This window comes from Budorcas taxicolor, chromosome 5 (genome assembly GCF_023091745.1).
Source record: "Budorcas taxicolor isolate Tak-1 chromosome 5, Takin1.1, whole genome shotgun sequence".
NCBI lineage: Eukaryota > Metazoa > Chordata > Mammalia > Artiodactyla > Bovidae > Budorcas > Budorcas taxicolor.
Genome location: NC_068914.1, coordinates 149751982 through 149854411, shown reverse-complemented (window position 1 = coordinate 149854411; position 102430 = coordinate 149751982). Strand labels below are relative to the sequence as shown.

General features: G+C 50.8%; 1 protein-coding gene across 1 annotated transcript; it reads right to left on the bottom strand.

Moving 5' to 3' along the window:
* Positions 1 to 20048: 20048 nt before the first annotated feature.
* CRACR2A (calcium release activated channel regulator 2A) lies at positions 20049 to 90990 on the bottom strand. Its single transcript, XM_052641275.1, has 17 exons — positions 90775 to 90990; positions 82430 to 82541; positions 80377 to 80560; positions 76033 to 76179; positions 64405 to 64495; positions 63254 to 63349; positions 60475 to 60662; positions 55657 to 55728; positions 54169 to 54214; positions 48629 to 48735; positions 45121 to 45439; positions 40146 to 40278; positions 34015 to 34096; positions 33790 to 33904; positions 24316 to 24417; positions 21626 to 21702; positions 20049 to 20133 (listed from the first exon to the last, which is right to left on the bottom strand). The coding sequence occupies exons 1-17, from the start codon at positions 90988 to 90990 to the stop codon at positions 20049 to 20051; spliced, it is 2172 nt and encodes a 723-aa protein (XP_052497235.1).
* Positions 90991 to 102430: the final 11440 nt, after the last annotated feature.

Here is a 102430-nt window from a genome sequence, read left to right as displayed (position 1 = left end):
TGCTCTCGAATGGGAGGCCAGATGTAGCCTGGAGAGGGACCGAGGTCAGGGGCAAGATAGGTTGGGAGGGTCCAGAGGAGTCAGGAGGTACTGGCTGAACTCTTGATTCTGGGCTGGGGTTTCTGGATGGCTGTGCCAGGGAAAATGACCACTGATTCCAGAGGCAGTGGGCCTGCCCTTTCACTGTGTGTGTGCTAAGTCTTTCAGTCATGTCTGACTCTTTGTGACTCCATGGACTGTAGCCTGCCAGGCTCCTCTGTCCATGGGATTCTCCAGGCAAGAATACTGGAGTGAGTTGCCATTTCCTATTTCGGGGATCTTCCCGACCCAGGGACCGAACCCGTGTCTCTTATGTCTCCTGCATTGACAGGCAGGTTCTTTACCACTAGAGCTTCTGCGTACATGTTGGCTTCCCCAAAGCCCTTGGGGTTGAGCACAGAGCCCTCCTCACCCCTCCACTTTGGTAGCTGAGCCTCTGGGCTCCAGGGCAGGGGAGGGGGGAGGAGAGGGGTCATGGAGGAGCCACCCCATCTCCAGATCTGCTCAGGTGCCCTCTGCACCCCCCGGCCCCCCCACACCCACCCTGTGCTCAATCCTCTGCCCTTCCAGCTGGGGAGGCCTCTCGTTATAACTAGAGGCAGATACCATGCAAGCAAGTCATGGGATGTTTCCATCATCTGTTCTGGACAAGAAAAATAGAGAAACTTAACTCGAGGGCAACAGTTAGAGTGTTAGAAGAAGGAAGGGGGTCGAGGAGGGACCAGGGATGGGGTCCCCCATAGGGCACTCGAGGGGAACCCACTGTGGTGGGAGTATGGGAGTAGGCAATCCTGTCCATCCAGCTTTGGAGAATTCCATCCATGGTCCATGGGGTCAAATGCTCCATGGCCGCTGAGAGCCAGCAAGGAGGATGCACTTCCAGGAGCTCCAGGCCTCTGGGGGCTGCAGGCGTCCCTGACATCGCTGGGGGCCTGGAAAGGAGGCCCACACTGAGCAAAGAACCGGCAGTTTTTCCTGCCTCTCCAGGAACCAGCCGAGAAGTGGGCACCCCAGAGGCCTCCCTGGGCCCTGGGTCTTCAGCACCTGCTGCCTCAGCTCCTGGGGCTCCAAGAGAGAAGCCTGGGGGACATGGAGGAGCACGTCCACAGCAACCCCCTCCCTCCTGCCCGTGGGAGCGCTGCAGTGGAACTGCCATCTCCCCTGACTCAGTGGGAAACAAGCAGTGTCCGTTCTGAGGACATTCTGTAGGGGATGAAGTCTCAGCTTGACTTTGGGGATTGTGTGGAGACTGCTTCACTTGTCAAACCTGTTTTCCCCAACTTTGCCTCCCTCTCTCTTTCCTTCTTCCTTGTTTTCCTTCCTTCCTTTCTCTCTCCCGCCTTCCCTTCCTTCATTCCTACCTTCCTTTTTTCTTCCATTCTTTTGAGACTACAAAACCCAGTAGTGACTTTCTCCGTGTCTCTCTCCTCCCTCTCTGGGGAACTTCCCCATTCCATCCCCACCCCACTTCTCCCCAGGCCTGCAGCTGCGATGCCCCTTTTCTGGTCTGATTTGGGCTTGCTTGTACATGGGCCCCTCGCTGCTTGCTCTGAGGTCCACTGAGGTCCAGGTTCCCCGCTGGACCACAAGCTCCAAGGGCAGAGACTTTTCTCTTTCTGCCCATATTTCCCCTGGACAGAGTGGGGTTGCAGGTGGAGTCCACACGGTGACTGCAAATTGGCTTGACTCTCAGCGCGACTCAAGGGCTCCAGGCTCCTGTCCCTTCTATCTGTGCCCCTCAGGAGATGCCCATTTCCCCTTCATCCTGTCTCTGCAGCCTTTCTCTCCTCTGGGCACCACACTTAGCACCCAACCAACCGATAGCTGGCTCCAGCCCATCGCCGTGCCTCGGGGCAGTCCCCCGGTCAGGAGTCTGTCCCTGGCCTTCTGACCAATTCAGATCCTTGGGTTTCTGTTCTGCTTTATCTCCTATCTTTTTAGAAAATATGTATCATTTATTTCCTGTTGACTGCGCTGGGTCTTCATGGCCCCGCGCGGGCTTCCTCTAGCTGGGGAGCCAGGACTACTCTAGTCAGGTGCACGGGCTTCTCATTGCAGTGCTTCCTCTTGCTACGGTCACACAGGCTCAGTAGTAGCGGCTCACGGGCTCAATTGCCCCTCAGCATGTGGGATCTTCCTGGACCAAGGATGGAACTTGTGTCCCTTGCATTGGCAGGCAGATTCTTAACCACTGCACCACCAGGGAAGCCCTATCTCCTATCTTTAAGTCTCAGGTCCCACACAGGGTTGGGGCTCTATCTTGTTCTCTCCACCTTCTCTACAGCATGGAGGGTCCCCAGCCTGGTTTCTTGAATTCCCTTCCTAAAGACTGTTTTTTTCTGGATCCCTGCTCCCCACCTGGCATCTTGAATGGCACCTGCCCACATGCTTTGGTTTCTGAGTGCAGCCCCACCTGTGAAGCCTCCTACCTCACCTTAGACCCTTGGGTGTGTTGGGCCCAGACCGTCGCCTGTGGTCCTGAGACCACTGGGATAAGCCTGGCTTCCTGAGGCTGAGCGGTCTGACCACAGTGGACATGCCGGTCCCCTGTCCAGAGCCACCCAGGCTGCTGTGTCCCCGTCCCATTGGAAGCAATCAGCCTACATTCAGGTGAGACCCAGACACACCTTGTTCAGAGATCTGAAATTTAGCTGAAAGAAACATGTATTGGAAAAGGCACAGGTTCCAGGCTCAGCCAGACGCTGGCAACAGAGCAGAGTCCACAGCCCCGTCCCTGCCCTCGGGGCTCCCGGTCCACACCGCCTGCTGGTCAGTCTCTAGGTGGGCAGGGCCTGCTCCTTTCTGAAAAGAGTCAGGGTCCCTCAGCCACTCTCCCTAAGCACAGCCCCTCTCTGCGACCCCCACAGTCTTGGCCCCTCGGCAGGTGATGCGAGCTGTGTCTGGGTTGAGGTGAGGCGGGCTGCCTCCTGAGCTGGTCCAGAAAGAGATCACGCTGAATCTACCTGCTTCTGCAAACCCCCATGGGGGCCCAGGCTGTCAGTTTAAGAGAAGGAGGCCTGGGCCCCTCTTGTATTCTATCGAGAGATCATGTCTCACCATGGAAGTGAAAAGGATCTTTACCAACCTGTAGGCTGCAGCCAACATCTCGGCCTCAAGGGCAGCCAGAATCCACGGGGCAGAAGAGGCCCCTAGGGTGCTGGGTCAAGGATCCAGGCCCCTGCGGACCCCTGGTCTGAAGGCAAGCGTCCATCCTTGGACAACTTTGCCACGTGACAGAGGTTTGGAGCCAAACCACCCAGTCAAATCCTGGCGCTGCTGCTTGCTAACTATGTGAGTCTGGGCCAGGCACTGCACCTCCCTGAGACTCCAAGGAAATCAACTGAAAAGAACCAGAAAACACATCTGGAAACTGAAAGTACGATGGACATTCCAGTTATGGTTGCTATAGTAATAACGTTTCTGCCTGCATTCCAGCCCTGACACTGAGAAGCATGGCTGGGTGCCAGCGCCTGAGGCCTGTAGGCCTCTGAAGGTCCCCGGGGAGCAGTAGGCACCACCATCCATGGTCAGCAGCTGGCCAGATCCCGGGGCTACGGGCTTAGGCCCAGGGAGCAGGGCAGCATTTGGAGACTCTTGCCAGAAGCCCAGGGCGGGAGTGGCCTGCATGGCGACTGTGCTCATTAGCTCGTTAAAGGCTTCACATGTGTCTCGCTGCGATCTTGATGTTCATCTCCCAGCTCCCCGGTAGGCAGTGACCACCTGGCATCAAGACATGCATGGCCTTCCATTAGAGCTAAATGCTACTCTGGCACTGAGGTGTCACAGCCCTGCCTGGGGTGCTCTTTGCAGGCCCCCGCTTCTGGCTCTCTACCTGCATTTCCAAGAACCTCATGGAGACCCACCTGGCCTAGGGCTTGGTTTGCATGGAGAAGAGCGGTGGAAACCTGCAGCGTCCACTTCACCTTGGAATTCAACACACACTGCTTCCCCCAGGAAAAGTCATATTTGGTTTGGGTTAATAATATAAGATTCTATTTTCGGAGAGCTCCAAAATCACTGCAGACAGTGACAGTAGCCATGAAATTAAAAGACACTTGCTCCTTGGAGGAAAAGCTATGATAAACCTAGACAACGTATTAAAAAGCAGAGACATTACTTTGCCGATAAAGGTTCGTCTAGGCAAAGCTATGGTTTTTCCAAGAGTCAGTGTACGGATATAACAGTTGGACCATAAAGAAGGCTGAGAGATGAAGAAGTGATGCTTTCAAACTGTGGTGCTAGAGAAGACACTTGAGAGTCCTTTGGATGGCAAGGAGATCAAATCAGTCAATTCTAAAGGAAACTGGTCCTGAATATTCATTGGAAGGGCTGATGCTGAAGCTTCAATACTTTGGCCACCTGATGCAAAGAGCTGACTCATTGGAAAAGACCCTGATGCCGGGACAGATTGAGGGCAGGAGGAGAAGGTGGTGACAGAGGGTGAGATGGTTGGAGGGCATCATCGACTCAATGGACATGAGTTTGAGCAAACTGCAGGAGATAGTTAAGGACAGGGAAGCCTGGTGTGCTGCAGTTCATGGGGTGGCAGAGTCGGACACAACTTAGCAACTGAACAATAACAACAAGTAATACATCAAGTTGGTGTAACGGGGGTACCATTCTCTTTGATGGCCAGAGTTAGAGGCTCAAACGTGCCTCTAACTTTCTGGGGACCAGCAAAAGGGAGGAGGTGGGGACTAGTGAGACCCAACAACCCTTTCCTGACGGTGTAACAGCCACAGAAACACCCCAGAGTTGTCTGGCTACACTGAACAGGAGATAACCGGCCCAATCCCCCCCGTCTTAAATCATCATTAATAAGGCAGAAGCACATGCCGCCATGCCGTGGTGAGTCAGACGTACAGAACAGGAGGGTCCTTCCCTGTGCCCAGGGCTGGAGGGGGCTTCCCAGGAGAACGCCCGTGCAGGGGGAAGGCATGGCCTAGGAATCCTTTTGTGGTTGTTCAGTCACTCAGTTGTGTCCAGCTGTTTGCAACCCTGTGGACTGCAGCACACCAGTCTCCTCTGTCCTTCACTATCTCCCGAAGTTTCCTCAAACTTGTGTCCATCGAGTCGGTGATGCCATCCAACCATCTCATCCTCTGTTGCCCCCTTCCCCTCCTGCCCTCAATCCTTCCCAGCAGCAGGGTCTTTTCCAATGAGTCCTGTGTGATCTCCAAATGCGGAAGTCCTGCCTGAGAGGTGGGGTGGGGAGGGAGATACACTCATGCCTGTGACCTTGGAAGGCTGGCCGTGGCTTCCAGGTCAGGCAAGGGTGCTGGGCCATTCTAAACACAGTGGCTCCAGTCCATTTCAGTTGGACCCAGGAGAGCTATGCGAGGAGTCTCTTCCAACTTTCTCGTTCCATCAACTTTTTTCGGTCCCTCCTGTGGAGCAGACGCCAGGAGGAGACTCTCCACAAGCGTGATACATGCTACGAGGGAGTAGAGACTTTTAAGAGATCAAGAGCCTCTCTGAAGACACGACTGGAAATGGAAACTCGAAAAAGCAGATGAGGAGGGGAGGGTAAGGTAGAGGATGTGGTTGGCAGAAGTGACACTTGCTGAGGCCCTACCCAAAGGCGTCCAGAGAGGGAGGCTCGTTTGAAAAGGAGAGACAAGGGGAAAGCTGAGACTGGGGTGGGGAGGGAGAAGGAAGGCCCGGGATGCAGCCAGAGTCCACGGCCCAGAGCCCGTGTGCAGGTCGGGGAGACGTTTTCCTCGGTCAGTGAGAAAGCACTGGGACTTTAATCAGGGAAGTGACAGGATGAGGTTTGCAGGCCACACGTGCTCTGAAGCTAATGAGCTCAATTTGGCAGCTGCTTTCCCTGCAAAATGGCAATAGACTTCACTTATTGCCTAGTTTGGAAAATCAGCTACAGAAAAGGTACCCGTGAGTACGCCTGGCAGAAGCGCCCCTAGGAGCCCCGGGCAGGGGGTGGAGGGGAGGCTTCTCTGGATGCTGCAGTGGGAAGTGGCAGTGGGACAGACGGCTGCCTCGCAGGACTGCCCGCTCCCCAGCAGGGAACCTCAGAGGGGCGACCTGTGCAGCTCTGAGATCGTCTGCATCCTCCTTTCTGGTGTCATGTCGCACTGTTCTCCCCACACGGACGGCTCGGAGGATGTAATTGTCTGGGAGGCGGGAGGGCGCGAAGGGTCTGAGCCAGGCTGATGTGTGCTCTGGGATTGTTCTGCGGCTGTTTCCAGGGGACCATGACACCCAGCATCACTTTCCACTCACAGAAAGGACTCTCGAAGCATCTTTCAGCAGCTCCGTAGGTCATAATGGCTTTCTGACATTATGACGATTGCTTTCTGGCCACGGTTGGTTAGCTCAGCTGGATGGAGCTTGAAGCCAAAGACACAGGCTTCTCAGGCTCCCGCTCAGCTTCGCAGTCATGGATGAACTCCAGCCAGCCTTGGAGTAAACAGAGCTGGGGCTGCAGCCTGGCGTCTCCGGCCAATGTTGAGCGCTGCAGTGAGTTACCAGTACTGCTGTCTCCTGGGTGGACCCTTCCTCTGTGAAATGCCATGATGATCACACCTCTGTCCCAGACTGTTGTGAGCTGGCCGAGGAACATACCCCGCACGGTGAGATGGTAGCTCTCCATTCTCAGAAATGAGGGCCCCGGACAAGAGCGTGCAGGAGCCCCTAGGAGGGAGAAGCCCCTCCAAGCTGAGCCTCTGCGCACAGTGGGTCAGCGTGCTGCTTCTAGGGCCAAGTGGCCAGGGCCCACCATCCTCTGTTGCCTGGAGGTGACTCTGACAGCTGGCCTGGAGATGCACAGACTAGAGACGGGTAGGAGGTCAGAGCAGGGCCAGGGCTTGGAGGACCCCAGGCTGTTCAATATGACTCAGGACTGGGGCCACCTGCAGACCTGGAGCCAGTGGTGGCAGGAGGCTCCCGTGGGGTCATCACAGAGGACCCAAGGTCCCCTGAGAGGGGAGGAGCCTGGAGCACAGTGGAGTGTGGGCTCTGGGCTGGAGCTCCAGGTTCAACCCCCAGTTTCCCCGCAACCTCCTGGCTGTGTGACCTGCAGCTTCCCTGCCTCAATTTCCTCTATTCGCAAACTGGCTATAACCTTTCCCCTTCCGCAGGGAAGCTGATGGAGGTAAGTGGGAGCCGTGACGGGGGTGCGGTGAGTGGGCGTGGGTTTACTGTCGTGACTGTGGTTACGACTGTGGCTCTGACCTGGGTCCGCTTGAGCCCCTCCGGGGCTGGGACACACAGCCTGGCTGAGCCCGTCTGGCTCCCCGTGTCTCCATGTGCCCAGATGTGGGACCTGCTGTATTTTCAGTGTCTGGTCTCGTGTCTCCTTCAACGGTGGTCTCCTGGAGGACAGGTTCTGCCTCTCATCCGTGTTTATGTTCAGTGCCAGGTATAGACCACGCCCACCAAAGTCTTCCAGGTGTTCAGGAATATTTGCCAAATGAACTGATGAAGACTTATGACTGCGATGCTCCAGTCAGGTGCAAGCCCCTCTTCCTGCTCTTGGCAGCTGCCTGACACATGGCCTTGAGGTCAGCACCATCCCCCTAGGCTTCTGGGTTCTCACTTATGAGTGAAGATGTCGGCCTAGAACAGTCGCCAGGCATCCACCCAGCTGGAAAAGCTGTGATAGCTGATTTTGCAGCTCTATGCCTCTTACTTTGTGGCCCTGGGCTCAGAGATTTTTTTTTTGTTTTGAAGTCATTTTTGAATTTGTCGCAGTATTGCTTCTGTTTTCTTTTTTTTTTGCCAGGAGACATGTGGGATCTTAAGTCCCCGACAAGGGATCAAACCTGCACCCCTTGTATTGGAAGGCGAAGTCTTAAAACCACTGGACCACCAGGAAAATTCCGGGCCCAGAGCTATCTAGAGGGGAGAGTAGATTGGCTGCTGGGAGATCGGGGGTCAGGGTGAGAAATAAAGGCTTGGGGAGGAAAGAAGTTCCCACCAGGACTATAGCACAACAACATCCCACGACTTTGCCAGTGCACAGCAAATGGGGAGGGGATAGCCAGGTTGCCAGGTTCCTCCAGGCGCTCAGCTCCATTATTAGTCTGCAACTCTGCTGAGCCGGGACTATCTCATGGAAAATCGTTTTAATAACCGAGAGGAAATGGAATTAAGGATTCAGCTGCTGGCTGGCCAGGGCTGGGCCGCTCGCATCCAGCAGGGTGTTAGCTCTGATTTCTTGTTGTCATTGTTTAGTCGCTCAGTCGTGTCCCCTTGGACTGCAGCACGCCAGGCTTCCCTGTCCTTCACCATCTCCCAGAGTGCTCAAACTCACGTCCATTGAATTGATGACGCCATCCCATACTTATTCTCTCCGATCAGATGCCTATTCAGGCATCACTCCTACAGCTTCCTGATGAGTGGCCTTTGGAGAGGCGGGCTTCTGCAGAAGGCGAGGGCAGCCTAGAGGGCGGCAGGGCTGGACAGGGGTCCGGGATCAGGGGAGGCCTGGGAGAGATGACCATAGACGTGCTCACTTCCAAACAGCGATCTGGCCCAGACGTAAGGTCCTGGTTTGGATGAGCCCCAGCCGTACTCTGGAGGAGGTCCTCACACTTCAACAGAAAGAAAGTGGTTCACAGAGGGTGTCACAAGAGAGACCCGTGAACTCCAAGGCACCAGGTGGCTGGGGGTTTTCTGCACCTCAGCTCCCTGGGGCCAGGATCCTGTTTTTCTCCATCCTGAATCCTCTCAGCTGAGAGCAGCAGCAGCGGCTGATGGCTTTATGGCTCCAACATCCGTGTTCACAGAAAGGGCCGGAACGCTCTCTGTCCCCACCATCGGGGTAGGATAGCTGGGAAGGGAGCCAGGGATGAAATCGGAATGGGTGGAATGTGTGGATTCGTGTGTGTGGCTGTGTGTATGAGTGTGAATGTGTGTGTATGTGTGTGCCTATGTGTGTGTGAGAGTGTGTGTATGTGTGTGAGAGTGTTTGTGTGTGAATGTGTGTGTATGCGTGTATATGTATGAGAATGTGTGTGACTATATGTGTGTGTGAGTGTGCGTGTGTATGTGTCTATGTGTGTGTGTATGTGTGTATATGTATGAAAGTGTGTGTGTGAGACTATGTGTGTATGAGTGTGTCTGTGTGTGTGTATGTGTATGAGTGTATCCGAGTGTGTTTATGTGTATATGTGTATGTGTGTTTGTGTGTACATGTGTTTGTGTATGAGTGTATGTGTGTGAGAGAGAGAGACTGTATGTGTGTGAGTGTGCATATGTGTGTTTGTGTGTGTGTATGTGAGTGTGTCCGCGTGTGCTGTGGACCCACAGGCACAGGATGAGGACTGTAGCACTTGAGCCCCTCCCTCCACGCCCCCAAGCGCAGGGCTCACCCACACGGACCGTCCAGGTCCGGTGATTAGAGGCTCTGCATTTCTGGGGAGGTCTCAGAACACTGTCAGGCAGCCGCTTCGCGAATGGCCTGCTGTGTGGACGGAGGAACCCTTCGAAATTCTCTGGAGGAATCCAGACCGAGGTGGAGGCAGGAAAGAGCGTGGAAGACGGAGACAGAGACGCAGGTCTAAGCCTAGTCCACGCACAGGGGGGCTTTCCACCTTCTGCCACTCCACGCCACGGCTACTGTTGCTGACAGTGGTGATGCTAAGCACATTTTTAGAAAAGAGCTTGTAACTTCTAATTAAATTAGAATTTCTTGTGAGGGGACTGGGACAAGCACTGGTATTATTTTTTTCTTAGTACTTACCAACCAAGTATGTTGAAAGAAATAATCCACCAGTTATGACAGGTAAAGTAACAAAATGAAACAAGAACTTTAAAATACTAGACAAATACCAAACAATAGCCTCCCCCCGCCAAAGAAACACGATGATACTGTTTTAAATATTATTTTAAAATTATTTTTTTAATAGCAAGCCAAATAAGCCAATTAAAAGAAGAATAAACAAAAATAAATAATAAAAATAAAGACAAATCCCCCAGGAGATTCCATGGGCCTCCGACACTGAGAATGTGGAGTTGGAAGCCTGGCCTTCCTGGTGCAGCTGGGGCAGAGCAGTGGGTGGGCCATTTCCGGGAAAGCATCTCTCCAGATTCGACCACTGCAATCCCTGCAATCCTGGCAGCCTACCTGCAGGTGGAGGACCTGCTGCAGGGCCTCTTATCAAGCCTCAAAAAAATGATGTTCAGGGATTAGACAGAATATGGCTTAAATTATGGCAGGAGAAAATTGGGTTAGCTCAACCAAAGTGGGCTGAAGCCCCAGAATTATCTGGGGAAGGACTGGGGCACCTGCTGTGACAGCATCCTGTGAGAGGCTCATGGGGGCCTTATTGGGAGCTTGGGGGCTTTGAAGGCACCAGACAGTAAGGCTGGCTGTGATCAGCAGGGCAGCAGGCTGCAGGCTCCTTGTCTGTGACAGGCAGGGCCTTGGTGAGTCCTGCTCTGGGGTCTGCACGGCCAGGCAGGGAGTGAGCTGGGAGTGAGCTGGCCCACCTGTGGGGTGCTCTCTCTTATCTCCTATGCATTGAGGAGGAAACCCAGACTCCTAGGGCACACAGCCACTCTCAGGCTGCAGACTTCAGAGCCACTGAGCGAAGGGAAGGAAGGGGAGATGGGCCTCATGAATGAAAACTGCTCTGGGAGGGGGCAGGAGAGGGGGAAAGCAAAGAAAGAGGATGGGGTGGGCACCGAGGAAGGAAAATGCAGCCTCATCTGCCTGTTTGTGTTTCTTGTGTTCAAGAAGCTGACTTCTAGCATATTTTTAAATCCATCAGACATGAAAGGCTGGTTTAAATAGATCTGCGGCGTGAAGCTGGTGATTTCATTTGCCACAGCGGAGGGGCTGGCAGGATGCTGGCGAGCGCCCAGGGCCTCTCCCTGCGCCACCAAGGAAGCTGTAGGAACATGAACCGGTGGCGCTTTTAGGCGGGTGCTCTCCCCGCGGACGGAGGTGGGGGAGACATGCACCGGGGGCGAAGGGAAGGCTGGCAGGAAACGGAACTAGAGACATAATTTGGACCTACACTCTTCTGGTCCAGAGAAGCCTCCTGGTTTAACCCATCCTGACCCCTGTTGCACCTTAAATTGAGTCGCTCAGTCGTGTGTGACTCTTTGCAACCCCATGGACTATACAGTCCAAGGAATTCTCCAGGCCAGAATACTGGAGTGGGTAGACTTTCCCTTCTCCAGGGGATCTTCCCAACCCAGGGATCGAACCCAGGTCTCCTGCATTGCAGGTGGATTCTTTACCAGCTGAGCCACAAGGGAAGCCCCAAGATACTAGAGTGGGTAGCCTATCCCTTCTCCAGCAGATCTTCCCAACCCAGGAATCGAACCAGGGTCTCCTGCATTGCAGGTGGATTCTTTACCAACTGAGCTAACAGGGAAGCCCTTATTACACCTTATCCTACAAACTTTCACTTCAATCTCAGCTCAAAAGAATCCCAGACCTTTGGGGTTGATGGAGGTGGAGGTACGAGCTTAGTAATTCAGGGTGTCTAGTTTCTCACCTGCACTCCTAACAGCAGACCTCAACATCTCCTTGAATGCCTCTCGTGTTGGAGGGTTCACTACCTCATGAGGCAGCCTGTTCCTCTGCTGGACAGCAGTCACTGGGATAAACTTCCCTGGGATGAGTCACAGCTCCATGCTCTGTGCTGACTGGTTCTAACCTGGTTCTCTGTGTATGATGCCGAAGTCAGCCCCTCACCTCTGAACACAGTTCTCAGCTCCCTACCCCACTCCTGTCCTTCTGTGCCAGTCCCTAGTTTCCCTACCATAAAAGTACCCCATGAAAGTGAAAGCGTTAGTCACTCAGTCGTGTCTGACTCTGAGAATGCATAGACTGTAGCCCACCAGGCTCCTCTGTCCATGGGATTCTCCAGGTAAGAATACTGGAATGGGTACTCATTCTCTTCTCCAGGGAATCTTCCCAATCCAGGGATTGAACCCAGGTCTCCTGCATTGCAGGCGGATTCTTTACCATCTGAGCCACCATCAAGGAATCTCAAAATTTACCCCATAAATCTCTGCAAAGCCAAAATATTTCTTGGTGCTAAATGAACATATTTCCTGCTGTAAGAATGCATATTTCCTGATGTGATGAAATTCCAGGAAAGACAAAAGACTTTGTCATTCATTTTTCCTGTCATTCAACAAACTCTGGCCCCTAATTTGGGGCCAGGCTATGTCTACTGTTGGGATTTGGGGTATGGAAGTCCCCTTATCCCAGGAGCTATCTCCAGGGGGAGAAGTCAAACTCCTAAAAAGAAGGGTGTGCATGGGTGGGCAAGGGCAACAAGGGTGGCAGAGTGGGTTAGGGTGGGGTTGGCTCCAGGTCCTTGGGGGAGGGGAGCTGGGATCGTTGTCATGGTATTTTTACAACATGCTAATATACATCCAGGGTTTCTAGGTCTTTCCTCCCCTTGGGGCCCTGACACTCAAGGGCTAACAGCAAGCTTCTTCCCTCTCCTGATCCCCCATCTCCTGACACAGCCTGAGACAAACATCGTGTGTCTTAGAGCCTTGGTGGTTGGCACTGGAGAGAACCAAGATTTCACCCATTCATGGAACATAAACGTTTGTGAAAGAGGTTGTTCAAAAAATGTATCGCAGGAAAATATACATAGTGTACATTTACAGTTTTAACCATCTTCAAATGTACAATCCTGAAGCACTGATCCGCACATCCACAGCAGTACGTGCGGCCATCCTTCCCTACCCTCCAAGGCCAGAACTTGGGCCTCATCGCAGAGTGCAAGTGTTGTATAAACCATGCTGGTGAAGATGGTTCTATCTGGAGTGTGGCATTAATATCTAAAATCTTAAATCCACCCATCCACCCAACCATGCCAGTTTCTAGTAGATACGAAAGGGACTGAGGCCGAGCCCTGCAGGCAGTGTGGTGGGCGGAGCCTGGAGTCTGGATTCTGCCCCCAGTCCCCCTTCCACAGAGGGCGGGAAGACACAGAGCACTCTGCTCTTAGACGGAGTCTCTAGCTTGGAGAAATGCAGGGTTTCCTTGTTCTCTTTATCCAGAGACACAGGAAATGCTCTTACCCGAGACCCCAGCTTCTCCCAGTTACCCAGGCATGTGAGATTTCTCTCTTTCCTATTGTGTTTTGCCCTGATCGCTTCACAAGAGACAGAGGTAATAACTAACATTTGCCTGGAACTTTTTGGTTGACTAAGCACTGTCCCCAAGAGTTCTCTTTTGACCCGTCCATGCCTGGTGAGTGTAGCTGGGCAGAGAGAACTCTTTTACAGCCTGGGAAGCTGGGGCTCAGAGCAGCAAGTGGGTCCAGATTCTGCCCATGGCCACACACACATCTGCAGGTCCACACTCTGCACAGATCTTTAGAGAAAGTATTTGGGAGGGGACCACTTGGGTGAAGGTGGCTGGTTCCACACAAGGAAAGAAGAGGGCCAGCAGGGAAGCATCTTTTAATGCTCAGAGGCACGAAGCCCAAGTCAAATTGAGCTGTCGAGCTGCCTGTGGGTCATGGATGACTGCCAGCGGGAGCCGGGGCAGCTCAGGGCAATGAGAGGGACGCTCTGATGGGCCACACAGAGTCTGAAAGGCAATCATACCTCAGCAGCTGGAACGCTCCTGGACACTTTGTTTTAAAGCTGGAAGCAGCTCCTCACTGGAACCAGCAGGCACACCCCATGGGTCTACCAGGCCACAAGGGTCCAGGCGGCCAGCCGAGTGACCCACCAGGTGCTCGTGATGCTCCGCTCTCAGCTGGGTCTTTAGGCAAACGCTGCTGGCCAGTGTGCCCAACATGAGGCCACAGAGATGGATGTTTGTGCCCTTACTCTGTATAAATAAGCACCACTCAGTAATTTTACAGAGCAGCCTGGTAACCCTCAACCAAATGTCGCACCAGCACCCCCATCTTCTGCCCTTGACCTCATGCTACATGTACCCAGTTCCACGGTCACATGATCCAAACTCATTATGAGTCCCCTTGAGTACCACGTTTTAATTCTTTTCGAGTCAAAAGAGATTCCATTCTCTCTGTCCATGTTCTTTGGGCATTTGTGATCAGCAGCGCAGTGTTTTTATGTGTATTATTTACCGTTATAGGTCAGATGGATCCAGTCATAATTCATTATAACAGCACAGGCCTCACTGGCCCTAGGAGTCCTTATACTTTGGGCAGTGGACTTTCCTGGTGTTGTGACAAGAACCTACAAGGACCACTTCTGAATCAGAGCCAAAGCCCTGATGAAGTCCAGTCCCCTGAGGGGGCCAGTCCTTGACCCTGACGCAGTCCTGCCCAGGGATGATAAGCAGCCCAGCCTATTCCAATGCTGTTCAGTTTCCACATTGACCTTAGGTCCTCTGCCGAGCACCATATGGCTTCCCAAACCCCATCACTTCCCGGAGGTTCTTCCTATGTGGGGCACTTAGATTAAGTGGCTGCCCTACATTGTGTGAAGTGTGGAGTTATGATGTTCTTTGTTATTGCCACGGCTGAGGATCAGTATATATATTAATGGAAACATTAATAGGAAGTGGGGAGGTTTAGAAAGCTCCCATATCCTACCAACATCACCGTTTCCTCCCCACCAACACATACCCCAGGATGAGGAGGAAGGGAATAGCTCATAACTATGGATTTTGGCTGAGTTGGTTGGAATTTGAAGAGCCACCTTCTGTTCCCCAGACTATGAGACAGCAAGATGGCAGGACACCTGGGGACTGTCAGCAACAGGCCACTTACGTCTTGGGTTTTGTATGTTTATGTACTATGATTTCACGATTTTGAAGTAATTAAACTACTTTTAAAATAAGCTTCTGATTTGCAGTCTTCCCACACCTGTCCCTTGTGAGTGAAGCTTTGTGGAATGTCTGGATTCCAGGCAGGAAGCGGACAACTATCTGAGAATCCCTGGTCTCTCTTCACTTCCCCAAGGAACTGGACACGTCCTTGAGCAGCTCATGTCCAGTAAGGTAGCCAGAAGCTCCAGGTGGAGGGGAGGGCTTCTCAGATCCAAACAACTTCTGATGTTAAGGTCCTCCTCCAATCCAGAAGAGAAGAAAGACCCTGTGCAGGAGGTTCCGGGTGGGGCTAAGGAATGAGACCAGAGTCCTGGTTATGTTGGGTGAAGTGCAAGGAAGGCAGCAGGAGATGGCAAGCAGAGCTCGATCTGTGCACAGGGCAGATGGCTACCACCGTGAGGTCTTTGAAACTGTAAACCAGCTATCTAAAATATGTTCAAAGACCTACAGGAAACCATGTCTAAATAACTAAAGGGAAGCATGAGAATAATATCTCACCAAATAGAGAGTATCGATAAAGAGACATAAATTATAAAAGAAGAAGCAAACAGAAATTGTGGAGTTGATGAGGACAATAATAAAATTCACTATACGTACAGTGAAAAATTCACTAGAGGATCCTGATAGCATATCTGAGCAGGCAGAAGAAAGAATTAGTGGGCTTGAAGAAAAGGCAATTGAGATTATCCAGTCCTAGGAACACCACTTTAAAAAAATAAAGAAAAATGAACAGAGCCTCAGAAACCTGTGAAAGACCATTAAGCATGCCAATATATGTATAACAGGGTCCTAGAAGGAAGGCAGAGGGGTAGAGGGGCAGAAAGACTATTTAAAGAAATAATAACCCCAAACTCCCCAAATTCGCTGAAAGCCATTGATTTCTACATTCAAGAAACTCAGCCCACCTGCAAGTAAGATAAACTCAAAGGGGTCTATTGCTAGACCCATAAGAATCAAACTATTGAAAGACAAAGAGCTTTGAAAGCAGCAAGGAAGGAGCAACTCATCACATGCAAATGATCCTTAATGAGATGAACAGCTGGCTTCTCATCAGAAACATGGTGGCCAGGGACAGCGGGATGGTACTGTCCAAGTTCTGGCGGGGAAGAAACCCCGCCAGCCGAGCAAAGGTTCTATATCTGGCCAAACCATCTTTTAAAAGTGAAGGATAACTCAGACATTTCTGGATAAACAAAATTGAGAGTGTGTCTCTAGCACACTTGCCCTTCAAGAACTACTACAGAAACAAAGGGCACTAAATAGCAACTTCAATCAACATGAAGAAATAACAAGCCCCGGTGAAAGGAATGACACCGACAAGGACGATATAAACACACCTTTCATTTGTGACTCCTTTTTTCCGACTTAAAAGACAACTGCATGAAACAATAAATAAAAATCCATGTTGATGGGCATACAATGTATAAAGATGTAGTTTATAATAATAACAACAAAAAGGAGGGTGGAATGGAATTATATAGGAATAAATGTTTTATACTATTGAGATTAAGTCATTGTTAATCCAAACTGTAACAAACTGAGATATTAATGGTGACCCTCGGGGCAACCACCAAGAAAACAAATAAATTACACATTGTCAATAAAATTACAAGAGAATTACAGTTGTACACTAGAAAATAACTAACACCAAAGAAGGCAGTAGTGGAGAAATATAGGAACAAAAAAGACACGTGAAATACAGAAACAGCAAAGCGGCTGACGTAAATCATACCTGACCCATCACATTAAATATAAACAGATTAAACACTCCAATTAAGAGGCAGAGATTGGAAGAAGAGAAAACAGGACTCCATCTACATGCTGTCTATGAGAGACCCACTTTCGATTCAAGGACACAAATAGGTTGAAGGTAAAAGGACAGAGAAGATATGCCATTCAGAAGATGTATCAACCAAAAGGGCCGGAGTGGCCATACTAACATCAGACAAAACAGTCTCTAAGGCAAAAACTGTGTGACCAAAGACAAAGAAGCACGTTTTATGATGATAGAGGGTCAAACCATCAGGAAGACAAAACAACGATAAGCATACAGGAACTTGGAGCCCAAAAGTACCTGAGGCAAACTGTGATCTTTAGGAGGAGTGTAGGAGAAGCAGCTCTGTCTTAAGTATTTGACACCATAATCCATTAGTCTACCACTAGGGATTTACTCCTTTGGGTTAAAGTATGCCTTTCTTAGAGTTCTTTGTTAAAATACAAATATGGCCCTGAACACCACTGGCATGAACACCTTAGCTGAAACTGGTTTAAGATCCTTTGGAGTAGGGCCTGCTAGTGACAGAAACAAAGGGTTGAGCTGTCTATGATGGAGGTGTGGCCTGGAGCAGACCTGGGCGAGGGGAGGCTGGAGGGGCGTCCAAGATCGGGCAGAGGTATGAACACTGGGGAAAGAGCAATACAGGGCAGAGGAGAGGTGGGAGAGAGCCAGGAGGAACTGAAAAGACCCCAAAGGGGAAATGAGCGCTGGACAAGGAGCAAAGCCACCAGGGTGTTGGTTTGGTGCCAGAGTTCGTGGCCAGAGGCAGCAGCAGACCCGGGAGAGGCCCAAGCAGTCAGAATGGGAGCGGCCAGCGTGGGGCCAGGGATGGTGACAAGCACAGGGCATCCCTGAGTAAGCACTGGGAGCACCGTGGCAGGGAGGGAAGGTGGCGGGATGCGGTCTGGGTGGAAAACCAGGAAGCCCACAGGACAAAGATGGGCAGGGCCAGGAGGTCACACCAGACACAAGCTCAGAGTCGAGCAAAGAGCTGGACAAGCAGAAACAAAAGCAAGGTGGTGTCTGGGAGGCACCCAGTGACGGGAAGACGCTTAGTGTTGGCTGGTGCTGAATCTGAAACTGAAGCGAGGCAAGTGTTCTGGGCAGAAGCTCGACCCTGACAATGACAATAGCCCCTACTTGTCAGCACCCAAGTGTTCCAGGCACTTCACATGCACTGCCTCCCATGGTACCCAAAGCATTCCCAGAGGTCCACGTGGAAACCTCCTGTCCACAGACACATAGGAAACCTGCTTAAGTGACTTGCTCAGAGCTATTCCTGCCGCAAGGGGCTAGAGCTGGGAGGCTTTGCTGACGCCCTATGCTCGGCTCTGGGCCGGGCTGGTGTCCAACAGTGTGGCTTTAAAGGAATAGCAGGGAAGGGGCAACTGAGATCCGGGGGCACGGACGTTCTCAGAGTCTCTACAAAGTCCCCGTACATCATGTTTTCTCAGGTGGCCGTGGAGAAGGGAGCTGCAGAGGCCTGACTACCTTCCTGCCCCTCTCTCTGCCTGGATCCTTGAGGACTGGTGAGGATTCACCCCACGGGCTGAAAGGCCAGGCACTAGGGTCGAAACCCGAGCTAGGGACGAGGGGCTGCGGATAAAGGCACATACACAGACACACAGACACACGCACATGCAGACACTGCTGGTGATATCTCACTAGTGAGACACTGGCAGCCCCCTCTCTAAGGCAAGGACCTCCTGTGAGTCCCTCCACACTGGGGCTGGGGCCCAGAGCCCATCAGATGATGAACACAAGCCCTCTGAGCAGGAAGAGCCCCCCCAGGCCCTTACATTACTGATGCCACAGGGGCCCAGGAGGGAGCTGGACTGCTCAAGATCCTGGGTGCCTCCTGGCACTCAGTGCTGGCTCTTGTCACCCACCCTCCGCGGGCTCCCAGGTGCCTACAAAGGTGGACGAGGGAGAAAGCCTGGACAAAGGAAGCTGCGCTTGCCTGTGGCCTGTGGTCTCTGACCCTCTGGCCGATCTGGGCAGGAGGCCATAGGCACACCCTTGGGAGCTCTTGGCCGGTGACTGCCCCCTACCCTGCCCAGCTGGCTGTGTGCAGCTTTCTTGAATCGTCTTCTTGGTGGCTTGCAGACTCTCTCTGTCCCCTCCCTTCCTGCATGCCCCAACGGCATGTGGACATCACCCACTTTCCTATGTGGGGCCGAGGTCTAGCCCTAGAGCGGTCAGCGGCAGTGATGTTCATGATCTTTGCCTCCAAGCTTCCAGTCAGGGTGAGAGTGCCCTTGCCAGCCTCAGATGCTAGTCAGTGATGCTGGAGTGCTGCCAAGGGCTGGGACCTCAGAACCCAGAGGACCGGACCACACGCCAGCCCAGATCAGTGTCCTTCATCCAAGTGCCCTGTCCAGGGGCTGTCACAGGGGTGCCGAAGCTGGCAGCTACCCTTTGCTCACTGCTCAGAACCCCCCAAATGTCAACATCACAGCCACACTTGAAAAAATATAGCTTTCTAGAAAAGTAAAATAAAATGAAGTCAGTAACTACAGACTTGGGTCTCCCTGCCTGCCTGTCAATCTACCCCAATAATCGTCAGGTACAATTCGTGAAGAGCTATTTTGAGAAACACTCAGAAACTGGCTTTACACGGCTCTATGTACCTTACTGATACCCTCGGACATGGTCGCTCTGTTTAGCAGCAGCTGGTCTTGTTGCCCAGGTTTTCTTTTCATCTCCTCGCCAAAGTTAAGCAGTTGGTCAGCCCACTCCCTGACCCCAGCGTACATTTATCACCCACAGTCCACCCTGTGGAGTCGGGGGAGCAGGTGGGCGGTGGGGAGGAAGGCTGTGGCTTTTGTAAGGCACAGCTCCAAAGAACCCACAGGGATAAACACAGAGGCCAGGCAGCTGCTGAAAAAGGAGGGGCCCTGAAGCTGGGGAAGGAGCAGATCCCCTCGGGGTGAGGGTGGAACAGGAAGCAGGTATCTCAGTTTGATGGACTGAGCACCCACGGGCACCTCAAGACCAATGAAGCACATGCCAAGGGTGTCCACTGGCATCCAGAGAACAGGCTCCGAGGCTGGACTGATCGCCCAGCATTGCCCAGTCCCGTGTCTTTGACCTACAGGAAGCTGCCAGTCTGCCCTGCACAGTTGCCATGGCAACCTCAGTGCCAGGCTCCTAAGGGCAGGGTGGGGAGAAGGGTGGTGGAGAAGGCACGGGGTGGCTTTTCTGGAAAAGCCCATCTGTCCGTTTCCCCAGGAAACCAAGCTGGGGGAGAAAGAAGAATGGAAGCAACACCTGGGTCCAGACAGAGAAGAGAGGGAAAGACCCCGAGTCGTCCAGAGAGCAGCTCTCCTCGGGGTTGTGCTTTCCTTCCACAGTGGTGGGGGGCCCATCGCCGATGGAGACTAAGGTCCAGTGGGTCTTGGTGGGGCATCCGCGCAGGAGCCCCTGTGCAGGAGGCAGGGCGGCCCCGTGGCCTCAGGTCCCGGCGGGAGTCCTGGGAGGCCCGTATCAGCCACAGCAGGCTTTCTTCTTGGCAGGGCGGTCAACCTGAATGGTGTCTTCCCTCACGGTGTCTTCTTGCTCCTTGAGGATCCTGGGGGAGGGGAAGGTGGAGGATCAGCAGCAGAGGAGCTGCTGGGATGGACCCAGCCTCCCAAGAGCATCAGAGACAGTGTTCCAAGTCTCCCCTGGGCCAGGCACAGGTGCACAATTGTGATTTGAACAGCTAGAGTTGTAATCAGTATGGATCCTTCACAACACCTCCTCCAGACAGCCTCCCCTGATGCTCTGGGTAATGTAAGTGCCCCTGGTAGCATTTGGGTCCTTCCTCTGTTCCAGTCCCATCACTGCTTCTCAGCAGAGAGTGAGACACTGATGACAGAGATGTATCCTTTGTCTCTGTCTCTGAAGCTTATCATAGTATCCAGCACCCAGCAGAGGCTCAAACATTGTATTTATTGGTTATTAACTTTATGGAGGGGCTTCCCATGTGGCCAGAGCTCCAGATTAACTATAAGAGGTGAAGGATCAAAAACAGTGTCAGGGATCTTATCCTTGCTTTATATTCTCCAAGAACTTTCACCAGAAGCATCTCTACCGATTTTCACATAAGAGCAGAGAACGTAGGATGGATGTTCCCATGTTGGAGGCAAAACCCTGGGAGGCAGGGCAACTTGCCCTGGGAATCAGTGGCAGAGAAAAGCTGGAGTTTTCCCCATAAACCCCTAGGTCTTCCATAACTCTACAATGTTTCCAGTGCACCGAGTAAGTTGTTCTGTGTTCTCAATTATTTTTTAAAAATATATCTTTTAGATGCTGCAGAATGAATGCTCAGCATGACATAAGCACTAATCAGTATCTGCTGGGTGGGTTGATGGATGGGGGTGGATGGACAAATGGATGGGTGGATGGAGGGATGAGAGATGGATGGATGGATGGGTGGGTGGGTAGGTGGATGGATGGATGGATGGACAGGGGGTGGATGGACAGATGGATGGATGCAGGGAGGGATGGAGTGAGGGATGAAGGGATGGACAGGGCAATGGATGGATGCCTAGAGAGATGAACGAGTGAATGCCCAAGAATTGAGACTGGGGCCTGTGTGGTCCTTTTCCTTAGCCTTGGTGTAGGTAGAGGCTTACACCACCAGTCCTTTGAGCGCTCTCTTCTAGGGTACCTCTGTGTCCCGCATCGCAGCCCCTCTCCTTGGCTCCCCTCCCCCTCCAACAGGAGTCCACAGTATAAGCCAGCTGGCCGCCAACTAATCCTTGATAAAACATTAGGCAGCATTGAGGGGCCTCTGATCTGACCTTTCCCAAAGCATTTGCATTTAAAAAGAGGATCTCTGGGAAATGGCAGGCAGCCTTTAAGACTCTGAAGACAAAGACTGCAGTGGAGGGGCAGGGGGCGGTGGGGACGGGGGACAGGCAAGGAGGCTCTCTTTTTGTCACTGTGTTTCAGAGGTCTGTTCCTAACCCTGGGGTCCCACACAAAGGCCTAGGGCGCCAGCCCCTCTACCCAGATGGCTCAGACAGACAGAGGGGGTTTAGGCAGACAGAGACACCAGCTGAGTAGCATCTCATTACCTGGCCAGATGGAGCACAGACTCTTCCGTGTTGTGACCAGAATAGGCGCTGCATTCGTAGAAGGTCAGGTTGTGTTCCTGGAATCAGAGGACAGAGGGCGTGAAGGAGAATTGTGGGGGAGGGGGGATGGAGGGAGCCTTGGGTGGGGGGAGAATGCCCGTCTACACCTGCCACACCGTCACTTCCCCACGTGCCCTCCCTACTCTGTACCAGGCTGAGTTCTGTCCCTCGGGCTCCCTGATGGATGCAAGTTCCGGAACCATCTCCCAGGGGAGCCATAAGAACTATAAAGCAACACAACCTACGCTGCTGCCTTAGTGCTTCACGCTTTCTGGAATTGCTGTCTGGGGTGTACAGGCTCCTTTTTCTTCTCACACCAGCCTGCAATGCAGGCCAAGACTCAGACAGAGGCCAGGGTGGGCGACATCCTTCCTGCTTTACAGGCAGGGAAACTGAGGCTCGAGAGGGTACAAATGGTGGGTGAGCCTGTTCAGGTCTCCACTGGGCTCCCAGCAACTCGCTTTCCCTGGCACACGGGCACAGTTATTAATAATTCATACACCAGTTAACGAACACTCCGGCTGCCATGCCGTGGGCCCTGGGGTACAGGACTCTGGGGCCACAACGACAACTATCCATCGCCTCACCAGGCAGAGGGTGGACTGTAAGTGTGGTGACAGGGGGCTGGGCCAAGGCTCATCCTATTCCGTTTATCACTCCCATTAACAGGCTTCCTGCTTTGTTCCTGACAACACTAATGGCATCTGGCAGGAGCTCTGGAGGCTGACACCCTGGGGGACAGGCAGCTGGGTGCAGATGCGTCCAAAGCCATAGGTCAGGAGGCCCCAGGAATGCCGGCCCAGCTCCGTCCTCTGCCTTCGCCTGGTCTGGTCCCTGCACACCTCTGTCCTGACTCCCTTTCAGTCCATGGAAGGATGAAGGCTCCCTGGTGGGGTGGGGGGCACATAGACCTGGAACTGGAGACATGATTTGCCCCTTAGCTTCAAGCCCCGACCCCACCACTGAGGACGGGTGATGACTGAACAGATCACTTAACTTCTCCCAGCCTTCTATTTTTTGCACTTACAGAAAGACAGACAGAGAAATAAAATGGAATGATAAAGATACAGATCTGCAGTTCCTTAATCAAAATCCTTGGATCCAGGTGTATTTTGGAACCCAGAATTTTTAAGTTTTAGAAAGATAATAGTGTTAGTTGCTCAGTCGTGTCCGACTGTTTGCGACCCCATGGACGGTAACCTCTGTCCATGGCATTCTCCAGGCAAGAATACTGCAGTGAGTTGCCATTCCTTTCTCCAGGAGATCTTCCAGACCCAGGAATGAAACCTGGGTCTCCCACATTGCAGGCAGATTCTTTACCATCTGAGCCACCAGGAAAGCCCAGAAATAAGGACAAGACAGATAATACTTGTCCATAATATATATTATATAATAGCCTCTGTGGATATACAACAGTACCCTATAATCAAATATATTAATATTTCTTCAGTGAAGCATTTGAGTATTCATTCAAAGTGAAGTAAACAAAAACCATAAAAAGCCCCAATTGCAGTCCTGGTCAGGTTCTTCTGACAAATGAAATGCAAAAAAGCCTTTGTGTTCGGAGCTTTTTGGACCTGGAATTGCGGATGTGGCCCAGGGACACGCAGCTGCCCGCTGACCACACAGCTGCCGGACCTTCCTCCTCCTCCTCCCGCGGATCTCACCCCTGTGCCTGCCTGCTCAGCCCCAGAGGCTGTAAGTCCCTGTCTCGAGCAAGCACACCAAGACTCATGGAACCCTGGTGCTGCAGAGCACCAGCTCCACAGACACACGCTTCCTAGAATCTGCTCCGAGGGAAGGCAGGCTGCCAAGAGCCAGCGTGGTTTGTGTTGCTGTCCGATTTCCTTCAAGCCACAGTGGTTCTCTGCTTGGGTGAGGGGGCTGGTGCTAATTTTAATGGTCGGCTTTGCAGGGCCTGCCCGGAGTCTGTCTCAAGCCTGCAGCTTGGAGACTCAGTCTTGGTGGGAAGGAGGAACGCTCTAACAGGAAGAACACACTCCAAGGAAGAGCACACGGCCTGGCAGGGAGTGAGCGCACCATCTGTGAAGGTGACCAAGTCAAGAAACACGGATGGATGGGACTCAAGGATCAGCTGGAAGACAAATAAGGAACCTCCTCCTAGTGGAGGGTTTGGGCTTCCCCGATGGCTTGGTAGGTAAAGAATCTGCCTGTGTCTCCCGCATCGCAGGCGGATTCGGGAGACGCAGGCAGACTGGGGTTCGATCCCTGGGTCGGGAAGATCCCCTGGAGGAGGAAATGGCAGCTCATTCTAGTGTTCTTGCCTGGAGAATCCCATGGACAGAGAAGCCTGGTGGCTACATGAGAGTCGGACAGGACTGAGTGTGTGTGCAGCCGCAGCCTCTGAGGATTCATAATTCTGAGTTCCACGGAAGAGGATTTGGGAAATTCCCCACACCCAAGGCGAGTCTGTCTTGCAAACTTGGTTCTCTGCAGAAAGTTCCATGTGCACAGCAGCTGGACTGCCCCCTGATGCCAGGACACCATCTGGCCTGCTTGCTTCCTTCCCAGGGGCTTCCCCCAGAAGGATCCCAGCCCAGCTCTGGGCACATGCCCAAGCCCCCTCGGGGTTTCTCCAAGTCCAGAGAGACGGGATGCTCGCCCCTCACCTTGGCCAGCTGCTCTCCCAGGCCTCGCGGCACTTCCCGCTCTTTCTCGTTGTCAATTTTGTTGCCCAGCAGAAGAACAGGAATGCGGTCTCCCACAGCTTCCTGTGGAAAAGATAATCCCCAACTGAGAGATACATCTTTAAGGAGAACCTGGAAGGGCAGGAGAAAACACTGGCTGCAAAGACTCAAACTGGCTTGTAAATTCTCTGCTGCCACAGAGGTTGGGTGATAAGACAGTCAGCCCAGAGCAGAGAGGGGACCTCAGTCTCCCAGAGCCTTAGTTTGCTGGGCTTCTGTGAGTGCCTGAGGCTGCCTCTGGTGCCTCCCAGTCCTCTGTGCAGGGAACCTCCTTCCAGCCTGCTCCTCAGGTCCTGGCTGGAGAAGAATGAGGGCACAGCTGATGCTGTTAAATAAGGGTCTGTACACAGCCTCCACGGGCATTCCCAAGTGACCAGATTTGGTCGACATGACCAAATGAACAAGGAGTTACTGTGATGGGCTTAGGAGGTGGTCCAGGGGCTATGCTGCCAGCAGTGGCACCTCTGGGGACTTTGAACTTGGCACAATGCTCCTGAAAGGATGGGTCCAGGTCCGATTCATGGTCCTGAGCCCACAGTGCCCAATACAGGGCTGTCGTGTGCTTCGCTGGAGGTCACCCCACGGAGATCCCTGTCCTGGGTACCCTGGCTCTGAAGAAGTCCCAATCAGGAAGAATGGGGGCCGGAGCACCCACAGTTCATGGGCCAGAAGAACAGGTTAATCCGAGGGCTCAACCCTACTTACTCCTCCAGCAGCTGTGATGTTTCAGCTGGGGACTTGCACCCCAGGATCCCTGCACTCCAGGGTCTCTGCACACTGGGGTCCCTGCACCCTGGGATCCCTGCACTCCAGGGTCCTTGCTCCCCAGGGCTCTTACACCCCAGGTTCCCTGCACCCGCGAGTTCCTGCACCCCAAGGGCCTAAGACACACAGAAACTGAGTCAATACGGTAATGTTCACATTCGCTCAGGTTGCTATTTTTGTTTTGTGAGATATTTAATTAGGGGCTTTTAATCATAATTTGGTAACAACTAGTTGTTCACTGCAGCTCTGTGTTTCACCAAGTAGAGAGAGCCATGGGATGCCAGAAGCCAGCCAGTGGCTACAGTATCACCAGCAGTTCAGCTGCCTTACCCTAGACCCGGTCAAGCAAACATCCAAGGTCCCTCCAACAGGACGCCTACAGAGGTTTAAATGTCATCACATTTGAAATGAAGCCTCCCTGGTTCCTCAGTCTACACATTCCATTTTATTGCAGTTCAGTAGTGAAAAAAAATTCTCATTGATTAAATGGGAACATTAGAGCTCAGAGAATCCAAAATAACTGCCAGTAAAGTCAGTGTTATGAAGACCCATCCTTTAGTATATGGATCACCTTTCTCAAATCCTTGGCTCTAAGTTCTTATTTCCAATGACCCCTGCTACTTTGCTGCTGCTGCTGCTGCTAAGTCGCGTCAGTCGTGTCCAACTCTGTGCGACCCCATAGACGGCAGCCCACCAGGCTCTGCCATCCCTGGGATTCTCCAGGCAAGAACACTGGAGTGGGTTGCCATTGCCTTCTCCAATGCATGAAAGTGAAAAGTGAAAGTGAAGTCGCTCAGTCGTGTCCGACTCTTGGCAACCCCATGGACTGCAGCCCACCAGGCTCCTCTGTCCATGGGATTTTCCAGGCAAGGGTACTGGAGTGGGATGCCATTGCCTTCTCCTATTCAGGAGCAAAGTTGTATCCCACTCTTTGTGACCCCATGGACTGCAGCCTGCCAGGCTCCTCTGTCCATGGGGTTCTCCAAGCAAGAATACTGGAGTGGGTTGCCATTTCTTTCTCCAGGGGAGCTTCCCAACCCAGGGACCAAACCTGGGTCTCCTGCATTGGCAGGCGGATTCTTTACCACTGAGCCACCCGAGAAGCCCCTCTGCTATCTACTGTCTCATTAACCAGAACTCTCTAAAGGCAGTATTTCTGTATGTCCATGGTGAGACGAACGGTGACTCAAGGCACTCCCGGATCTTACAGTGTCCTCTGAGACATCGGAAGTAGGTTGACTTGTGCACGTGTTGGGGGATGTGCTGGGTGGGCTCCGCCATATTCCAGGTATCTGTGTGTAGGAAATACTCATGGCTGCATGCACGGTCCACCAGACTCCCTCTTGGCCAGACTTCAAGGACCAGGGATGCCCCACAGTCTCACCTGTTTTGTGCCACAGAAACTCTTGCAAACAGTTTTTCACAGAAAAGGAACAAAAGAGGAAGAAGTAGGAAAATGAGCCAAAAGCCTTGCTGTTTGGAGCACACGTGAGAGATATTTGTAGATGGATGTGTGAGAAATGACTTAAGGCTGGTGGGATTTCTTGATGTGGAAACTCTCTGAAAATAAGAGCATCAGACTTGAAATTGCAGGGTGGGATTCTAGCCTGAAGTCTGATATTGTTACTGGAAATGGCTAGTTTTTCTCCCTGGGTCCTGAATGACCAAATGGGATGAGGTAAGGAGCAGGCAGCCTGGCACCTGTATCACGAGCAGCAGAGCTGCCCCTGAAAAAGGAGAGGTGGCCTTCTTTCCTAAAACGATTCCTGGCTGAAAAATAAAAATAAAGATGAAAGAGTTTAGAAGGAGCAGAAAAAAAAAAAAAGTCCAAGCCCCAGCTGGAGTAGTGGTGTCTGCTCTTTGCAGTGTTCTCCTCCTATACAAACTCTCTGGCCTCTCACTTCTCTTCCGTGGGCCCTGTGATTTAGGAGAACTAGGCCTATCTGCAAAGATGTGGCAAAAAAAAAAAAAAGTCAGAACATACGTAAGGCCACGGCACGTGCTACCCATCACGGGCAGCCAGGTGTCCTCACCCCGCCCTAGATCTGTCTCCAACATGGGAGGAGCCGGGGCTGGGCTGGGGTCTCATGGCCCTCTCTGACTTGAACCTCAACACTTGAGCCCTCTGCCTACACTTTACGTCATTCACCTACCTAACTAGCTATTGGCCTGTCCGTTCACTGCTTGAACAAAGATGCTCTTAATGACCCACCAGATGAAGTGATACTTCCTTTGGAAAGTCCGAGGAGCACCTCCTTCGGTGCCCAAGTCTGCAGCCACTCAATGTCTGTGGACGGCTCTATAGATGTTGGTAAGGTCACATGGGGCTTCCCTAGCAGCTCAGACCGTAAAGAATCTGCCTGCAATGCAGGAGACCCAGGTTTGATCCTTGGGTCGGGAAGATCCCCAGCAAGAGGGCATGGCAACCCACTCCAGTATTGTTGCCTGGTGAATTCTGTGGACAGGGGAGCCTGGTGAGTTGCAATCCATGGGGTTGCAAAGAGTCAGATACAACTGAGCAACTGTCAATTTCACTTTCACAAAGTCACGAGGGCACCCCAGGTTGGAGGGAAGGAGTGACCAGCTGGGCACAGTCTCTGGGCAGGCCCTCCAGGTCCTGTCCAGCTCTGCTGCAGCGCTCATGGGACCTGCCCAGCTCCCTCCTCTCTCCCCTCTCTACTTCCTGAGCTGAGAGGTGGGTTTCAGCGCTGGTGTCTATCCTCCCACTGTCCTCAGAAGCCTCTTTCCACCTTCCACCATTCAGTTACTTTTCTCTAAACTTGAACTTCTTGGAAGATAGACTTGTTGAAATTCAAATATTCTCCATTTCTGACTTTAACTTATAGGAACTGTCAACTCGGAGCAAGCTTAGGACTTGCAGCTGTTGCATTTGGTTGGTAGCTGTGTGTGTGTGTGTGTGAGAGAGAGAGAGACAGTGTGTGTGTGTGTGTGTGTGTGTATGTGTGTTAATATCTATTGGCTGGGAGGCAATAAAAAGCACTTAGCCAGGCGAGTGCTATATTTCTCTAGAGGCAGGAAAAAAAACATCTTAACACATTAAAGCACGCAGTTATGCTAAGAACAAAAAAATGACTGCAAAATTATATCTTGGGGGTTTCCATATTTATCCAACCCCCCCCCCCAGAAGATGAGTCAAAACAAGATTTATTTGTGTAGTTTGTTCTAAACTGCCAGCACTTTGAGCTCAACTTGGAACATGGGGGGAAAAAATCAAGCTGCTATTTTTTGCCAAGTGCTATACATTGTCACCGACGACAAAGATCACAGAATGAGAGCCAGCTAGTCATCCAGGAGGGGAGCAGAGACCTGCAGAGCTGTTCTGCTTTGAGATGGAAGCCGGAAGGGCCGGAAAGAGATGAACGTCTATTTCTCAGAAGCAGGTGTAACCGGGGCCATGTGATGAGGGAGGAGCAGAGGGCAGGAGCAGACCTTAGATTCCAGCCCTGGCTATGCCACCTGACCAGCTGCAGGTCCTCTGACAAGTCACTTCTCTCTGCATCTCAGGATTTCTCAGTTATAAGGCAAACAGCCTACGTGACATTTCTCCATGGTTTTATTCCAGCTCAGATTCATTGGTCTTGCTCGTTCATGTCTTGGTTCAGATGCTACTTTCTTGATGTACAGGCTTAACGGGACAGAGTTCTGGGGGTGACAGAAAGATCCAAACCAGAAGTTAGTATGCCAGGACTGCAGGCAGTGGGGACCAGCAATCTGGATTCAGGGGAAATACCAGCCTATCCAGCTTGTGTTGTTTTCAGTCACTAAGTCGTGTCCGGCTCTTTGTAGCATCATGGACTGTAGCCCGCCAGGCTTCTCTGTCCATGGGATTCTCCAGGCAAGAATACTGGAGTGAGTTGCCATGCCTTCCTCTAGGGGATTTTCTCCACCCAGGGATTGAACCCACGTCTTCTGCATTGGCAGGTGGGTTCTTTACCACTGAGCCACCAGGGAAGCACCACTGGGCTTGTTGTTGGGTCACTAAGTTGTGTCCAACTCTTTGCGACCCCATGAACTGCAGCACAACAAGCTTCCCTGTTCTTCACGATCACCTGGAGCTTGCTCAAACCCACATCCATTAAGTTGGTGATGTCATCCAACTATCTCATCCTCTGTCACCCCCTTCTCCTCCTGCCCTCAATCTTTCCCAGCATCAGGGGCTTTTCAAATTAGTCGGCTCTTCACATCAGGTGGCAAAACAATTGGAGCTTCAGCTTCAGCATCAGTCCTTCCAATGTTCAGGGTTGATTAGGATTGACTGGTGTGAACTTCTTACTCAAGAGTTTTCATTGGGCCTGTACCAAATCCTATTTTCTTGACCTGATTCAGGGACAAAGTTTTCAGACGTCCAGGGTGCTTCACAGTCTAAAAACAGGGCCCTTAGATCCTGTCCAGGTTCTCCTCTAGCTTGGACTGGTTAAAGGAGTCCCATGCAGCAGAGATTAGAGTCAGATGGGTCAGGGACGCTGAGGTGGCAGGAAGGTCTAAATGGCTGCGATTTCCCGTAGGTGCACAGGAAAGGTAAGGCGGCAGGAGGATCCTCACAGAGTGAGTCTGGGTCTAGCTTTGGCCTCTTCTGCAGCAGGCCTGCAGGTCAGGTAAAGGTGGAAGGGGCCTGGTGGTGGGCAAAACACCTCATAAGGCGGGGCAGAGGTCCCTTTTCTTCACCTAAGGCGTTTGGGTGAGTGAAGATCCTTCCAGCCCAGATCCTTCCTCTGGGCTGGAAGGATCACTGGGGTCCTCTCGTCTATATGCTCCATCCTGGCCTCCCCCTCCCCCCCAAGATAGTCAAGGGCCAGCCCCAGTAGAACGTGAGGGCCAGAGCATCACATCCACTCCTTCACTGAGTGACTGGCCCACATTGTAGAGCCGGGCGGTGGCTGAGCTGAGATGGTGACAAGGTCCAAGTAGAGTTCAGGGAACTGCACTCCTCCCCAGCAGCTGCTCCCACCCCAGGCAACCTCGTCCAGGAGCCAGGCTTTGCCGTGTATAATCTCAGACCTTTCCTCCGGTACAGCTTTCAGGTTAAGGGGGGATGGGGTGCTGGGAACAGCTGGCCACCATTCACTTAATAATAAGGCTTCCGAACCCAAAGGCTATTATTAAAGCTTCTGCTCCGGCCTCCCTCCTCCGGGTGGGGGGTGCTGGCTGGCAGAGCGCCATGGAAATTGGAGGTGTGCCACCAACACCAGTGCTGCTTATGTTCCGTCCCTCTCCGATCCGAGTAGGCGTCAACTTTTCATCCATCACCTGACATCTCTGGTGGCTGGTTGCCAAGGCAGAACAACTTAGCTTTTCAAGAACCTTGAGATCAATCGCATTTCCAGTGCCACCGTTCCACGTCCTCAATACACCCCTGCTTCATGACACAGCCTCTGGCACCTGCCCATGAAATCCAGGGCCACTAAACTGGGTCCTCCAGAGTGCCTGGGACATGCTGAGCACATGGGTCATGCCCCTCAAATTCTTGCTCAAGGAGCACAAACGTCTTTGACAAGGATTTAGAATCTTGCTTCTCAAAGTGGGGTCCCTTGCCCAGCAGCATTGGCTCGTTAGAACTTGCTAGAAATGCAGAATCTGGGGCCCCAGCCCACACCTGCTGACCCGGGATCCGTATTTTAACCTTGTCTCCAGGAGACTATTTATGTATATTACGGTTTGAGAAGCCACTGGTTTAGGCTAGAAACCATGGTGGCTGAGGATCAAAACCACCTGGGGGACCTTTGCTTTTCTTGTTGCTCAGATTTCCAGGTTCCGGATCATTCTCTTTGGGAGAGAAGGCCCTGGGGTCTGTTTTCGTTGAAAGCTCCATAAGTAATCTTCATGTTCTTTCAGGTTTGGAATCATCTTTTCAAGTTTACCTGTACCTTCTGCTCAAAGCTAAAGCAGGAGAATGCAAACCACAAATTACACAGAGAAGCCCCGTCCACACATGGGTAATTCTGAGTTAGCCACAGATGGATCTGCCATTTCAGCTTTGCTTCCGTGGGTGGCTCTGTTGGGGTGCACGCAGGTGATGCTATCCAGCCTTACCCCAGGCAGGAACAGGCTAATCACACAGTGCTCCACCAGCTTTGTGCAGAATGACTGAACTCAGCCTTCATGCTGCAACAATGTTGCTGTCGTTCAGTCACTAAGTTGTGTCTGACTCTCTGTGACCCCATGGACTGCAGCAGGCCAGCCTCCTCTGTCCTTCACTATCTCCTGGAGTTTGCTCAGATTCATGTCCATTGAGTTAGTGATGCTATCTAACTGTCTCATCACCTGCTGCCTCCCTCTCCTTTTGTCGTCAATCTTTCCCAGTATCAGACCCTCTGACATTTTTTTACCTCCACCACCACCTCCAAATTCAATCTGATGTGCCACTTCCTGGCTAAATCCCAGGCTCTCTGCAAAACAGGGGCCTTGGAAACCCCAGCTCCTACTAATGCAGAGAGCACACTTCTGTAAATTTCTCTCCATCCATCCTTGCTAATTCCAGACTATCTGCATTGCCTCTTCCCAGAACTCACTCTGTAACTGCAAGGAATTGGTGCCAGGACGTCTGAGGGTACCAAAACCCACAGATGCTCAAGTCCTTTACTTAAAAAGGTGTAGTACAGTCAGCCCCCTGCCCGGAATCTGAAAGTTCCACATCCTCCAGTTTGGTGTGTGCAGAAACCCCACTGTGTGTTTATCAAAATTTTGATGTGGGGTGCAATTAAACGTCTGTGGCTGGGGAAAGAATGGGTGACCTTGAAGAGGTCCTGACCTCAATTTCTTCATTTGAGAACCAGATGGCTCTATTACATCTGTGGTTTTCAAAAAGAAACCCTCTTGCCTAACTAAATCATAGTCAAAACTCCAACTCACAAAACTGAAAGATGGGGAATTCCCTGGCAGTCCTGTGGTGCAGGCTGAATTTCAAATGCAGGTTCATTCCCCGTTCAGGGAACTAGGATCCTTCATGCTGTGTGGCATGGCCAAAAACTAAAATAAAAATAAATAAAGCAATCAAAAGAAAAAAATTAACAATATAGAAGGGCTCTGAGGTGGGGGGTAGAGAGTCCAGACCTGTGACCACCATACTTCCCTGACCATCTCTCGCCATGGGAAAGGTCAGCCTGATTGCCGGCTCCAAGAAGAAAAGTTTGAAAACCACCAGGTTAGGTAAGCCCTAAAATCTCTCCTGGTGCTTTACCTCTGTGAGGAAGATAAAATCTGCTGGTGCCGTCAAAAATCAGGTTGTAAATCACAAATTTTAAAGAGGATGCACTTCCATATGACTCCACCATCTGCCTCTACCATCAGCTCTGTGTAGGGCCACTCGCTACATTTCAAAACATACATTTTCTCTATAGTGTTTTAGATACAATCATATTGAAAAATAATTTGTATCAAATTTGTATCAGGCAAACTTCTGAGAAGCCCTGGAACCTCGCTTCCATCTCTGTTCCTCATTTTCCTTGGTGACACCAAGGCAGCAGAAGAACGGGAGAGAAAGCAGTGGCCCATCCAAGTTCAAACTCCAAGAGGAACAGATTTTGTGTTCGAGGCAGTATGGGTCTCAGGGCCCCAGACATAACGAAATGAACAACCCCAGTATCCTGCCTGCACGGAGACTCAGCATCCACACTTGTGTCCAACATCTGTTGAGCACAGAGGAGCCTCTGCCAAGCCCTGGTCACAAAGGCAAAGATGCGTGGAGGGCGGCAGAGGTCGGGGCTGGCAGCTCCTTCCTGGACAGCAGTGGACAGTCTGATGAGCAGGTTAGGAGCTGAGCAAGGCCTGTGGGCTTGAACAGAGGGTCAAGCATGAGCCCCGCAAAGAGAGGAAAACTGTCCCTTTTTTCTGCTTTGGGAGCCCCCAGGCCCCGGAATAATGCCTGTTAGAATTCAGAACAAATAAACAAAGCATGGGTCCTGCTGGTGAAAGGAGTGGGACCTCCTATTTGTATGTGAAAGGACTGGGGAGGGCAGGGCTGTAAAAGAGAATAAGTGACTTGGCACAAGCCCTTGGCCTTGGGACGTCTGCATTCAGGTGGCTGAGGACAGCTTGAGGTGGTCGGGAGCACAAAGGCCCCACAGAGCAGCATGTTGCAAGGACAACTCGGGAAAGCAGAGTCTTAGAGAGAATCCAGGATTCAAGGAAGAGTCCCATCTCTCGAGGGCCCTGCCCAGGGTGACTCTGGGGACAGCCTGGGACCCTCACATTGCAGATGAGCCTCCCTTTGTGTGAAGGGCTGTGATGAGACCCCCAAACACTGAGCGGACCCGACGCCCCCTGGAGCTGGGAAAATGCAGGCGGTGGGAAGAGGCCCTGGTGACTCTATTTAAACATCCTGGAAAATCGTGCACCCTCGACACTTGGCACTCCCTCCCCAACTCCTAATCCCACTTTTCACAGTCTGTGTTTTTCCTGGGTTCCCCTCCCAGCCACCCCCCAACGAAGGCAGAGTCTGATCGCACCTCTCGGGTTCACCTATGGGTCCCCAGTAACCAGCCTGATGCCGGGCACTTGGGTGGACCGATGCATGGATGCCTGAACCGGTTTGTTACGGGAGAAGGTGGGGTCTGAGTCAGGGGTCCCGAGAGGGCCCAGGAGGAGGGCCCTCCCGGGAGGCCAGCAGCTCACCTCCACGCTGCTCAGCCACTGCCGCACGTCCAGGAAGGACTGTCTGGCTGTGAGGTCGTACATGACCACGACGCCGTCCGCCTTTCGGAAGAACTGCTGGGTGATGCAGCGATACCTGCGCGAAGCTCCTGGTCAGGTGTGCGGCCTCCTGGGCAGCCAGACCCCGCCCCCGCGGGGAGCAGGCAGGCGGGGTTACCCCGGGGCGGGGTGGGCGTGGCTCCTCACCTCTCCTGCCCCGCCGTGTCCCACAGCTGCACGGCCACCCGCGAGTCGTCCACACGCACCGTCTTCACGCGGTAATCAATGCCTGTGGGTGGAGCTGAGCATCACGCCCAATCCCGAAGACACGCCCCCACCCGTCAGCCCTAGGGACGGCCCTCCCCGCTGCAGCTCCTGGCCGGCGATGTGGGCGCGTGGACGGAGCCCTGGGCAACGAGCCCGGGGACCTGGGCTCTGGTCCTGTCTCAGCCACTGACCAGCTGTGGGACCTCGATCCAACCACTGAACCTCTGAACCGCAGTGTCCCTCTTTAGGGATCAGATGAGCGCACATATGGAAAAGCAATCTACTAAAGCGAAAAATTATCATTCATGAATTGATTCCCTCATTGTCAAGATGAGGAGACAGAAAGACTATACTCAGATTCCTCCCTCCCCCGCTCCCTTCCTCCTTTTCTTCTTTTCCCCTGAAATCCTTTTCAAAATTTCTATAATAAAATTCAGATATCCCTGGGGGGATGGATCGCATGTTCAGACTCCCATGAGTGATACAAAGATAGGTGAAGGGAGAGGGAAGCAGAAAGAGGGGAGGGCTTGACAGTGGCGGGGGGTGGGGGGTGTGGCGGGGGCAGAGAGAATAAGGGGCTGGGGAGGGAATCAAAGGCAACATTCCCCCTAGAGTTGGTCCAGAGTTCCTAATCCCAGCCACCAGTGAAAGTGTCAGTCGCACAGTTGTGTCTGACTCTTTGCGACCCCATGGACTATAGCCCACCAGGCTCCTCTGTCCATGGGATTCTCCAGGCAAGAATACTGGAGTGGATTGCCATTCCCTTTCTCCAGGGGATCTTCCTGATCCAAGGATCAAACCTCGATCTTCCGCATTGACAGGCAGATTCTTAACCGTCTAAGCCACCAGGGAAGTCCCAATCCCAGCCATCAGGCCCCTTGTAATCATCCCTCTGAGGCTGTGACCGCCGCCCCCACCCTTGGAGTCATTGACCCCAGAAAGAGGCCACGGGGCAGGGAGACACACCATGTGCCCCACAGCAGACTTCAGATAGAGGACCTAAATGCAGGTTCTTTGATAACAAACATTCCTCTATCCCACATCCTGTAAGGATATTCACAGATGTTCAACCAGTTAAAACGCTTTTCCCTCTTAAGTCATCAGTTCTTGAAACCAGTGAGAAACCCCCTTCACCTTCAAAAAGGCCCAGCTTCTGGGGTCCTTACTCTGGAGGGCCCAGGGAGGAACAGTAGCAGCAGCTGGCCAGAGAGAGACAGACAGATGGACAGGCAGATAAGAGGCAGGTGACAGAAAAGGACATCCCTGCCACAATGTCCAGGCAAAGGGGCATGAGAGGCCAGGCAGGGCAGGAGAGATGGGAGGGCCGTCAGTTCCTAATATGTCAGCAGGACCGCAGACACCCTGAGTTCCCAGGAGAGGGTCAGAAAGAGGGTGCCCACATCTGGGTGAGGAACAGAGGGATGGTCCCAAAGGTAGAAGGCTTGGCACTCCCAGTTCCCACGTGACATCCCTCCGTCCTCACGGAGCTCCCCTGCGACATCCACGTGCAGCTTGCTCTCTGCACACACACACACACCCATACATGCACATGCACCCACCCCCATCCCCTCCCCACCATGGAAGGCTGAAGAAGCAGCAGACCCTCTTTGCCTGAGCTGGTCAGCAGCCTCGCCGCGTTGTAAACGCAGTTCTGAGACTCGTTCCCCTCTTCACAGCAGCACCCTGGGCATGGGGCACCCAGTACCTGCATTTCACCCACGGAGTCCAGGACTCAGCGCTCTCATCAGAACAGGTGGGAACCAGACCCAAGGGGATCTCCATGGCTCAAGCGGATGGGCTTCCCCCATGGGTGCTCCGGGAGACAGAGTAGCTGCCTGGCATCTGATAACAGGTCAGCAGAAAGCTAACCACAGCCGATACCTCCGGGGCCTGGTCTGAAGCCCCTGAGGACCTGAGGACAAGCCCTGTGTTTGGTGGAAAGGCAGGTGATGGAGGGCCAGCTGGATCCCTTGACCTCACTGATGACTGCTCCACTGGAGCTGAGGAGCTTGTCTTGTAGAGGGCACAGTGGACCAGGAGCTTGGGAGTCCCTGCTGGACCACAGGGCACTCCTCCCTGCAGCCTCAGACCTGCAGGCTGGGAAGCAGACGAACAAGCCTGAGGGGAGTGGGGGGCTGGGAGGACATGGGGCATCAGTGTCCAGCAGAAAGGGCCTCACAGGAGGACATGGGACTAGAGGAACTTCTGAAACCCCTGCACCAGTTCCAACGATCCAGGAGCCCAGACCCTGTGCTCCTGCCTCCGATCAGCCGTGTGACCTTGAGGACTTGACGTCACCGCATTTGGGGAACTTCACTTTCCCCATCTGTAAACTGAGGCATGATGGGGGTGTGGGGGAAGTTGGGTGTCCATGACCTTTACGTCCTGCTACAGCATTCAGTGAACACTCACAGGTGACCCCCAGATTGCAACCTAAGTGGTTCCTGAATGAGGACTGGACCCCGGGGCCCCTCACCGTAGAGTGTGCGTGTGATAGGATGTGCAGGTCAGAGCTGGGTGATGGACCCCAGGAAGGGCGGCCTTCACCTTTCTAAGCAGTCAGTCTGAGCACATGGGCTTGGGAGTGTGGAGAGCCTGCGATGTCATGGACACAAGCTCCCAGAATTTCTCTGTGCAGAAGAGGAGATGGATGGAAACTGACTGGTGCCCAGGAGAGGTCAGAGGGCATCCTGCCAGGGAAAGCTTTTGGAAGGAGCACCTTGGGGCATGGCCCATGGTTTAAAGCAGGAGCCTGTGAACCAAGGTGAGGCCTCAGGGAGAGCCCTGGACTCAGAGTCCTGGGTTCAGAGCCTTTGCCTCCAACAGCCTCTCTTCTCTTTGACAACATGAGTTCCAGAATTCTACAGGAAGCATCATTTGACATTTCCAGGCCACTTACAGGACCCATGCACCCGCTTCTGAAGGGACATATGGTGGGGGAGGCAGGGTACCCCAAGACATACCGCTGCATTGTGGAACCCAGATCCTGCACAAGCCAACGGGCAAGGACAAGTCATGTGCTCACGAGGGGCTGGGCGATCAGGAAATCTCTTTGGGGAAAGAGGAGGGCTTGCAAGCACTGCCGTGTCCCTGTAGGTCAATGCTGTTGAGCCTATGGGACTCAGCCTGCTGGAGCCCCCAGGGCCCAGGACTCGATGCCTTGCCTGTATCTTTAAAGGGAGCATCTTCCAGGCAGCTGGCATGACATCGGCTCCCTGATGCATGTGCCAGGGACGCGGATTCCAGCTGATGCTCTGGGTTCCCCTTGCACAGTCAGAGGAAGGGTGTTCTAGATATCTAGTAACTCTGATATTTTTCCCCATCCTAAATTGTCGGTGTTTCCGTAATTGGCCTCCTGGGAAGTGCAAATTAGTCTGATATTCTCTTTTCCAGAGTTCTCCATCTCGGAGACACTGGTTGGAGGTGTAAGCAGACCCTGATTCACTGATTCTTCCAATAGGAGAGGCAACATGCACATGGCGTGGGGGCTGCCCTGGGGGGGTGAAGCATCTCCCCTCTGCTACCACAGGCTGATGCCCGAGGTGTGACCTCGGGGCTAGTTCTGCAGTCACCCCATGGAATGCTCCAGGGAGGGCCAGTCCAGCTCCAGAGAGGTCACTTCCGGGTCACCACACTCGGCACACAGGGTCACTCCCAGCCATCCATCTCTAGCTCCACGTGGCAGGGTCTTCTGGGTGTCTTCCTATCAGAGTCCCAATTCTTCCCCTTGGGAGGCTCTGAGTCTCCAGGTGGAACGGGGCAGAAGTGGGGCAAGAGGGGCCCCCAGATTTGGAATCTACAAAGGCTCAGCCATAAGAATGGGGTGCCTGCAGCCTGTAGGAGAGACCCATCCGTAGGAGGAAAATTGGAAAGAAGGGCCCATTTAGGTTATCCTGGAGGAGACCTTGGAGTCTCCCAAAGCAGATCTCTGGGGCAGGAAAGTGCATCTCGGAGGGACAGCTTGTAAGACCACCAGGGGTCAAGGGTGATCTGGACAGGGTACTGGGCTTGGAAGCAATCTTGGGTGGCTTCGTTCAAATCTCTCATTTTTTCCAAGTGAGGAAAACTGGAGCGCAAAGAAGAAATACCTCTGGAGTCATATGGCTGGCCAGTGGCAGAGGTGGGGTAAAGGTCCAGGATTTCTGATGCCCCCCTGGACCTCAGCAGACTGCCTTGCTTATGCCAACGCCTCCTGTGGCAGAAACTGGCTGCTGAGCACATAACTCCATGTTGTTACGGAGACAGTCAGCTGGAACAGCAAGGGTGAGTGGGGTGGGGGGGCAATGTGAGCACCAACCAGCTGATGAGAATGAGGACGGGCCTCTGGACCTCTCTGGGCCTCAGGATCCTGGTCCGTGCATTGGGCTGATAGCAGCGCTTGCCTTTTCAGGGTTGTTGGGAAGACAGATGGAAATGGTAACTATTAGGTGGGGATGAAAATTGATGCAGCCACTGTAGAGAACAGGATGGAGGGGCCTTACAAAGCTAAAATAGAACTATCATATGATCTGGCAATTCCACTCCTGGGCAGACACCCTCAGAAAACCATAATGTAAAAAGACCCACGTACCCCAGTGCTCATCGCAGCACTATCCACAATAGCCAGGACATGGAAGCAACCTAGATGTCCATCGACAGATGAATGGACAAAGAATACTCCCCACCATAAAGAGGAATGAAATTGGGTCATTTGTAGAGATGTGGATGGATCTAGAGTCAGTCATATAGAGTGAAGTAAGTCAGAAAGAGAAAACAAATATCATATATTAATACATATATATGGAATCTAGAAAACAGGTACTGATGAACCGATTTTAGGGGCAGGAATAGAGAACAGACGTGTGGGCACAGAAAGGGAAGGGGAGGGTGGGATGAACTGGGAGAGTAGCCTTGACATATAGACATGATCATGTGTAAAACAGATAGCTAGAGGGAAGCTGCTATATAACACAGGGAACTCAGCCCAGTGCTCCGTGATGACCCACAGAGGCGGGATGGTGGGGGGGGGGGGGGGTGGTGGGCGGGAGGCTCAAGAGGAAGGGATGTACCTATACATACAGCTGATTCAGTTTGTTGTACAGTGTAAGCTAATACAACATTGTTCTTGCCTGGAAAATTCCATGGACAGAGAAGCCTGTTGGGCTACAGTCCATGGGGGTCACAAAGAGTCAGACACGACTGGTCAGCTAACATTTTTCACTTCACTTTCTTATCAGCAAGGTTAAATGGCACATAGAAGACACTCCATGGGTTCATTTAATTTTTTGCTTGAGTGACTGAATTTGGGAGAAACTAAAAGGTCGATACGCCCTTGGCATATCCCAAGGCAAGGAGCAACTCTGGGCAAAGGGGCCAAGGCCTCTCCCTAAATACAGATTTGTGCTCGGTCACTCAGTTGTGTCTGACTCTTTGTGATCCCATGGACTGTAGCTGGCCAATCTCCTCTGTCCATGGGAATTCCCAGGCAAGGATACTGGAGTAGGTTGCCATTTCTTATTCCAGAAGGTCTTCCTGACCCACAGATCAAACTCATGCATCTTCTGCCTTGGTAGGTGGATTCTCTACCACGGAGCTACCTGGGCAGCCCACCTAAACACAGAATTACCCAGATAGTGATGGGAGCAGACAAAGACCTGATCCGCTAATAGCTGAGCTTAAAGAGCATCCACAGCAGACTCCAGCTGTTGCCAGCAGGCCTGGGATGTAGGATGGGGCCATCTGATGGGTAAAAGAAGCCACCAGAGCACTGTCCCCTGCCCATCTACACAGGTGCGTGCACACACACGCACACACAGAAAGTGGGGAAGGCATGATTCAAGAGAGACAGGTTCAGAAAGGCAACACAGGGCCAGCAGTCCATCTTTGCTAAGTTCAAGTCCCCTTCAGGCCGGGTGTAGGAAGCATTTATGGTTGCACCCTCATGGAGCACAGGGCAGACGTGGTCCTCACCTACCAGCCCAGCCCAGCCCTTGGCCCTTCCCACAGGGCTCCAAGTCCCTCCCTGGGCCCCCTTCTCACAGCCACCCCTTTCCAGAGGTGGGCTGGGGTCCAGCCTCAGGTGGAAAACTCACCCACAGTGGCCGCCGAGCCTGGGGAGAACCTGCCATCACAGAACCGGCCCAGGAAGGACGTCTTCCCCACGGAGGAGTTGCCCACGAACACGATCCTGAAGAGCCGGTCTGGGGTGGATGGGAAGCCTTCCTCCTGCGGAAGGCAGATAGTTGGGTCAATCACTGGCAGGGTCACCAGTCCCCACGCCTGCCACCCCCAACCCTCACCCATCCCTGCAGCATCCAGAGAGACAGCAACAACCAGCAAGGGAGGCTGCTAGGCCTCAGATGCAGGAAGCTTGGGGTTCAGGGCACTGGGGCTCCTTCCAGCACCAGATGCGGGAAGAGAGAGATGCCTTCCAGCACCACTGATGCCCATGTGCTGGGCCACAGACCCTGTGCTGGGCTGGGTTTGTGGCGGAGGGAAGGAGGCCATGTGTACAGAGTCACAGCATGATGTTCCACGTGTCCAGGGAGCACGGTCAGGGAGTCAAGGGTCTTGGGGTGCAGGGGGCTTTGGGCTGGGCCTTATGGAGGAGGTGGAGGTTTTCTGTGGGGAGTGATTAGGAAGGACAAGGTGGGATGTTGGCAGGGAGATGGGGAGATAGAAAAAGAAAGCTTAGGTATATCTTGGGGGCAGAATCATCCCAGATGGGGGTCAGGCCTCATATTTCTGCCCCATCACTGGAAGCCTAGACCGGATGAAGGATGAGCCTACCTTCCTGCACACTACCCTGCCATCCCATCTCACCAGCTTCATCTAGGGGCCCCATCTGCCCTCGAAATAAAAGAAGAAAAAAGAAACCCACACTCATTAAAAAAAAAAAAAGCTTTAAAAATTAAAAGTGATGAATACTCATTTTAAAAATTAGGAAACTTAGTAGAGAGGAAAATAATTATTCATCATTCATCCCACCACCCTGAAATGACCACTGTTTCTATTTTGATGCATTTCTTTCAGTTATTTTTTTTTCTATATAGATGAAGCAATAGGTGATTTTTGAGAGCGATTTGAGATATTATATGTAATTTGCTTATATATTATACATAAATTTAAACTTACATGTAATTTTCTATTTTTAATATATTATTAAATTATGAGTAGTTTTCTGAATCGCCAAAGTGTTTTGAAAGTGTGATTTTTAAAAATTATCTTAGAGTAATTGATTTCTGTCTTGGCCGGGTCTTCACTGCCGCGAGGCTCTCCTCTAGTTGCGGGCATGCGGGGGTCACTCCGTACTTGTGCTGCGCGGGCTTCTCGCTGCAGTGCCTCCTCCTGATGCAGAGTGTGGGCTCCGGGAAGCACAGCTTTGGTGATGGCAGCGCACGGCCTCAGCAGCTGCAGCTCCCAGGCTCTGGAGCACAGGCTCTCGTTGTGGCCCGTGGGCTCAGTTGTCCCACGGCATTTGGCATCTTTCTGCACCAGGGATCAAACCCATGTTTCCTGCACTGGCAGGTGGATTCTTCCTTACTGAGCCACCAGGGAAGTCCTGAAAGTGTGATTTTTAACAGTGCTATAACATTCTGCTAAATTAATATAGTTTAATTGACGGTCAACAAAGGTCTGTCTAATCGAAGCTGTGGGTTTTTCCAGTAGTCATGTATGGATGTGAGAGTTGGACTATAAAGAAAGCTGAGCACCGAAGAATTGATGCTTTTTGAACTGTGATGTTGGAGAAGACTCTTGAGAGTCCCTTGGACTGCAAGGAGATCCAACCAGTTCATCCTAAAGAGATCAGTCCTAGGTGTTCTTTGGAAGGACTCATTTGAAAAGACCCTTATGCTGGGAAAGATTGAAAGCAGGAGGAGGAGAAGGGGATGACAGAGGATGAGATGGCTGGATGGCATCACCGACTCGATGGACATGAGTTTGAATAAACTCCAAGAGTTGGTGATGAACAGGGAGGGCTGGCGTGCTGCAGTCCATGGGTCACAAAGAGTCAGACACGACTGAGCAACTGAACTAACTGAACTGAGGTGAATTTATGGCCTTATTGTTTTTATTCAATTGTGGGAAGACACTCTCCATCAGCAGTGTGGCAAATCCTGAGATGCCAGGCTATGGGCAGAACTTTCCAAAACACGGTCACACTGCCCTCTCTCTGCCCAGCAGGGGGAGGGACCTGGAGCTGGCCAGCGTGTTACTCTGCGAAGCTCCAGCCAGTAGGAAATGGACTTGCTCCAGGACAAGGGGGATGGGGTGGGAAGCCAAGGGTCATGAAGTCCAGAGAGCCACCCGCTTGCCCAAACCCTGCTCTCAGGCTCTGCCCGGCACTGCTGGCCGAGTGAGCAGGCTCTTTAGAATCCATTTAGAAGTGGATCTGGGGGAATTAGCTCTTCTCATGGACAAATATTGTAATGCAGCCGCAGCCGGTATTAGCAGTTTCAGAGAAAAGCCATTAACAGCCTTTTGGGGAGAAATCAATTCCATGCTGTACTTAGGAGGGAATTCAAGGTCAATTATAGGAATTTGAACTCATCTTTAAAAAAAGAGAAAAGAAACCCATGCTCAGAAACACTGTCCCGGCCCCATGTTCTTTATTCCTACACAAGCACCACTCTCTGCCAGCCTGGTGTCTCCATGTGGCATTTGTTTGAGACTAAAGCTCAGTGCAGCCATAGGTGTGTCCCAAGCCCGGGACAACAAGGAACATGAAACCCAGGCTGGAAGGAGATGGTCCAGGCCACGGAGTCGGGGGCTGACCTTGCTCTGCGCTCTCCCCAGCCCCGCCCCCACCCTAGCAGAGCACTTATTTTGCAGACAGGATACCACCAACATGGTGATGGCTCAGCTGAGGCTACCTCACAGGATGGCTCAGCAGGATCCACCTCACATAAGCAGTGAATCCTCCCAGGGTCCACTATCAGTCCTTAACAATCCACCCGCCCATGATAGTGAGACAACCAAATTGTGGGGAGGGGGCTTGAGAAAGGATCTCCCCACTAGCAAGTCAGGGGATCTGTTCTCATTCTCAATGCCACTCTTTTTTAAAAAGCTTTTAAAAAATAAACATATTACAAACTAAGTTTTAAAACCAGGAAACTTAGTTGAGAGAAAAATAATAATTATTCATCATTTATCCCACCACCTTGAAATGGCCACTATTTCTAAATTGATGCATTTCTTCCAGGCGTTTTTCTACATTCCCTTTTCACATTTGATGAATCAATCTGTTTTTCTTGAGAGAGGTTGGACTTATTATATATAATTTATTTATACTACTATGTATAAATTTAAATTTATATATAATTTTTTATTTTTCCTATATTATTGCATGCATGTTCAGTTGTATCCAACTCTTTGCGACCCCATGAGTCGACTATACCCTACCAGGCTCCTCCAACCATGGGATTCTCCAGGCAAGAATACTGGAGCAAGTTGCCATTTCCTTCTCCAGGGGATCTTCCCAAACCAAGGATCATATATTATTAGACTATGAACAGTTTTCTGAGTCACTAAAGCTTTTTTGAAAATGCGATTCTTCAATGCACCATAACATTCTATTAAATGACTATAGTCTAATTTGTGTCCCTAGTGTTGTTTTTTTCCATTGTTTGCTCTTATCCACTTATATTCTTCAATGAAATTTCTGTCTGACTTTAATTATTTCCTTAGGAATGGTCACTAGAGGTAGAAATGCTGGTTACAGATGGGGCCATTTAAAGTTCTCGATTCCCATTCTCAAACTACTTTCCAGAAAGCTGGTTCCAACCAAGGGCTCAGCGGCCTTGGAGGGGACCCTCTGCTGAGGCTGCTGTGTGACTTCCAGGGGATATATTTCCTCTTGGCAGCAGCTTCTGCCCCAACTAAAGGGCAGCACATGTGTGCAGCCCGCAGGCTGGGGGTGGTGCCGGGGAAGGCAGAGTGGCGGGTGAGGGGCTGGGCTCCTGTCACTGCAGGGGGTGGGGGGTGCAGCCTCGCGCTCTCTGCTCTACTTCCCCACACTCCCAAGGGGGCATCAGGTCTCTGACGCCCCTTGCTGGACAACTGTGAGGATCACATGCCACCGCAGACAGGATGCTTCATCTCTTCCTCCACCCTGTCTCCCGTGGACCTCGTAACACTTCTTTCACCACCATCATGGGGTATTTAAAGCCCCATTTTGTGCCCACTGCCAGCCAGTGTGGCCTGTGCACTTTGGGGGATGTGGAAGGGCGTGTAGGAGGGAGGGCTCCACCCACCAATCTCTCTGGGTCCCATGGCCCAGGGTCCTTTACAAGCAGGGGTTTGTAGGCATGAGTGTTAATCCAGGCCCAAGAATGATAACCGAAGCCAAGAAGTCCCTGTGCAGGGCCGGTAGAGGGCTGGCTGGCACATAGGCCAACGCACCACTGGACCGTTCAGCTCTGAAGGTTGCCATGAGGCATGTGGGCTGTTCTAGAGGGTCCAGTGGTGGGCGCAGGGCTGAGGAGCTAATCCCAGTCACAAACAGGGTGAGGGGTTTCCTTAGTGATCCAGAAGAGGACGGTCTATGTGCCTCCTTCTCCCGAGAACTCAGCAGGGAGAGCTGGCAGGGGGCACAGCCGTGGGACCGGGGTGGTGGAGGGTCACACTGGCAGGAGGAGCAGGAGGTGAGCTCATTAGGAGCTGAGAGGAGAGGGGTGGGGCGCAGACCTCCCCAGCAGGGATGCGCCTGCAGGGAGCGGTCTCAGAATGGACCAGAAGAGGGACCATGTTTAAAGTGCGTGCCATCTGATGTTCACAGCCCAGCAGAGGTTCCATCCTACTCCATGAAGGCTTTTAAATGTGACTCAGAAAAGAGCACATTGGGTAGGGAGTGGGGCCAGCAATAGCAGTTGTCAGGAGAGCATCCCCAGGCCCCCAAGTCTTCGCCATGATTCTCACGATGGAGGGGGATGGTGGTACCCAATGGACACAAACTCGGCACGTGGTCAGGCTTGCTGCATCTGACCCTCGAGCTGCCCTGGGCTCTTGGGCTACGATGGAGGGACAAGGCACAGGATGAGCTACAAGCCAGCGTGGGAACACCTGTACCTCAGACAGGGCTTCTTTTCCAACGGGCTGCCCTCGGGGAGACGTGGGTGTGAGTTCCAGAGGTTGGGCAGGTCCGCTTTGTCTATCCACCCCCTGGCCGGAGGCCTCTTCTTCTTCCAAGCATTTGCTCAGTGGCTGCTGAAAGCCGCCCCCCAGCAGCTGGGGCAGCGGGTCCTCTTCGATGGAGATGATCCTGCGGAGTGGCCGGGTGAGTGTTCCTCCGGGCCCTGGCTCCTCTTCTGGAAGGGGGCACCCACTCAGGCCCAGGGAGCTTCTCCGCCTCTGGATGCCAAATACATCCTCCTCCTCCTCTGACTGGCTGTTTTGCAGGGGGAAAAAGAGTGGAGACAATATCATAACATGTATCTGAGTGGAGGCTAGGGGATGCCCGACAGCTTCTGTGACAGACAGTTGAGGAAGCACATGCTTTGGGGGCAGAGAGGAGCTAGGAACGGGAAAAGCAGACCCCGCATTCTCTAGCTTGTTCACTGAATGTCTTTACAATGAAGGTGAGATGAAGGTGAAGGTAAAGGTGAGGGTGATGGAGGCAGTGAGGGTGATGATGAAAGAGATGGAGATGGTAAAGGTGAGGGTGATGATGAAAGAGATGAAGATGGCAAAGATGAAGGTGATGGTGGCTCCAGGCATTAAGCTAATGACACGGTCCTTGCTCTCAAGGAGCACTGGGCTCAGGAGTCTAGAGCCATCCTGACACACTCACTACCCTGGTCCAGTTTGTGGCAGGTGCTGCGAAGGAAAAGGGAAGCTGTGAAGAAGGAGCCTAACAGATGCGGAAACAAAACCTCCTGGGTCAACAGTTGGCGGCCTTTGCCCAGATCAGACAGCAGCCCTTCTCAGCCGCATGCCCCCAAGCCAGACGCCAGCTCTCCAGGCCGGTTTCCCTGCCCGGCTGCCCTGCCCACCTCCCTGATAAGCTGATGCACAAACCCGACCCATTAGGGAAGCGGCCCTCAGGGAGGCAGGCGAAGGGGTCGCTGCTCTGGGGAGGGGGCCCCAGCACAGCAGGCATCCACCGGCTCGGGGCTGGCGAGGAAGCCAGGCAGGGCCTTCCACCCGCTTCTTCTCCCTTTCTCCTGAGAGTCTGGAGTGAGCAGCCTCAGATGGTCTGAGCATCCAGAAGCAGGAGAAGCAGGAGGTGGAGGATTCGGGCGCTGGACGTGGGGTCAGTGCGCGGGCTGTGTCCTCGATGCTTGAGAGCAAAGGCCTCCTGGGGCCACTGCGAACAAGTCAACCTGAGGACGGTTTTATGGGAAGGGACTTGAGTCCCAAATCGAAACACACATACGAGGATTAGAAGAGAGAAGGGAGCAGGAAGCAGTGGTGAGGCGACAGGGCCGAAGGACACAGAATACGCCGAGCGGAGAAGCCCCTTCACTTTGCTGCCCGGCTTCTAGCATTTCAGGCTCCTAAGGACCGACAGCAGAAAGAAAAAGAAAAAGCATGTATGTATCATTGTTCTGAAGTTGGACGATTCTGAAAGAGAAACGGGGATGCAGCACTTGCTCACAAAAGTGCTGACTTAGTTTGGTCCCCTGGTATAAAACAAAGGATTTGTAGGAATTCAGGGATGCTTAGATTTACTGATAAAATTAGTTTTTCACAGAAACTGACTGTCATCTTTTCAACAAATTTCTCCTACAGTCTAATGAGCCTACTAAGTGCTCACCCACTTTGGCACACAATTAGTGTTCCCATCTGCTTTGTCTCTGCCTGCACACAGGTGTACATGTGTGAGCATATGTGAGCAACATGCATGCACACACATGTATTCACCCACTCACACACACACTCATACCCACTCACACACACACTCACCCACTCACACATACATACTCTCTCTCTCTCTCTCTCTCACACACACACACACACAGGCAGAGCATGGCTTTTTAAAGTCCCTGCAACCAGGAAAGAAATCGCCACTGAAGTGACCCTAAAATGAAATGACCCTAAAACGAATTGTTTCTTGGCAAAAGCTTCTCCCTGGGGAATTTTCAAGCACTGTTACACTCTGGAGTACCATCAGTATAGCATGACTAAGTTCCTCTTTGGTTTTGCCATCAAACGCTATGTGTGAGCAGCGAACAGGCACCTCTGCCAAAGTCTATGGGAATTCAGAGTTCTTGATATTGATTATTTGTCAGTTAATGTCTGTTTCCTCCTCTCAACTGTAGGTTCCTTGAAAGCAGAAATGGGGTCTATTTTGTTGACCCTTGTACCCCAGCACACAGCTTTGTGTCCTGCATATAGCAGGTACTCAATAACGGATATTAAGGGCAGGACTCATGCCTAATCAATCTTTGGAGGCTTCCTAGAACTCAAAGAATGTCTGGTATGCAGTAGGCAACCAGGCAGTGCTTGTTGAGAGCATATATTCGGTTCCAGGGAACCAAGAGAACAATTACTGCAGGAATTTGGCTCCCACGTTGCATCTCATAGTTCAGCTGTTTAGGAAAGGAACTGATGATGATCAAGTTCAAGATTTTGACAGATCAGTGGACTGACATCCCCAGGTCACCTCCACTTTGCATATCTTTTTATTTCATGCTTGCTGTCCTCAGCTCTCCCAGATGAGCGAGTTCACACAATCACTCCTGGGCTTGGCACCTGGGGATCTGACTGTCTCTGCCTCTCTGTGGCCATCATGGGCATGGAGTACATGACCCATAGAAAAGAGGGTGGGAGACTAGCTTGCCTCTCTCCAGGAGCAATGGGCCACACCTCTGGGGACTCAAGTGCTGTCCAAAAGCAACCAAGCACCTTATCTCTGAGTTAATTAACTATGAATTATTGAAAGGAGTCTCTGAATTACAAACACCATGCTCATCTGCACAGGAATTAACGGTTGGAGACTCCATGAAGTAAGTGAAGTGTTAGTAGCTCAGTCTTATCTGACTCTTTGTGACCTCGTGAACTATAGCCTGGCAGGCTCCTCTGTCCATGGAATTCTCTAAGCAGTAATACTGGGCTGGGTAGGGATTCGCTTCTCCAGGCAATCTTCCTGACCCAGGGATCAAACCCAGGCCTCCTGCATTGAAGGCAGATTCTTTACCATCTGAAACATCAGGGAAGCCCACGGAGGTTCCATACTCCACTATAATTACCCTTCAGACACACAGTCTGGTGCCTGGAAGACAGGAGCATCCTTCCGCCTGACAGACCGCAGAGCCCTGCCTGGCATTCCTGCCCTTCCCGTTGCTGACCCCTCATCCTCCCACCCTGTCTGTCTCTGGGCTGATTTGCAGCCGCTCTTCAGCGCCCCCTGCAGGAACACTGCAGGTTGGGGCAGCCCAGGACCTGTCCTGGGACTCACCTTGCACCTTGACATCAGAGCAAGAAGGCACATGTCCTTCAAGATTCAACATGCGTGCACGTGGCTGACCCCAGGCCTCCCGCCAGAGCCAACTGCAATCAGCACGTGCTCAGAGCCTACTCCCAACCCTGCAAGGGCAAGGAACAGATAACAGGTAAACACAGTGGGATGGCTTACCTTCTGAGCATCCCTGTGCCGTCCACGTATTTGCCGATCACAGAGCCAGATCTCTGCTTCCGGCTTGGCTTGGAAGCAGCTGTGTTTGCCCTGGCCGCCTTGTCTTTCTGGAGAAACACAGAATGCTCTCAGATCCTCACCCACTGATTCGTCCCAGTGTTTGAGCAGAAAAGGGCTCAGTTTCCCCACCTCATAGATCAGGCTGGAAATAAAACCCTAAGGAAGAAAGTGATGGCCTGGCTCCTTGCTAGCCTTTACCCACTCTCCTTTCACTGTCCTCTCTTAGCAGAATTCCTTCACCTCCTGTCTAATAATCTAATCGAAGGAACCAGTTTAGAGCCCCAGGGTCTGGGAGGTTACCCTTCACAGGAGTAGTGATCATTTGCAAGAGGATAAATCAGTTCAGTTCAGTTCAGTTGCTCAGTCATGTCCAACTGTTTGCAACCCCGTGGACTGCAGCATGCCAGGCTTCCCTGTCCATCACCAACTCCTGGAGTGTGTTCAAACCCATGTCTTTCGAGTCAGTGATGCCATCCAACCATCTCATCCTCTATTGTCCCCTTCTCCTCCTGCCTTCTATCTTTCCCAGCATCAGGGTCTTTGCCAATGGGTCAGTTCTTCACATCAGGTGGCCAAAGTATTGGATTTTCAGCTTCAGCATCAGTCCTTCCAATGAATATTCAGGACTAATTTCCTTTAGGATGGACTGCTTGGATCTCCTTGCAGTCCAAGGGACTCTCAAGAGTCTTCTGCAACACCACAGTTCAAAAGCATCAATTTTTCAGTGCTCAGCTTCCTTTGCAGTCCAACTATCAAATCCACACATGACTACGGGAAAAACCATAGCTTTGACTAGATGGACCTTTGCTAGTAAAGTAATATCTCTGCTTTTTAATATGCTGTCTAGGTTGGTCATAGCTTTTCTTCCAAGGAGCAAGTGTCTTTTAATTTCATGGCTGCAGTCACCATCTGCAGTGATTTTTGGAACCCCTCAAAAAAAGTCTGTCAGTGTTTCCATTGTTTCCCCATCTATTTGCTGTGAAGTGATGGGACCGATGCCATGATCATTGTTTTCTGAATGTTGAGTTATAAGCCAACTTTTTCACTCTCCTCTTTCACTTTCATCAAGAGGCTCTTTAGTTCTTCATTTTCTGCCATAAGGTTAGTGTAATCTGCGTATCTGAGGTTATTGATATTTCTCCCGGCAATCTTGATTCCAGCTTGTGCTTCATCCAGCCCAGCATTTTGCATGACATACTCTGCATTTCAGTTAATTAAGCAGGGTGATAATATACAACCTTGACGTACTCCTTTTCCCATGGAAACAGTCTGTTGTTCCATGTCTGGTTCTAACTGTTGCTTCTTGACCTGATTACAAATTTCTCAGCAGGCAGGTCAGGTGGTCTGGTATTCCCATCTCTTGAAGAATTTTCCATAGTTTGTTGTGATCCACACAGTCAAAGTCTTTGGCATAGTCAATAAAGTAGAAGTAGGTGTTTTTCTGGAACTCTCTTGCTTTTTTGATGATCCAATGGATGTTGGCAATTTGATCTCTGGTTCCTCTGCCTTTTCTAAATCCAGCTTGAACATCTGGAAGTTCATGGTTCACATACTGTTGAAGCCTGGCTTGGAGAATTTTGAGCATAACTTTACTAGTGTGTGAGATGAATGCAATTGTGCAGTAGTTTGAACATTCTTTGGCATTGCCTTTCTTTGGGATTGAAATGAAAACTCACCTTTTCAGTCCTGTGGCCACTGCTGAGTTTTCCAAATTTGCTGGCGTATTGAGTGCAGCACTTTCACAGCATCATCTTTTAGGATTTGAAAGAACTCAACTGGAATTCCATGACCTCCACTAGCTTTGTTCATAGTGATGTTTCCTAAGGCCCACTTGACTTCACATTCCAGGATGTCTGGCTCTGGGTGAGTGATCACACCATCATGGTTATCTGGGTCATGAAGAGCTAAATGTAGGATGCACAGAAAATACTCTGTGCATCTTTTAGTCACACACACTCTTCAGTGGAGCTTCAGACCCTCTTAATTTTCAAAGCCCCAGATGCTGCTGTTGTTCAGTTGCTCAACCGTGTCTCTTTGTGACCCCATAGACTGCAGCACAATAGGCCTCCCTGTCCTTCACTGCTGCCTGAAGTTTGCTCAAACTCATGCTCATTGAGTCGGTGATGCTATTCAACCATCTCATCCTCTGTCGTCCCTTTCTCCTTCTGCCCTCAATCTTCCCCAGCTTCAGGGTCTTTTCCAGTGAGTCAGCTCTTCACATCAGGTGGAGCTTCAGCTTCAGCATCAGTCCTTCCAGTGAATTTTCAGGGTTGATTTTCTTTAGAATTGACTGGTTTGATCTCCTTGCTGTCCAAGGGACTCCCAAGACTGTTCTCCAGCACCACAATTTGAAAGCATCAGTTCTTCAGTGCTCAGCCTTCCTTATGGACCAGCTCGCACACTGGTACATGACTACTGGAAAAACCATGTGAGGTGCAAATCACTCAGTCACGTCCCTCTTTGCAACCCCATGGCCTCTACAGTCCATGGAATTCTCCAGGCCGGAATACTGGAGTGGGTAGCTGTTCTCTCCTCCAGGGCATCTTCCCAACCCAGGGATCAAACCCAGGTCTCTTGCATTGCAGACAGATTCTTTACCAGCTGAGCCACCAGGGAAGCCCTGGAAAAACCATAGCTTTGACTATATGGACGTTTGTCGGCAAAGTGGTGTCTCTGCTTTTTAATATGCCATCTAAGTCTGTCATAGATTTCCTTTCAGACAGGAGGATCAATTAGCCCAGTGCCCTGCCCACAGCTATGAAGCTAGAACAGAGTATTTCAGATCTTTTGTGGAAGCAGGCTAGGTGAGATAATTTCTCTTGTGTCCTCAGTGAAGAGCCTGGTGGAGTTGGGGGCTTGCACCCCCCTTCTCCAGGGCTCCCTAACAGATGTCTTCCAGATGAGAGGGACTCAGATCACAGAAGAGTCTCTCATTAACCAGCCAGTCCCATGGTTCCGAGTGATCTTTAATCAGAGAAGGAGGGGTGGCCATGCTCCCAGGGCCCCAGGAGGTATGGCTGTGATTTCAAATTAATCTTTAACTATTATTCGGCATGAACTTGATTTTATCCTCTTTTTTCTATTCCCCATGGAGGTTCTCAATTCCATTCCCTACTCGAAACAGAATGAGTTTGCCAGGGGGAGGGAAGCAAGGTCAAGGGATTAGGGTGATATTTGGCAAGAAGTTTTAAAATAAAACCATTGTTACTTCTAAAACAATCATAACCATTATCACCATTGAACAAACATGTGTAGGCTTAAGCCTTGCTCTGACAGTACACATAGGTGGGCGGCAGAGACATGTTGCTGCCAGCTGGGAATAGAAGAGAGACGGTTATGTGCAAGGTCCCTAAGGGGTTTGCAGCTACAAACCAGCTTCGACCAAATGAGGGGCAAGCTAGCTGCCAGGTGCTGCCTGCATTTAGGGAATTAACAGCTGAGGGGCTAGCACAAGACCTCCTTTTCCAAGAGGTTTTCACACACACACAAAAAAATCCCTATATACTACTATGTGTGAAATAGCTAGTGGTGTTGGTGGTATTTAGTCACTTAGTCGTGTCCGACTCTTTGCGACCCCACAGACTGTAGCAGGCCAGGCTTCTCTGTCCATGAGATTTCCCAGGGAGGAATACTGGAGTGAGTTGCCATTTCCTTCTCCAGGGGATCTTCCCAACCCGGGGATCAAGCCCATGTCTCCTGCACTGGCAGGAGCGCTCTTTACCACTGAGCCACCAGGGAAGTCCAAAATAGCTAGTATACGCTGCTATATGACCCAAGGAGCCCAGCCTGGCGCTCTGTGACCACCTAGAGGAATGGGATGGGGGGATGGGAGGGAGGCTCACGAGGGAGGGAATATACATGTAGTTATGGCTGATTTGCATTGCTTACGGCAGAAACCAACACAACATTATATCCTCCAACTAAATAGAAAAAAACAAAAACCCCTACCAAATGGAAAAAAGGATGAGAATTCTCTTTCCTCCTGTGATCACTGAGGTTGCCGTCCAAGGAGGCTAACAATTTACCCAAGATCACACATGAAATTTACGATGCGTAATCCTGATAGAATGTGACATGGATCCATCCTGTCCCCCTTTTTCTTCCCTTCAGAGCATCCAATAGCTACTGCCTAAAGGGGAGGAAGATAGCAGATCCTGAAAGCCTAGATTCTGCTTAGTGCATTCGCAAATGAAAATCTTCATGTAAATAATGGATTTTTGTGTTATTTGGGAAAGTATGTAGGTTCAGAGGAGCAGCGGTGCCCACAGGATTAAAAAATTGTATATAAAATCAACTACGTAAATGGCAGAAAGTGAAGAGGAGCTAAAAAGCCTCTTGAGGAAAGTGAAAGAGAAGAGTGAAAGAGTTGGCTTAAAGCTCAACATTCAGAAAACGAAGATCATGGCATCTGGTCCCATCACTTCATGAGAAATAGATGGGAAACAGTAGAGACAGTGTCAGACTTTATTTTTTGGGGCTCCAAAATCACTGTAGATGGTGACTGCAGCCATGAAATTAAAAGACGCTTACACCTTGGATGAAAAGTTATGACCAATCTAGATAGTATATTCAAAAGCAGAGACATTGCCGACTAAGGTCCGTCTAGTCAAGGCTATGGTTTTTCCTGTGGTCATGTATGGATGTGAGAGTTGGACTGTGAAGAAGGCTGAGCGCCAAACAATTGATGCTTTTGAACTGTGGTCTTGGAGAAGACTCTTGAGGGTCCCTTAGACTGCAAGGAGATCCAACCAGTCCATTCTGAAGGAGATCAGCCCTAGGATTTCTTTGGAAGGAATGATGCTAAAGCTGAAGCTCCAGTACTTTGGCCACTTCATGCGAAGAGTTGACTCATTGGAAAAGACTCTGATGCTGGGAGGGATTGGAGGCAGGAGGAGAAGGGGACAACCGAGGATGAGATGGCTGGATGGCATCACGGACTCGATGGACGTGAGTCTGAGTGAACTCCAGGAGATGGTGATGGACAGGGAGGCCTGGCATGCTGCGATTCATGGGGTCGCAAAGAGTCGGACACGACTGAGCGACTGAACTGAACTGAACTGAAAATGATGAAATACACATTTTAATTCTCTCTATGACAGTCTAAAGTGTAAAATTTTCATCAAGACATCAAAATCTTAATGAAGAAAAAAACAGAACATTTTGGTTTAAAAGTGATGGCGACATTTCAACTCATCGTTTCTATGTTCAAAATGTGAGGGACCCTCCCAAGTATTCCAGTCTTGTGACGCCAAAAGAAAAGTGTGTCATTTCACAGAAAATTAACATACTGTGACCCTATAGGTCACCTTGCACCTTTACTACTTTTGAAAAATCTTATGCCACCATCCTGCCCACATGAAGGTACAGCCAGACCCCCAAGCCACGGGACCTTCTTGGGCCAGTCCCAGCACAGCCTGGCTGCCTCTGGACCCCAGTCCTTGTCTTCCCCCTGCCACGCAGAGGGGGCGCCGGCCGCTTACCTGGAAACGTATGTCCTGTTCATCCCGGAGATGCTTGTTCCTTTCCCTGCAGATGGAAAGGGGAATCTGTTCAAACATGGGGCCTGCGGTCGACAGGTCCATAGCACTGGTGTCACGGTCAGATGGGTGCAGAGGACCGCTGTGTGTGGAAGGCCCGGGGCGGGGGGGGGGGGGGGGGGGCGCGGAGCAGGGGGGGAATGCTTTCCTTAGGGATGGTGGCTGAGGGCAGAGGGTGATTGTGTCTAAGTCAGGTCAGAGGCAGGGGGACAGAATGGCCTTAGAGCCAGCTGGCTGGGGGGCCAGGTGAGGCACAGAGAGGCTCCAGGCTGGGACTCTGAACAGACACTGGTGGTGGTTTAGTCACTAAGTCATGTCCGATTCTTGCAACCCCATGGACTGTAGCCTGCCAGGCTCCCCTGATCATGAGATTCTCCAGGCAAGAATACTGGAGTGGGTTGCCATTTCCTTCTCCAGGGGATCTTCCCAACCCTGGAATCGAACCCGGGTCTCCTGTACTGCAGGCAGATTCTTTCCCAACTGAGCCACCAGGGAAGCCCTAGGCTCCATAAAAAGACCCACAGATGTTGGCAGCGCAGTGCCTTGCCAGCCTCCCCTGCTCACTCACACTGTATCTGCCCTTGTATTTTTTCAAAGTACAAATAGCAAAAAGGGAAAAAGCCCAACCAAGCGCGTTCCTGTGCATCTTGTTCTCTGCCTTCACTAAATCCTTCCTGAGAATCCAGACCTCCTCTCACACCCATGAGAACTTGGCCACCTAAGAAAATCTCTTCCATCTTCCCGGACTTCTGAATCACATCTTAAGTCAAGAAATCTGAGATACATTCTCTTTGAAGAATTTTCCTATTTGGTGGCATCAAAGACGCCAGACACAGTGATCTTACCTCGCTTTCAAATTAATAAAAAAAAAAAAAACAAAGCTAAACTAAAAACCTTAATAAGGTAGCTGATTCAAACCTGCTTGCAATTTAAAAACTTAGAACCCAAATTTCATCACCATTTCCCAAGAGGTGTTTTGCGGGCAGCAGGTTAAGTAACTTAGAAACCTCAGAGGCAAAATTGAAAATTCCATCTTTCCCCACACCTGGTTGAGTTTGGTCATTTGGGGGGAGTTTTTTGAGAGTATTCCAAACCAAATCAAACCAGTGAGCTTTGAATTTACAGTAAGCTTGATAGGCTGAGAAAACTCCTATCTTGCTGCCCTGTTTGTGATGCTCAATCAGTTCCGTTCTCTCCTACCTGAGCAAGTACCATGCCAGGCACACAGAAGAATGGGGCAACGCCCATCTGCAGAGGTACAAACTGGAGAGGGGGGTGGGCACCTGTGTAAATGGACCAAACAGAGCGGAGAGGTGGTGTTCAGCTGCCCAACAGGATGTTCGGGACCAAGGGAATGAGGGTGCTCTCTCAGCAGACAGGCGAGACTCTGGAGACGGGGGCGCCCTTCTGGGCTCTGGGATGAGCTCGCACCTCAGGAAATCCAACTGCTTCAGGAGCCCCGACTTCTCCCGCTGCAGACTCTCGGTGACGCGGTACACTTCCCTGAGGGGGCACAAGAGGGCAGTGATGAGTGACCGCACCAGGTGGGGCACTACCAGGGCGCGAGGCGGTGATGAAGTCAGACCCTGGAGATGGTACCCGGGCTGGTCCTCCGCTGGAGAGCAGGGCCTCGTGCAGGGGCTTATACCAGGAATCAGCGAGTCGTCTCAGGCACCTATTTGGAAGGCGAACTTATCCCCGTTTTACAAACATGGATCACAAGACAGGTTCACTAAGTCTCCCAAGACAACCCAGGACTGAGCCAGGGTCCTAATCCAGACCCCCTGGGGCCAAGGATACTGCTTCATGATGACTGTACCGTCTTCTCGGGCTCCCAGTGGCCCTGCCCTGCCCAGAGTTCAGGAAATCAGAATCAACTGTCTTCTCCAGCCCAGTCTCGGAGGGTGAGAGCAGAGTTAGGGCTTCCCCACCGCCGCCCCGCCCCCCCCCCACCGCCGCCACCTCCACCACGCTGGTTTAGTTTATTTTCAGGAGCTACTGAAGAACCACTGTCCCGTCTCCACCTTCCCCCAACAGTCTCCAATCTGTTCCTGCAGATCTGGGATTTCCATGGTTGCGCATTCGTTCCTTTGGCTAAAATTTCCATCTGTAGCTACAAAGCAGAGACTTAATGGATCAGTCATAATCCATTGTTTACATCACAGTGTGAGCGTGTCAATAGAGGATCTGGGGGAAGGAAAGAGAGAGGCTGAAAGACACACTCGGGGTGGCTGGAGGGCAACTTAGGCTGCGAGGTGGGGCCATGTGTGCTGCGTTAGCCTCTGTGTTCTCACTGCAGTGTCTGGCTCGAAAGCCAAGCCGCAGTTAGCAAACAGCGATGGGAACAAAGGAGAGAGGGCAAAAGGAGGGGCGGGAGGCAGGAGGGCAGGGAAGGAGGGAGGAAGAGAGATGGAAGGGAGGAGGGAGCAGTGGCAAGGAATTCAGCCTCTCTCAGAAAGGGGAAAAATAGAGAACGGGGTGATGCTGGAAAATAAACCTTGCTTAACTGTGCAAGTCTGCCTCCATCCTTCCCTCTCTCTGCCCCGCGGTTCAGAGATTTTGAATCTTCCCCAGGCTTACGGCAAAGGGTCCAAGGTTCCACATTTTCAAGCCACAGCCTAGTTTTAGAGCAGGAAGCACCCTGAGCCCGATACTGCGCTGGGCAAGGACTGTCCCCCGACCACCCCGCCCATGTCACTACTGAGCTTGCTGGGGCCATAGGACGCGCCCGCCAAGCTCGCGATCTCCTGATTCCTGCAGCGGTATCTGTGGGTTTTTCCCCTTTATAGAATAATTAGAAAGTCAATTTGCAACAGTAACAAACTGTCTCAAATTCTAAGTTCACCTCAGACAATCCTAATTAAGCAACAGAACTTCTCTGGCTCCTGCAGAGCTGCAAACTCCCAACATTTTATTACCAATTATATTTAATTTCGACTTGAGGGAAAACAATGTCCCTCCCATTATCCACGCTGGGTCCCTAAGCCCCAGCCTGGGACTCTGCTCCGACCAACCGGCACTACGTGGGCACACCTGCCAGCTTGCTCCTTGGTTCCCTGGGAGCCAAGGTTGCCTCCGGCTGGCTTTGGGGCTCCCCAGCCCCCACCCCACGTCCTGCTTCTTCCTGGGAGCAGATGGCTTTCCCCGCTGAGGACAGTCACTCAGTGGAGACCTGAGGGCTGGGGTCTCACAGTGATTGTGCAAGTGTGACTGCGTGTGTGCTGTTGTGTCAGACGCTGTGCGACCCCATGGACTATAGCCCACCAGGTTCCTCTGTCCGTGGAATTCTCCAGGCAAGAATACTGGAGTGAGTCGCCATGCCCTCCCCTAGGGGGATCTTCCCGACCCAGGGATAGGACCTGTGTCTCCTGTGTCTCCTGCATTGGCAGGCGGGCTCTTTACCGCTGAGCCACCTGGGAAACTCCACAGTATTTGATGGAGGGGTCACGTCCTCCACAATGAAGAGGACCTCATTCCAGCCCTCCTCTGGCCCTGCTGACACAGCACCAGGGGACCCTAGCACCGTGACCACACACACATATACACACCCGTACATGGTACGTATCGGTGCACACATGTGGCTGTTTGTCTAGCAGACATTCAGATATCCACCTATCTAAACATGCACGCATACACACACATATTCAGATAGATTTTGGGGGTCTTAACAAAAAGAAGAGCATTTCTGAAAAAAAAAAAAAAAAAAGATACTTAGATATATAACAAAATGCCCCAAACGTCCTTTTGACCTAGGCATTCGACAAGTTTGTGTCTGGCTGACGGGCGAAGGGTAAAGCACAGAGCTTGCCATTTCATGGATGCGGCCGGGGAGAGGTTTACCACCGCCCGGAGGGAAGGGCTGTCGGCCTGGTTTTTATCAGAAAGAAATATGGAGCGTTCTCCAAGGGATCTGTCAAGTGAATAAGGCAGGCTGATGTAGAGCAGTGCACTGCCGCTGCGTGTGTGTGTGTGTGTGTGTGTGTGTGTGTGAGCTCATTGTGACCCCATGGACTGTAGCCCACCAGGCTCGTCTGTCCATGGGATTCTCCAGGCAAGAATACTGGTGTGGGTTACCATGCCCTCCTCCAGGAGATCTTCCCCACCCAGGGATTGAACCTGCATCTCTTACGTCTCCTGCATTGGCAGGTGGGTTCTTTACCACTAGCGCTGCCTGGAAGTGCCTGTGTGTGTGTGCGCAAACACCCTGGAAGGATCCACAAGAAGCCACGACTGGTGGCCTCCTACTCACAGGAGGCCAGGGGTCGGGGGGTGGGGGTGCAAACCACTTTGAATTTTGTGCCTTGTCATAAACCACCTGCCCCAGATACAAAATGATTAACAAAATAGACAGCGACGCTGCATTTCAGTTGACCTTCATCTCTCCTCTGACTGTTCCTTCTTCATCTGTTTTTAAAACCTAGTTCTCCTTCCTTGGGGATCTTCAGAGAACAGGAAGACTTATTTTCCCATCCTAAGATCCAGTTGACACATGATGGGGCCTGATGATCTAGAGGCCAGCTCTCCCCGCTCCCCGCTGCTCTGGGGAATCACCCGGCAGTCAGACATCTCTGGGGATGCACAAGTTGGGAGGATGAGACTCTGACCTTGCTTTCTGGCACTGTGTAGCTGTGTGACTGCAGGTTCCCGCTACCCCTCTCTGAGCTTCCATTTTCCTTTTGTGAAATGGAGAGGTGGCTTCCAGCACACAGGTCCTGTCCATACTGCTGATCAGGGTTCCTGCTCTATGGAGGGCATGCTAAGCCTCTCCCCGCCCTTCTCTCCCATCTCCCTAGACAAGACACGCTCTCCTGGGCTCCAGCAGGCTCTCCGGCTGCACAAGCCACTGCAAGCCTCTTCAAAACAAGCCATGAAGGTTCTGCACTCATTTATCTCTCCCTCCTAGCCCCTCCTTCCCTCTTTTTCAATTCCCGGCCTCCAGAGATTGTGTCTCTGGCTTGCTTGATGAAGATAAAGTTTCAGACAGATTTTAATCCTCACGCCGTGATTGGCTACCCCGGCTCTGGTGCTTAGCTCTGGTGCTTACTTCCACCTGCAGGCCTCACGCCTGTGCTTTCAGATGTTTGCTGCTTTTAGGCCTTGATTGAATTTTAAGAGGCCGAATCCTTAATTCTGTTTATAAAGTTAAGCACCTTGTTGACCTGCTCTCAATGGGAAGGAACCGATTTTGCTTGTTTCCAGTGAAATACACCATTCCTCCACCCGGCATCCAAGCCTTGGAATGGAAGGGCTGGTTTCACTTTAAGCCAGCAGCTAGGGAAGACAACTATTTTTCAACTGGAGGGATCTTCCTAGGGTAAAAATCTCCAAATCTAAACACATGTCCTGCCTCTCACTCTGGATCAGTCCCAGATCATACAAGACACTACATAAGAGCCAGACGGCAGAACAGTTTGATTTAGGCTAATGGCTTCTCAGGTGGCAGCGTGGTAAAGAATCTGCCTGCCAATATAGGAGACGCAAGAGAGCGGGTTTGATCCCAGGATCAGGAAGATCTCCTGGAGGAGGGTATGAACCACTCCAGTATTCTTGCCTGGAGAATCCCTGATCTAGGAGGATCTCACATGCTGTGGGGCAAGTAAGCCCGTGCATCACAACTACTGAGTCTGGCGGGCTACAGTCCAAAGGGCTGCAAAGAGTCAGACATGACTGAGCACACGCACTTCCTGCAATGGACCAAGGTTTTGCCAGCAGTCAGAGAGCGGCAGGGCTTTATCAGCAAACCATGCCCAGAGACGTGGGGCTGCCCCCACAGGGCCCACACAGAGGAAGGCTGGTGGGAAAAAAACGGGCCGAGCTGGGATGCTGCTTCCAGGCCCGTCACATGCCCTGTGACACTCTGCACACGCATGGCACACTGACCTGGGAAGATTCCCCAGCCCGCCGTGGCCTCCAGGGTCAATGTCTGGCCACTCCCCTCACTCAGCATCTTTCCCCAGACTTCCTGCTACATGGTTGGATAACATCATCCTGATCGTTTAATACATTTTCTGAGAACAAGGCTGCATGTTTCTTGTCAATCCTAGGTAATGCCTGACACAGAGCTAGTCTGCTTCATATCTCAGGATTCTAGAAGAAGGTTAGAAGAGGGACTGAGGAGCCCCGTCCCCATGTCATGAGCATGGAGAAGGGTCTGGGGTGGGGGTGGGGGCGGGGGGGCGTCGCTCATAGGCTCAGAGCAGGGGACCGGTGTGGAGGGCAGCATCCGGGCGGCGCAAGGGTCACACTCACATCTCCTTCTCCTGGTGGAGCTTGTGGGCCTCTTGCCGGAGGCTCTCCAGCTGCTGCTGGGCGTCCTGGAGCTCCCGGGATGTCCGTTCCAGCTCCTGTGCCAGCTCCTGGTTGGTGAGTCTCAGCTTGGTGTTCTCAGCCTTGGTCTTGTGCTTGTCATTGTGCAGGGCAGTGCACTGGCCTTCCAGCTGGAAAGGCGGAAGGGGGCGTGCAGGGGGAGTGATGAGGGACCAGCTCCGTCAGGCTGCCTCTCCCGGCCCCACCTGGCTTCCTCCATGTGGCGGGCAGCAGCCCTTGCTATTGCCCCTCACCACCCTCCAGCTTCAGTCAGCTTCGTCCTGCCCCTCAATTCACACACACACACACACACACACACACACACTTCCAGGGGCAGGAAGGAGCTTCCAGAGCACTCCTGTCTCTCCCCTGTCTCCACGGGGCTACTAAACAGTCTGGGCAGGACTTCGCTGGTGGTCCAGTCATTGAGAATCCACCTGCCAGTGCAGGAGAAGAGGGTTTGATCCCTGGTCCGAGAAGCTTCCACAGGCTGAGGCACAACTAAGCTACAATATTGAGCCCACGCTCTGGAGCCCAGGAGCTGCAACCACTGTGCCTGTGTCCTAGAGTCCGCGGTCCGCAAGAGAAACCACCACAGTGAGAAGCCCTCCCGCCATGACAGAAAGTGACCCCGACTCACCCAACTAGAGAAAGGCCCATGTGCAGCAAAGAGAACCCAGCAGAGCCAAAATGAAATCCAGTTTTTAAAGCAACATTTTTTTTTTTTAAACAGTCCTGGGAGGGGGCTGCACCATTCAGAAAGACCATCATCTGCCCCTCTATCCCAGTGCTGATGACCATCGTCTCACCAGTGGTCTCATCAATGTCTTAGGCGCTCATGAAACCCCTCATGTCCTCCACACTAGCTGCTTCCCCTTGGTCCTTGATGGAGGTGGAAACTGCTAAGTGTCGTTCTTCACACAGCCACCTTCCCCGGTCATGAATCCTGAATATCAATCTATTTATTCCCTTTTCCTCTCTCAGCTAAACAAGTCCGAGTCCTTTCATCTAGACAAGTTTGGTACTTCCTAAGGGTTTGCAGGGTTTGCAGCCACAAACCCTGCAAATCCTTAGGAAATAGCTCAAACCGGTCCAACCAAACATGTACCTTTTCTCATGTCACTAAAGCAACTAAACACCTTAAGGTTTTTCTGGCTGGTGTTTAGTCTGTACAGAGCTTCTAACCCTCTCACCAGAGGAAGACGCAAAGCAAGGCACACAGATCATAATGGATTTAGTTGAATGAATGTGGCCAATAAGAGAAAAAGGAAGCAAAAACAAGAACGTCTGTGCCAATCTCAAGAGGCCCCTGAGTAATCAGGCAAGCATGCAGTAATTAAGTCGAGTGGCAATCATTCATTGAAGGGATAAATCTATTTGGGAAGAACTTAATACGGAACAGTAAGGAGGAGAAAGCAGGAGGAGAAGCCAGGTATGACTGTGCGGGGGGATGGGGAGGCAGCTGGCAGTTCCGCGCATTGAGAGCATCTCGCTGCAGGAGAAAAACCAAAATCTACGGGTTGGGGATTCGCAGGAGTGGACCTGTCTTCCAGCCTTAGCATGGGGTGTCTTCAAGTGCATTTTAATGTGCTGCTAAAAATATCCCTCTCTTTTCAAATGGAAGCAGTGCGTCTGGGTCTGTCCAGGGCCGGATTCCTTCCAGCTCCAAACAAAGCAAAACAGAGGCCAAGTGGCAACGGTTGTCTCTCTACCTATGGGCCCCTCGCTTTGGAGAGGAGGCTTGCCTAGGTTTCCCTGGTGGCTCAGATGGTAAAGAATCCGCCTGCAATGCAGGAGACCCAGGTTCCATCCCTGGGTCAGGAAGATCCCCTGGAGAAGGGAACGGCAATCCACTGCAGTAATTTTGTCTGAAGAATTCTATGGACAGAGGAGCCTGGCGGGCTACAGTCCATGGGGTCACAGAGAGTCAGGCGAGCCTAAGTACGCATGTGCTATAGAATAGAAAACCTCAGAGCTTGTCACATGTAAGGAGAGTGAGCGTGTTTCATGGAACTTTGGTTTCAGTTACTCACACACGCAAGTGTGTGCGAGCTCCAAAGTCATTGATTTTTCACTTGCCTAGAGAGTCCATCTCTCTGGGGTCCTGGGCCAGGCTCTCCCAGACAGGGTGGATGGACACAGGGATACTGCCTAGCCTGCCTCTGGGGACTCAGGTGCATCAAGGGAGCATCTGGTGTCAGCATTGATCCTGCGGGGTGATGGGAGCAGTCGCAAAGGGGCTGATGCGCATTTTCTGGGTGCATGGGAAGAGACGGAACAGACAAATGGACCTTTGAGGAGTCTCTTCCAACTGGAGGCATCCCCAGCCATTCCGGCAGGAAGACATCACAGTCTGCAGCCCCCTCCCCCCACATCAGTGACTGTCCCCATGTCTCAGCATTTCCCTCTGCTCTCACACAGGATGCAGGAAACAAACTAGCGTTTCAGCTTTCTGGTGGCTCCCAGGCATAATTATACCTCCATGTCTGCAGATACCTCGACCGTCGGCAACTTTTCCAAGTTAAACACCAGGCATGGGAGAGTATAAAGTTTTATCTTGGGATCACCTGTGATTTCAAATGCTCTCTTTTGTACCACTAAATGGTTCTTCTCAGATTGGAAAAAATGAAGTCCTTAAGTGAAGGGCAGGGGAAGTGGGTAAGAAAAGAGGGGAGGATAGAGTAGAGAGTCGGGTCCTCTGAGGATGCGGTGGAAAGCTTACCCGCTTCTGCTTCTGGACCAGCTGTTCCAGCTCCTGCTCCTTTGAGAGCAGCTTCTGCTCTAGCTCCCGACTGCGGGCCCGGAACCTCTCCGTGTCCTGCCAGACCAGGAAGAGGGACACGTGAGGCCCAAAGGCACCTGGATGGAGACTGCTTTCACCACCTTGAACCTGCTTAACAGCAGGATCCACTCAGCCTTTGGACTTCCAGTAGTCTTGTACAGATGTGAGAGCTGGACCATAAAGAATACTGAGTGCTGAAGAACTGATGCTTTCAAATTGTGGTGCTAAAGACGACTCTTGGGAGTCCCTTGGACAGCAAGGAGATCAAACCAGTCAATCCTAGAGGAAATCAACCCTGAATATTCACTGGAAGGACTGATGCTGAAGCTGAAGCTCCAATACTTTGGCCACCTGATATGAAAGCCAACTCACTAGGGGGGAAGAAAAAAAAAAACCCTGATGCTGGGAGAGATTGAGGGCAGGAGGGGAAGGGGACAATAGAGGATGCGATGGTTGGATGGCGTCATCCACTCAATGGACATGAGTTTGAGCAAACTCTGGGAGATAGTGAAGGACAGAGAAGCCTGGTATGCGGCAGTCCATGGGGTTGCAAAGAGTTGGACACGGCTTAGCCACTGAACAGCAACAACAAACGACATCCCAGAGCTTCAGTGACCCCCCTGTCCACGTGGACAGGGAGCATGCACACTAGCTCCCTCCAGGAATGACCAAAATCAAGCCCAGCCTTCAGGAAGCTTTCAGTGGTAAACCCCTCAATCCCTCTGTAATCCTCGTTCGCTCATTGATCCAACAGACACTTGTGGATTGCCTGCCTTCTCTGCTCCAGGCACAGTGGGGATGCCAAGGGCACATCAGCCCATAAAAGAGGACGACCCCTGCTCTCTGGGGCTAACAACTTAATAGGACGTGACAGACCACAATCGATCAAAACGAACCAGTAAATTACATGCCAAATTTGAAGGTGACAACGACCTTGAAAAAAAAAAAAAAGCCAAGAAATGGGAAATCAATAATGCCGTGGGGATACTGCAATCTTAGGTCCAGGAGGCGGAAGGTGGTCAGAGCAGGTGCTATTTCACTATTTCAGCCTGGCCAGCACAGCCAAGCCCCGGACTTGAATGGACTCTCACCTTTAGGAGAAACTGCTCCTTCTCAGTTTTGATTTGCTGTTCCATCTCCTCGTAGAGGTGCTGGATTTCTTCATCATAGGCAGCGATTTTCCTGCACAGGTGACAAGAGGAGAGTCTGATGAGATGCCTCTATTCCCCAGTGGAGCTCTGGGTGGTGGGGGGGAACCACGTAGGTTGGTCAGCCAAGACTGCAGGGTCAGCTCCTCAGGATCAGCAGACCACGGAGGGCCAGCAGGACCCTCTCGTCCTCCTGTCTCCCGCCCGTCCCTCCCAGATGATCCACACACTTGCTGGTGAGGAGGGGAGCATCCCGGCTCCATCTTCTTGCGCTATGCTTTACGCTGGCATCAACCCACCCAGCCTCGGGCACTCATCATCACATTGCCCACCGATCCCTATGCTTGTCCACAGCATAAAAGTGTGGGCGTTTTCTCTGCTTGGTTTCTTGGTTTATCTCTTTCCCATGTTGGATGCTTTCTTTCCACCTGGCTCCATCAGCACTGCCTGAGCTGTACTCTCCTAGTGTGCTGAACTTTGGGTGACCTTCGTTTTTCACAGGCTCTCAAAAGGTTCCATGGTGATGACCACCACCTCCATCGCAACACCCCCCTACAGAGGGAGGGGCCGCTCCTGTCCAAGGACTCAGACCATCTCAGCACAGGGCCATGGGGAGGGTGAAACTCAAAGTGTTAGTCTCTCAGTCATGTCCAGCTCTTCGCAACCCTACGGGCTGCAGCCCACCAGGCCCCTCTATGCACGGAGCTCTCCAGGCAAGAATACTGGAGTGGGTTGCCATTCCTTTCTCCAGGGGATCTTCCTGACCCAGGGATCGAACTCAAGTCTCCCGCACCACAGCCCATGGGCTGGTCTTTCCTCACTCGCTGTCTGCTGGGGGAACCTGGCATCCCTTGCACAGGCCACAGTTTTGATTGGCGTCCTTTCAGTTCTACAGGAACCACACAGCCACCCCAGAACGCACGGTCAAGGTTACTCACTGATCTGAGTTCACATTCCTGGTTGTACCTCCAAGACCGTGAACCTGACTTGGAGTGAGTACCGCATTGGCCCAGGGTTGTGCCCAGAGAGAAGGGCACAGCTCCCCAAGACTCTTCTGAGCTGAGGCTCTCTGTTCACCACTGGACCTCCCATTTTGGGAGTAACAAGCACCTTTTTGGCAAAGAAGGAGAACCCTTTTCTCAGTAAATGACAAATGTTTGGATTGCTGCTTTGATTCTTAGCTACCCCACAACAATTACAAGAAAATCTTGGCAAGAAACAAGGGACTGAGACACCTGCAGTTGTACAGGGAACCCCTTGGAGACAGAAATGGACACAGTGGATGGGAAATTTCAGAGAGAAAGATAGTCTTCTCCTGGTGCCTGGAATTGTCTTCCTGTGATGGACGAACTTCAAATGCTACATGGCAAATGGTATTCAGGAAAACTACAGACAGTGATTCCAACTATACAAGCACCAGAGAACTGATAAAATGAGATGAGAAAAACTTTGAAATGGATTTGGCGCTGCTCAAGTCATACTAATTACAATCATTCATATAAGCTATGTACCATGTAAGCCTAATAACCATGCAGGGCATTAATTCTACATTATAATTAAATCTGTTATATTAACTTGAAGTTTTATTGGATTAAATTAATAAACTTTATGCTTTTCATGCTCATATGTCAGTTTGTTAGTTGTGAATTAAGTAATTTTATAAACACAGATGTGAGAATTGGACTATAAAGAAGGCTGAGCACTGAAGAATTGATGCTTTTGAACTGTGGTGCTGCAGAAGACTCTTGAGAGTCCCTTGGACAGCAAGGAGATCCAACCAATCCATCCTAAAGGAAATCAGTCCTGAATATTCATTGGAAGGACTGATGCTAAAGCTGAAACTCCAATACTTTGGCAAAGAGCTGACTCATTGGAAAAGACCCTGACACTGGGAAAGATTGAAGGCAGGAGGAGAAGGGGATGACAGAGGATGAGATGGTTGGATGGCATCATTGACTCAACAGACATGAGTTTGAGCAATGTTCAGGAGATGGTGTAGGACAGGGAAGTCCATGGGATCTTGAAGAGTTGCACACAACTTAGCGTCTGAACCTCAAGGACAACAGCAAAACAAATGGAGGGAAGAGAGATGCAGCCTCTGAATGGCACCTACCCCAGCCCTCATCACGGAGGAGGGACCCACCACAAAGAAGCCCTGGGATACAGGTGGGCATCAGTGGTCCTGGGCCCATATGGGCTCCCACATGGAACTCATACTTTGGAAATGCTTTTGAACAAACCTGGTCTCCTTGGGGGTTGCTGAGGCCTGAAGGACTTCAGAGGTTGAGCCGTGACCCAGGGCTGGACACACAAGCTCGAGAATGAGAATATTAAGGTGCTGTGTATACCACAGGCATCACTAACCCAGCTCAGGGGGTGCAGACGGCCAGGGTTATGATCCCGGAACCAGCTCATTTCCTCTGTGTGACCTTGGGTAAATGCTTTGACATCCTTTGATCCCAGGATAACAGCTGCTCCCCGTTCCTCCCAGCATCGTCACAGTGAACGAGCAGGTAAAGTGTTTGGAACTGCAAAGTCCTAGACAGATATAAGGGATTATTTATCATCCTAATTATTATCATGGGCTGCAGAGAGCAAGGGCCAGCACTCCGCAAGGGGTGGAGGGTCTTTGTTTTAAGGAAAAAAGGGCTGCTGGGTTTGGAAAGGGTTAGAAGCAATCAGAAAGGTGAAGAAGAGAAAGCTTAGTCAATAAAACCTCCTGTCGGAGTGATCCATTAGAGACGCAAGCTGTGTGTGAGCAGGGGCTGCAGAGAAATTACTTCTCTGGGAGAAACAGTGGCAAGAGGCACTCTCAAAAGATGTGGGCATATGGCATGTGGTGCCCCAGCCAAGCTCACCACATTCTGCCATCAGAGGAAAGAGGCAACTGACTGTGTTTGCTTTTTACACACCCCTTTGTTGCCACAGTTTCTGGAACCACTCAGATTGCCTGATGCACAAACACAGGCTCTAAAGTCTTCTCCATGAGGATTACTCCATCTGTTCCAATTTCCTGACCCCCTTCCCTGACCTCAGAGAACACCGCATGTCTTTATTTGAAGCTTTCAAAGTCCTGAATGACTCTTTGCTTTGGGTTTATGCAGTCTCCACCAGGTTATGGACACTCAGACACTGACGTCACCCACAGGGGCTGTGCTCAAAGTGTTAACACTGAAAACCTGTAAGAAATAAATATAAGACTTTGGATACCAGACTCAGAAGTCCATGGGTGGACCACATGGGGTGGCAGGGAAATGCCAGATTCCAGGGGAATCGAAGAATTTGGGGGTTGAAAGGCTTGTCTGATCCAACCATGTTTCCAGTGTTAGAGTCCTTGCCATAATATCTCCACCAAGTATGTACCAAAAGTGGTTTAGAACAGCTCCAGTGAGAGAGAATGCGGTTTCTAACCAGCTCTTTTAGAGCGAATGACCTACCGAAAGCCAGGGTAAAAGGTCTAACCAACCTCAAAGAGACAATGCCACGCTGGGTGTCTGACTACAGTGGACTCCCCCTCTTGCAAGGATGACTTGTGTGTGTGTGTGTGTGTGTGTGTGTGTGTGTGGTGTGCATGTGCACAGTATCAGGCGTATTGGAGATCTAAGGATGGGACGTGTGTGGGAAGCAAGGAGGGCTGGAGATAGCGATGCTCCCCATCAGTACAAGGCTTAGGTTCAGAGAGAATTCTCAGGGAGCAAGACCTTTCCCTGCCAGCCTCTGACAGGCACCGTGGAAATTAATTAACCTTCACCAACCGCACACGGAGAGTCAAGGTGCCAGGCATGAGCAGAGTATTTTAATCCTCAGCACCCTGGGGCCCCAGCTAACGGCACACGGGCGAGGCCTTCCCGCTGTCGACTACTAATTGGTCAAAATATTTTTTCCCCCAGTTTGCTCTCTTCTTTTCCTTTCCTTAGGAACAAAGGGTCTCAGAAAATCACCAGGTCCAGTGTCTAGGTTCTAGGCAGGATGTGCTGAAATTACTCCAGGAAACAATGCCATGTCTTCCTTCCCTAAATGGAGGTGTAGTTTTGACCTTGGACAGGACAAGCAGCATTTGTCTGCATTTTAGATACATTTCAGAAACTTGAACTCAAAGGACAGCTTAAGCAATGGCCACAGGCCTTGGAGAGGGGTCGTTCTGATTTCATGTGTGTGCCTGTGGACTCTGGTTTGCAGAGCCTGGAGAGAGGCAGATGCAGAGAGAGGAAGAGCCCCTCCCATCACAGACAAGCGTCCTGTGTGTCCACAGGAAGGCAAATGAGGGTCGAGGCAGGGAAGGGGGCAGTCTGTGGTCACCCGGTTCCTGGGGCCAGAGTGGCGGGAGAACCCAGGCTTCAACTCCCAGCCCATGCCCTCCAGCCTGTCCTCGCAGCATATGATATCACATACGTGGGCTCTAAAGAAAATGGTACAAATAAACTTATTTACAACACAGAAATAGAGGCACAGATGCAGAAAACTTACGGTAAACTTAAGCGGTAAGTTTACACGGTAAACTTACGGTTACTGGGGAGGAAAATGGGGGTGGGGGCATAAATTGGGAGACTGGGATTGACATGTACGCACTGCTATATACAAAACAGACGAGTAATAAAGACCTACTGTATACCACAGGGAACTCTACTCAGTACTCTGTAATGACCTACATAAGAAAAGAATTTTAAAAAGATATATTATATATCACATATACATATATATGGGTTCCCCAGTGGCTCAGCTGTAAGGAATCCTCCTGCAATGCAGGATACCTGGGTTCGATCCCTGGGTCAGGAAGATTACCTGAAGAAGAGAGTGGCTACCCACTCCAGTATTCGTGCCAGGAGAATCCCATGGACAGAGGAGCCTGGTGGGCTACAGTCCAGGGGATCTCAGAGTTGGACTGACTGAAGCGACTTAGCATGCGCGTGTGTGCACGCACACACATGCACACACATGCACACACACATGTAGATATATGGGTTTCCCTGGTGGCTCAGATGGTAAAGAATCCACCTGCAATGTGGGAGGCTTGGGTTTGATCCTCGGGTTAGGAAGATCCCCTGGAGGAGGTCTTGGCAAGCTACTCCAGCATTCCTGCCTGGAGAAACCCCATGGACAGAGGAGCCTGGTGGGCTACAGTCCACGGGGTCAGAAAGAGTCAGATGCAACTAAGCACAGCACAGCATATATGTATGTATAGCTGATTCACTTTGCTGTATAGCAGAAACTAATATAACATGTAAATCAACGATACACCAATAAAAATTTTTAAAAAGAAAGCTGACAATTCCACATCTCTGTGTTCTGGATTGTCAGCATCCAAATTGCATCTGGTGTCTGTCAGTTGTGGAGTGAGAGAGCACGGGGGCGAGGAGCGGGGCTGAATGTCTGGGGGCTGCCCCCTTCCCGTCTCCCCGACCCCTGCCCCTCGTGCTCTGTTCACAGAATGGAGACCCTGGGCCAGAAGCATCTCAGTGAGTCTGCTTTTTGCCAGAGAAGAAAATGGAAGCGCATTCCGCCTCCACCAACTTCGTGGTTGGGACGCAGACTCGCCACCGCTCCCTGCTGCCTTTTCCTTGCAACTGCGGTCTCCAGAGGCAAAGGGAGGCTCTTACTAGAAAAATTCACTAGGGTTCTCTTGATCCCCTGAAAGCAGTCTCTCTCAGGCTCTCTGTCGTCTGTCTCTCTCTCTCTCTCTCTCTCACACACACACACACACACACAGGATTAGAGTATCACTGAATGAAAGGCAAACATACGAGTTTGTCGAAAATTCTGCGAAGGCTGTAAAATCGCCAATTGGATTTTCAAGATGGATGGTTTCTCCCTAATTAGATTCTGCTGCCTTGTATAAACCAACTTTGCAGCTTTATCCCAGCCTATAAAGCAAACCATTCTTCATTAGTCAGGTGTACAAATCATGCTCCCAGTAACCATAGAGCACAATCATCCTCACTGTTCCTTCTGCTCTCGGGGCAAAGTTAACAATGTGCTTCTGCCTCCGATGATAGGATACCAATTTAAAAAACACAGGCGTGACTAAGCCGTGGCCTCATGGCCAAGGGCCCGCCCCGAGAACTTCCCTCTACTCAGAGAACAGGAGAGGAGTTACAGACTGGAAGAGCCAGGGTGTGCCTGTTGCAGCCTGGTACCTTCCAGAAGTTTTTTCAGTCGTGTCTGACTCTTTGGGGCCCCGTGGACTGTAGCCCACCAGTCTGCCTCCTCTGTCCATGGAATTCTCCAGGCAAGAACACTAGAGTGGGTTGCCATTCCCTTCCCCAGGGGATCTTCCAGACCCAGGGATCGAACCTGAGTCTCCTGCATTGCAGGTGAATTCCTTACCATCTAAGCCACCAAGGAAGCCCCTGAGTGACTAACACACACACCTTCTAGAAGCTAGACAGCATTTCTCAGTGAGGTCTGGGGTCTACCTGCTTCAGAACCCACCCCCAGGACATACTGATTTAGACCCTCTGGGGTAGGAACCTAAGGATCTACCTTTTAATCCAGAGCCCCTGGTCATTCTGAAACAATCTAACTTGCCAGAACCACACAGCTAAGATTCATCACAAGGACTACTGGTCATACATACAATGCTTTAATTGCCATCAATGGTCCCCGACCTTTTTGGCACCAGGGACCATTTTCATGGAAGATAATTCCCTCCTGCCCAGGGTGATGGTTGGGGGGGATTGTTTTCCAGATGATTCAAGTTGCATTACAGTAACTGTGCCCTTTATTTCTATTATTATTCCATGAGCTCACCTCAGATCAGCAGGCATTAGATCCTAGATGTTGGGGACCCCTGCCCTATCTGGTGGCAAGGTCAAAGAAACAGTGATCCCCCCCCCACCGCCCCCATCACAGAACACCAGCTCTCAGGCTTGTCTCAGGTACCAGGTATCCCAGTTGGGCTGCCTGTCAGGTTGTGAGACACCTTCCCTCCTGGTCGGGACACCTTCTCGGGGCTGAGGGAAGTGAGTCTGCACAGACAGCAGCGGGACAGTGGCTGGGAGGGTGGAGTTGCAAGTGCAGCCCACCCCTGCCAACCTCCATGCTCCTGAGAAACTGCCCAAGGCCTGAACATCTGGACCAGGAAACACTGTGCAGATGAGGGACCGATGCCAACGAGGGTGTGGGCTAAGCTCGCCAAGGCCAAAGGTGGTCCACCCAGGATGCAGAAAGGGCAGCCTGGGGGTGTTTCCAGGCTCCAAGCTGCAGAAGATGGAGCCGAGGCTGCCTTTGATCTCGAAAGCACTTCTCTTCAAAGAGCTCAAAGCACTCCCCAGATACAGCCTAATCCATCTTCTCTCCCATCCTCGGGGTTAGATCCTGGTAAGGAACTCAACCCAGCAACTCCTCCAGCAGATTCCAGCTCTGGTGCAAAGTCAGGAGATTTTATACATGTGGATTTGGAGCCCCCTCTCCAGACCAAGCCAATGGGGTCCTCCTGGGGTGTGGTTCCAGAATCCCTACTGTTGCTGCTGCCTCTGGGCAGCCCCATTCTACATCTGGAAAGCCCAAGCTTTTTTTTTTTTTTTCTGAATCACCATAAATGGCAAGATGCTTTCTACAGTGGAAGAGTTCATCACTCTGATGGCCAGAAGTCCTTTCTCATGTTAAACTACTCATATGTCTCCTAAGGTAAAGTATAAGTTTCTCCAAGTCTCTGCATGGTGCATGCAGAGAAGAGTGGCTTGGTTGCGACCTGATCTCCATTTTTCTCGGAGGGAAGTGGAGGCGCTGGAGGGCACGCACCCACCTCTGGAGGTGCAGCAGAGGAGCTGGGCATTAGCCCAAGGTCCCTGCATTCGACCTGCCCCTGCCTCACCCCACTGGGTCATGGCTGCTTGCCCGTGGACATGAAGCAGCACCAAACACCGAACCCAGATTCTAGCCCAAATCTGAGGGTTTCTCAACCCCTGTTCCAAGGGACAGGGTGGGGGGAGGTCGAAGGCTCCCAGACTTGCCTCCTTCCCCTGCTCCTGAGGTGCAGAGTCAGAAAATGAAGCCGCCAGCAGGGAGGAAAGGCCCCGCGCTGTTTCTGACACTATCTCAATCCTCGAGTCTCCAGACATCAAGATGTCACCCCCAAGCATCCCACCCGCTGCATCCTCCTCCCTCCCAGAGCCTGGAGGTGACCCTGGAAGATGCTGGGGGCCCTTCCTCACTCACTGCAGCAAAACTAACCACGAGGGGCACAGCCAGCCTGGGAGCTGGGGCCGGGAGTGCCCCCAGGTTAGTCACATTTCTCTGGGCCCCTTGGGAGAGAGAACCGAGGTGTGTGGTTCAGAAAAGGAGGGGGAAGCCGAGGCTACTGCTGCTGCCAATGGCAACGCTGTCGAGTGTTTCAACAGCCCAGGGATTTTCTGGTCAGCTCTGCAGCACAATTTTTACGGCTCTGCCTCCTGGGCATGATTGTAAACTCCTCAGAGATGGGGACTCTGTGTTCCATTTGCCCAGTTCAGCCTGGCACAGAGTAAATGCCCGCTATGCATGCATGCTAAGTTGCTTTAGTTGTGTTTGATTCTTTTGCAACCCCATAGACTGTAGCCCACCAGGCTCCTGTGTCCACGGGATTCTCCAGATGAGAATACTGGAGTGGGTAGCCATTTCCTTCTTCAGGGGATCTTCCCGACCCAGGGATCAAACCCACATCTCTCACATGCCAGCTACTAGTCACACGCGGCCGTGCCCTGGTGCCCAGCCCCAGGAGGCCCACAGCGGTCAAGCCTTGTCACCCTCTCTGGGTGACACACATGTCCCAGATAGACTGATGAGTTAGACCTTGGACTGAACAGTCGGCTCAAGGGGGAGCCTGGGAGATGCTCTGACAGTCGTCAGGGTTCCCTGACTCTAGCCCAGGGGACTTTGCTGGGGTCCAATGGCTAAGACTCTGTGCTCCCAATACAGGTAGCCCAGGTTTGATCCCTAGTCAGGGAATCAGATCCCACATGCCATAACTAAAGATCCTGTGTGCCACAACTAAGATCCAGGACAGCCAAATAAATACCTTTTTAAAAAATTCTCCATACCTCCTTTTCTCGCTAACCAGAGTGTGTCTCTCCCTCAAACAAGCCCAAACTCCCAAACTCGCCTCCTAGATGTCCCAGCATCACTTGGCCTCACCTGAGCTATTTGTAAAGCCTCCCATTTAACTATTCCGTATCCTTCTGTTGCTACTGCTGCTAAGTCGCTTCCGTTGTGTCCGACTCTGTGCGACCCTATGAACAGCAGCCCACCAGGCTCCTCTGTCCACAGGATTCTCTAGGCAAGAATACTGGAGTGGGTTGCCATTTCCTTCTCCAGTATCCTTCTGTATCCTTGGAAGAAAAGTTATGACCAACCTAGACAGCATATTAAAAAGCAGAGACATTACTTTGCCAACAAAGGTCTGTCTAGTCAGAGCTATGGTCTTTCCAATAGTTATGTATGGATGTGAAAGTTGAACTATAAAGAAAGCTGAGCAGTGAAGAATTGATGCTTTTGAACTGTAGTGTTGGAGAAGACTCTTGAGAGTCCCTTGAACTGCAAGGAGATCCAACCAGTCAAGCCTAAAGGAAATCAGTCTTGAGTGTTTATTGGAAGGACTGATGCTAAAGCTGAAACTCCAATATTTTGGCCACCTGATGTGAAGAGCTGACTCATTGGAAAAGACTCTGATGCTGGGGAATATTGAAGGTGGGAGGAGAAGGGGACAACAGAGGATGAGACGGTTGGATGGCATCACTGACTCAATGGACATAAGTTTGAGCAAGCTCTGGGAGTTGGTGAAGGACAGAGAAGCCTGGTGTGCTGCAGTCCATGGGGTCGTAGAGTCGGACACAATTGAGCAACTGAACTGATCCTTCTGGGGTTTCAGTTTCTTGTTTGCCTTGAGCTACAAGGACCTCCAGGGATCACCTGGTTCAGGTAGAACCAGGAAGCAGGCTATGATGAGTGCTTTTTCTTTCTTTAAGGGAAGAGAAGAGAACGCAGAGACTCCAATGGGACCTACTGCATATTTCTTATTGCTGGGCTTCCTAGGTAAATAACTCATCTGCCAATGCAGGAAACACAAGAGACACAGTTCAATCCCTAGGTCAGGAAGATTCCCCTGGAGGAGGAGATGGAAACCCATTCCTGTATTCTTGCTTGGGAAATCCCATGGACAGAGGAGCCTGGTGGGCTACAGTCCATGGGGCCACAAAGAGTCAGACATGACTGAGTATGCACGTGCTATAAAATAGAAAACCTCAGAGTTCGTCACATGTAAGGAGAGTGAGCACGTTTCGTGAAACTTTGGTTTCAGTTACTCAGACATGCAAGCGTGTGTGAGCTCCAAAGTCAAGTGCATTTCGTCTGATGAGTCTCCATCAGGAAGTTTAAACAGCACCAATCCTGTTCTCTAAGGCTGCCAGTAGGGAAACAGGAGCACAGAGAGGTAAAGCACATTGCCTGAGGTCACACAGCTGGTCGGTGGCAGGGCCCGGGCGGGAGCTCGGGGTGCTCCTGTGCCCGTTTCAGTGCTCTGCTTGCTACAGGCCTCTGGGAAATCGACTGCCAGACAGTTCAGTGACCCCCACCCCAGCCGAGGGTGGACTCCATCGGCTGACCCGGGGTAGGGGTAGCTGGCCGGGATGTGGACGCAGAGGGCTGGAACTCCTGGCTGAACTAACTTCTCCCACACAGCCGACAGTGAACTTGACTTTCAGCTCATGAACTTTATAACCATCATTAAACTGGGACAAAAGCACGAATGGAAGCCACTTACAGATGGATGTGAGGACTGAAAGGCTCTGAAGTAAGTCTCTTCCTGTGGGGGTGCAGGCCACAGAGGGGCCCCCTGCAGGGAAGATTCTAAGCCCTGAGCTGGGTCACTGTGGCCACTCAGGCCCCCCACCTCCCTAGGGAACAAGGGGGTGTCACCTGACTTTCCTGTGGCTCCTTGGGGGTGATCAAGGCTGGGGTCAGAGATGGAGTGATGAGGGGCAGGAAATAATCCAACCCCTCATCTTACAGGTGAGAAAAACCGAAGCTCAGAGAGGTCAAGAGAGCAGAGCAAGGTCACAGAGCTAGCTGGCTGGAGAGCCACACACGGCTCAGACCCAGAGCTCCTGATTTCCCGGTTCTACTTCTAACATCCACAGAGGAGGCGCTGGGACCTACTTTTATTCAGTGAGAAGGGGACTCCTCCCAGCCTGAGGTCCCAAAATGCTGGGGCCTTACTGCCCAGAGGCGGGTAAGGTGGTTTCTAATGGGTCTTGGGTACCAGCCTATCTGGCTTAACGGAATACATACTGCCTCTTACGTGCTGTGAATTCTGGGGATGTGTTACTTACCCTTCCACTGCCTCAATTTCCCTATCTACAAAATGTGGATGATGATAAATATCCGAATGAGTTGTGCAGACAAGATAGCACAGTGCTGAGCACAGCTGAGGGCCTAGTACACATGAGCCAGGGCTTAGAAACATACACACAGTGTCAGCTCAAGCCCAGGCCCAGCTCAGGTGGATGGCCGAAAGGCGGCATCGCTGGATATAAGACAGAAAGGGTGTTCCTGGTTTGCACGTGTCTGTGCAGAGGGCAGGCTGACACGGGTACCCACTTTTTCAGGGTGCACTCCAGCTCATTCTTCTCCTCGTGGGCTTCTAGGAGCTGCGAGAAGATTCTGGTCAGGAAATCCTCAAAGTTGGACAGTAAGTGAGGCTCATCCTTCTTGAGCTGCAGCCAGAGCTGCTTGACATCAGCTTCACTGCAAGAGAAAAAGGAGCACTGAGGCAGGAGTGTGGGCACGAGGCTTCCTGGGACACCCTGAGGCTCCAGGGGTGACAGGGGCAACCAGAGCATCATCACTGTGGTCGGGACAGTGACATCAGGGGCTGGCATTTATTGAGTGCTTGCTGCATGCCGGCTGCTTTATGAATGTTTGTTCATTTGGTCCTACAGCCACCTGTGAGGCAGGCGCTGCTAACACCCCCGCTTAAGGGTGAGGAGACGGACGGAGAGGGGTGAATGAGACATCCCAGGTCACTCAGCTGCGAAGCGATGGAGCCAGGAGGCAAGCTCAGGCCTGTCTGAGGAAGCAGGAGGACAGGAGCCCAGGGCTTGTGAGGACAGGCGTCGTGGAGCTGAAGGAGAAGGCCTGTCGCCCCAGGAAGGACGATCCTCACGGCTGAGAGGGAAAGACGTGCCAGCTGACGGGTGGCTGAAAACAACTGTCACTGCAGGGAATGGAAGGGAAGACACTGCGCCCCACTGGGGCCCAGAGGCAGCAGCCTGACTGATAGGTGAGAGGAAGGGAAGGAGCAAGTCTGAGAGATGCGAGTGTGCACACGGGGAGACAGTGGAGAGTGGGCAGGACGGAGCAGGCAGAGAGACAGACGCAGAGTGATGAGCCCAGTACTGCGCCACCCCCGCCCCAGCCAGCACCCTGGGCTCGTGTGTGTGCACTGAACAGAGACATACAGGGTCATGGTGATTAGGGAGGGGAGGGGTGGGAGGTGGCACGCCTCAGCCCCCGCTCTCCCTCTGGAGAGGTTCAACAGTCTACAGCCAGCGATCAAACAGACAGCCAGAGAGCAATCTGATTTGCAGTCCATTAAATTCCAAAGCCACTATGATCCGAAGGTAGCTACAACCAGGGGCCCTCAGGATAAAGAATAAAATCCCTTGTGCTTGTATAACAAGCACGATATCCGAGAAATTGTATTCAAAAGTAATACTTGATGGTGCCATGTTAGCAATATGCCTGGGGCATAGATATTACTCTCTGCACCAAGCAGAGAGGAGGCGCACCAAGAAGTGAGGCTGGCTCTGGTCAGTTATCTGATCATCTATCCAATTGTCTCTCCCTCTCTCTTTCCTTTCCTCGCTCCATTCTATCCAAACATCCACCAACTCACCTAGACCAATCATCCACCCATCTATCCATCCATTCAAACATCCATCCACCCACCCTCCCACCCATCCATCCATCCATCCATCTATGCATCCACCCATGCATCCATCCATCCATCCATCCTTGCATCCATACATACACCCACGCACCCACCCACCCATCCATCCATCCATGCATCCATGCATCCATCCATCTATCCATCTATCCATCCACTCATCCACCATCCAACAAGTATCTAATACTTGTTGAAAATGTAGCACTGAATTGGATGACATGAGAGATTTTAGAAATGAGAGAAAGGGAGGTAAGGAGCCTCCCTGTTTTCCAGAATGAGTTCCATTTCCCCGCCACCCCCCCACCACAGAACATGTCACCCGCTCTACTGTACTGTAGATACAGTGGAGATGGCACAGAGGGTTCTGAGATGAAAGGTCTCAGAGTGACACCACAGTGACCCTCCATCACTGAGGCAGGCTGCCCCTCATGAAGTAAATGCCTGATAAACTCAAGATGCACCTCACTGGCCAAGGCTTGTCTGCCTGCATCCCTCAGGTTCCTATTGGAACCTGGCAGTGAGCCATTGGGGCTCGAGCCTCCTCTGAAATTAGCAGACCTTGTGGTGCTCTTCAAAGCTCTTTGAACCACCTAGTTGTGGTTACACTTTTTTTCTTTTTTTTTTTTTTGCGTATTGGGCAGTTACTCAGTCATGTCCAACTCTTTGTGCCCTTATGAGCTGTAGCCTCCCAGGCTCCTCTGTCCATGGGATTTTTCAGGCAAGAATACTGGAATGGGTTGCCATTTCCTTCTCCAGAGGATCATCCCAACCCAGACACTGAACCCATGTCTCTTGCTTCTTCTGAATTGGCAGGCAGATTCTTTACCACTGTGTCACCTGGGAAGCCCCAAATTTCTGGAAAAGGAACAAATCTCTGAACCTTGGATGAAGATAAGCCAAGGCTGACCAGCTGCCCAATCACTCAGCCAGCCGGAGCACTGAGAAAAGCTGGGAGTCCGGGTGTTCTGCCTGCCACATCTGGACCAGGCCAGGGTCACTCTCTTGGAAGGATGTAGGGGTAGCGGGTAAGAAGGGGTTCTGGGTGGTCAGTCCATCCATCTCCCTGCTTCTGGAACAACACACGAACCAACAAGATGTCATCTTGATTGGTGAGATCTTTAAAGACCTCTGAAATTTTCCCAGCCTCTTCTGCTTCCTCGTCTGGGGTCCTGTGGTCTGGATGGTCCCCCTCATGTTTCATGTTACAGTGTTTAACTTTAATGAAAACTGCAATGCCCGGGCACCATCTTAATTTATATATATATATATAATTTTATTCATTTATTTTCAGCTGTGCTGGGTCTTCATTGCCACGCACAGGCTTTCTCTGGTTTTGGAAAGCAGGGTTACTCTTTGTTGTGATACGCGATCTCCTTGCGGAGGCTTCCCCTGTTGTGCAGCACGGGCTCTCGGGCACACAGGCTCAGTGGTTGCAGTACAGGGGCTCTGGGGCCTGCTGGTTTCAGTAGCTGCAGCTCTTGGGCCCTTACAGCACGGAGGCATCAGTAGTCTCAGCATGCAGGCTCAGTAGTTGCGGCTCACCGGTTCCAGAGCTCAGGCTTAGTTGCTCCAAGGCATGTGGGATCTTCCAGACCAGGGTCGAACCCACGTCTCCTGCATTGGCAGGCGGATTCCTATCCACTGGGCCACCAGGAAAGTCCCCAGGCCCCCTACTGTGTGTGTTGGTTTTGTCCGCTGTTCGACTCTTCCCTGGAACCTTCTCTTCTGCAGGAGCCATCATGCGGGCTCAGCCCTGCCCGGGACCCTTGACAGAGGTCCTCTGCGCAGCCTCTGTAAGGTGGCTGGCCTGGAAGTGATGAGTGGACAGAGACGCACCTGGCTTTCACGACAGTCCCTTGGCCCCCACACGGCCCTCTCCTGCCCCCTCCTCCAGGACAAGGCTTCACAGGGTCATGGGTATGGTCACTGGGCTCTGGCCTCTTGTCCTTGTAGAGGTGGGGTCTGGTGTCCCCTCTGACCTGCCCATACTCTCGCCAGCCTGTCTCAACTCTGCCACAACCTAGAAGATGCTTTGAGTTACACATGCTGTCTTGGCCCACACGTTGTGTGAAGACCACTCTCTTCTTCCTCTTCATCCTTTTCCTCCATAATCTTCCTCTTTCCAAGCTCCAGACACAGCAGCTCCAATCATCAGGACATTCCCGCCCCTCATGAAACTCACTCCCAACCCAGGACCCAGAGACCCCAACACGAAGAGGCAAAAGGTGATGATAGGAACGGGGACAGAAGTCATTCCACATTTTTCAGGCCTCTGTCTAGTTTCCACCTGTTACGACATCCCTTGATATCATTTCACTGAAAATGCCTGGGCTTACATTTATGTGTCTCTTTCTTACAAAATACTTTGTGCCAAAAAGGAAAAAAATGGGAGTATTATGTTTGGTTTGAAGTGGCAACCATCTAAAATTTTCAGCTGAGTTACTGATCACCCAAGTGATGAGCTGGTGAAAACGGGTCCACCTCCCACCTTCGCTTCCAGAACAGGTTTGGTTTGGCTCAGGGATCGGACATGCAGTCCCGTCCACATAAGGTGCCTTTGGCAGAAGCACAAGGGATGCACTACAGACCCAGGGACCCGGTGGAGGTGGAGATGCAGGTGAGCAGGCAGTGACAGGAAGCCTCAGGTGCGACTCATTGAAAACCCTCAAAGCCTGGCACTACCCTCCGGTCGGTGAGCACCCCTAGAGTGAAGGAGACTAAGCCAAGGACCGTGCTGAGTATAAACAGCAGAGAGTGAGAGATCAGGGGATCAGGGTGTTTCCCATGAAAATAATGCAAAAAGCAAGGTCCGAGCCCTAAATCCTAGCACCCAGCCAGGTCATGGCCAAGGGCAGGCTGCCCTGGGTCACTGGTCTAGCTGGAAGCAGAGACCCGGGACCTGGCTGAGGGTTTCATGAGCATTAAGGTGGAAGGGGGCAGATGGAGAGGCTGTCCCTGGGCTGGGCCCCCTCCCCCAGGTCGATGTCACCACTTACTCTTCCAAAACCTTTTGGGCTCCAAGTCTGTCCATAAGGGTCTGGAACTGGGCTTCTTCATCTTTGTCCATGTCGCCCAGGTCCTCGTCCCCTCTGCTCTGATACACCTTCTCCTCCTGGAGCTGGGCCAGCTGCGTACCTGCATCTTCCTGACTTGGGTTATTCTGGCTGAAGAAGAAGTGACCTGGGGGACACATGGGCACAAGGGTCTGAATTAGGCAATGCTCACCAAGGAAGACCTTCACTTTCTCAGTGGCCAGGAATCACTTGAGGTTCAGCCGAGAGACAGAAAAGGGAGGTCAGACCTTCAGAGCAAAGATCTTTGGATGACATGCACTGGATTCTGTGTCTTTCCTACTTGGATGAGATTCTGCTAGGGATGCTAGAACCTGGGAAAGGCAGAGTGCATGGCAGGTACGATGGCATCTTGTAGTTCTCAAAAGTTTAAAGGCTGGCTTCAGGTGATCTCTTCCTGGATTCCTTCTCTAAGGCCTTCCCCCCATCACACTCCAGCAGCCCGGCTCCCTGTGCTTCATGTTATCACCCAGTCCTCCTGGCCACCAGCATCACCGTGCTTCACATTACAAGTCAGTCATCAGTTTCTGAAGGTCAGGAAACGCATCAGAGATGTCTAAGCGAATACAAGGTTCCTGGAAGGAGGCAGATGTATGGTGATTTACCTGACCTGTATTTGTTCTAATAGATGGGGAAACAGTAGAAACAGTGTCAGACTTTATTTTTTGGGCTCCAAAATCACTGCAGATGGTGACTGCAGCCATGAAATTAAAAGACACTTACTCCTCGGAAGAAAAGTTATGACCAATCTAGATAGTATATTCAAAAGCAGAGACATTACTTTGCCGACTAAGGTCCGTCTAGTCAAGGCTATGGTTTTTCCTGTGGTCATGTATGGATGTGAGAGTTGGACTGTGAAGAAGGCTGAGCGCCAAAGAATTCATGCTTTTGAACTGTGGTGTTGGAGAAGACTCTTGAGAGTCCCTTGGACTGCAAGGAGATCCAACCAGTCCATTCTGAAGGAGATCAACCCTGGGATTTCTTTGGAAGGAATGATGCTAAAGCTGAAGCTCCAGTACTTTGGCCACCTCATGCAAAGAGTTGACTCATTGGAAAAGACTCTGATGCTGGGAGGGATTGGGGGCAGGAGGAGAAGGGGACGACCCAGGATGAGATGGCTGGATGGCATCACGGACTCGATGGACGTGAGTCTGAGTGAACTCCGGGAGATGGTGATGGACAGGGAGGCCTGGCGTGCTGCGATTCATGGGGTCGCAAAGAGTCGGACACGACTGAGCGACTGAACTGAACGGAACTGAACTGATCAGTATCAGATCTGATGGTGTATCTGTTTGTTTGTTTGTTTAATCTCATTCATGGATCTCAGTTCTTTCCCTCCTGGTCACTTTGAGAACAACTGGTCTATTCAAACCCCTTACAAATTCCTGTGAAAGTGAGTGCCCCCCAGCCTGGAAGACTCAGCCAGCCAGGTTGCAATGAGCCATGTAGCCTCCCTCTCTGTGGCCCCAGACAGGCTGGAAGCCCCGCCTCAGCTCCCCTCTTACGCCGAGCCTCTCCCCAGACCTGCTCTGCTCGCTCCTTGCCGTTCTCCAGGGGGTGGGCACCAAGGGGGCAGTGGTGTGAGCAGGGATGCAGGGCACATGAAAAGAGAACAAATGACCCACAATCTGGAAGCTTCCAGAGGCAGGAAAGGGTGTACAACACGCTGCCTCAGAGACGATGGAGCAGAGCTGCTCCTTACGAGGCTCTGTGCTCAGCCGCTCAGTGTCCGAGTCTCTGCGATCCCCCGGACTGTCCCCCGCCAGGCTCCTCTGTCCATGGGGTTCTCCAGGCAAGAATACTGGAGTGGGTTGCCATTTCCTCCTCCAGAGGACCTTCCTGACCCAGGGATCCAACCCGCATCTCTTACGTCTCCTGATTGGCAGGCGGTTTCTATGCCGCTAGCACCGCCTGGGAAACCCTTATATGGCTTTAGGCCGACCCGTACCCTGGCGCCCCAGCACCCATCAGAACTTACTAAATCCAGTGGTGAACTCCTCTGGGGTCAGAAAGCCGTTGCCATCAGCATCCAGGGCGTCAAATACATCCTCCAGGTCCTCCAAGCTGAGGGGCAGCTCCTTATGGAGTCTCTGAAAAGAATGCAGACTGCCGCGGTTAACACTGCTCATCACAGAGGGCTGCCTGGGGGCGGCAGCGCCTTCCATCCCCGGCCGATGAAAGCCAGAAGCTGGATTCTGAAGCTTCACCTTCCTTCTCCTCTGAATATTAGGACTCCACCATCTCTTGGGTACCTGCTCATCTGTTTGGCAACTTGCTGGGTGATTTATAAGTAAATATGTGTATATTTCTTACTATATTTATATATAAGTTAATACATATAGGATTTCCCAGGTGGGCCCTCAACTACTCCTGAAAAAACATGAACTGCCACTGGCTTAAGGTCTGGACAAGAGTATTTGTGTTGTAAAGAGAAACTGGCCCAGTGGGGTGCAAGGTCACTGGACCTGGTCCTGGGCTGCCCCAATCACCCAGGGAGGGAAGGGCAGACACGGACAGATGAAGAACAAAGCTGAGCTTCCCCTTGGCCTCTGCCTGATGCGCAGTGGCCCCAGGCTAGGGTTTATTTGCACCCTTGAAGCAAGCACCCTCTTGCACCCTAATAATCAAAACTTCCCAGTGGTGACTCCCCAAGGAAGTTCATTAGAACCCAGCTGTCCCTCTCCCTTCCTCCTGTTCCCCTGGGGACGGCTGCACAGATTTTCTTACTGTGGAAGTGACAGACAGCTGAAGACAATGCACGGAGCTGCACGAGGGAAGGCACACACCCATCTGAACAGTCAGAAAGAGCTGGCAGCTGTGAGCGCCCATGACATAACTTCAGAGACACTCAGCTTGATCCTCCGCAATCCTCTCGCTGATAAGCCATAAAGATTAATTTCGCAGGTACGTGCATTACGGAAGACGGTGATGGATCACAATGTGGGGAGGCAGGATGGTGTGGGAGCCGTTTAGAATCATTGAATTAAATATGAATGGGTTGTTTTTTTTTAAAGGAAGGGGAGTGAGACTGTGTGTGCAGGTTCTGGAAGTGCATCTGCCAAGCAAAGAGCAAAATCTCTAGCTTATCAACAATCCATAAACCAGCTGTGCCAAAGCCAAAGGCAGAGGATACGGGGCGAGGAGGGGGGTCAATCTGGCAAGTGGGAAGTCCATTAACTTCTTCTGAAGCTAAAGGCATCCCACTGGAGGCAGGCTGAAAACCAAGATTCCAGTCCTTTCCTTGTGATAATCTGCCTCTCTCCCACTCTCAGCCTGAATGTGATATCTAAAGTGTGGTCTCGGGCTTCCCTGGTGGTCCGGTGGTTAAAAATCCATCTGCCAATGCAGGGGACATGGGTTCGATCCCTAGTCCAGGAGGATCTCACGTGCTGTGGGGCAAGTAAGCCTGTGTATCACAACTACTGAGCCCTCACTTTAGAGCCCACATGCCCTAGAGCCCAAGCTCCGCAACAAGAGAGGCCAGCAAAATGAGAAGGCCACACACCGCAGCTAGAGAGTAGCCCCTACTCGCCGCAACTAGAGGAAGCCTGCTCACAGCAACGAAGACCAGCACAGCCACAAATAAATAAAAATGCAAAAGATAATAAAATGTGGTCTCCGTGCTGGACCCAGAAATGGGCTGGAAGGAATTTCAGAGTCAGTGGGGCCCTCAAATTGCCTCTAACCACCGACAGGTGGGTACCCTTGCTCTTGTTAGCATCACCCAGGAAAAGCTAGGTCGCACCCCATCTCTGGCACCACTTCTGAATCCAACAGCACTTCTGAGCACAAGTCCTTCCCATGACAGAATCCCACACCTTGTCTCCATCTCAATCCAGCTTCCTCCTCCTGCTGTCACTGAAACTGAGGGGCGGGAGGACGACAATCTTAACACCTTCCGAGTCATCCTCAGTCTTCACATCCCGGCAGAGTGACACCAAGGGCTTCTCCAGCCTCCTCGGCAAACTGCCTACACTAGATCTCTTCACCCTTCTTCATGGGCCCTACTTGCAAAATCCTTTAGTCTTAATAACCATAATTACCTCTTATTTATCTTTTGTCTCTGGGCCTGCAGAGCTGTGTAAAACCAACTTATTCTGCTCTTGTCCCCTGGGTACCTAGCGCTGTCTGCATTTTTAACTAAGGGAGCCCAGCCAAATGAAGAGGGACGCGATGATTCATTCCATGGTGCTGATAACCTGTGAAGCTCGGAGATTTGCCTGAAGTCACAGTGGAGGGCAGCCTGGGATAAAAAAGTGATTTTTCCTTCAGGGGCTCTGCTGTGGGCTACTGGTTCTCTGAGAACCCCTTCCTTAATTTCCTTGTCTCATTTCTATCCCACCCCTGCCACCAAAATCTGCCTGGCCAGTACCGCCCATACCAGCCTTCCAGAATGTTGCTTCATGGGTAGGGCCTGTGTCCCTTCAGCTCCACCTGGACGGGCAGGCAGAGGATGGAGGGAGTTGGGGAGGAGGCAGGGTCACCCTCCTTCCTCAGCCCACAGCCCAACCAGCTCTTCACAAGTCCACACCTCCCAAACCCTGGCCTCCCTCCACCACCTGCCAGTTAACCCTCAATCCCTGCCTCTTGGCATCACTTCCCCAGGAAGGCTTGGCAGCCCCCAGCTTAGGAGAGACCCAGACTCCCTGAAACACATTGCACTCATTCACAAGTCTAACCTCACTTTGTACTTCACATCCTGATGGATGTGATTAGTGGATAAATGTCTGCTCCTCTGGCCTGGAAGCTCCGGGAAGAGGGGCCCCACTCATGTTTGCTCACTACTGTGCCCCCAGGATCTGGCCCAATGTTGACAACCCAGGGATATGCACCTCGTTCACTTACTGAATGAGCGAATCAATAATCAATGACTACAAGTGATCTCAGGCGGTCCTGAACTCCTATTCACGGAGCTCTGGTCGACACCCCACCCACTCCAGATCCTGACCAGCCCCCCGGGAATGCTCAGCAAGGTCTTATAAACTAGGCCCTAGAACAGGAGCCTAGGCCCTAGAACAGCCGTGCTGAGGGGGCAGGCTCCCAGGGCCAGGGACAAATGCTGTCTCCTGCTGCAGCCCAGCAGGACAGAGCCTCTGTCTCCCAGGCCGCCAGCCCCTAACGTGTCTCTTGCAGTGTAAAACTAAGGTTTGCATAGCTTCAAATGCACATAAAGGAAACACTCACTAAAGAAAAGACCAACAAAATGAAGTCAACTTTGCAAAGAGAATAACAACTGCACATGAACAATGTTCTGTGATCTCATTTTAAAAGAATAAAACTTGAGTGTATGTGCACAGAAAAAAAAAAAAAAAGTTTCAGAAGGACACATACCAGCCCTGCACACTGGTTTTTCCCCGGAGGGTGGCACTTGGAGGGAGGGGTGGAAATCGTACCTTTATTTTCCTCCTGTCTATAATGTGCTTCTTAAAATGATGAAGTGAGTTTTACTTTCATAAAAAAGGATAAAACCACAAGGGATCCACCTTTACGGCCAGACTGAAGTCTTCCTCTTCTCCCACAGTCTCCTGTTCAGACTCCTGTCCCTATGGTTGAGCCCAGCCACAGCCAATGTCTTCAGAACAGGACTGTGAGGTCTGGAGGTGGGCTCTACCTTGATTCTGCCTGGTGCTTTGAGGTGCTTGGTCCAGGCTGACGACTGGCTTTAGACAGGTGTCTCAACCTCTGCACTACTGACATTTCAGTATGGAGAATTCTTTGTTGGGGAGAGAGCTGCTCTGGGTCTTACAGGACACTCAGCAGCATCCCTGGACAACGCTTTTAGATGCCAGCAGCATCTCCCTCTCCAGTCACTCCGGTCAAGAATGTCCCCAGGGCTTCCTTGCCGGCTCAGTGGTGAAGAATCCGCCTGCCCATGCAGGAGACGTGGGTTTGATCCCTGATCCTAGACGATTCCACGTGCTCAGGAGCAACTAAGCCCCTGTGCCACGACTGCTGAGTATGTGCTCTAGAGCCTGGGCGCTGCCACTGCTGAGCCTGAGTGGTGCAACCCCTGTAGCCCACACACCCTGGAACCGGTGAACAGCAACAAGAGAAGTCACCGCAATGAGAAGCCCGCACACCGGAACTAGAGAGAAGCCCCCACTCGCCGCAACTGGAGAAAAGCCCGCTCAGCAACAAAGACCCGGCACGGCCAAACATAAATAAACTAATAAACAGAATTAAAAAAAAAAAAAAGAACGTCCCTAGACATGGCCAAAAGTCTTCTAAGAAGCATAACCGCGTTTGCTCCCACAGACTGGACACAAGCGAGATCAATGCCTGTTGGAGATGACCAGAGGGGACACTCTCCAGCAGAAATGTCCCTTCTTGACGTTGGAGGCAGAACAGATGACACTCACCTGACCTCCCAGTGTGACAGTGCAGCCGCTGTGGAAACAGGCTAGGGCTCCTCCAAACACCACACATAGAATCGCCTGAGATCCAGCAATCCCGCTTTGGGGTACACACCCCAAAGAACTGAGAGCAAGGCCGCCAAGTGTATTTGTACATCCCTGATCACAGCAGCATGGTTCACAGGCAAGGGTGTGAAGCAACAGAAGTGCCCATTGATGGTCAAATGGATAAACAAAATATGATAAATAGGTACAATGGAATCTTATACAGCCCTGAAAAGAGAGGAGATTCTGATAAGTGCTGCCACGTGGCATCTTGAAGACATTCTGCTCAGTGAAATACAGCAGTCACACCAGGATGGACACTATATGATTCCACTTACATGAGGTCCCCAGAGGAGCCGTATCCATAGAGACATAAGGCGGGATAGTCCTGGGGGCTAGGTGAGGGGGATGAGGAGGTAGGCTTTAATGGGGACAGTTCCTATTCTGAAAAATAAGAAGAGTTCTGGAGCTGAGTGGGAGTGATGATTACACAACAACCTGAATGTATTGAAAAGCACTGAAATAGCCACTTAGAAATGGTTAAGAGACTTTTAGTGGATTTATCAGCTGGCGCTAGTGGTAAAGAACCCACCAGCCAGTGCAGGAGTGTAAGAGTCAAGGGTTCGATCCCTGAGTCAGGAAGAGCCCCTGGAGGAGGACGTGGCAACCCAGCCCAGTATTCTTGCCTGGAGAATCCCATGGACAGAGGAGCCTGGTGGGCTACAGTCCATGGGGTCGCACAGAGTCGGACACGACTCAAGTGAGTTAGCAGGCACACACCGGCACACACAATTTTAAAGCATCACAACGTGGAGGACACTAGGGATTAAGAATCAGGGTATAAATAAGTTTCCCACCACCACGAACACATACACAAACACACACACACACACACACACACACACAGAGTGAGCATTTATAGGGAGATTTCAGGTCCCAGCTTGGGGCTAAGTGCTCTGCATGAACACGGGTGTCTGACTCTCTTCTAGCACCGGGTCGGGGGGTAGTTATAAATAATTCACACATGAGCAACTACAGCTTATAGGGGTTAAGAGACTCACACAAATGCACACTGCCAGTAAGCTGCAGATTCAGGATTAAAAGTGGTCAATTTTCCATAAAATTCTTTAAGAGTCTCCTTGCTACCCTAGTTGAGGAGTCATCTAGCTTCTCCTGTAAGAGTTGGATGGTGCCACTTTGAGGCTTTGTGCACCTCTGTGACGGCTTCTAAAAGTCTGAGCTGTAACTTGGAATCTGCTGTGGAGGGTATGCAAAGAGCCAGCAGGGGTCCAGTAACACTGCGCTCACAGAAATGGGGAGCGGCCGGGTTTGGCTGGTTGGCCGGCTGCTGGGTGGTTCTTTATAGCTTGGCTAACCCAGGAGCCGCAGGCGGTGTCAGGAGGCGTGCACTTGGCACTGGTGACGTCATCACACCGCTCTCGGGTGCTCAGTCTCTCAGTCTGCCGGGCTGTGCGACCCCAGGGACTGCAGCCCTCCAGGCTCCTCTGTCCATGGGATTCTCCAGACAAGAACACCTGAGTGGGTTGCCATGCCCTCCTCCAGGGGATCTTCCCAACCCAGGGACTGAACCCGCATCACCTGTGACTCCTACACTGGCAGGCAGTTTCTTTAATACAAGTGCCACCTGAGAAGCCCACAGACTTCTCTAAAAAAATGGGGAAACAGGGTTTATGAGGCTGCAGACTGCCCATCCAGTTCCAGCTCTCTCTCCCAGCTGGAGGGGTCCTTTCAACCCCTTCTCCAGCCTGGCCCTTCGGTGTCCCTCAGCCTCTCACTCGGGACCCTCCAGCCCACGACTCTGCTTCTGTAAGGGACCCCTCCCTGCAAAGCAGTCTTCACCCCAGCTGTCTCAGGAATGATCCCCAAGGGACACACAGTGGGGCTCCTTGTGGAGGAGGGTGTGAGGTGTGGCGGGGACACGGGCAGGGCTGAAGACCCTCACATCCCTGCCAAAACCCTGTGCACCCATGCAGATCAGGGTCCAGTAGCAGGATGTCTGCCCCTGGAGCCTGAGCTCAGGGCAACCAGCCATCCCCGAGACTGGCTCCTTTCTACCTGTTGTCCTGCCCTGCTGGGCCAGCTGGCTGCCCACCGCTGCTCTGAGCACCTGTCAGACATCTGGAGCCCGTCTCACCTGCTGCAAGTGGACTTTCTGTCATTACTCAGGAGAAAGAACAGGAGCACTGGGGCAGCAGCCTACCACAGCATCGGCTATACCCCAGTACAAAATAAAAAGACGGGGGAAAGAAAGAAAACCTGCCCATCTTGGGTCTTCATCCCCTTAACACCGCTGTGTGTCCCCCACCTAAAATGCACTTGACAGATAAGTGAGGGCTGGTAGGGGTGGGAGAGATGCTGTCAGAGTTCCAGCAGAACCTATGCTTCCTCTAGTCTTGTGCGGGTGAAACCACGACTGCAGCATGAGAGACTGCAGGAAGACGCTCGGAAGAACTTTTACATTAGCGGCAGGAAGGCTCCAGACCAGGGGTGGGCAAACCACGCCCCCGCCCTGTAAGTGGGACCCAGCGCCTGTTTTCCTATGGCCACTGAGCTAAGAATGACTTCTACATTTTTTAATGGTTGAAAACATCATCAAAAGGATAATACTTAGTGACACATGAAAATGACATACAATGTTCATTTCAGTATCAGTAAATAGAGTTGTCTGGGGGCGGGCCACACTGTCTGTGGCTGCTGGTGCTGATGTAAGCAAGCAGGACCCTCTGGGGCCTTCCCAGGACAGACCCCTCCCCAGCATCCTCTGCTTTAGATCCTCTCCGAAGGCTACCCACTCCAGTATTCTTACCTGGAAAATCCAGACAAGGAGCCTGGCGGGCTACAGACCATGGGGTCGCAGAGTCATACATGACTGAAGTGACTTAGCATGAAAGACCTAGATAATTGTATCTGAAGCACATTGCCTGAGTTGTTCTACAGATGATAAAAACCACCACCAAATGGAAGATGTCATATACCTGATGATCAGGAGTACATAGCCCCCGGGCTTCCTGGAGCCCGAGGGTTGATCACCTGAACCCCTGTGATAGCGCTCTGATCTCTCACCATCAGCCAATCAAGAATTGTGCACAAACTGATCACAGACCCTGGAACTCTCCCTCCCAAACCTGGCCTTTAAAGATGCTTTGCTGAAACCCTTCAGGGAGCTTGAAGGTCCTAGGCTCCTTGCCTGACCCAGTAATAAATGCTACATTTCCTTTCCCACAACCCAGCATGGATAGATAGCTTTATGGCGCATGGGACAGTGGATCCGAGTTTGGTTTAGTAACCCGGCCACAGAGCTGAGAGTCACAGCACCTCATGGGAGTGGCTTGAGCACAACTCAGAGCTGTGCTGCAAGGCAACAAGTCAGTGCCTTTCCACCTGTGTTCCAGAAGGTCTTCAAGAAACTTATATTGCAATCACTATTTTCCACAATCCTAGGGAGTTACTGAGTCAGAAAAAACAGCTCCCAAGTCAGACAGCAAGTATAGACCAGAAAAAGAGAGCACCCAGGAGATCTGGCTCCCAGAAGAGTCTGGGTCGATGTCTCCTTCCAGGACAGAGTTAACGGCATCTTTTCTGTTAAAGGGCGTCCCTGGTGGCTGAGACAGTAAAGAATCCGCCTGCAATTCAGGAGACCTGGGATTGATCCTTGGGTTGGGAAGATCCCCTGGAGAAGGAAATGGCAACCCACTCCAGTATTCTTGCCTGGGAAATTCCATGGACAGAGGAGCCCGGCGGGCTACAGTCCAAGGGGTGGCAAAGAGTCAGACATGACTGAGCGACTAACGCTTTCACTTTCTGTTAAAGACGTCACATCCCAAGAGACAGGTCCCAACCCAAGAGAGGAAGACCCAGGCCCTTGGCATTCCCGGTGAGCAGGCCCAGCCCAGGGCCCCCTTACCTGCATATCTGCCCTGGCGATGAAGCCCTTGCCCTCAGTGTCACAGGTCTGAAAGAATTCCTGTGCCCTCCTCAGCATGGCCAGCCGAGCTGGTGCCAGCTCCTGAGTCCCCTCGCACGGCAGGTCATCCAGGGAGCCCAGGCAGGCCCTGCTCCCCTGGTGCCCCTGGCCAGATCCCTGGGGTCTGGAGACCATTCTCCCATCAATGGTGGCCATCCGGATCTGTCAGTTTCTTCGAGTCTCTTCAGAACCTGAAGATGGCAGATGAGAGAGAGGCATGGTGAGGATGGAAGGAGACTAGAGAAGGGTGTGGGGGTTGGTGAGAGGGAAGCAGAGAACCAATTACCAGTGTGCCTGCATCTCTCTTAATTATCATGAGCTCATAACAAGGGAAATGCACCATGATCACTAACAGACCAGCTGGCCCATCCAAGTAAGCAGAGAAGATTGGTGGGGGGTGGTGGGGGATAGATGTTTCCAGATTGAAAGGAGGCGGCCAGAGAATTGAATCAACAAATTGAATCAACAAATGTTGTTGATGTAAATCAACAACAAAAGTGCGGATCCTGATAGATCAGTTATCATTTCTGCAGTGTTCCTCTGGAGGTAGGCACCACACCAAGATCCCACTACACATTTCCCCACCCTCGAATGGAGGGATTTCAGTCATGGTGACCAGCAGTAGAGGAAGATATCTGGGGTTGGGTCTTCCCTGGTAGCTCAGATGGTAAAGAATCTGCCTGCAATGCAGGAGACCTGGGTTCAATCCCTGGGCTGGGAAGATCCCCTAGAGGAGGGCATGACAACCCACTCCAGTATTCTTGCCTGGAAAATCCTATCAGTTCTATCAGTTTTTGTTCTATGCTTTTGGCATCTGTTATTAGGTACGTTTGTGTTTAGATTACTTTATTCTATTGATGAATCTTGCCTGGAGAATCCCACGGACAGAGGAGCCTGGCGGGCTATCATCCATGGGTTGCGGAGTCGAACACGACTGAAGCCACGTAGCATGCATGCATTGCTGAAAGAATTTTCAGTTCATGGCACAAGAAGAAGAAACCTAGGTGGAGCCTGGAAACGCAGTTATGTGTGTGTTCAGTTGCTCAGTCGTGTCCGACTCTTTGCGACCCCATGGATGATAGCCCGCCAGGCTCCTCTGTCCATTGGATTCTCCAGGCAAGATTCATCGATAGGATAAAGTAATCTAAACACAAATGTACCTAATAACAGATGCCAAAAGCAAATGCACAGAATAAGAATGGATAGAAATTCAAAGAGAACTAGACAAATCCACAACCACATTCAGATTTCAATATCCCTTTATCGATAATGAATAAAACAAGGAGACAGAAATCAGAAAGGATACAGAAGACTTGAACCAAACTGTCAACTATTTTGACCTAATTGACATTAATAGAAAAATCCACCCAACAAAATTTGAATACACTTTTAAGTGTAACATGGAACATTTACCAAGACAGTCCATATTCCAGTCCACAAAACAAGATTCAACAAATTTAAAAGGATTCAGTCAAACACAGTATGTACTCTGACCACATTGGAATTACATTAGAACAGCAACAGAAAGACCTCTAGAAAATTGCCAAATATGTGGAAACTACATAATGTTCTTCTGAAACCCATGGCTCAAAGGAGAAATGTAAAGGGGATTTAAGAAGCATTTTGAACTAAATGAAACTGCTGCTGCTGCTAAGTCACTTCAGTCGTGTCCGACTCTGTGTGACCCCATAGACGGCAGCCCACCAGGCTCCCCCGTCCCTGGGGTTCTCCAGGCAAGAACACTGGAGTGGGTTGCCATTTCCTTCTCCAATGCATGAAAGCTCAATATATCAAATTTTGTAGGATATTGCTAAAGCAGTACTCAGGGAAAGATTTATAGCACGAAACACATATAAAAGCAAAGAAAAAAGGTCTTGGTCCAGCAGCCTCACCTTCTAACCACTAGAAACTAGAAAAAGAAGAGCAAATTAAACCCCAAGTAAGGAGAAGAAATAACAATCAGAGCAGAAATCAATGAAATAGAAAAGCAATAGAGAGAAACAATGGAGAAAAATCAATGAAACTAAAAGCTAGTACTTTAAGAAGGTCAATAAAGAGAGAAGATACTATATCACAGTATCAGGAATTTGAGATGACACCATTACACATTCTACAGACATTAAAAGCATAATAAGGGAAAATTATGAGCAAGTTTGTGCCAATAAGTTTATCAATTTAGATGAGATGGAGAAGTTCCTTGAAATATCACACTAAATATCAAAGCTCACTCAAGGAAAAATAGGTAACATGAATAATACTTTATCTATTTAAAAAATTGAACTGTCAGTTTAAAATCTTCCTATAGGAAAACTCTAGGCCCAGGTGGCTACACTGATGAAGTCTACCAAATACTGATAGAAAAATTAATAGCAATTCTATTCAAACTCTTATGGAAGATTAAAGGATAGGAAATACTTTCTAACATATTCTATGAGGCAAGGATCACCCTGACACTCAAACTAGATAAAAACATTAAAAGAAAAGAAAAACAGGCCAAAAACCTTCATGAACATAGATGGAAGAATTCTTTAGGAAATTATAGCAGATTGAACCCAACACTGTATAAAAAGAATGATACATTCTGATTAAGTGGGGTTTTATCCCAGGAGTACAAGAATGGCTTAACACTTGAAAATTAACACCATAATTCACCACATTAACAAATTTAAAAAGACAAACTGTATGATCATCTGAATAGATGCAGAACAAGCATTTGACAAAATCTAACACCAACTTCTGGCAAAAACTCTCAGCAAACTAGAAATAGGAAGGAGTTTTCCCAATCTAAAAATGGGTATCTACAAAAAAAAAAAAGTGACAGTTAAAATTATACTTGGTGTAAAACCAAATACTTTTGCCCTATGATCAAGAAAAAGACAAGAATGTTGTCTTACCACTTCTATCCAACATTGTTGTTAGCATCTCGCCAGTTTGATGAGACAAGAAAAGAAATAAAAAGCACCCAGATTGGAAAGCAGGAAGTAAAATTATCTTTATTCCCAGACAGCTTGAGTGTCTAGTAGGAAATCTGATGAAATTCACAAAAAGCTGCTAGAACTAACATGTGACTTTGACAAGTTTAAAGGATACACACTCTCTATACGAAAATCAATTGTGCTTCTGTATGTCAGCAACAAAAAGCTGAGATTGAAATAAAAATATCATTTACAGTAGCATCAAAAATATGAAATGCTTATGGATATATCTGAGAAAAAATACGTAATACTCATAGATAGAGAGCTACAAAATATCGGTGAGAGAATTTAAAGAAGACCAAAATCAGTGGAAAGAGTTGAATGCTCATGAACTGAAAGACTCAGTCCTGTTAAGATGTTATTTCTCCCCTAAATTCATCCATAGATTCATCTCAATCCCAATCAAAATCCCAGCGGGGTTTGTAGAAACTGACAACCTGATCTAAAATTCATGTGAAAATGCAAAGGACCTAAAAGAGCCAAAACAACTTCAAAAAAAAAAAAAGAAAACAAAGTTGCAAGAACACTGCTGGATTTCAAGACATTCTGAGTCTGCAGTCATGAAGACAGTGTAATATTGGTATAAAGACAGAAAAGTAAATAGATAAATAAAACAGAACAGAAGAGCCAGAAATAGACCTGTATATAGAACTAATTTTTTTGCAAAAGCAGTTCAGCAGAGGAAGTATAATCCTTTTAGCAAATGGTACTGGAATAATCGGATATCCATTTGCAAAAAGGAATTTCAGTTCATACCTTATCCCATATACTAAGATTTACTCAAAACGGATCATAGAACTAAATGGAAAATCTAAAAATATTAAACTTCAAGAAGAAAACATCTTTGTGACCTTGGCTTAAAGTCAAATATTTCTTAGGTACAGTAGCAATAGCATAATCCATTTAAAAGAAACCCTGATAAATTGGACTTTATAAAAATTTCAAATTTCTGCTCTTTGAAAGATACCATTTAAGCTCCACAGAGAAAAATACTTGCAAATCATGTTTCTGATAGAGAATTTTGATCCAGAATATATAAAGAACCCTTAGAACTTATTAATCAGAAAATAAACAACTCAATTTTTGAGTGGACAAACATTTTAACAGGCGCTTCATCAAATAAGATATATTGATATATATATAGGCCACCCAGCCCCTTCTCATGCTTCCCAGAACTTGCAAATCTTGCACCACCTGCTGTGTTTATTCCCAGGATCCTGACTCCTCCTTTGACCTTCAACTCTGGCAAGCCGGAAATGCCTGAAAATTCAGCAGTTTCCCTGGGAAAACCCTCAGTCACATAGTGTGGGAGCTAAATGAACATGGGAAGGAGGGGAGCAAGGCAGGGATCCTTCTGCAGACTCTTGCCCCAGTCGGATGCGTGAGCTCACCTCCTTTCTCCTCTGACCTGGCCAGCAGTCTTCCCATAGTACCTGTGGGGTTCCCAAGGGTAAGAGAAGACAAAGCCACAGAAAAGCTTCTGTTTTCATTTCCAAATAGAATGGAAGCCCTGCGCTGGGCTGGGCCATCTCACATATGGAGGAAGCCTGGTGATGCTCTGGCCCGGGACTGAACACAGCTTTCTGCCTCCAAGATGCTTCAGGCCACCAGACAGTAGCTCCGTAAGAGGGAAGAGGTATGTGTTAGTTGCTCAGTCCTGTCCAACTCTACATGACTGCATGGACCATAGCCCTCCGGGCCCTTCTGTCCCTGGGGTTTTCTAGGCAAGAATATTGGAGTAGGTTACATTCCCTTCTCCAGAAGATTTTCCTGACCCAGGGATCAAACCTGGGGCTCCCCCACTACAGGCAGAGTCTTAACTGTCTGAGACACCAGAGAAGCCTCCGTAAGAGGGAAAGTGGTGGGATATGGCCCAAAGGCAGTGGACAAAGGGTGTCACCATCACAAAGGGAAGAGAGAGCCTGCTGTTATCTGCCTTTTTCCGTCAGAGCTGGCAGACGGCCGTTCTTCCTCCAGAATGGCTCCATAAAAGCCTTCATACATGGATGGAAATTATCCAGCCCTCTTATATTTCCAGAAGCATCTCCCAGACTTCCAAAGTGATTCACAGCTCAGTAATGGCTATAATCAGAACATTCACAGACAAAGCCTAAATCCTCTCTGAAGGCTCTGAGCCCCTTCCCTGTTACTCTGGGCTCCTCAGAAATGGAGCAGGCTGGTACCCCCTCTCCACCATGCCAGAGGCAGACTTCAGAGTCACTCTGACCTTCCTTGAAGCTCTCCTGCCGCAGGTAGGACTAAGAGTCCCACAGCATCGTCAGTATCTGATCAGATCCTATTAATCACCCAGGCTCCAATGGAGGAATATTCTGTATGCAGCAGTGATCCAGTACTCTTGCCTGGAGAATCCTGTGGACAGTGGAGCCTGGCTGGCTACAGTCCATGGGATCTCAGGGGTCAGGCACGAATTAGTGACTAAACCTCCACCGCCACCGCCCACTTGTCAATGACTAACTAACTTCATGTTGCCAGCATCACAGGAAGGCAGATGGGCCAGTCGTGTCAAGCTGTGGGGGTGCCGGAGGGCTGCTGAGCAAAAGGCAGCTGCAGCCAGAGAGGCTGTGAAAAGCCCAGGGGGCCTGGTTCTTACCCGCCCCTGGGAGGGAGCAAGTGAAGGAATAATTGAGGAGGCATCAGACGGGAGGTGTGTCAGTTTCCTAGGGCCATTTTGCAAGAGAGGACCCAAAACTGAGTGGCTTAAACAACAGGAACATATTCTCTCATGTTCTGAGGGCCAATCCTGAGGCTAGAAGCCCAAATCCTGAGTCTCTCAGAGTGGGCTGTGCTCCCTTTTGATAGAGACAAAGCTGGTGATGAAACAATTAATCTCACTAGGGGATTGTAAGTAGAAAAAAATATGAGCAACCCCTGTAAGTTAATGATCTCTCAAGAAAGCAGGTTTGCTTAACCACAAAACCAAGCAGGCTTGCTTAGCAACAAAACCACACGGCAGAAGACATGCCTCCAAACAATAAAACAATGGCGGCACGAGCCCCACGTCCTGCCCAGTGAGCTCAGTAAGTTAATAACCCCTAGGACATGCTCTCTGCACACATTTGGTGGAAAGTCACTCATTGTACAGAAACCTGGAACAATATTTTTCAAGTCCTGGCTTGACCACGTCGGGACAAGAAAACTCCCCTTCCCAACCTAAAGGAGGAGTTGATGGAAGTGTGATGGCTACTCAAGGATGAGGAAGAAAGTGGCCTTTTCCCCCCTCCCTATTTTTCCTTTGATTATAAAACTATAGCTCACTAAGTTCTTGGGTGCGGTACTCTCCCACCTGTCCACTTGTAAGCTGCACAAGTGTCCTGTTCTAGTAAGTCCCTTCTCATCTATCAATTTACTTCTTGCTGAATTCTTTCCACCTAGAGACATGTACAGCTGTGAGAGCTGGACCATAAAGAAGGTGGGGTGCTGAAGAATTGATTCTTCAAACTGTGATGCTAGTGAAGACTCTTGAGAGTCCCTTGGACAGCAAGGAGATCAAACCAGTCCATCCTAAAGGAGATCAGTCCTGAATATTCATTGGAAGGAATGATGCTAGAGCTGAAGCTCCAATACTCTGACCACCAGATACGAAGAGCTGACTCATTGGAAAAGACCCTGATGCTGGGAAAGATCGAGGGCAAGAGGAGAAGGGGGCAGCAGAGGATGAGATGGTTGGATGGCATCATTGATTCAATGGACATGAGTCTGATTAAACTCCAGGAAATAGTGAAGGACAGGGAAGCCTGGTGTGCTGCAGTCCATGGGGTCCCAAAGAGTCAGACATGACTTACCGACTGAACAAGAGACATAAAGGACCAGAGTTCTTCAGAGCACTCCGAAATACCACCTAGCAGTTTCACTCTGAGACTCCAGGCAAGACTTTCCTGCCTTTTCCCAGCTGGCGGCCAGCCTGGAGCCCTTGTCTCTCGGCTGTATCTCTCCTCTGATCTCTGCCCCCATCACCACAAGGCCTCTCCCTTCCACACCTGCTCCTATCATCTTTCTATCTTACATAACCAGTCATGTTGATTAAGGGCCCGCCCTAATGACTTCATTTCAACTTCACTAATTGCCCTTACAATCACCCTACTTCCAAATGGCTCAGCAGTTAAAAAAAAAAAAAAAAAAGTATATATATATATATATATATATATATATATATATATGCCTGCAATGAAGGAGATACAGCTTCAATCCCTGGGTTAGAAAGATCCCCCGGAGGAAGATATGGCAACCCACTCCAGTGTTCTTGACTGGGAAACCCCATGGATAGAGGAGTCTGGTGGGCTACAGTCCATGGGGCCACACAAAGAGTCAGACATGACTGAGCGACTTAACACACACACAGGCTAGTTTGCAATCAGGTCACAGTCCAGGGTCCTGGGGGTTAAGACTTCAATGTATCTTTTGGGGATATTCGAGTCCTAAGAGGTGGTGTCTTAGAAACCCTGAGACAGGGATGTGGGTGAAAGGGGCTAGTTTGTGATGAATGGAGTAGAAAGGGAGGGCAGCCTGTGAGAGGCGCTTCTCCAGCCAACTATGAGGGGGGATGCCAAGGGCTACTGGAGCCTCCCAGGAACTTGGGGATAGACCACAGGTCTCAGTGATCCAACCCCAGGCCAAGGAAATGGATTCCTTGTATGTCAACCCCTCTCAATCATGGGGAGCTGCCCCTGAGGATGTCAGCCGCCAGCACTCCAGGGGCCATGTGTGGTGGCTCTAGAGAAAACCCCCCAGACAAAGGGGCAGCTAGAAGTGGCCAGAGGACTTGGAAATGATCAGCACTATGCCTTCCATGAAGTGGGCAGGGCACCAACAACATCTGAAACTTAGAACATGGGGGAAGGGGAGTCTCCAGGCCACCCACCTGCAATTCAGACGCGTCCAACCTCAGTTTCCCTATCTGTAAGACACAGGTGACAGTACTTACTTCCCATGAGTTCCAGGCAACGTAAAAACATGCAAAACACTTGGGAATGATGATGGGCACACAGCAAGTGGTTGGTAAGTGTGAATGAACTCTTGCGATCATTTCTAGAGCATTTTCAGTATTATTCTTTCTAGTTCGAAAATCTGAGTAAGATGACTCCTTGGAAGGTGATACGGTAATCCAAGATGTATAAACTCCTAATGATGCTAATTATCCTTTTCAGTTGCAAAAGAACTTTCCCTTCCACCATCCATCTCCATCAAGTGAAGCTGTCAGAACTGGCTGTCCTTTCCCCCTTTCATTAATGAGCATCTCAGTCTCCGAGAGATGGCCTGCATGACCTGTCTGGGGCAATCAAGCCAAGCTGAAACTCAAACTTACCACCCCTGAGAGTAAGAGAAGGCCACACCAGCAACCTGGGGCTCTGTTTGTTTTCTAGGACTCAGCAAAGGGCAGTTTTCAGTTCTTTCTCCCTCCCGTGAGAATCCTTCACAGTCTGCTCCAGCTCTCAGTATTGGACATGGCTCCAGAGCCCAATTCTAATTCCTCCTCCTCTGAGAAGTCTTCCCCGACCACCTGGTCTGGACTGCCTTGGCCTCTGGATTGCCTTACTCTTTCTTACTCTTTTTTAGAACACACTGCTTGGTCCAGTTGGCTAGATTTTTAAGTGTACATAATATGTCTAATTTCTTCCACAAAGACAAACGCCCTATTAATAAATCTTAGTAGGTATGGAATTGACATATGATCATTTAAATGAACACATGCCCAGCCTGGTACTTTGCATATGACAGGTGTTCAGTAATTGTGTGTTGGCTTCCTAACTGGCCCTGGAGAGTGAGGGCTGAGAAGGATAAGTATTGGTAGTGTGTGTGTGTGTGTGTGTGTGTGTGTATTCAGTTGCTAAGTCATGTCTGACTCTTTGTGACCCCATGGACTGTAGCCCACCAGGCTATAGTACTCTTGCCTGGGAAATCCACCATGGGATGGATTACTGGAGTGGGAATACTAGAGTGGGTTGCCATTTCCTTCTCCAGGGGATCTTCCCAATGCAGGGATCAGACCCTCATCTCTTGCATTGGCAGGCAAGTTCTTTACCACTGAGCCACCAGGGAGGCCCAAGTATTGGTGGTACAAGGAGAAATATCTATCTGGTCTTTGTGCCTGGTTTCTGGTGCAGAGCTCCTAAAACCCTTAGAATTTCCTGCGCAAAAGAAGAGTCTTTTGTTATTTATGACGAGCCCCTTTCAACCACACCTTAGTTCAAGCTAAGGAGTGACTTTAGGTGGGTGGCTTTGGGTGGGTTTCAGGATGGGGACTGGTGGCCAGATGAACCAACCCTGTGATTAGAAGTGTCAACTGGAAAAAAAAAAAAAATGCATGGCCTACAAGTTGAGAACTATATTTTATACAAGGAGACTGCTAAAGAATCCAGCCCTGGAAAACAGCCTCTCAGATCACTCTGTCTCAAAGGGGCAAGGGAGGACTCAGGGTACACAGGAGTTCTTACTGAAAAAATAAAACTTACAGTCAAAGATTAAAAGATTACTGCTAATCACACACACACACACAAACCCCAGACATTTTAAGTTAATGAATTTAGCCCTTTTCTACTGTCTGAGAAGATGCAAGAGATGGGCTCATTGAAATTATCCCTTTGATATGCCTCTTAACTATCTAGGGCCAGTATCCTGGTTTTTCTCCATCCTGAATCCCCTCAGGGTGCACCACAGGGAGCCGCTGCTGTGGCTGATGACTTGAGGGTTGCAATATGGTTGTTAACTGAAATGGCAGGTGACATTTTTTATTCACAGTGGGTTGGAATCTCAACCTCATCCCACATCTCCAGGAAGGAGAGAGAGGCTGGAGCTTGACTTAGTCACTCGTGGCTAATGCTTTAATCAATTCTGCCAACATAAAGAAGCCGCAACAGATGGGGTTCGGGGGGACCTGGAGGATCCTAGGATCTTTCCCTTACCCTGGGCATCTCTTCCGTCTGACTGCTCCCCAGTTGTATCCTTCGTAACAAAGGGTGATAAGTAAGGCACTTCCTGAATTCTGTGCGCCCTTTCTTGAATTCTGTGTGCCCTTCTAGAGAGTTAATGAACTTGAGGAGGGGACTTGAAAATTTGTGGTGGGTCAGACATATGGGGGTGTATGCTCAGGCCCCCCACGGTGGCCACTCTCTTGCTCTCTGTACATCCCCTTCTCAACCAGCCCCTGGTTGAGACTGAGTCCTCACTGTAACTGAGACTGGTCACAGCCATACCGACTCACAGGACTGACCTTCCCTCTTACTGTTGCTGTCGTTCAGTTTCTAATTCCTGTCTGATTCTATGTGACCCTAGGGACTGCAGCATGCCAGCCTCCCATCCTTCACAATTCCCAGAATCTGCTCAAACTCATGTCCATTGAGTCAGTGATGCTACCTAACCATCTCCTCCTCCGCCGCCCCTTCTCCTTTGCCTTCAGTCTTTCCCGGTGCCAGCGTCTTTTCCATTACTAATTGCCCCCTGCACTTCTCCAGTAGCATACTGGACACCTTTCAACTCAGGCGGCTCATCTTCTGGTGTCATATATTTTTGCCTTTTCATACTCTTCATGGGGTTCTCGCGGCAAGAATACGGGCCTCGTTTGCCATTCCCGCCTCTAGTAGACCATCTGCTGTCAGAACTCCCCACTATGATTCATCTGTCTTGAGTGGGGCTTCATTGTCAATTCAATTCTGAGACTAACGCAGACCCCACAGGGTAAGGGCTCACAAGCCCTCAGAATTGAATTGACAATCCAAGGACACACATTTGGTGTTGGAAATAAAGATACCATAATATTTCACAGCTGGTTCTCTGGGGAGGGTGGGGGAGAGCCTCAATTTGCAGCTTCTGCTTGTTGCTATGGTGTCAATCTTCCCACCATGGGTGATGTCAACCCACCAAACATCAGCTCTCACAAAGAAGGGAAAATGGTGAGGCTACTGTTTCTGCCCAGGGTCTCCTGAGAGAGTGATCTGTGAGTCCCCACTGTCTACACAGGTGACAATGGCTGATGACTCTGTAGACTGTATTCCCAACCTGAGACTTAAAGGTCAGGGTATGTTTAAGATCCCCCTTCAGTTCTGTCCCTCCGTCATCTCCGACTCTTTGCAACCCCGTGGACTGCAACACACCAGGCTTCCCTGTCCACCACCAACTCCCAGAGCTTGCTCAAACTCATGTCCATTGAGTTGGTGATGCCATCCAACCATCTCATCCTCTGTCGTCCCCTTCTCCTCCCACCTTCAATCTTTCCCAGCATCAGGCTCTTTTCAAACGAGTCAGCTCTTCACATCAGGTGGCCAAAATATTGGAGTTTCCGCTTCAGCATCAGTCCTTCCAAAGAATATTCAGGACTGATTTCCTTTAGGATGGACTCTCAAGAGTCTTCTCCAACACCACAGTTCAAAAGCATCAATTCTTCGGCGCTCAGCTTTCTTTATAGTCCAACTCTCACATCGTAACATGACTACTGGAAAAACCATAGCTTTGACTAGATGGACCTTTGTTGGCAAAATAATGTCTCTGCATTTTAATATGCTGTCTAGGTTGGTCCTAACTTTTCTTCCAAGGAGCAAGCATCTTTTCATTTCATGGCTGCAGTCACCATCTGCAGTGATTTTGGAGCCCCCAAAATAAAGTCTGTT

Coding starts and splice junctions, on each gene's coding strand:
- CRACR2A (XM_052641275.1), bottom strand. CDS start 90,990: ATGGCCACCATTGATGGGAGAATGGTCTCCAGACCCCAGGGATCTGGC. Junction 82,542..90,774: donor TCGCCAGGGCAGATATGCAG/GTAAGGGGGCCC, acceptor CATTCTTTTCAG/AGACTCCATAAGGAGCTGCC. Junction 48,736..54,168: donor AACAGGACATACGTTTCCAG/GTAAGCGGCCGG, acceptor GTGTTTCTCCAG/AAAGACAAGGCGGCCAGGGC.